The 144179-nt window shown below is 37.1% G+C and overlaps 1 protein-coding gene, 1 long non-coding RNA gene and 1 pseudogene across 2 annotated transcripts in view; 1 reads left to right on the top strand and 2 right to left on the bottom strand.

The window, feature by feature from the left end:
* CAV2 (caveolin 2) overlaps window positions 1-5798 on the bottom strand; it is a 7782-nt gene extending 1984 nt beyond the window's left edge. Inside the window, exons 1-3 of the mRNA XM_007089157.2 lie at window positions 5556-5798; window positions 5056-5243; window positions 1-277 (exon numbers count right to left, since the gene is read on the bottom strand). The exon at window positions 1-277 is cut by the window's left edge and continues 1984 nt beyond it. Coding sequence (XP_007089219.1) covers window positions 127-277; window positions 5056-5243; window positions 5556-5705 — 489 coding nt within the window. The 5' untranslated portion in view covers window positions 5706-5798 and the 3' untranslated portion in view covers window positions 1-126. The remainder of the gene's footprint in view (window positions 278-5055; window positions 5244-5555) is intronic.
* Window positions 5799-71414: 65616 nt separating this feature from the next.
* Window positions 71415-115843, bottom strand: LOC122234355. Its single transcript, XR_006212127.1, has 3 exons — window positions 115427-115843; window positions 78713-78932; window positions 71415-71670 (listed from the first exon to the last, which is right to left on the bottom strand). It is a non-coding gene; the product is annotated as an uncharacterized LOC122234355 (long non-coding RNA).
* Window positions 115844-122028: 6185 nt separating this feature from the next.
* Window positions 122029-122182, top strand: LOC122236847 (annotated as a pseudogene).
* Window positions 122183-144179: the final 21997 nt, after the last annotated feature.

Here is a 144179-nt window from a genome sequence, read left to right as displayed (position 1 = left end):
GGTTGCTTATCTTAAAAATTTGCTCGATTAGAACAATTGGGAAATGAACAGAACAGTAGTGCTTTTACATTATAACAACACAGAAGTATTACAGTATCCAAATCTCTAGACCTGGGGTCTAAGTGTTCAGTCGTGGCTTAGTTGCAAGCTGATAGAAGAGAAGCTGCGTCCTACACTTGTGCACAATGGGGCAATGACAACATCTGTTATGCTCTTCCATATTGTCTGCACTGAAGGTAGGACCATTAGGCAGGTCTTTACAAAAGGCATTATAATCCTGGAATGGAGGAAAAGATTTGTGTAAGGATTATTGATGTTACCAAATAAGGCCACTGACTCTTGCACATGCTTGGAAAGATACAATAATGGCCTAATTTACCTAAATTTGGTCGAACATTTGAAACAGGTAAATGAACAGTGACCCACATAGTGATAGGATGCACAGACATATGTTGCTTAAAAAAATAAACAGGCATGTAGATGACAAATACCAGTACTCTTTCTATTGGTGGCATGCTGTCTGAATCAGTAAAACAAAAAATAAATAAAACGGTAAATATATCTACCTGATCGCTGCCCCTAAACATTAACCTGCTTAATTCTTCATTTTTCCCTGAGGTTCTATTTCCTGGTAGCCCTTCCTGTTTCCTCATTCCACTTCCCTACCCCTTCATCCAGGCTGGGTTGGAGACTCCTTTTTTGTGCTTCTAAAGTACTAAAATAAAATTTCTTAATCCTCAAATTTACCAAAGGGTATCATAAGTAGATGGCTATATTTCTGTCTTTCCTACTAGAATCAGAGCTCCTTAAGTGAGGACATCCTTGACCTTTATTAAACGTTTGAGCTGAAGTGAATTTAGCATTCTGTCACACTTAATATTACTAATTTTTCATAGTCATTACAAAGAGCTGTGTGGTAGAGTTAAAAGAACCCTGCAAATACTTTGACAGAACCCTGTCAAAACTCTTAGACAAAACAAAACAAACAACCTAGACTATCCTGAAATTATTTCTTCTATGTCTTTTCTTAAGATAACTGCAAACGTGCATATTCTTCATGCTGATTAATTTTCTATGTAATCCTCTGAATAATGCTCTCTGTTGTAGTAGTGCTATTTGAGCACAAAAGTATCTTTGAATACTCAGGAATTGCTGGGAGCCTCAATGGAATTTTTATTATTATCTGGATGGGCACAAGGAAGTAAGGTTGATTTTCTTGATTTGCTATTAAAATGTGACTTAAATAAAGGTCTGTTGTGCTTAGTCAAAAGTGAAAGGAAGACCAGGCAAATGTCTGATTGAGATATTTTTAGAATACTGAATTATTCATACTGACTGTCTATACACTTATATTTATCTCGTGTTTTGTTCTAAGTGCTAAAGACTTAAAGAAATTTTTAAAGAAAATTAATTACTGGGTGTTTCGATGGGACAGTTGAATGGAAACCAGAATGATGACAACTTTTGACTTCTTATCCCATTATGTTTCTCACTTGATTTGTGGCCCTGGGCATATCACTACAAATTAAAGTATGAACAGGAGCTCTTATGATTGGCTATAGGGATTAACATTTATTATATACCCTTGGGATGTCTTTATGATGCTACTATTATAATGTATATATGATGCCACCATGTATAAATAGAACAATCTGAAATCAGAATATATAGTGAAAACAATTAAAACAATCTCAAATTGATGCACTCTAAGACTAAACTTTAAATCAGAAAGTTTCCTAACCAAATCTACTTCACTGAGAGTACAATATACTTTCCACTCTTCCTTAGGCTAAGACATTTTCTTTCCCCATAACTTCTTAGATCTCCATGTCCTAAAAGGGAATTAAGTGGACAAAGTGGACTTTCTAGTTCAGCAAAGTACAGTTGCTCACATTTGAGACTTAAGTTGATAGGATGTGGTGAACTCATTTTAATTTAATTTTATTTAAATCTATTTTATTTAAATTTATTTTAATTTCATTTTAATTTTCTTTAAGTTGTTGTTCTCTCACTGTGGGTCAGATGATCCAATGATCCAAACACTTCGTAAAGAAATCTTATAATTTATAAGATTATACATTTCTCCATTGAATAACAAAGCCTTTAGGACACAGACTTTTATTTAGCTTTGTATTAACTATAGTATCATGCAGATTGCATTGTCATTAGCAATTTGCTATATTAAATACTTCTTCTAAAAGTGAAAGTGCTACCACTATATTTCTATAAGTTGGACAATCTATCTGAATTGCATCCCAACAAAAACAAGGGGTAAGGGAGCTCCAGGCACATTTCTTTGATATGATCCCCTTATGACCAATAATCTACTGTTGCTTAAAGGTGGCTATCTCAATCTGAATGTGGTATGGTATCAATATAATCCACTGGTCCCTAATGACCTGTACTTCTGACCTAGGATCCGGTATCACCAGATTGAGCTCCAGGTGTTTTTCTTGTTGTTATTTGTTTGTTTAAAGAATCTAAAGTCAGATCCACGGTGAGGAAGTGATGTGGTTTGAATATCTATTGCTGCATACTTTCATCGCTTTGGCCACCAATCTCTTTATAATAACCCCTATTCCCTGCCAAAAGAAAAAAGAAAGAAAAGGAAGTGAAACAGAAGAAAGGCTTACTCAAATAGATTTGTTCTGTAAGACCTCTCCTTGGTCTGGTCTTATCATGTCATGGGAATGTAATCTATTAATGATAAATCTATTTTATCAAGTTAGTTTTATAAACTAACTTTTAACCATTTTTGTTTGAGGTTACTCCTCTACTTGCAATCACAGCTGCCTGATGATGAATGGGTGATGGCTAAATATTAATGTTCCACATGAATAATTTGAAAAACGAGCTGAGGTTAAATAATACATTTTATGTGACTGAAAAAGAAATGATTTGATGATTCATCATTGGAAGCACCACATACAAAAAACACCTTCCATTTTCAGGAGAGCCAGGTGAAGAGAAGCATCGTTGGGTAATTGTAGCTTTACTTATAGCTTTCCACCATTTAGTAAATGAAAACCATTTTGTTTTCAATTCCTCAGCAAGTGCTTTAGGAAAGCCCAGCTCTGTTGATTATAAATATGGCACTCTATACTTCCAAATAGCTTCATAGCCAACATTTCACAATATGCTATGTGGTTACTCAGTGTGTCACATTTTTGAAAGAGGTTAGATGACTGGCTTCAGTTCATTAGGAATCCAGAGTTTTATGTGCTGGCTGAGGCCTCTTTTTAAAAATCCATATGCTAATGTCAGAATATGAGCTAACTATACATCTGGTCTTTGTGAATCTGCTTATGTATAAAGGCAAAGATTTTCATCCTCTTCCCGTCTTGTGGCACTCTCAATATATTTTAGTTGTTGTCAATCTTTAGTGATCAAATTAAATAGTTGTTTTTTGTCCTTTACTTATTTGGTGAATTTTTATTTACCCTTTAAAAGACTTTTAGACGCACCTGGGTGGCTCAGCTGGTTGAGTGTCTGACTCTTGATTTTGGCTCAGGTTATGATCTCATGGTTTATGGGTCCAAGCCTACTTTGGGCTCCCTGCTCACAGCAAGGAGCCTGCTTGGGATTCTCTCTCTCCTTCTCCCTCTGCGTCTCCCCTGCTTGCACAAACTCTCTCTCTTTCTCTCAAAATGAATAATAAAATAAACTTAAGAAAAACCCCTCTTTTTAGACTCCTTTCTCTCTACATATACTTCCTAGTGCCTCCCCCTTCCTCAACAGATTTACCAGAGCTTTCTTCAGCATCTACTTCTATACTTAGCCAGTTGCCCTGATATGCTAGGAGTAAATTGAGGGCAGATACTACATCTGTCTTACTCATCCTGGGCCCAGTGCCCAACACAAACCAAGCATTTAGTAAATTTATTTGGTTGAGCTAACTAGCTAGCTAAGTGACTAAAGGATATTGATTTACAAGGTAAAACAAGCATTTAGTAAATTTATTTGGTTGAGCTAACTAGCTAGCTAAGTGACTAAAGGATATTGATTTACAAGGTAAAAGGGAATTGAGAATAATTTCTTAACTTTTAACAATGGAGACAACAAGTGTTAGGGTGTGGCAATACCATATGAAGTGATTAAGAAAGACACCAAGGCATTTTAGGATTATACATGTCACCAGGACTGCCCTAAAGCACAAGCTTGACAACTGTGGCAATACTCTAGGGCGATCAGAATGTTCTTTCTCTCAGGATAAAGTGAATATCTTTTAATATAATAACAACACAACTTCTTGGTAAATATAAAAGTTTCCTTCAAAAAAATTTTAACGGTTAAAATATTCTTCAAAGTTTTATGATACATTTTGAGTGTGAATAAAGTTACTCAAAACATCCTACAAATGCCCAGCAGGTTTCTATACTTACTTTCCCTTGAAGTTGATGCCACTCCCCATGTCTCATAGGCAGAAAAGTAATTTGGAGGACTTCTCATTATCCTATGCAGCTTGAGTTTTCATTCATTTGTGCTGAGGGCCCCTCACAATTGCACACACATGGCATCTCCTCTGGTCTCATCCTTGCCATTTGCTAGTGGCAGGATTGGAGCAGCCCTCCATAGCACTGCTTAGCCAGGTCTGATATCCCTGTTCAGTTATACTGTCACTGGCATTCTGCTCAGAGATCACTTTTGTTTTACCCCAAGCACAGGTGGTGACTGAATAAAAGGTGATGAAAGAAATAAGAGCCTAGCCCAGAACCACTGGCACAAGTCCTAACTCAGCCCTATAAGAGAACAACTTGTGGCAGGAAGCATGGCCTCCAGGTCTCCACCTCCAGTCAGCTGGGCCTTATTAACATCGGAAGGAAAATCACACCCGAGGACAGAGGAACATTACTTCTGTTTAAACTCCTAACCCAACCAACCTGTGATTCTAAAGAAAGCATACGCCCTACCAGATCTCCCAGTTGTTGCTACTGTGTGGGTGAACTGATGAACCTTCTTGCAAGCTGGCCTGGGAGAAGGGGAGTGCAGGGGGCAGGTGGCAAAGAACATTCCTACTTTCAGAAAGTTGGTCCACCCCTGTGTGCCCTTTCTCACCAGATGTGCAGACAGCTGAGGGTGGCAAAGAGAATTCCTGCAGCGAAGGCCAGGGGGATAGCCAGGAACAATGTCAGGAACTTGTATATCACGTATTTGCTGATTTCAAAGAGGGCATGGCTGCAGATCCACACTTTGTCAAAGGAGTGCGTAGACACCGGCTCTGCAATCACATCCTCGAAGCCCACCTGCAGAGGCAAGACACAGGGATCCCGAACTGTCACCAACCTGCGGCCCCCCCGGGGAACCAGGGGTGCTCGGGTGCGAGAAGCGGGCTGGCCTGCCCTATCTTCTCAGGGTCAAGTTGGGCGCACAGGAATTTGGCTAAGAATTCCTGGTTACACAGGCGACCCCGAGGCATGTGGATTCTGGGTCCCGGACCCCGCAGGGCTGACCCAGTGGCGAGGGTGGAGGGTGCGATCCGGGCTAGGGTAAAGGGGGAGCACCAGCGCCCCCAGGCCGTGGCGCGGCCCAGGTTACGGCCCGCCCCTGTTTTTCACCTTGAGGTTCGAGTTGAGCCGGTGGGGATCCCGGTCGGAGCCCGAGTCCGTGAACTTATCCGGGTCAGCGTAGTCGACGCCGCTGTGGCGGCTGTAGGAGTCGTCGTCCATGAAGAGCTGGACGTCTGCTTTCTCGGTCTCCAGCCCCATCGTGGCGCTCGGTGCGCGGCGGCTGCAGCCCGCCCGGCGCGGCCTCCCCTTCCCGTCGCGCCCCGCCCCGCCCTGCCTCGCCTCGCCTCTCCCGGCGCGGCCCGGGCGGCGGCCGCTTCCAGCTGCCGGCTACCGCTCCCGGCCCGGACCCGACCCGAGCCCCGCCCTGCGGCGGGGCCCGAGGGGCGGGAACCGGACGCAGCCGGAGAGGTGGTTCCCGCCTCGCGACTCCCGCCGCCACTTTCTGGCCAGGTCCCCGTCTGTCCCCGGCCCGGCGCCATCCCAACAGGCACATTCCGGCCCTGCACAGGCGGGAGAAGCGTGCTCCGGGCACCAGGACCCGTATTCCTGCCCCAGAGGGGCCGGAGGGCTCCCCGGGTCTCATCGCTTGATGCCTAGAACTGTGATCCTTAAGAGCTGGCAGGTTGTTCAGGGGTGGTGCACTTACTGCTGGGAGACAGCTAGGTGGTTAGGAGCGCCGGTATAGAAGCACAAGATCTATCTTCTCCCTGCTCTACCATTTACCATGTGTGCTCGGGACCTCAGCTACCTCCTTGTGAAATGGGAGGAGTCGTTGCTGCTTCACAGAGTTACTGAGAATTAAATTCCCGTCAAACTCTTATACGTGGTCTCTAACACACAGTTATGACACTCCTGATTGCCAGGCAATCCCACAAGTGCTAGAGGATCCAGCAAGCGCATCAGCTATGCATCTATCCCGGCGCCCACAGAATGTGTGAGCCTGTTGGAGGCAAGGTGAGGAAATGGAGTTGGTTTGGTGAGCTCACTGCCCCTAGGGGTTTGCTCCCTCAGAGCAGAGAGGAGGTATCTCTTTTTCCTTCTAAATTAAAACGCTTAATTTTCTTCTGAATCAAGTCTTGAAAGATTTCAGTTATCTCTGAGATGCAGTCACATCCACAACTATCTTGTAGGAAACATGTAAACAAACCCCTGCGGGAAAGTCACACTGCAGTAGAAGACCCAGACTGCTGACTACTCAAAAGCTTTCAGAGGGAAGGATTAAAGGTTAAAGGGGTATAAAGGGTTAAAAGTCTGGTGGACTTAGGTACTTGTTTGGGGGAGGAAGGTACTCAGTGAAAATTTGCCAAAAGCAAAATAATGTGTCTCAGATTTGGGGTGCCTGAGGCTTGCTCTGTGCCTAAGGCATAGTAGGAAGGCAGTCAAGTATTGCTGAAATACACAGCATTTGGAACTTGCCACATGTATCAAATCCTGATGTGTGAACTGGATTTGAAGAATTCTGATGGGGAAAAAAAGTTTTTGAAACAATAAAAATTATACACAAAGAGCAGGATCAGAATAGGAAAAATATTTTGGAGCCCAAACTCAGTATTTCTAAGTTAAATGCTGAGTTTACTTACTGCTACTAGCCCGTAAGAATGGCAGTGTTGTAATACCGTGGTTGTCTCAAGCCTGCCATGGTGCCCCTCCTCTCCCAGAGGTGGTCCAGCTTGCCCCTTCTTTTCTTTCTTTTCTGTCCCAATTTTGTTCATGTTTAGTTCAATCCAAAATGATGACTTAGACATTTTGCTTCTCTACTTCCTCTTTTCACTGAAGCAGATGACTGAGAGTTGGGGCTCTTCTAGAGTACTTGTCCGAAACTGTTTATTAAAGTGAATAGAAGACATTAATCCTTAAGAAAATTCGTAATACCATTTACCAGGAAATGGAAAAGAATTGAGTTTACAGCTAAATAACATTTTGTAAAATTTTGTTTTCCTTAAAATAATCCCAGATTTTAAGATGTTCCTGAAGAAGAAAGTCATTCCCATAGTGCTAGAGTGAGCTTAAGCAGTGGCTGAAAATCTGGCATTAGGGTTTCTTTCCTTTCTTTCCTCTGATCACATTTACATTTCCAGTGGGATTAGTAAGACATTTGCAATAGTTACCACAAATAATTGACTCATTTTTCAGGCAGCAGGGCCAGGAGGCCAAAAAGCAGAAGAAATTAACATTGTCTTAATGGGACAGTTTAGATTATAGATTCATTTGTAAAATGATAGGTATTTATGAAAACGTAACTCCAAAACCGAAGTTAAAAGAAGGCTTGTTGTATTTCGCATAGTGCTTAAAAAAGGAGGGAGGATTCATTCATACATTTACTATCAATTTTTTCTTGAACACCTCCACCATGGTGGGTTGATCTGTGTAAGGTTCTTATTTTGATGAAATTCTTTTTCATTTCACCATTTTAATACCAAAGATTGTTTTTAGAGATGCTATAAAAATGATTTTGCTTATCTTATTAGTAGATGCCTAGAAAATGTTAGCTACTGTTGTTCTTAAGGAGTTTAAACCAATGATTGCCACAGCAAATGGTCCCTACTAACTGGAAGGGAAATCTGCCAGGAAAAGGATAAGATAGGAAGTGGGTTGGAGCTAAATGGCTGAGCACACTGTAGTATCTCCCAAACCACAGGATTTCTCTTCAATAGCTTTCTCTAATTTTTTTTTAAATTGCCCTATAACTAAGGGAACTAAACAATTTACTAATGCATTCATCTTTTAGTTGTTATCACAGCTTCTGATAAGAGGGTTACTTTTCAGATGGTATATTAATATATTTGAAGAATAACAACTTGATAATAAATGAGTATTTATGAGTAGGATAGTTTATAATTATTTTTTTCCTCACTTTTCTCAGTGTATTGTCTGAGAAAGATTATTTTTTTGGTTCATTGAAAATCGTGAATGCTTTTATGAAGAAAAATAAGTAATTTTTCCCTTCCTTCTTTCTCTCCTTTTCCCCTTTCTTCCTTTCCTTCCCTTTCCCTCCCTCCCTCCCTTCTTTCTTCCTTTCCTTCCTCCCTCCCTCTACCCTCCTCCTTTCCTTTCCTTTCCTTTCCTTTCCTTTCCTTTCCTTTCCTTTCCTTTCCTTTCCTTTCCTCTCACAAATGTGTCTTTTTCCCCCCTCTGTATAGCTTTATAGCTAGCATAAAACTTTAGGCAGGGTCTATTTTTTCAAACTGCCATTGTGCAAATTAATCATTAATGAAAATAATAATGACTTCTTTTTTTTTTTAAAGTTTTTTTTATTAAAAAAAATTTTTTTTAACGTTTTATTTATTTTTGAGACAGAGAGAGACAGAACATGAACGGGGGAGGGGCAGAGAGAGAGGGAGACACAGAATCGGAAGCAGGCTCCAGGCTCTGAGCCATCAGCCCAGAGCCTGACGCGGGGCTCGAACTCATGGATCGCGAGACCTGAGCCGAAGTCGGCCGCTTAACCGACTGAGCCACCCAGGCGCCCCAATAATGACTTCTTAATTTCACCATTATGGTATTATGGTTTAATAATGTTTAAAGCATTTGGAGTAGACCAGTTTTCTGACCTCAGCACTTACTGACATTTTGGGTCAGATCATTCTTTGCTGTGAGGCGCTGTCTTGTGCATTGCAGGGTGTTTAGCAGCATCCCTGCCCTCTGCCCACTAGTTGCCAGTAGCACTCCCCAGTGGTGACAACTGAAAACATTTCCAGATGTTGCCAAATGTCCCCTGGGGGCCAAAATCACCTTTCCTCTCCTTTCTCAGGCTGAGAACCATTGGATAGGACATTGCTGAAGCAGTTCTTCATGTGAATGGGAAAAATTAAGTTCCAGCTGTCCACTTACACACTTACGCTTAAGATTAATCTCAGAATTGTAATACCAATTTGTCAGAAACTCCAGGGGTTTTTGAAATTAAGCTTGAGGATACTTGTTTGGTATGTAAAGTTTTCAGAAGAACTCATTATCGGTGATTAGTTACAGATTTTCAATATAATGCTGGTATTTCTTGAGGGATACATAAACCTCATCAAGAGACCAACAAGAAGCAACTACCAGGCCCTGTCTGTCTTGCAACTGACTGCTATTCCCTCAGAAAGGACAGAACAGTTTGAATAATTATAGCTGGAGAAATGGAGATTTGGGACTTTTTTATATTCTTAGGGTTGTAAGGTTTGATAATTTTTGACACTCCAGCAACTGAATAGCTTTTCAAGTTTTAGGTGACCTTAATAGAGAAGCCCATAGACTCGTTAATGGCACAGCCAGGTAATAGCTTAAGCATCTCTTCCTAAACCTGCTTACTGTCAGCAAGGATTAAGCCTGAGAAATTTGGAAGGATCTCCAGTGTTCTGTGTGACCCATTCTCCCTGTGGATAGTGGCCTTTCCACAGTCTGTTCCTTGCATAACTCCCTGTCCTCTTGTCCTCTTCATCAGTGTATCTTTTCATCTTCTTCCCTTTCCATACCCACCCTCCAATTATCTCCTCCTCAATACACATGACAGCCTCTGACAAAACAACTTATTATTAAAAACAATTTTTTAAATGTTTATTTATTTTTGAGAGAGAGAGACAGACAGAGTGTGAGTGGGGGAGGGGCAGAGAGAGAGGGAGACATAGAATCTGAAACAGGATCTAGACTCTGAGCTGTCAGCAGAGGGTCCAACTGGGGGCTCAAACCCTCAGACCGGACTGCAACCTGAGCAGAAGTCAGATGCTTAACTGACTGAGCCACCCAGGTGTGTCCAGACAAAAAATTTAAAGGAATAGGTAAAAAAAAAAAAAATACCTGTTATTAAAGTTATTCAATAATCAACTGTTGTGGAGTGTTGCCAGATAGTTGTATGGTGCTTAATGAAAGCGTGTTCTTGTTCTTTTTTTTTTTTTTTTTACCTATCACTTTATCATTCTGGAAAAAATTAGCCTTGTACCACTGAACCAGGGAAATTTTAGTTTAATATTAAGGCATAGTCATTTGTTTGTAGTTAGTGCCAACTTAATCTTCTGGCTGTTTCAAATAGCACCTCCTCTGGCCAAAAACCTCTTTTCATATACAACAATGTCCAGAAGTAACTTTTGTTTGGAAGTACTTGACTATTAGAAATAGGCAGGGAAAAAAAGAACACTCTTAAAAAGTCTATATTCATGATTAGAGCTGAGAGGATAGGTCATTCCATTCTTATTCAAAACAATGTATGACAATTAATTTTAGATTTATTTTATCCTGTTTTCCATAAGTAAAGGATGTTCCTGTTTAATCTTTTGACTATCCCATTCATTTCTGGAATATTGTATACATAAATAAGACATGTCCACAGGAGTTTGATGTTTTATCTGTCTACAACATGAAATAGGCGCTAATTAGCTTTTGGTGAACATTAATTTTTCAATTAAACAATAAGTACAACTTCCTCTATATTCAAATGGGAACATATTTCTGTAAAGATGAATAGCTACATGTTTCCCAAATACTCACTGAAATGTGCATAGTAAGATGACTAATTATTAAGACAACAGATCTAGAAGTTGTTTTCTTGATTTGGGGTTTTATTTTGGACAGAAAAACTATAGCTCAATTTGAAGCCTTTGTTTTCTCTAGTAATTCTTCTTTTTACCAGTGTTATTCCACTTTCATTTAGAGAAAATTCCGATTTAAAAACATAACATAGCTAATCTACATTAGTCAAGAGAAAAAAGCATGGGACGTTTTTGTTTGTTTGTTTTGTTTAGTATTAGTGCATATTTCTAATATAAGAATAAAGACAAAAACAGAATGCCTTCCACCTTGTAAATTAGTGTTTTGCTTTCTACTAAGTGACCTTTAATGCTTGAAAGAGTCATCTGGGAGTCAAAAGCAAAGGGAATCCAACTGCACGGAGCAGATGGAAGACTGGAATACTGCCAAGGGGTTGGGCAGAAGAATTTTTAGATTATATTTTTCTATCAATAAATATGTGGGAAGAATTCTGTTTCTACAGAGTTTACTAAAATAATGTTTGTCTATTTCTGTTCTGTGGTAACACAAAACTGTAAGGCAGATTTTTACACTACATAAAGGCACAAAATATATTAGTCAGTTTAGGTGTCTGTATCCACTCTTTCTGGGCCACTGAAGCCCAATTAGGCCCTCACTGTCTGCTAACTGCTTATTAACTTCTAGGTTCCTTGTTTAGAACAGCGAAAAGATTGGATCTAAAGGTGGATATTAAAGAAGTTACTCTATTAAATATATCATATATAGGACTATTGACATTCTTGTGTGTCTCAATAAGGTAATTTTTCTCTAAGCAATTAGTAAGTGAATAAATGTCTTATTTCAAAAGCAATTTTAGTGGATGTTTGCATTTTCTTAAAAAGATAGGAATCCCTCAGAGCATTCAGAACATTCTCCTCATGCTAATCTCAAGAGAAACAATAAACTTTTCATTGAAATATGCACTGTTTCCTATAACATCTGTATTTATGTCACCATCTCACTTTTGGGAAGTGATAAAAATTATTTATCAAATAGAGTGACATTTTCCTTAATAGTGAATGAATGTAAGATGCTGCTTATCACTTATTATCAGTCTACATACATTCACATAATTACACATTTTACTCACAAGTATGCTTTTTCCTTTTTAGAAATTATTGTGGTCAGTGGAAGCTCTTGGATAAACATGTCACTGAAAATAAACTTAGATAGTAAAACACTGTGGTCCTGAAAAACTGCACACAACTTTATTTGGAAATAGTAGAATTTGCAGAATGTTGCTGTAAAGGGCATGTTACTCAAATTACTTGGTTCTGAAGACTCTTACTATGAAAGCAAAGTATTTTCTGAAGGAGTAGAGCACAAATAGCTAAATGTTTGGACCAAAAAATAGAGTTATTATTTTATCACTTTGAAAAGCTGATCCAGTTTCCCCATGTATGTATTGTAAGTCTTTTTCATTAAAAAATAAATAGCATAATAGAAGACATGGGAGATGACAAATGAATGATACATATAAATTATTTATAATTATAGGATGCTGATTATCTATCAGAGTAGGACTATCTTTTAGAAACACAATAAAATGTAGGTAAGTTCCTTTTAAGTGTAGAAAGGTGTTTTAGGATAGTAAAGCCTCCCCTAGGGGCCTCCACTTTTTGCCACGGATCTCCCTTTCTTCTAAGTTTCTTCAGTGTTTCCTTGTTGGTGGGTTTTTTCCTGCCAGACAAAGTGTTTCCATGATAGAACTGTTTCTCTCTTTTCTTGCTCTCTTCTGTCCCAGAACATTGTTTTCCCCAGTCACAGTCTTGCTCATTAATCTCAGGGTTGGGAAGAACTTAGAGGTTCTAGATCAATGTTCACTCATCAAAGAATCTTCATAATTGACCATACAGACTGTTGGAATATTTAGCAATGGAGAATTATTTTATAAGAAACCCAAATGTGGTTGTTATAAAATTCTTCATTGTTTTCTCCGGAATCCTCTATCTGAAATTCTTCCTTGCTTTCTACCTAACCTTCCATCCATCCATCCATCCATATCATTTTCTGCCTTCTACAGCTTTTTTTTTTAAATTTTTTTTAACGTTTATTTATTTTTGAGACAGAGAGAGACAGAGCATGAACGGGGGAGGGTCACAGAGAGAGGGAGACACAGAATCTGAAACAGGCTCCAGGCTCTGAGCTGTCAGCACAGAGCCCAATGCGGGGCTCGAACTCACGGACCGTGAGATCATGACCTGAGCTGAAGTCGGATGCTTAACCAACCAAGCCACCCAGGCGCCCCTGCCTTCTACAGCTTTAAAAAAACATGTCAAGTGTCAGCACTTTGAAGTGTTTGAATGTAGTTTTTAAACACCAACCCTGCTCCTACTAAATCCCCCTTTTAACTAACAGATCCATTTCCTGCAGTTGTTCTTTGCATGTCACTGCTTCCAAATGCTTCTTGCAATTCTCTTTTTCTCTGGTCCTGTTCCTTATCTCAAAATCACACAAAAAGCATAACACTTGGTCTGGGGTCTCAGCAGTACAGGGTGAAGCAAGCATTCTATATTACCTTCTTTGTATTGATCACTAGACTGATTGATTTTTTGACTACTGTATCCTGGTGCTGATTCAAACTAGTACCACTGGATATTAAACTTTGTAAGTCTTTTGTGCTCATTTGTATTTTGTTTAGGTCACACTGTAATTGATGATTTGACCCTGACAGGATGTCTGTATTATTCCTATTAAATTTTATCATGCTTTGAGGGTTTTTTTTTCTTCTTTTCAACAGTTTTCAGTGTATTACTTTACTGTTAATCTGTTATTTTGTTCATGTCTTTATTCAGTCACTGGTTAAATTTTGAATAAGGCAGGGTTGAGAAACAAGTTAGTTATAAAGCATTCCAATATAATGGGTATAAATATGCTGGTGATTTGAAGCCTGTTTCTAAGCTTCAAATTTATATACCCTGCTGACAACTTTGACATCTCAAACGTTGTATGTCTATAACCTTGCTCTTGATTTCTACCACCAGATCTGAACCTCTAGTCATTCTTGTCACATAGTTGATCAAACGCAAAACTTAAAAGTCAGCTCTAATTCTTTTATTTCCCTCATTGCCTTCTTCCCCATCAAGCTGATTAGTTCTACCTCCAAACCCAGTGCTTTTACCTTCTTTTATTGTCACTTCCCCCTCCTGTTCTAAATTAACATCTTACCTGAACCATGTCGGTAGGCTCCATGGCTGACTCTGCTTCTGTTCTTCTCCCAGTAATTATTTTCTTCACACAGCAGCCAAAGAATATATATATTTTTGTTAAAGTGTTATGTGATGTACACATACATATCAAAGTGAACAGATTATAAGCATTACCTTAAGCATTAGCTCGAGTTATCACAAGGAAAACATACCCTATAATCTCCACTCAGATCAATAAATAGAACATTACCAGACCTCAGAAATCTGTTGTATGCCAGTCTCTGTACCACCCTCATCTCTTTTCCAAAAGTAACTATGATCCTGAACTCTACCATGATGTATTAGACTTGCTCGTTTTAAATTTTACATAAAGGGTATCATATATAATGCTTTTTAAAAGTCTAATTCATTTCATTAAACATGACTGTGAGCTACATCCATGTTGTATAGACGAATAATTTTCTATCATTTTTATTTCATCTCCTGTCATTGGTGTGCTGTTTCATTGTATGAATAAACCATAATTCATTTGTCTACTCTAGTGTTGATGGATATGTGGGTCATTTCCTTTTAGGGGCTACTATGAATAATACTGCTATGAACATTTCTTTTGGTGCAGATGTATACATGTTTCTGTTGGATTTATATCTAAGAGGATATTTGCTGAGCTTTTTAAAGAGTAAATTTGTGTTCACATTTTATAAAGTGTGTGTTCATCTTATAAAGTGATTACTCTAATTTACACTTTCACCAGCAGTGAATGAGAATTCCAATTGCTCCACATCCTCATCATGAATTTAGTAAGTCAACCAAGAATATAAGAAGATATTAAGATTGGCAATGTCAAGAGTGAAAGGTGACAGATCTCTGCTGTCTTTTTAAAATCAGAAGGTAGATGAAAAGTGAAATCGAGTACTGGTTTGGGACTGTTATTTTTTCCAAAAGGTGGATCACTGGAAAACATACACTCATAGGAACACAGAGGGGTCAACATAATCAACTTAGCTGACAGTGCATTCTTATTCACTCTTCTTGCTTCCTGGGAAGGGATATATCAAGTGTTACATCTTGCTTTTACAAGCTGTCTTTTAAAATATCTTGGTATGAGTGAGTTGATTTTTTTTCTGAATATGTTGATATATTCAATATCACGATTCTTCATTTACATGCCCATGACTGCTCTATTTCTCTTGTCTTTGCTTTCCCTTTTAGCTTCATTGCATACAAGTTTAAAATATACATAAATATATATGTAAATTTGTAATACATTTACCGATTTATAATTTCAATGTCTAGTAATTAACTTTCATGATGTAAAGCCAATATTAACATATCAGATCCAAACCAAAACATTTCTGGGAGTGCAAGGAGGGCACTGTTGATAGTTACATTAGGATAACCAGTGTAGACAGAGATTGTCCCGGGCAAATGAAAACCTATTGTCAGTGAAGTTGACAACAGTCTTCGGGCCATCTTTCCCCATTTCCAGGGCTATTGATAGTGGACACTGTAATTTGGGATGCCTTAAAACAATCAGAGTCATTCAGGACATTAAGAAAAAGAGAATTTTCCCAGAAAGTATCATGTAGTAGAAAAAACATGAGTTTAGAGTTAAGTTTCAATTCCTTTTCTAAAAATCATTAGCTGTGTAACTTTGGTTGTTCCTGGACCTCTCTTGTTCTTGGGTTCTTCACTGTAAAATGGTAATGACATAGAATGAAACAAAATGCCTGAGAAAGTGTTAAATTCTGCCATTACCAGAAAAGATACTCAGTATACTTTAGTCTCCTCAGAGGGTCAATGCTTGCAGAAAAGAAGGTAACCAAAGGGAGTGGAGGTGACCTCATATTGAATAAGGTTCAACTCTCTCACCCAGCTCATAATACCTAATATTGTGTGTGTCTTTTATATTTTTTTTTCAAATACATTTTATATTTCCTGCTAAGAACTATGCTGTGAGTTAGGCAAGACAACTGTTATTATACCCATATTAGAGTCAAAGAAACTGAAGCTTAAAGAAGTTTATAGAATTGACAGAGTTTTCATTGTTATTAACTGTTAGGTCCAAAATTAAAGTCAAGTTTCTTGAGTCTTGGTCCAGAACTTTTTCCAACATGCCCAGGTTCTCCCTGCTTCTTTCAGGGAAATGGATAGGGAGTTAATTAACTCTGGTCCTTAGGCTTGAGATAGATATTACATTTATTTGAAAAGAGGCTTTTAATAAAATACTTAAGGTGTGTTTGCTTGTAGGATACACTCTGCTTTATTTTTTGACACATGTGAAGTCTTGATTATAGTTCTGGAAGCAGCTAAAGGATAAAATCACTAACCTCATAATATGCATATGTATTGTATATTTTATGGTTATTCTAAAACAAATGTTCAGTTCTGCAGTGGCTTTTCCCTGAATAATAGAAATGCCTCAGATAGCTTTCTTCCAGCTCCCTATTCAGAAAGAGTATTATGCTCTGGGAGGGCTGACAGTACATCCAAAATGAAATTGATAATTTCAGTCTGTGAAGAAAGCACATAAATTATTTTGAAGGTAATGAAAAGGAAATCTTGGGCCAACTACTATTGAGAATTATTTTCCACTGCCTTCTTCGATTGATACCATGAGGAAGCTAGAATTAATCCAAAAATATTTGAAGCTTAAAAGTCAGGACTTTGCTAGTTCTTCAACAACAAAGGAAAGAAGGGAAAACACGTGGACAATGTTCTGAGTCAATGGGAGTGTCTCATGCCTCTCCAAAGGGAAAGGGGGTGGGGTGGACTGACCCTGGGCACTGGCAAGGGAATGGGCCACCCAGGTGGTTGCAGGTTTGGCCCAAATAGCTCTGAAGTGCCTCAGAAAACACTGGACTAAAAGAGTAGAAAGAAATGCATATATTTTGCTGTCTTTGGAGGAATGGTCTAAATGGAAGATGGAACCATATGGAAAAAATTTAGAATATTTTTGGGTTTCTTTTTTTAAAATAACAGCTTTATTGAGCTATAATTCACATGCCATACAATTTACAAATTTAAAATGTACAATTTAATGGTTTTTGGTGCATTCACAGAGTTGTATAATCATCTCCACTATCAATTTTAGAACATTTTCATCACCCTCAAAAGAAACTACATATTAGCTGTTATCTCCTAATCCCTTCATTTCCCCCAGCCCTAGGCAACTCCTGATCTACTTTCTATCTCTGTAGATTTGCCTGTTCTGAGCATTTCCTATAAATGAATGCATGCAAGAGTCTTTTGTCTCTTCTTTTGTCTGCTTCTGTCTCTTAGCACGATATTTCTTTTTCTTTTTTTTTTAATTTTCTTTTTTATTTTTTTAAATTTACGTCCAAATTAGTTAGCATATAGTGGAACAATGATTTCAGGAGTAGATTCCTTAGTACCCCTTACCCATTTAGCCCATCGCCCCTCCCACAACCCCTCCAGTAACCCTCAGTTTGTTCTCCATATTTATGAGTCTCTTCTGTTTTGTCCCCCTCCCTGTTTTTATATTATTTTTGTTTCCCTTCCCTTATGTTCATCTGTTTTGCCTCTTAAAGTCCTCATATGAGTGAAGTCATATGATATTTGTCTTTCTCTGACTGACCAATTTCACTTAGCATAATACCCCCCAGTTCCATCCACGTAGTTGCAAATGCCAAGATTTCATTCTTTTTGATTGCCAAGTAATACTCCATTGTATATATATATACCACATCATCTTTATCCATTCATCCATTGATGGTCATTTGGGCTCTTTCCATACTTTGGCTATTGTGTATAGTGCTGCTATAAACATGGGGGTGCATGTGTCCCTTCGAAATAGCACACCTGTATCCCATGGATAAATGCCTAGTAGTGCAATTGCTGGGTCGTAGGGTAGTTCTATTTTTAGTTTTTTGAGGAACCTCCATACTGTTTTCCAGAGTGGCAGCACCAGCTTGCATTCCCAAGCACAATATTTCTAAGGTTACCAGTGTTGTATCATAAATCAGTACTTCATTCCTTTTGATGGATGAATAATATTTCCTTTTAGTAATGCTACTTATCCATCAGTCAATGGACTTTTGGGTTGTTTTCACTTTTTGGTTATAATGAACAATGCTTCTATGAACATTTGTGTGCAAGTTTTTATAGAGACACGTTTTTATTTCTCTTGCATGTATACCAGCGGGTGGAATTGCTGGATCATATTGTATCTCTATGTTTAGTCTTTTGAGGAACTGCCAACTTGTTTTTCAAAGTGGCTGCACCATTTTGCACTTCTACCAACAGTGTATGAGGGTTCAAGTTTCTCTACCTTCTGAGGTATTCATCATTGCTTGTTATGAGGGTTCATCATTACTTGTTATTATTTATCTTTTTGAGTTAGTCATGTGAGTAGATGATGAGTGGTGTATCATTTGGGATTCTATAACAAAATACCATAGACCGGGTGGCTTGTAAAAACAAACATTTATTTCTTACAGTTCTGGAGGCTGGGAAGTCCTGGATCCCAGTGCCAGCAGATTCAGTGTTTGGTGAGGGCTTCCTGGTTCATAGATAGCATAAAAAATATATTACTTCAAAATCATATTCTACAGGTACTGTAGTGGAAGTCACATGGATTAATTATCTCAAGAAGATAAAGGACCACGCCAAATTTTTGAAAATTAAAGAAAAACTTGTCATGTATTTGCTTATACATTAATAAAATAGATGATGATAGCATCAACTTAATGTGATATTTCTATTTCATTGGCTACATTTAAAACAGTAATGTTAGTATTTATAATATTCTGGAAATTACATTCTTTGAGGTTATTTAAACTGTGGTAAAGAAGACATTTTATATATCAACCTAGAAATTTACAAAGGGCTACATGCTTTCTTTCAAACTTTTACAGGAGGTGTTGAGCAAAATAAATAAATAAATAAAAAGTAGTAATAATGAAGTGAATAACATTGCTGTGGATCAAAGAAGGGTATTTTTCAACTACACAGGCTTTGCTTTTGTAACTCATTTTCCCCTCTGATGTGGTCCGTTGTATTAATTTTGATCCTGATTTTATCTGAAAAATCTTGGTATTAGGGGAGGGTGGGAAAACAAATGAACAGCAGCTGTCCAGTCTCTGAGCACATTCTGCTTCTGGAATTCATCCCAGAAGATGCTCCTGAATGATTCCAGTGAGATGTGAACCAAGCCTGCTTTTCAAGACCTTCAGAGAAGGCCCTTGATCTTTCCCCTCAGAGTGATGTTCATAAGTTTTTAGGGTTTATTTGTTTGGTTTGGGGGTCGATATATTAAAAGAATTTAAGAATATTTTCAAGTTAATAGAAAAACCTGGTTATGTCTAAATTATAGCAGGTAAATTTTTGGAAAAGTGGTTACATTTAAACATTATTAAAGTGTTACAAGTTGGTAAGTATATTGCAATGTTTGATTTGGCAGTGAGAAGTAAAGCTTTAACTGAGAGTAAGATTTTCATCTTTTGAAGCCAAATATGGTCAATTTTTAACTCTTGACAATGTCCATCCATATATAGGTTTCTGTTTATACGTGACTTGGATTTATCACTCATATAACTCCTCCATGTTGCAGGATGGATTTTTCCTGCCTTTGAACTTCTTGTGGTTTGGCACTTAACCTGCTCCTTCTGAGGTCTAAGCTCATGAAAAATTAAGCTAATAGGAGGGGATCTTTGGTAAGATGGAGAAAGGAGACAGGGACTCTGTGTGCATTTAGGATGCTGTGAGGAATTGGGCAGGGTCATTAAGGAGAATGTAGTAAGAGACTATTTCTGAGGATATGAGGTGGTTAAGGGAAACCACCACCAACAGTGCGGGGCTATTGCCAAAAACAGACCTGAAGGGCAAGGAGGGATTAGTGACTAGAACCCAGAAGCCACCTGGTGGTGTGGCCTTTGGAAGGCAAATATAGCTGTTGGTGGGTTTGTGGGGAATAAAACCCAGATTCATTCTCCTTCCATCCTTTGATCTTCTGCAGGTGCCTCCAACTGGCCAAATTGAGCTAGAAGACAGAGGGTAGGGGCACCCTAGCTGGGATCCATAAAGCCAACTCTCTGGGACACAGGCCAGGGTAGGGAAGAATGGAGAGCATATTTGAAGAGCACTTGGAGAATCCAGCATGCTCAGAATGGCAATACACTAGTGCTATAAGAGGTGGTCCATGCAAAAGAAAGTTGTGTTTTGTAGCTCAAATGCTTCTACATTTCTAAAGAAATTGAGGGGTGTTGTAAACTGAATGTCTGTGTTTTTCTTCAAAATTCATGTTGAAGCCCTAACCTCCAATGTGATTGTATCAAGAGATAGGTCCTGTGGGAGGTAATTGGGTTTAGATGAGGTCTTGAGGGTGGAGCCCCCATAATGGGATTAGTGTCCTTATAAAAAGAGGAAGGAGCACCAAGAAGAGACACCTCTGCTATGTGAGGGTACAGTGAGAAAGCAGGTATCTGTAAGCCAACAAGAGGGCCTTTACCATGAACCTGACCATGCTAAGACCCTATTCTTGGGCATCCCAGCCTCTAAAACTGTGAGAAAATAAATGTCTTTTGTTAAGGCTCTCCAATTTCTGGTGTCTTGTTATGGTAGCCCAAACTGATTAAGACCAGGGGTCTACAGGTCGTAAAGCTGTCCTCCACGCAACATGTACACATTTCTTATCTGAAAGCCAAGATGCTGGGAAGTTGAAAGGGCAATAAGAACTTTTTTTTTTAGAGAGAGAGAGAGAGAGAGAGAGTGCGAGTGAGTGAGTGCATGGGGGCAGGGGCAGAGGGAGAAAGAGAGAGGGAATCTTAAGCAGTTAATGCAAGGTTTGATCTCACAACCCTGGGATCATGACCTGAGCTAAAATCAAGAGTCAGACGCTTAACCGACTGAGCCACCCAGTGAAGGAAGACAGTAGGAACTGATAAGAGGATTGACAGAAAAGGAAATGAATCATTTTGTTTCATTCTCTGGGGACTCTGCTGTTATCACCTCATAGCAATATTTTCTTTCTTGTAATGGATTTTTCCTCTCCATCTTTTCAAACATTAGTGACAAGCAAGGAAATTATATATGTATATGTATGTATCTTTGTGTGTGTGTTTATACATACATACATACATGTATACATATATACAATATATATTATATACAAATGTAATTATGAATATTGGTTATTAAATAATTTTAACTTAAAAAGATAGTTTTTATTTCAAAGTGTTTAGAAATAGATACCATATCTATATTACTTCAAAGTTTTATGCTATAGTGTCCCAACAATATAATTCAAAACTATATTTAACATGTTTGATTCAGAACTTGTATAATTCTATAAACTTTTAACACTATTCTATCATTTAAACACTTACAAATAGATAATTAAAAAAATAAAAAGTATGGAAACATGATTTCTATTGATATCTTTCAAGCAAGATTAGTGATAATATGATACATTTATTTGTTCTTGAATAAATATATGTTCCTTTCTAACATTTTCTTTAGGAGGAAATGATTTAATAGAAGTAAAAGAAACTGAGTGTTAAGAAATCTCTTCAGTTATGTAAATATTGCCATATTCCCCACCATAGAAGGAAAGAGAAGCAAATGGCATATTTGTGAGGACATATATTCCAGCCCTCTTGTCCGGTGGGAAGAGGTAAATAATTGTGACATGGAGGCAAGATAGTTGAGAAGCAGGAGCATTAACTGGACAGTTGGTGAAAGAGTTAGTCTGTTAAAAACAGAGTATCTCCTGAAATTTTTACTTTTCAGAAGAGAGTGTACATATTGAGGGAAATATCTTTCTGGTTTTATTTCAAACTAGTAAGAAAGAACAGGCTTGTAATCTGGAAGTAAGGGGGAACATTAACTGCACATCCTAAAATCATAGAGGCAAAGCAACTGTTTACTTGGAAGGCAGATTACAGGAAGAAGCAAAGTATGACCAACTGAGAAGAAATAGCTAGACACAATGAAATGTGATAGTTGGAGTGGAAAGGAGGAGAAACCTACACAAACCAACGTTTACTGCACATTGAAGTATGGTGCTAAGCAAGCGTGTCTTCATTAAATGGAACAAAAAAAAGACATAATTAAAGAGAAACAAAAGAAGGGTTGGAAGGCTAGAGACAAAAACAAAACAAAGCATGAAAAAATGGTTAGGGATAAAATAAAAAGGTAGTGAAAGGCAAGGGTGGTTTAAAACTCAATTTGGTGCAAGATGATCAACAAAAGTGAGTATCTGCCTTCTAGATTGGGAGAATGTAGGCAAGTTAGTCATTACTAGAAAGGATGATGAACTGCCAGGATTCTGTTTTACTTCTGTCTTATCCATTGAGGAGAAAAAAAATAGGTAAGAGGCTGTTGAAGATCTTAATAAGTGAAAAGAAACTGTGGTTGGGAAAGTAAGAGTTTGAAAAATCATTTCTTCTTTTTTTGAATTATAATTGCATGTGAAAAGATGCACAGATCTCAAGTGTGGAGTTTGATGGATCCTGACATATGTGTACACCTGGGTAACCATCACCCTAATCAAGATTAAAAACATTGCTATTATTCTAGAATGTTCCCTTGTGCCCTTTTCCAGTTAATCTCCATTCACTCACCCCTGCTGAGGAAATGACAGTTCCAATTTTTATCACCATAGAGTTGTTTGGCCGATTCTTGAACCTTATATAAATGGAATCCTATTAGCATGTACTGTTTTTGTATGGCTTCTTTTGCTTAACATATTATTTTGGAGAGTTATCCATGGTGTTGTAATAAGAGCTGTGTTTGAGTCCCAGTTCAAATACTCTAGTTATGTGAGTGTCACACAGGATTCAGGCTCTACAAGGGCAGGGATTTTTATCTGTTTTGTCCAATGTCACATGTCCAGTTGCCTAGAATAGACCTGCTACATACATAGTAAGTGCTCCATTTCTCAACTATGAGATGAAAATTAAAGCAATAATATTTTATACCCACGTTCAAAGGGATTTGTGAGGCATAAGTAAGAAAAAGTATCTTAAATTGCTTTGTAAACTCTATAGCACTTTCTAAAGGTTATCTTTTATGATAGAAAAACCATGAGTTCCTTATAGACAGCAACCATACCTTATTGATCTTTGAATTTTTCACCCCTAGCATCATATATAGTGAAGTCAGTAATGCTCCTTGAATAAACTAACTTATTCAAGTTAGTTTGAATAACTAGTTAGTTTGAATAACCCTCAAGTTAGAGGGTTTCTAAGACCCTCAAGTTAGTCTGTGCAGCTTTGGCAGGAAAGCCAATAGAATCAATGTTTGTTGAGTATCTACTACACACTTTTTAAAGTTAAGGTAAAGTTATTGGCAACCATTTGGGAGCATTAGAAATAATTGGAGAGCACTTTGAATAGGTTAGTATTCAATTTGGGTATGTATACATGTATAGATACACACTGGTGAAAGAAAGTGATTATTTATCAACAGAACTTTATATATATATGTGTGTTTGTGTTTAAAACCTAAATATTATGAATTTCTTTAGAATAATAAATTTATTATAATTTTTTAATGTTTATTTATTTTTGAGAGAGACAGAACACAAGCGGAGGAAGGGCAGGGAGAGAGGGAGACACAGAATCAAAAGAAGGCACCAGGCTCTGAGCTGTCAGCACAGAGCCCAATGCAGGGCTTGAACCCACAAACCCCAAGATCATGACCTGAGCCCAAGTCAGATGCTTAACTGACCGAGCCACCCAGGCACCCCTAGAATAACAAATTTGTTATAAAATGACTTTTAAATTAATGAAATTAATTTTAAATGGTTGTATTTGTTGTCTAGAATGTATGGGACTTTTTGAGCTTAGTTAGTCAGCAGTGACTGTCCACAACCAGTTCTAACATGACAGTGAATGTCTTTGTTGAAGCATTCAAGTTGCAATTACAACACATTGCTTCAGGTAGCAATTTCTGAAAAGTTGCCATATAAACTCCACTTAGTCTGAGGCTATACTCATTGTATAGTCCCACCCAGGAATAAATCCCATACCAACACTGTGTTAAAAAACAGTGTCAAAGACCAACTCTAATTTCCCACAGTAAACAATTAGACAACTTGACAAAATTATAGCTGTTTTTAGCAAGTGGGGTACAAGCAGCACAAAACTGTGATCTTTGTGAGAAAGAAAGTAACTGTGAAGCCTGCAATTTTCCTGGCTTTCAGCCTAGAGTCCATTTCTAACCATGAGTACAGAAGAGAAAACTCCAACAAATCCTGGAGGCCTACTGACTTAAGAAGGTAAAGATCAGAGTCTGGGGAGACTGAGGCAGCTGGAAGTTAAATGGTGGAGTTTTGGAAAGGAGGATACTCTATACAAAGAGAGCTCCATAAATCTGCATGGGGTGCTTTCTAGTCTTGAAGCACTAGGTTGCCCATGTATGGAGTAAAGCTTCACATTGATGGACAGAGAGTCACCATGGAACTGGAACTGGAAATATTACTAGAGGTCACAAAGGGCAGGAAGGTATTTGAGCTCTGACCATCCAGAATGGAGAATCCTGGTTGATCATCTGAGAAATTTGATGAAGACCCTAGGAGTTCTGATTCAGAAGTAGGAGTGAACAACACTGGAGTGTAGGATATTGTAGATCCACCCTAGCAAAATGTAAAAATAAGCTTCAAAGTGATGAAATGGAACTGCAAGTTACTCAGCTCTATAAAGGAAGAAAACAACATCCAAACACTTAAAACATAACATGCACAACAGATTAATAAACAAGCTGAGAAGAAGGAAAATGTGACCCATAATCGGGAAATAAATTAGTCAATAGAAAAAACACAGAAATGATAGTTTTGTTAGAATTAGCAAAGATGTTAAAAACATGAACATAGTAGAGAGAGAAATGTAAACTATTAATAAAGACCAATTAGAGGGGCGCCTGGGTGGCTCGATCGGTTAAGCGTCCAACTTCGGCTCAGGTCATGATCTCACGGTCCGTGGGTTCGAGCCCCGCGGCGGGCTCTGTGCTGACAGCTCAGAGCCTGGAGCCTGTTTCAGATTCTGTGTCTCCCTCTCTCTGTGACCCTCCCCCGTTCATGCTCTGTCTCTCTCTGTCTCAAACATAAATAAACGTTAAAAAAAAAAAAATTAAAAAAAAAAAGACCAATTAGAATTTACAGGAATGAAAATACTACATACAAAAAAAGAAAAAGAAAAAGAAGTGATGGCCCCAAATTTTCCAAGTTTCATGAAAATTATAAACCCACAGGTTTATAGCACAATGGACCGAAAACAGGGTGAACACTCACATGCTAACACAGATACATCAAGGTATACCATAATCAATTCTGAAAACCACTGAAAAAGCATATTTTAAAGGAAGCTAAAGGAAAAAGTCACATTATTTACAGAGAAAGATAAAAATTACAGCAGATTTCTCATCTCTTAATATAAGTCAGGGGACAGTGGAATGACATTTTTAAAGTATTAAAAGGAAAATGAAGTTATCAATCTAAAAGTCAATGAACAGCAGTACTGCTCCTGCAAATAGAGCCAAATAAAGATATTTTTAAAGAAAAAAATGAAAAAAAATTTTTCAAAAAACCTGAACACAGTAGAATAAAGGAGAGGAGGGAGATGTAAAAGAAGATGTACAAATGAGAAACACATGAAAATATGCTCACCATCATTAGTCATCAGGGAAATGCAAATTAAAGCCACTATGAATCACCACCACACATCTACCAGATTGTCTAATTTTATTTTGTTTTTTAAAATTTATTTATTTATTTTTGAGAGAGAGAGAGAAAGAGAGAGAGAACACATGCAGGTGGGGGAGGGGCAGAGAGAGAGGGAGAGAGAGAATCCCAAGCAGGCTCCACTCTGTCAGAGCAGAGCCTGATGTAGGGCTTGATCTCACGAACTGTGAGATCATGACCTGAGCTGAAATCTAGAATTGGATGCCTAACTGAATGAGCCAGTCAAGCACTCCAACATTGTCTACTTTTAAAAAGACTGACCATACCAAGTACTGGCCAGGATTTAGCACAATTAGAACTGTCATAGATTGATTTTGGCAATATAAATGGTATAATCACTTTGGAAAACAGTTTGAGAGTTTCTTTTAAAGTTAAACGTAGATTTGCAATGCAAATGAAAAATCAGACCCCTGTTTTTACCTAGGAGAAATGAAAAGTTAAGTTTGCACAGACTTATACATGAATGTTCATAGCAACTTTGGTCATAATACCCAGAAAATGAAAACAACCCACAGGTGTATCAAGAGGTGATGTATAAACAAATGGTGGTATATTTATAACACAGAATGTTATTTATCAATAAAAAGGAACGAAATACCAGTGCATGCAGCAATATAGATGAAACTCACAAATATTATGCTGAGTACAAGGAACCAGATTCCAAACAGTCTATACTGTATGATTCCATTTATATGGAATTACAGAAAAGACAACATTTATTCAGAACAACAGAATAAAGGTCACTGGTTACCAGGGAACAAGGCACATGGGGCAAGGGTGTTTATTGACTTAGAAAGGACATAAAGTACCTTTGGAGGTGTTGGACATATGCTGTATTCTGATTGCAGTCGTTATGTGGTCTATAGATTTGAAAAACTCATTGAAATGTATGCCTAAAATGGATGTTTTACATATGTAAATTATACTTCATTAGAGTTGATTAAACATAAGTCATCGATCAAACAGAAAGGAAATTAATTCTATTTGGCTGAAGAGTGGACACATTTTGAAGAGTCCTGCGTCCTTAAAGGCCTGCTTTAAGCTTGTTAACTGCAAGAAAAAGAATACATAACTATAGCAAGAAAGCAATTGCATTCATTTGCTAATTTGTATCTTTGACCTTGTATATGCTAATAGTATTTGTTTCTGGTTCAAAGTGAAAGCATTTTTGAATTATTTTGTCATCATCATTCTTGCTCATCTTAGAAACAAGTCCAGTCTCTTGCAGTCTATGGTAACTTAAGTGTCTATTGCAACTAAAATTAAAACAATTCTTCTGTGAAATAAAAATAGTATATGAACATAAGCATAGATGTAGTAGAATAAGTAATAAAATCTTAGAATGGTAAACACCTAGAAATTTCCCCAGTATCTGAGGCCAAGGAAGATGAAATTACTGCCCTATGTCACAAAACTAGTGAGTGGCAAAGTCTTGATTTTTAAGCTGAAATTTCTGCTTTTAATTGATATTTTATTTAAAAAAATTTTTTTAATGTTTATTTTTGAGAGAGAGAGAGAGAGAGAGAGAGAGTGAGTGGGTGAGAGGTAGAGAGAGAGGGAGACACAGAATCCAAAGCAGGCTCCAGGCTCTGAGCTGTCAGCACAGAGCCTGATGCAGGACTTGAACGCATGAACCATGAGATCATGACCTGAGCCAAAGTCAGACACTCAACCGACTGAGCCACCCAGACACTTTTTGTTACTCTTGTCTTCTCCATTCTGCCTTATATCTTCCTAGATGGAACTTTTTGCCTTTCTCATGCCTGTTTTTCCTGTTCCCATCTCTGTGCCTTTGCTCATATTACTCCCTTATCTGGAATGTCCTTTTAATTTTCAGCAAATACAGATGGTCAGGGAAAGTTGCCATGATGTTAGAGTACCACAATGTGTTTCTGTTTCTTTCTTTTTTTTTTTTTTTAATTTTAAAAAAGTTTATTTACCTATTTTGAGAGAGAGAGCAAGGGAGGGGCAGAGAGAGAGGGGGAGAGAGAGTATCCCAAGCAGGTTCTGCATTGTTAGCACAGAACATGGGGCTTGATCTCATGAACTGTGATATCATGACCTGAGCTGAAATCAAGAGTTGGCCGCTTAACCAACTTAGCCACCCAGATGACCCTGTGTTTCTGTTTCTTAAGAAAAATATGATGATATATTTGATAAAATACATTCACCTGTATCATGTTTACCTCAATCCTTATGTCTGTTATTCGTGTCATGGACTGAATTGTGTTCCCCAAAAATGTATATGTTGAAGCCCTAACCCTCCCAGACCTTGAAATAGCTGATTAAGGTTAAATACAGTTTTAATGTTGGGGCCCTAATTAAATAGGACTGGTGTCCTTATAATAAGAGGAACAGACACCAGGAATACACACACAGGGAGAAAAGGTCATGTGAGGACAGAGTAGGAAGGCAGCCATCTGCAAGCCAAGGAGAGAGGCCTCAGGAGAAGACAACCTTGTCAGGACTTTGATCTTTGACTTTACGACTTCTGATCTATGAGAAAATAAATGTCTGTTCAAGCCACCCAGTCTGTGGTATTTTGCTATGGTGATCCTAACAGGCTAATACAATTCCCTTTGAGTACTTTCTTAGATCCATCTACTCCAAGGAAATATTTCTAACCCATAGTTAGTGTTTCCTCTATCCTTAGTATCTATTTTGTAATTTATTATGTTTTACTTTTGTTTTTTTATAGGCAGTTATATCATAAGGTATATATAAAATAATGCTTTTAGAAAATTCATTGTTTAGGTCTATGGACACTTCTGTAGCAAACTAGAATTATTTGTTGGTTTGGCCTGAGGTCTACAAGGTCTGATAATAGGCATTTCTTTATGACTGTAAGAAAAACACCCTTAAGTTGAATAGCCATGCTTGAACTGCACAATTGATTTTCTTATCAAAGACATCCTCAGTCAATGCTTTTATTAAAAAAAATTGCACAGTAAAACACAAAGTCTTTCTTAACAAGTTGCTATTGTTCATAGGACAATGGAAACCAGACCTTAATTATACATTTTTTTCCTCCTGTAGATGTCTTTTGTACACAAATTAATTTAGAATTCTTTAGACTTACATAGGCATGTCTCATCTCCTGTGAAGGTACATAGCACATCTTTTTTTTTTTTTTTTTTTTTTTTTAATATATGAAATTTACTGTCAAATTGGTTTCCATACAACACCCAGTGCTCATCCCAAAAGGTGCCCTCCTCAATACCCATCACCCACCCTGCCCTCCCTCCCACCCTGCCCTCCCTCCCACCCCCCATCAACCCTCAGTTTGTTCTCAGTTTTTAACAGTCTCTAATGCTTTGGCTCTCTCCCACTCTAACCTCTTTTTTTTTTTTTTTTTTCCTTCCCCTCCCCCATGGGTTTCTGTTATGTTTCTCAGGATCCACATAAGAGTGAAACCATATGGTATCTGTCTTTCTCTGTATGGCTTATTTCACTTAGCATCACACTCTCCAGTTCCATCCATGTTGCTACAAAAGGCCATATTTCATTTTTTCTCATTGCCACGTAGTATTCCATTGTGTATATAAACCACAATTTCTTTATCCATTCATCAGTTGATGGACATTTAGGCTCTTTCCATAATTTGGCTATTGTTGAGAGTGCCGCTATAAACATTGGGGTACAGGTGCCCCTATGCATCAGTACTCCTGTATCCCTTGGATAAATTCCTAGCAGTGCTATTGCTGGGTCATAGGGTAGGTCTATTTTTAATTTTCTGAGGAACCTCCATACTGTTTTCCAGAGCGGCTGCACCAATTTGCATTCCCACCAACAGTGCAAGAGGGTTCCTGTTTCTCCACATCCTCTCCAGCATCTATAGTCTCCTGATTTCTTCATTTTGGCCACTCTGACTGGCGTGAGGTGGTATCTGAGTGTGGTTTTGATTTGTATTTCCCTGATAAGGAGCGACGTTGAACATCTTTTCATGTGCCTGTTGGCCATCCGGATGTCTTCTTTAGAGAAGTGTCTATTCATGTTTTCTGCCCATTTCTTCACTGGGTTATTTGTTTTTCTGGTGTGGAGTTTGATGAGCTCTTTATAGATTTTGGATACTAGCCCTTTGTCCGATGTGTCATTTGCAAATATCTTTTCCCATTCCGTTGGTTGCCTTTTAGTTTTGTTGGTTGTTTCCTTTGCTGTGTAGAAGCTTTTTATCTTCATAAGGTCCCAGTAATTCACTTTTGCTTTTAATTCCCTTGCCTTTGGGGATGACATAGCACATCTTTTATCTCTTTTGTGTTATGTCACTTCTTTTTTTAATGTTTATTTATATTTGAGAGAGAGAAACGGAGAGAGAAAGCATGAGCAGGGGAGGGGCAGAGAGGGAGGCACAGAAGCTGAAGCAGGCTCCAGGCTCCGAGCTGTCAGCACAGAGCCCGACGTGGGGCTTGGACCCACAGACTTCGAGATCATGACCTGAGCCAAACTTGGATGCTCAAATGACTGAGCCACCCAGGCCCCCCTGTATTATATTACTTGTTGAAGAGAGGGAGGGAGCAAAGGAAGGGAGGACATGATAGCTCCATACTTCAACATTCTCTGTGGCTCCTTTCTAAGAAGGAAAAACATTCCGAATTCAGAGGTACGAGTCAGTGAAGGATGCAGATAATATGCATTATCAAGTAGAGGGTGAGATCTTCAAGTTCAAGATTGAAGTTTAGTGGGAATTAAATGGCTCTGTATGGGGGATACTGAGAGAGAGAGCAGACAGGTGACTGGGATAGCGGGGGACTGAGGCTGAAAGAAGTGCTGGCTGCTGACAGTTGAAGAGCACGGAAACAAGATATGACTAACAAGAAATATTTGAATGAGTTGCTGGAATATTCACTAAAATGTACATTACTGTCTGCAGCTTGTGGACACATCATGTTTTGATTTGTATTGAAGAAGGAGACTTGCAGAAAATCTTCTATTACATAAATAAGAAGAATGTTTAAATCTACAAGTGTTCACAGTGTTCCTCACTGCAATGAGAATCAAAAGCAAGTTAGGGGTGCCTGGGTGGCTCAATCGGTTAAGTGTCAGACTCTTGATTTCAGCACAGGTCATGATCTCACAGTTCATGAGATTTAGCTCCCTGTCAGGCTCTGTGCTGAAAGTGTGGGACCTGCTTGAGATTCTCTCTCCCTCTCTCTCTGCCCCTCCCTAGCTCATGTGTGCACTCTCTCTCTCTCAAAAATGAATGAATAAGCATTAAAAAAATGAATCAAGAGCTATTTAAAATATTTAAAATATCCATAACAACATGGGGTGTTGTTATATGTAGTATATTTTGACTCTTCACTGTCATGAGAAAGGTAGCTTTAAGTCTTGAAATAAGTTTATATAAGCCCCTTAATTTTTTTTCAAAAAATTTTTGGCTATTCTACATCTTTTGTACATATAGATGTACAAATATATGTGTATGTTAGAGTCTAGTGTGTGTGTGTGTGTGTGTGTGTGTGTGTGTGTGTGTTAGAATCAGCTTGTCAGTTTCTCTAAAAAAGCCTTTGGGATTCTTGAATGCAACTGTGTTGAACTTATAGATTGGTTTATGGAGAATGAACATCCTAATAATATGGAGTCTTTCAAACAAGACAAATGGCATATCTCTTCATTTATTTAGGTGTTTACATTTACTCGTCAGTGTTTTGCAGTGTTAAAGATCTGGCACATCTTTTGTTTAAGTATTTTATGTTTTCGATGCTTATACATGATAATGTTAAAACTTTGATTTTCCGATTGTTTTGAGTATATAGAAATATAATTAATTTTTGTTAATCAACCTTGGATTTTGAGACTTTGGTAAATATAGCATTACTTCTAATAATTGTTTTGTTGATTCCTTTAAGGTAATTAATGTAGTCAAAGATGACATCCGCAAATAGCAACAGTTCTAGTCCTTTCTTTACAATGTGTATATCTTTTATTTTTATTTTATTTTATTTTTGCCATATAGTACTTCCAGTACTGTGTTAATAGGAGTGATGAGAGTGGTCATCTTTGCCATGTTATTTATCTTAAAGGGAGCTCTTTAGTATAATGTTAGTTGTGGCTTTTCCTTAGATACGCTTTATTAAATTGAGGAAGTTCCCTTCTATTCCTAATTTGCTGAGTGTTTTTTATCATGAATCGCATTTAATTTTTGTCAGATATTTTTTCTTCAACTATTGAAATAATCATGTGATTTTTTTTTCTTTATTCTGTTAGTATGGTTATTTTCCATTAATTGATCTTTGAATTTTGAGTCAACCTTGCATTCCTGGAATAAAACCCACTTAGTCATAATGTGATATCTTTATTATATTTTACTGTATCAGATTGACTTATATTTGCTAAACAATTTTGCTTCTCTCTTCATGAAGGATGATATTCTGTTAATTTTGAGGTTGAGCTTTCACAGTTTACTGTAGTGTCCTTTATCTTATTTTGCCTAATCCAAATTCTGATCTATACCAGATTGTTCCATTTTCTTTTCACTGCAGATTCTATGTCTTCTCCCTATTGCCTGCCCAGAGTTTAATGCTAGGATGTTGCATTGATTTTTCTTTCCTTATTACCAGTTGCAAAAAATCCACAATCTCTATCAATGTCTTTGTTCAGCGTTTATATTAAGAATGAAGATCTTTACTTTACATATCTCAAACCATTCTCTGTACCTTTGATTTATGATTTATTTAGGTGTAGTGTCCATAGTAACTTTTATACAAGGTAACAGATGTTTTCTTTTCTTTAAAAAAATTTTTTTAAGCTTATTTATTTTTAGAGAGAGATTGAATCCCAAGCAGGCTCTGCACTGTCAGTTTGGAGCCCAATTAGGGGCTCAAACTCACTAACTGTGAGATCATGACCTGAGCCGAAACTTACTTGGTTGCTCAACCAACTGAGCCACCCAGGCACCCCTCTTTTTTTTCTTTTGATATAAGAGATTTTCATTTGGGTTGTTACACAAATACCTTAACTGTTTGCATCCCTTTCCTCAGACACAATCATCTCCAGTATTTTCTGCTATTAGCAACTCCATACATTTAACCACCCAAATCAGAAAAATGTGGTTCTCTCTCTGTCATTCTCTATTTTTGATCCATAACCAAATATTGCCAATTATATATCTTAAATGTTCCTCAGTGCCCCCTTATTTTCTGTATCCTCCTTATAACTGCTTTCAGATACTCACCATACCACTCCTGGATTACTGCAACCATACTCTAAGTGGCTTCTGTTGCCACTGCCAACTATCCTTTACATTGCTACTAGTTTGATATTTCTGAAAAGTAAATTTGCCTTTTCTGCTTAAAAGTATTTAATGTCTCTTTTTTTTGTCTTTAAAAGAACACATGAACTCATTAATACAGTTACTAAATTCTTCAATATCTGTTCTCTATTAAAGAAATGTCCAGAATGGGCTTGAGCTGAAAATGAATTCCATATAACTTAGCAAGGTGAAAAACTATCACAACTGTGTGCAATACCCTAGCCAACATTTCCCCAACTATAGCACAACTAAGAATTAAACACTTAGATTAGCATAGCTAAGATGATGGGTACTGTCTTAATCCTACTATTGTGTGGGCCAGTAGTTACATACTCAATTAAAAAAATTGTCAAGTTATTCACATTTATTTGGCTCTAAATATATTTTAATTTGTGTGAGGCAAAAAGGCCCATGATCCTAATGGAAAACTCATCTTAATCATATTCACATGGAAAATTAGTCTCTATTGGAATTGACATTTTAGCTCAAATGTCTCTTCCTTCCTAATTCCATACCCTAGTTCTAAATTATCCATTCTTTTCTTGTGCTCTGAAAGTGCCTTTAAACTCTGCCTGGCTTTGCAGTTAATTTTATGTATACATACATTTCTACAGAATGTTGAAGTTTTTGAGGCAAGATCATAACAGTGTCCATGGAGAGTCTGGCTCAAAGATGTGACATTAGGGGTGCCTGGGTGGCCTTAGTCAGTTGAGCATCCAACTTGATTTTGGCTCAGGTCATGATCCGGGGCTTGTGGGATGGACCCCCATGTGGGGCTCAGTGCTGAGCATGGAGCCTGCTTAAAACTTTCTCTCTCTCTGCTCCTCTCCCCTACTTATGTGCTCTCTCTCTCTAAAATAAAAAAAAAAAGATATGACATAATAAATATGAATCAAATTATGCCAAGACTAAAAGTAAGAGTATAGACATGGAGCTATTACAAACATAAATATTATACAAAGCCAGCTTTGGGAATTCTGGTTTTTCTCTTCCTCCCTGCCCCTCAAATCCAGAGTTTCATGGATTAAATATATGTCATTGTTAGAAATACAAATGTAAGAATATGAAAAAAAAAACTATATTTGTATTAGTTAGACCTTGGTAGTTGTTTATATTGAAGTAATTTTTTTTTTTTTTGCTGAAGTTTTATGACATAATGCTCATGTCTTGCCAACAAAGCCAATATATCTTTTGGTTTTTCTATCCCCTTCAGGTATCTGATTTTGGTATGCTACCATTTTTTAATTGTTTGCTATTATTGACTTAATTTTGATGAGAGAAAATATTATTTTCCTTATTTTTTGAAATTTTATCTTACAATAACTGTATGAAGTAAGTTAAATCAAGGTTTTTTGTATGGGTGGAGAAAAATTTTAATGAGCAATTTGAAGTACGTTTTGCATATGGCCAACATATTTAAAAATTTCATTTGCTTTTTACTTTAATCTTGGGTATAAGAAAGACATCATAAAAGCAGAATCCTAGCAGATGCATGATCTTCACATGTGGTTTATGAACACAGATCACTAATGACTAATGCCAACTTGTTTATTATTTCCATCCCTTGTGGAAACTCTGATGAACAGAAAGTTACATCATGAGCCAATTGTAGCTTTCTTGAGAATAAGCAGCTTGTATCATGGTACAAAAAATAAATAGACAAATATATTTAAGACATACTGCTATACTATATTTATCTTGAAACTTTTTCTATCTACATCAAAATCCTCTTTGATAAGTTCAATTGGTAAAGGCAGCAAAATGGAACCCCTAGCATATGTCATTCTGGCATATTAATCCAGAGTGTAAACAGGCAAATTAAGTAGGTTTATACCCAATACAAGATGAGACTATAAGACTTAAAATATCTGATAAATGTAGAGAACATAGACACCTCTGTCATATTTGGAAAATTATGCTTTGACATCATTTCTTTTTTTTGGATACACTTATTAGTTGAATGATTTGGGGCAAGTCTCTACATTGTCTCTGAGTCTGTATTTTTACCTTTGAAATGTAAAAACATGTCTGCCTCACCTACCTTAGTTGATCCAGTGAATATTTATTAAGTTCCCATTATGGGACATAATTCCTGTTCTAGATATTTATGTTATATAACAGAATAGACAGAAATGAGTAGGAAGATACATAATAAACACAATAAATCAATAAAACATACAGCAAGTTAGAAGACTGGAAGTGGTATGGAAAAAAATAGAGCAAGGTAAATGCAGAAAGTCACTGGTGGAAGGGATGAGCTCATTGCCATTTAAAATAGAATTATCAAGGTAGGCTCCATTGAGAAACTGACATCCGAGAAAAGACTCAAGAGATATAAGGGAGTCAGCCACCAAGGAGCATTCCAGGTTTAGGGATTCACTAGGGCAAAGGCCTGAGGCATGTTTGGTGAGTTGGCAGACAGCAAGGATGCCAGTGTGACTTAAAATAGAGTAAGCGGGAAAGTAATAGAAATCAGAGAGGTAAGGAGAACAAGGGTACAGGTTGATCATGTAAAGTCTTGTAAGCCATGGTAGGCAGTTTGCTTCGATTTTGGGGAAGATGAGAGAAGTTATGAGGATTTGATGGGGAATGATATGATTTGAATTGGGTGTTAAAAGTATCACTGTAACTACTGTCTTGAGATTATATTAAAGAGAAAAGGAGTGTGAGAAAAGAGACCATGAGGAGGCTGTCAGAGTGATCTGAGAGAGATGATGTTGGCCAAGGTGCTAGGACTGAAGGTGAGGTGAAGTGCTTGATTTGTAGATATCTTTTGAAGGTAGAGCCAACAGCATCTCCTGATAGACTGGATATGGGATGTGAGAAGAAGTGAGTAGTCAGGGTGCTCAAATAATTTGACCTGAGCAACTGAAAGTATGGAGTTGACATCAACTCACATTAGGAACCTGCAGGTGGACTAAATTTTCAGGAGGAATATCAGAAATCCATTTTAGTTATGTTAAGATTGAGATGTCTATTTGACATCTATTTTAGGATAATTTAAACTATGCTATAGTTAAAACAAAATCTCAAAATGTCAGTGGCTTACCATATGAAAAGATTACTTCTCCCTCATGTTATACATAACACATGCTTTACACACATAGACAAAGGGACCAAAGCTGATGGAAAGACTGCCTTATTGTAACTGCATTTGGAAACATATGGCTTCCAGGATCATGAAACAAGGGAAGAGAAGAACTAGAGAGTTGTTCTGGCTCTTAATATGTCTGCCCAGAAGTGACACCACTCACTTTCTCCTACAACCCACTGACCAAAGCTAGTCATATGGCACCATCTAATTGTAAAGGGGTGGGAAATACAGACTTTGATATGTGAGCAGGCATTCAGGCAAGAGGTCTGTTCTGTGATATAAATTTGAGAGTGACTGGCCATGTGAATAGTATTTAAATCCAGAAGATTGTGAAATCACCAGGGATGGAACAAAGTTAGAGGAGAGAAGAGGAAGAAGGATTAAGCCCTGGCATGCTCCAATGTTGAAAGATCTGAGAGAGGAAGAAAACAAGCAAAGGAGACTGACAAGGATCATATAATGAGGTAGGAAGAAAGCCAGGGCACCCTGGAATTCAAGTGAAGAAAGGGTAGCAAGGAAATCGGAGGGTGATGGACTATGACAAAGCTACTGATATTTCCAGTGAGGTGAGAACTGAGAATTGACCATTGCATTTGCAAAGTGGAGCTCATTGGTGTCCTCCATGTTTTGGAGGCCTGATGACAACCTGTTGGAGTGGATTTAAGGGAGAGCTGGAGGAGAGGAATTGGAGATTGCACAGTTAGGTAACTCTTTTGAGAAAAATATAATACAAAGGGTGAAATAAATGGAGTGTCAGTGAAAAAGAAGAGAGATCAAAAACACTTTTTTTAATGAAAAAAAAATAGCACATTTGTATGCTAATAGATGGGGAGGGAAGCACTGATGAAGGAGATAGGGGTAAAAGTGACACTTTTAGAAGTGTCACTTTTTGGAAGATGTGTCCACTGCAAAAGTGGAGGAATTGATTGGCTAAGGACAAGCATGGAGGCAGAAGTGAAGAGTGAGATGTGGTGATGGGAGTCTCTGTAAAGCTTGTGTGCAAGTGTCTTTGAAAGTTTTGCCTTGGGTTTGGCATGAACATCAAATGAAATAAGCTCCAAAGTAATAGGCAAATATAAGTTATTATTAATCTCAAATATAAGTGATTATTAATCAATCTACTGTTGGCTTTTAATAGCTGAGCAATGGTAAAAACTGCCAAGAAAGCATCCAACAGGAATACAACAGACCAGGCTCATCTGAAAGAAGATGGAGCCTAATTAGAGGCTCTTCACAGTACCCGAGTATGCTGCAGGCTTTCTGGACCATTCACCTTTCCAGAGATAATGTTCACTAGATGAACAGGAAGAGACAGGATTATCCTAAAATATTTCTATGGAAAGATGAATTAGGAATTGAATGGGTAAAGATTTATACCTCTGCTGCTAGCTTGTGTTGATATAGCTGTGTTAGCTCATAAATTAATCTGTAGCCAATAGTTACCATATTAACTCAGTTGCATGGCCTTCATTTGTATGTGTCACATGCAAGCAAGCAGCAGCCATTTAGGGTCAAAGGGGTCAAAGATTTGGGAATCAGAGGGCTACATTTAGCAGAAATGTACCTCCTAAATTACATCATTTATCTGTTTACTTGAAAACGTTTATATTCTGTTCTGCAATAATAATTAATACCTTCCTAATATGGGATAAAATGAACTCTCTCAGGCCCAGAGTGCTCCCTAGGAACCTGACAGGCTGTTGACCCTTCTGTTGCCTTAGGGATTATTATTCCCTTTTGGAACAAAACTAAACAATGCAGAGATATGTTCTGGTGTGTGTGTGTGTGTGTGTGTGTGTGTGTGTGTGTGCATGTATGTGTGTGTGTGTTTTCCTTATTAATTCAAATTGGCAATAATTGACAAAATAATTCCATGAATCATTGGAATTTTTCTAACTTTTTGGACCTATAAAAATGATTTTCTCTTGGATTAGCAGATTATATCATGAAGCTGCCACATTCAGGAAAATCAAGCTGCTTTTTTGCTATAGTTCTAAAGATTTTCCAAGAATACTAGTAATCACAGAATAACAGAATTATCCAGAGCATTCTTACACTGCAGGGGTTTGTGTCCGGAGAGTGAAGTGAAGGATTTTAGAGGCCATGTGGTAGCCCACTGCCAACATCTATGTTGACCGAAGAAGGGGAAGACTGTGCACTAGAGTTGCCAGGGGAGCCTTTCTCTTGTTTTTTTCAGTCTTTTTTGAAAAACGCAATTAATTCATTCTTCCACTCCAGCGCTTTTAACAAGATAACAGTTAACAAACTTTCAGGCTTTATTGGCTAGAACAGAAACGGACATCACTATGTCACAACAGTCCTAAACAGGAGCTTCTGGGTTTTCTATTGCAGCATTTGAAGATTCCAAATTTTTGAAGCAGTTACCTTACTTGCCCTCTTTGCTTATGAGGCTTAAATTGCTATGCTGAACATATGGAGTTTATCAAAACCTTTTATTTTTTTTAACATACATTTAAATTTCTTGTAAACATGATATATGTCCATGTTAAAAAAAAATAGAAAAATTTATAACTAAAAGTCATCAGTCCCACCTCATCTTCTCCTACGTGTAATTCTGGACCCCCTGAGACAACGGTTTTCTCTTTTAAGTGTTTCAATTTTTAACTTCTTTGTTAGTTAACTTTATATATCTATGTGTTGTGTATACTATGACACTATTTCTTAATTGTCCATGGACATTGTTTATTGACTTTCTGATAAGTGCAGATTTAGGTCAGTTATCTCCTCTACACCCTTGGTACCACCACCATCACCAACTTCCAGTTGGTTATGGCACTATTTTATGATTTCTATTGGTTATTTGTGTTATCTCCTGATTTTAAACAGTATCTCCAGACTCCTCACTTCATAGAAAAGACATTAGTGCTACAGGTCTGCATCTCCCAATTCACATTCTTTGTACTTCCACTTACACATGTCAAGTTTAAAAGCATTTGCATTGTGTTCTGTACTCATAGTTAACACCAATCTGATATATATAGGTTGATTTTAAAATTGAAAATCAACATATTCTGGGCTGTGACTTTTTTTTCTGGCCAACTTTGCTAGTTATCTCATAACATTCTAGTTTTTATCTCCTGAAAATTCATTGAAAAATCTTATATGCTGATGGTTTGGGGTTCTTGTAGTTTAATGCCTTCTGTATATCTTTACTTTTGATAAGGTCTAGAGAAGGAAAGAGGAGAAAAAAATGTGCTCAGTCCACACTATCTTTCTCTGGAAGCTCCTTTTTAACTTGGATCCCTGCCCCCTACCCCTGCCAATACATATGTAACAAAAGAAAAGTGTGATACCAACAGTAATCTAACTAGACTCCCATATTTTCAGTAATCCACTATTGGGTACATACTATCTTTTTACTTCTGCAGTTTAAAATTTCATTATTGCTTTAAATTTAGGAAGGAAAACACCCTGACATGGCAAATGAGAAAGGCAAAACACACTCTGGAAAATGGAAAGAAACATGTATAAACCAACCATTGATTTTAATTGTCTTTTTCTTCTGACATTCTTAAGAATATATCAAAAACAAAAAACATTTTTTTTAAAGAATTGGCATGATATCTTGATTCCTTATTTAGTTTCCTCCAATTACAGTTTATAATATGCCTGGCAGGCAATTGCCCGTTTTGATATCTTCATCTGCACTGCAGGATGAGATAGTAACATATTTTCCTCTTTCCTCTGCCTTCTGTAAAGCCTGGTTTACAGTTTTAATAACTCCTTGGAACAAGTTGCTGTATAACATAAACATATATTCCTGTTTATTCAGAGTGACAATTTTGTTATTATTGTATTATGAAAACAATTGTGATTCTAAATAAAATATACTCATAAATTAAAACCAAGAGGTCAACTTAACTACAATATGTACACAACCTAAAGTCCCAAGAATTTTGTTTCACCAAATCATCTTGCCTGAAACAGTGGTCTACCATAAGGCAATGCTGCACGATTCATATTTTATGTATGTTAAATTTATGTCCCCTGTTTTCTTGTTGTTTCTTAAAAGTATATGGGGCACCTGGGTGGCTCAGTCGGTTAAATGTCTGACTTTGGCTCAGGTCATGATCTCATGGTTTGTGAGTTTGAGCCCTGCGTTGGGCTCTGTGCTGACAGCTCAGAGCCTGGAAACTACTTCGAATGCTGTTTTCCTCTCTCTCTACCCCTCCCCCACTCACACTCTGTCTCTCACTCTCTCAAAAATGAAGATTAAAAAAATTTTTTTAGTATATTTTTTGGGATGTTTTTCTTTCTTTTCTTTTTTTTTACCACTTTATGCAGCTTGGGGAATATCTTGATGTGGCAGCAGGATAGACTGCTTTGTCCTGGACTGAAGGTGGCCTTTCAAAATATGACTTCAAAAAAAGATAGGTAGTGTACCTTAGTGGTAAAGGGGCCTGGCTTGGAGACTGGGAAGTGGGTGCCAGTCCAGGCTCTTCCTCTTACTGACTGGGTGGACTTAGACACTTGACTTACTCTTTCAAAGCTTGTGAATGGGAATAATAATAGTTTTTAACCTTAGGTAGCTGCCAAGAGGCTAATATAAAACAATTCATGTAAAACATAACAAAATGCTTGCACTTATTAAATACACATTAAGTGTTAGTTATTTTCATTCTTACTATTTGACTTGTTAATTATTCAAAAGTATTAATCCTATTTGAGCACGCAGAAATATCTACACATTAATTTCTTCTTAAGTTTTTGAGGATCTAAAATACATTCTGAGGATAGATTCTGTGGATAGGAACTTCTCTTTCTCATTATGGGAGTGATTCAAATTTTGGGAATTGCTTGCACGATGTGCTGATACAAGTATTAAGTCCAACCTTAATGTCTCCCTCAGTTAGGAGATCAAGTTTGTATATAGTTTATTTATATGTAAGTCCTTGTTTTTATTAAGGTGACTTCAGTGGCTTAACATGGAGTTGGTGTTATAAAACCTATTTAACTTTCACTCGACATAGCAAACAAATCCCTAAATTTCTTTTCATTCTTTTTTTCTATTTATTTACTTTGAGAGAGAGAGAGAGAGAGAGAGAGAGAGAATGGGGGAGGGACAGAGAGAAGGAGAGAGAGGATCCCAAGCAGGCTCCATGCTCAGTGCAGAGTCTGACTTGGGGCTCAGTCCCAGGACTGTGAGATCATGACCTGAGCCAATATCAAGAATCAGACGGTTAACTGTTTGAACCACCTAGAAGCCCCTACATCCCCAAATTTCTAAGCAGAAGTTTGTGTGTCCTTAACTAGGTAAAGGAGAGAAGATGAACCCTGCGGTGGTGGTGGGAGGCACTGGGGGGAAATACTAAAGACTTGATTTAATTCTGGCTGTACCACTGACTTTCTTTGTGACTTAAGTCAAGACTCTTTATTCATTCATCAATTTATGCATATTTATCCTGTACTGTGTTCCAGAAACTAGAATAGAGAGACAAATAAAATCCCTTTCCTTAGGAAACACATTGTTTGGTTTGGAAAGCAGACCAAGTACAATACAATGCATGTGACAATGCATACACAGTATGACAATACATATACATCACTGAATGACATGTATGCATATATGATGTGTGTGAATGTATGTGGTATAATGTGTGTACTATGAAATCTATCTTACTATATTTTATTAGTTTTTTCATTTATATTTTTGTGTGTATATATTCTCCTTGATATTTGTTAAGTTTCTGGAATCTTTAAATTTGTATCTTTGAGTTAAAAATTCTATGATTCTATGATTCAGCAATCATACGACTGGGTATTTACCCAAAGAATACAAAAACACTAATTCAAAGGGATACATGCACCCTTATATTTATAGCAAGATTATTTATAATAACCAAGATATGGAAACAGCCAAAGTGTCCATCCATTGATGAGTAAAGAAGATGTGAGATATATATATATATATATATATATATATATATATATATACACATATATACATATATACATATACATATACATACATATATATACATACATATATATACATATATACATATATATACATATATATACATATGTATACATACATATATATGCACAATGGAATATTATTCAGCCATTAAAAAGAATGAAATCTTGCCATTTGCAACAACATAGATGGAACTAGACAGTATAATGCTAAGTGAAATAAGCCGATCAGAGAAAGAAAAATAACCATATGCTTTCACTCATATGGGGCATTTAAGAAACAAACAAAAAAAAATGAGCAAAGGGGAAGAGAGAGAGAAAGAGAGAGACAAACCAAGAAACAGACTCTTAATTATAGAGAACAAAGAACCCCTTCTGGGATTACAAATATATGTGTACATATATATGCATGCACTTATATGAAAGAAATTTTTTGCTATTTTCCCACAGGTACTTAAAGCTCTGTTAAATTTTTAAAATGTTTTTTTCTCTTTTTCTTCTTTTTTCTATTACAACTTTATATTAAAGTTCACTAACATCTATAGTTAAAAAATATTAAATAAAGGGCACCTGAATGGCTCAGTCTTTAAGCATCTGACTTTGGCTCAGGTCACAATCTCACGGTTCGTGAGTTCGAGTACCATATCTTGTGAGCCTATGCCCTGCTTCAGGTGAACACGAACCTTGCTTTGGGTAAGACACGAGCCCTTCTTTGGGTGAGCTCTCTCTCTCTGCCCTTCACTTAACTTGTGCCTTCTCTCTCTTTCAAAAAAAAAATATATATATATATATACATATATATATATATATAAATAAAATAAAAATTAAAAACCATTGAAGTTCATTTGTCATCTCTAATTTTCTCATAAACTGATACACTCAAGTTTTATATATGTAGTTTTCACTTCTAGAATTTCCACTTGCTACTTTTTTATAGTTTCTATTTCTCTGCTGAGATTAATTACATTTGTTCATTCATCATGAGCATATATTCTTTAATTGAACATAGTTATAATATCTGCTTTATTTTTTAAATAGTTATTTATTTTTGCAAGAGAGACAGCATGAGTAGAGGAGGGGGCAGACAGAGAGGGAGACACAGAATCTGAAGCAGTCTCCAGGTTCTGAGTTGTCAGCACAGAGCCCAATTCAGGGCTCGAACTTGTGAACTGTGCGATCATGACCTGAGCTGAAGTCAGATGCTTAATGAACTGAGCCACCCAGGCGCCCCATAATATCTGCTTTAAAGTACTTGTCTGCTAACTCCAAAATCTGGATCATCTCAGGGTTTCTTTCTATTGATTGCCTCTTTTCTAAATATGGGTCCTACTTTTCTGTTTCTTATTTTTTAGGAATTTTTTGTTACATGCTGGACTTTACAAGTGATAGTTCTAGAGACTCTGGGATCTTCTTATATTCCTCAGAAGAGTGTTCAGTTTTTATTTTAGCAGGCAATAAACTTGGCTATATTCACACTCCCAGCTCTGTCTTTCCTGTAAAGTACCTGTTTGGTTCTTTTAATCCTAAGTGGGCTGCTAGCTGTCTACCCTAAGTGTGTGTAGTGCAAGGTTTGCCAGAAATTTGGGTAGAGTTTATGCACAGCATTTGAAACACTTACTCTCTTGCTCTCTCCATATTGGGATTTATCACTCACTTTCCAGCTGCTGTGGTCATCTGCACCCTGTTCTGTCACTCTTTATACCAGAAAGACTGTTGAATTCTATCAGAGTTCTAGATGCTCAGCACTGAGCCAAACTGGGCCTTGTCCTAGAACAAAAGGCAATAAAAAATCAGGAGCTCACCCAGTGCTGATCCTTTCTTTGTATAGATTCTCTCCCATATCCAGATCCTACCTGTTTTGGATTGTTCTTCAGTAGTTTTAGGTAATTGTTTTTTGTATTTTGTCCAGGGTGTATTATTGTTAATACAGGAGGATTGTCCAGTAAGAGCTCCCTCAGCCATTACCAGAAAGGCAATCTTCAATTTAGGAAATGCAGCTATGCCAAGGTTTAGGGGTAGTTGATTTAAACATTTATATATGTCTATGCTGGGTGTTGTAGTACACTGTAACTTAAGGATGATGCAAGGTACTTGAAGTCACCCTTTAAAAGTTTATTTTTAGAGTAATGTAAAGTGATGAAAAGAGAAGTTTGTCTTAAGTATATGACTTCGGTATGCTGTTTATTTGTGTCTGTGTTACGTTGTCCACAATGGCAGTCATGCTACATGTAGCTACTTAAATTTAAATAAAGTAAAATAAAGTTCAGTTCCTCACTTATACTACCCAGATTCTAGTTACTCAATAACTACATGTGGCTAGGGGATACTGTCTTGGATACAGAAAAAAGAATATTTCCATGATCAGTGAAATTTCTACTGGACAACATTGTTCAACAGAATGCTGCTCTGTCAAGCAGAAAAGTGTACTTATTGGGAATTGTATGTGTTCAGTTGGTCATCTGAAATCCACAGGTATAGAATCCATTACCAACTAGAGCCTCTGTGGACACCAATGTTTACTCTCTTTTGTCACATTGGTTATTTTTCTCCTTTGTGGGTTGACAAACTATATAAATCAATGCTTTGTTCCTGTGAAATATCTCTGTAGTTTTAATGGTTTCTATTTATTAAGACCTAACTGTATTCTAGGCACTGTGCTCAGCACTTTATCTGCATTATCTCGTGTAATCATTATAATGACTATATGTCATAAGTGTTATTAGTGTCTTCATTTTATAGATGGGGAAGCCAAGACACAGAATTAGGTAACTTGCTCACCGTCCTGTAATAAGTGAGGAATGAAGCCAGAATTTAATTGCGGAAGAATAAGGGAAGTGGAAGAATATATATTTTGGATATTCCCTGTGGGAAACTGTCCAAATACTAAAACTTGGAGACAACACTGTTTTATTTTCATGAAGAGAAATACAGCACAAAAGAATTGCACAGAAATTAGTCATATCTTTTTAGACTCATATCCAAAGCTTGTTATGTATCATGCTTTAGTCAGTTACATAAATTCCTGATCTAGGAGTGTTTGTGGGAAAATATTTATACTGCTCTCCCTCTTTCACCTCTCTCAGATGCCAAACTTCTTTCAAATTACTAGCTTTGAAATCATAGTACATCCTTCTGATTCTGCCCCACATCACTCTCCAGACCCAGGACCCCTCCACCCTATTTTATACTTTTATAACAGTATCTTTTTTTGTTTGCTTAGTTTTAATTTTCTATTTAAAGATGATTCACGTTTTAATATCTCATATAAAATATGCATTTCCATGTTTTAAACTTCTCCCTTCTACATGAAAAGATTTCTTGGCTAAATTAATTTACTTTCATTCAGAAGGTTTCATCTTTTTTATTAGTATGTATTAATTTTATTTTTTCACTCATTGCTTTTCCACCACTGCCCTTTCTTGCACTCCTTAACATTATATGAGAAATGTTTCAATGATTTTGAACTCTTAAAATTTAACATTGGGGTAAAAGTTTCCTTTTCTAGGGAAACGACCTATCCAAGAGAAGAAGCACCGTGGTCACAATGCTGAAGCGGGAGCACAAAACTACTTTTTGCTCTGTTTGTTATTTCTCAAAGACTATAACCCTTCTTGCTACTATAAAATGTGACTTGGTGGTATCACCAGCTCAGGCCTCATCAGCTCTCTTTGGAAACAGTAGAGTGAATTGATTGTCTAAAGTTCATATAGATCTATGTCTGTAATAAAAGAGTAGCATCTATAAAATATATTTTTCCCAGTAAAGGAAAGCATGACATTATTATTGTGACATACATTTTCTTAGATGTGAATAGAAGAAAAATGTTCTAAAAATTAAAAAGATACTAGTAAAGAGTATTTAGTAAGATTTAACAACAAAAGCCACCAAAAACACCAAAAAATCTGATTATTGAGTAGAACAGATTTTATAGTGGTCTTTGGCTTCATGTAAGTGAAAAGAACTTGTTCTCATAAAAGCATTCTTTGCTGATTATATAGCCATCATATAAAAAAAGAAGAAAAAAGAAAAAAAAAGTCTGCAGGGTGATCCAGTAGGTTCAAATTATTGAACTTTATTTATTTGTATTTAGAGACAAAAACAGGAGATCCCTCATAATTCCATCAGGAACCACAAGAACAATAGTTTTAGAAACATACAAATTTCCCCTTTGATATTCAGCTGCAAGATCTTTGAAAGAACTTTCCAGCCATGCTTATTTTGGAGATGGAGCTGGATTATTATTCACGTGTGGCAGAAACAGGAAGGTCTCATTTCCTCAACATTTTCCCACTCTGCTCTTCAAAGGGAGTGTGAAAATATTTTTATGAAAGGATGGGATTCCCTGGGTTTCCTAATAGTTGAAATTAGCTACTCTTCCTTAAAGTGTTATGTTTTTCCCCTGGGGTGGAACACCTGTGTTTTGGTAACTCATTTTTTTTTTTTTAATTTAAAGACATTATGATTACTTGATGAATATGTATAATTGTGGTAGATTTTTGCAAGGCTCACAGCAAATCAATGTATTACCTATTGAAAGAATCAAAGGAAAAGGTACCTTAAGCAGAAAATTGGAAGAATCAATCATTACTGTATTTAGAAATGAATTTCTATATCATGGTAGCATCATCTAATTTAGGGTGATTTATGATTTACTTCTTTTTCTTTTGCTTCTTTATATTTTAGTTTTGTCAATAATTAATACTTGTTATTTGTGTGATAAAAGAGAAGAAAGAACAAGAAAATGAAGCATTTACCTTTTCTATTTTCCTCATGAGACAAAGAAGACGGGATTTAACAACCTAAAGGATTTTAGTCTTCAGCATATAATTTTCTCTGATAGATGTATTTCACAACTGGAACCATCTAGATAAGTGTTGTCCAAAAAAACTTTGTGGTGGTGGAGACATCCTGTGTATATGTTGCCTAGTACTCTAGCCACATGTGGCTAGTGGCTACTGAGCACCTACAATATAGCTATTGTGATTAAGGAACTAAATATTTAAATTTATTTAATTTTAATTAATTAAAATTGGTATAGCCAGGTATAGCTAATGGCTTCCATATTGGACAGTTCAGACTTAGATATATCCAAAACAAAAATCAGTCATAAGCATCTAAAAAGTATTGTAGCACTGTTTGTGATTACACAAACCTGCATTTATTTGTACCCAGTTCTTTGAATGTTTATTTTCTCTATAAATGATTATATGCGCCTATAAAATGGAAGTCCATATTTATTAAAAGTAAACTAAAATCTTGTTATAAAACTATTAGTTACAGGAGAAAGTAAGAATAAGACATAATGCAGGTCAGTTGGGGTGCCTGGCTGTCTCAGTTGGTAGAGCATGTGACTCTCTTGATCTCAGGTTTGTGAGTTCAAGCCGCATGCTGGATGTAAAATTTACTTAAAAAAAAATAAGGCAGGTCAGAATTAAAATGAAATGTTACAATAATCCTTAAAGTTTGTAAGAGAGCCACAAGCCATTGTCCTTGATTCTAATAATTCATAAAAGCATAGGTACATGTTAAAATATGTTAGACCCTCAATAATCTAGTAGTAGGGGAAAGAAATAAGATAGGAGTAGGCAGGACAGAGATTGCTGAAATTCCTATTTGTGGGACCTGACCCTGCATGAATAGTTTGAGATGTATAGCAAGAATGACCTTGGTTTTAATGGGTGTCACTAGGGAGGGAGGTATACGTAAGTGTAAACTAGTATCATTAAAACAATTAGGACTTTGAATTTATGAGTAGTGAACCTTTAATCATTATTCTTATTTCTGGTAAGTGCAGTGGGGTTTTGTAAATCATAAGGCAAAAAATCAGAGAGAGATAAGGGTTCAACATTTGAGACTGGCTGAAGGCTTGAGGAATGGACCAGGCTATGAATAGAATTCATGGCGCTCCCAAGGGCAATTCATGTTACATTGTTCCAGGACATATTTTGACATATTTGACCAGTAGAGTGGTTTGCATTTTTTGGTGTTGAGAGGAGGGTGGATGGTGTTGATGGGAAGAGAAAAAGCAGTTCAAATTGGCAATTGCCAGTCTAATCATTTAAAAAATTAAGTTTCATGAAGAAAGAGGTTATGTTTGGTTAACTCTCATATGTCCAATACCTGGTGCAGACCCTTACATGTTGTCGATACTCTACAAATTTTCATTAGATGAATAAATAAAAAGGCTTTTAAAAAGAAATTGGATGTCAGAGAGGGGATGTCCTCATACATTGGTCTGGATGTTGGACTAGATGACCTTTTACATCTTCCCACTCTGAGGTGACATGATTTCATGACTTGATATTTTAGTTATAGACAAAATGTCTGGATATGAAGCTAATGTAATTTCTTAGGACTCTAAGCATTATTTGCTATAATGATGTAGGTATTGTTTGATCTTTTAAAAATTAACATAAACATGTTAGTTGACTTTAATAAAGCATTATGTTTTCATCAAAGTGAATCAACAGATTCTGATGTTATGAAGTTCAGTGTTTTACTCTATTATTTTTCAAAACCCTCTAAGAAATGAATGAGGTATTTCTCACAATCTGGATCAGTTAAAAGGAGATTAGTGAGGGAATGTTGCCTTGGGATACATTTCATCCTCTTTAACACTTCTTTCATACCTTTATCCACTCTTGTCTGTTAGAAGTCACCAATGCTCTCATTTTTCCTCATCTACATGGTAGTACCAACACTAATTAGACAAATCTCTTCCATATCTCCTATCATGTCAGGTCTAAACTTGTTAGCATTGATTACACAGCCCTCCCTGATCTGAACTCCTGTCGGTCACTCTAACTTTGCCTATAGGTGGGTCCATACTGAGGCACCTTGTATTTTCTGAATGTGTGCCGTACTGTGTCACACCTCTTTTTCTATACATGTTACAATCCCTTTTCTCTTCATTGAGAGCCCTTTATTCCCCTCTGCCTAATACCAATATTTCTGACAATTTCCATTTTATTATAGAAGCACATCTTTATCTCTAATCCTCCCTTGTTTTCTTGCCCCCCCCATACCATATATTTCACTATATGATAACACTTATCAGTGTCCTGCAATCTTAAAATTTTTCCTGTATGGGACTCCATCTGTACTCGCAGGCTGTGAATAAATTAAGGGTAGGGAACATAACTTAGTTATGGAGCTCAGATGGCCACTCCAATGGAAATGTTGTGAAAGTAGAGACTGGGTCTGTTTTGCTTACTATTGTAACCCAAGAGCTTAGAACAATATCTGGTCCACTGCAGTTGTTAAATGAATGTATCTATACATCCAATATCTTTTATAATAGAGAGACTTAATTATTTGCTGAATGACTGAATGGTTCAGAAGTTCCAGGCTCTGTCCTGGATGTACTAGCAGTCCATGCTTGATTTTAAAAGTTAATCTGGCTGTGAAGTTTGCACTAAAATTTGCAAGTGAAAATACTATACCATATTCTTTAGATTTAGATAGCATAATTATAAATGACTGAACCACAGATTCTTCAGTCAAGAAAGACTTTAATAAAGGCTACCTTTTAATGAAGCATTGCCAATGTATTAGCTACTGTTCTAATTATTTTACATGTACTAATTAATTTTTATTAATTCATTGTTACTAACTCATAATATTGTGATATAAGTATTATTATCCCCATTTAACAGATGATGGAACTGAGGCACAGCAAGTCTACATGATTCTGTAAGGAATACAGGCTGGGAGTCAGCCTGGCAGTGTGGTTTCAGAGTCCCTTCTCTTCATCTCCATATTAATTGCTTCTTTTTAATGTCTTTGTAGTCATTTTCTATGTTAACCACTTCTACCCTTGGTGATGCTTTAGTTGTAAATTGCAGAAAACCCGTTTTGAAATGGCTTACATTATGTGGAGGATTTATTGGCTCATGTAACCAAAATGTTCACAGATAGGTCAGACTCTATAGTTGTTTACCTGATCTCTAGTTTGGTTCCCTATTATTCTCACAGCCTGTATTTCATGTCAGCCTCATCCTCAACTAGGTGGAAGAAATGGTAAGGAGTTGACTATAGTTGTTTTAGGAGCTATCATCCAGAGGAAGAGACATTGTCTCCAATTGTTCTCCAGAAGAGAAAACTTTCACACCTATAAATAGTTTTTCTAGCCTCACAGTGAGAAAGTAGGTCTTATACCCTCCGGTACCAATAGCCAGTGGATGGGCTTATACAGATCAGTGTATGCCTGAACTTCCTGCTTCACCTCTAGATCCAGTGATGAAGTCAGCTTTCCCTGAAGTACATGAATGTCTTATGGGACGTGTGAACAAGCAAACTGAAGGTGGTTGTTACCAAGAGATGGGAGAGTGGACAGTAGGTAGGGAACCCCAGTGCTTACTACATTCCTCCGTCTGAGGATGCTGTCCCTCAGAGATATGGTGACTTACCACAAAGTTGGCTAAAGACTTATTTATTGTTGAGCTGTAAACGTGTAACTTCCAACAGTCTCTTCAGGGGGGTCTTTAAAAATCACGTCTTTTAAAAACTTTTCAGGCAAAATAGAATTTCTATTTTTTTACATAATTTTTACACAATATGAAATAATTAAAACTACCAAGAAATTGGATTTTTTAGTTAAATATGAAAGAGAAAACAGTTTGAAAATAAACTGTATGTTATATAATTCTCATCATGTAGTTAGTAATATTTATAATTATAAAAACAGTATATATATTCCTATGTAGTAAAATCTTCAACATAGCTTACTACTTTAGAGGCATCTAGATGGCTTAGTCAGTTAAGCATCTGACTTCGGCTTAGGTCATGATCTCTTGGTTCTTGAGTTCAAGCCCTGTCTCAGGCTATGTACTGACAGCTCAGAGCCTGAAGCCTGCTTCGAATTCTGTGTCTCTCTCTCTTTCTGCCCCTCCCCTGCTTGTACTCTGGCTCTCTCTCTCTCAAAATAAATAAACATTAAAAAAATTTAAACATCATAGCTTACCACTTTAGATTTCATTTTCAAGTTTTCCGTGAGTCCCCTATGCAACTAACTGTGACTAAAAATATTTCTGAAAAGTAGGTGGTTAGGATATAACACAGAGTATCTGCTCATCAGCCCATTGAAATCTCACTTCTTCCCTGTTTGTGCTGTGTTTAAAACTATCTCAAAGCTAACTCCAATAGACATGTATTCATATATTCATTTATTTAATGAGTTCTGTAGTTATCGAGGGCCAAGCACTTGGGCATAGGTTGGTGGGTACTTGTCAGTTGTATGTGAATTCTCTGTGGATTCTCAAGATTTCTTTTCTGAGAGGCTTTCCCCTAATTTGTGCCTCCCACCCTTACCAAGCCTTCTTACAGCCTGCCAGCAGAGCAAACACTGTAAAACTCAAATTCAATTATACCTTATATGTTTTTTGTTTTTGCCTCAGTAGAATTAACATACAGTGTTATATCAGTTTCAGATGTACAATATAGTGATTCTACAACTCTGCACTACTCAGTGCCCATCACGATAAGTGTACTCTTAATCCTCTTCACCTATTTCACCCATTCCCCCACCCAATTTCCCCTCTGGTAACCTCAGTTTGCTCTCTATAGTTGAACCTGTTTTTTGTTGTTGTTGTTGTTTCTTTGTTCATTTGTTTTGTTTCTTAAATTCCACATGAGTGAAATCATATGGTATTTATATTTTCCTGACTGACTTATTTCAGTTAGCATTATACACTCTGGATCCATCCATGTTGTTGAAATGGCAAGATTTCATTCTTTTTCATCATGAGGGAAATGCAAATCAAAACCACAATGAGGTATTACTGAGTAATAGTAACTTATTGAGTAAATTATTGAGTAAAAATAACTTCTTTATTCATCTATATACGGACACTTGGGTTGCTTCCATATTTTGGCTAGTTTAAATAATGTTGCAATAAACATACATCTTTTTAAATTAGTGTTTTCATATTCTTTGAGTAAATACCCAGTAGTGGAATTACTGGACCATATAATGATTCTATTTTTAATTTTTTGAGGAACCTTCATACTGTTTTCCACAGTGGCTGCACCAGTTTGCATTCCCACCAATAGTGCACAAGGGTTCCTTTTTCTCTACATCCTCACCAACACTTGTTTCTTATGTTTTTGATTTTAGCCATTCTGACAGGTGTGAGGGGATATCTCATTGTGGTTTTGATTTGCATTTCCCTAATGATGAGGGATGTTGAGTGACTCTTCATGTGTCTGTTGGCCACCTATGTATCTTCTTTGGAGAAATGTCTGTTCATGTCTTTTGCCCATTTTTTAATTGGATTATTTGGGGTTTTTTTTTTTGGTGTTGAGTTATATAAGTTCTTTATATATTTTGGATCTTAACCCCTTTTTGAATATAACATTTGCAAATATCTTCCGCATTCAGTAGGTTGTCTTTTTCTTTTGTTTTTTCCTTGCCGTTCAGAAGCTTTTTATTTTGATAAAATCCCAATAGTTTATTTTTGCTTTTGTTTCCTTTGCCTCAGGAGACACTATCTAGAAAAAATGTTGCTATAGCCAATGTCAGAGATATTACTGCCTGTGCTGTCTCCTAGAATTTTTATGGTTTCAGGTCCCACATTTAGGTCTTTAATACATTTTGCGTTTAGTCTTGTGTACGGTGTGAGAAAGTGGTCCAGTTTCATTCGTTTGCATGTAGCTGTCCAGTTTTCCTAGCACCATTTCAAATATACCTTATTTCTACTTAAATAACTTCATAGATTCATGAGACCTAGAGGAAAATATTCAAAATCCTTAGGACAACTTAAAAATGTTTTCACAAGATACCCTGGGCCTGACTTCCCAGGCACATCTTGTGTCACTTTTTCACACATAACACCGCCAAACCTGCCCACTTTGCTTTAAATAGAGATTTTTTAAAAATACTGTGCTTTCCTATATGTTGGCCCATCTGGGAGATCCTCTCCTGCTCTTCTCCATCTACCTAAATCTTATTCATGCTTCAGGAACCAGCTCAAATATTACTCATTCTGTGCCTGCTTGTGCAAACTCTGTAGGCAGAATTACTTATCCTTTATCATATTCCCATAAAACCTGATGTGGCTCTATTGTTCTATTTAATAGATCACATTGTAATTTTTTTTACATATCTTTCTTGTGAGACAAGAGATAATGTTGGTCTTTGTAACCCTGAGTTACCATTTATCAATGCACCAATCTGACCAATACATTGACCAGTGAGCACTTTATTGTTTCTAAAACATATTCTCTAAGTCCTTTTTCTAGGCTACTCACTGAATTCATATTTAGCTCCAAAATATGGCACAAAGACTTCATTTTATTGTTAATAATCCAGGTGCTTTTTGGACAGTTTGATGTTTACTTTGGCTTTGGTGATCATCCAAGCTGTATCAGAGTGAGAAACACCATTTCCAGAAGTTGACTGTGTAGTATAATTTTTTTCCCCCTGTATATAAACATGTCCTGGTAAGATAAGTGTGACTTGATATTCTTCCAACATACTATTTATGGTGATGGCAAATAAATATTAAAATAGTTGGCATTTCTCTCCTCTCTTAGGTAATTCTTATACCTCTCATACAGTTGAATATAACAAAGTTTTAATTTTTCATATTTCTAGCTGTAGATTATGGACTGCAAAAGTTCCAGGGGGAAAGAAAGAAACTGTCTTTGTTTTGAATTAAGACTCTTAATCAGTCTTCAGATCATAAAATTTTATTAGAAGCTTTAATGAATCAGTCTAGAGTTCTCTGATTGATACATGAAGCTGAAAAATGTATTCCATGAAAGAAAAATTGTGGTACACTTTAGTGATTTTTTAAAAAAAGTTCCAGGGGCGCCTGAGTGGCCCAGTCGGTTGGGCATCTGACTTCAGCTCAGATCATGAACTGGCAGTTCGTGAGTTCGAGCCCCATGTCAGGCTCTGCGCTGACAGCTTGGAGCCTGGAGCCTGCTTCAGATTCTGTGTCTCCCTCTCTCCCGGTTCCTCCCAGCTCCTGTTCTGTCCCTCTCCCTCTCTCTCTTTCTCAAAAATAAATAAAGATTAAAAAATGTAAAAAAAATTCCACTGGGGACACCTGGGTGGCTGAGTTAGTTAAGCTGCCGACTTAGGCTCAGGTCATGATCTCATGCTTTGTGGGTTCAAGCCCTGCGTCGGGTTCTGTGCTGACAGCTCTGTGTTGACAGTTCAGAGCCTGAAGCCTGCTTCGGATTCTGTGTCTCCCTCTCTGCCCCTCCCTTGCTCGCACTCTGTCTCTCTCTCTCTCCCAAAATAAATAAATAAAATTAAAAAAAAATTTAACAAAGTTCCATTGAAGAACAAGCCTTCGGCTTCTAATTCTGAATCCATCAAGGCATGCTGTTTCTGCTCATGCATATTTTTATTTTTAAAATGGACAAAGTGTGAAAAGCTTCGGTCATCTCTCTATTATAAGAAGGGTTAATTATGAGTACTACATTGAAAAATTGTTAGATGATATTTTAAAATTAGTTGTATAATTTTCTAGTTACGATGGAATGTATTCATCTTCCTTCCAATTAATGATTTTAAAAGTGGAATTGGACTTTCTTTTTAAATTTTCAAGAAGTACTTTTTGTAACTGAACTTCTTGCAAATAGAGTTTTGATTCTTCCTTCTTTACAATCACTGGTTCTTTGCCTACAAGATAATATAGTCCATTGAAGCATAAAGAAATGCTATCCTTACCAAATAATTATTGTATCAAATAAAATTAGGACAACACTTAACAGGCTTTTGGAAAAATTGGGATTTAAAAATGATCCAAAGTTAGGTTAATGCTGAGCAGTCATTAGAGAGAATTTAATCTTCCTATTCCTCTGTAAATAGATTGGTAATACAGTGCCCACTGAGTTTTGTGTTCATTAGTCCTGGATGTTAGAGCACTAGGGTGTGTCTTTTTAGCTCTCTCTCTCTCTCCCTCTCTGTCTCTCTCTCTGCCAAGCCTTGAGAAATGTAGTCTTGTGGTACAAAGTAGAGCATCAAGACAATGAAATACAGTGTGACAGGCATGATTGCTTTTATTTGGCCCTGCCAATTGTTGCTAACAGGCCTTAGAGCACCTGTGTCTCTAAGAATTGGACTAATTATCTCACCACACACACAAAAAGAGTTAACTATGTGAGGATATGGTTGTATTGATTATCTTGACCTTGGTAATCATTTCACAATGTATATGTATGTCAAATCATCACATTGTACACTTTAAATACGTGCAATTAGGTTTGTCAATTTTTCCTTAAGATACCTGCAAGAAACTAATACAGTAAAAAAGAAAAGATATCTGGACAAAGGAAAGATCCTTCCAGGAAAGATAGGAAAAAGAATTTAACATTTCGCCAGTCAGGCTCATCGCAGACTATCTCAGCCTCTCTTGAGCTGACCCATTGGCCTACTCAAAGTACTAGCTCTACTGTCCTTACATGAAGACAAACTACAGACAAACACCATGCAGACTGAAGTTTATGATTCCAGCCTCATTCAGACTCAAGCTAAAGACACATTCAAGACAATCCTACTCAGTCTTATTGCAGAGACAAGAAATGTATGGCAAGATGGCATAGGAAGTATTAATTTGTGGTGGAGTGATCATTAAATATAACTGATGTGAACTTTCTTGTTTTCCCTATTGAACTGCCACCTTCTTCCTATTGGGCAATGAGTTAAGGGAGCCCCTGCTGCTCAGGGAAGGAAGAGCCCCCAGGTAAGAACAAAGCACTTCTACATTTTGTATTCTAAGCTATATTTTAAGCTTTTACAAGTCAATAGACATCTCAGTTTAAGAGCAAAAGGATTTGATGTCGGTCCACTAGCAGGGTGAACAGATGTCTTTCTGCTTTTCATAGCAGATGAAACTTCATAGCAAGAGGAGAGTTTAGAAAATAAGTAAATTAGTATTGCAGTGACCATGTGTTCTGCTACTCCCCATTAGGAGTCTGGTGTGTGGAGGAGTGTGGCAGAAAGAGGAGATGATATAATTAGCTTTAAGTAAGAATATGAGAATAAATGGTCTTGTATCCCACTGCCCATTGAAAATCTTGAAAGGTAGCATCCTCATAGATGTGGAACACTCTACTAGGGACAGTGAAATGGTGTATCCATATTTGGGAGAAGGGACAAGTTGACCAAAAGGTCTTGGAACTGGGAAAGTAGTAAGCAGAAATGTGAGTGGACCATACCAGCAATGGGTGAGATTAGCAATGCTAAAGTACCAGGTGACTCACCCAATGACAATTATTCTCCGAGTGTAAAATACACTTCACACATGCTCCTCACTTCTACATGAGTCAAGTCATATCATTAAAAAGGATCTCAGCACAGGATGAAGAAAAAGGGAGACTAAAAGACTTTTTGTTCCCACCACCACTGTAGGGTGGCAGTTCCTTAATGACTACATACCCCCTTGACTAAGGAATATGGGTTAGGGGTAAAATAAGAACACATATATGTTAAATGTAAATGAAAAAAATTGGGATTGGTTTAAAGGAATCACTGAATTGGACTAAGAGAAATGGAATTTGAATAAATTGAGATTTTTAATATCATCATATTAGGAGCTCATGATAGATAATAAATTTGTTACATGAAATAAAAGTATATTTTCACAAAACTGAGAAACTTGTGGACCATTGTGTGAAAAATGTACGGTACACAGGTAGAATAATCAGCAGGGAGCAAGATGGTAGAGTGCGTGTGTGTGTGTGTGTGTGTGTGTCCAGAATAACTGACTGTAGAAAGCAAGAGTTTTGTGAAATTCATGTCAGGAATGTTGTTAGGATTGGATTAATCTGGACATTCTTAAGGTGCATGATTATAATACTGTATTTGTCATAACTGAAGCAGTTATCTCTTTTCCTTTCCCATGTTTCTACTGAAATGTGAGAGTTTTTTAGCAATGTTTTTCCTTGCAATGAAGGGTAGTGAGCATATGTGTTGGCCCTGATGAGACAGAGAGGCAGATTGAAAGACAGAGACAGAGGGGAATAGAGAGGTCCTAGGAGCAGCAGGAAGCCCCCAAATCCAGAAGACATGCTGCTAGCACTCTGCTCTCTGCCTGGTAGCATAAGCCACCCTTCTTCTATGATAACTGATTCCAAAATTCTATGAAAAATGCCTGAAATCACAGAGAAACAAAAAAGGCATTCTAACATATGAGGAATCACCAAATAACTGAGAAAAATAAAATTGAGGAAATGTAACTCATGGAGAAAACAGAAAACTTAAAAAAAAATCATTAATATCTTCAGAAACAGTCAAGAGATAGTGTATCAACAAAACAAGAACAAGAAGTTCTGAGGCACCTGGGTGGCTCAGTCTCTTAAGAGTCTGACTCTTGATTTCCACTCAAGTCATGATTTCAGGGTTCGGGGGGTTGAGTCCTGCATTGGGCTCTGTGTTGACAGTGTGGAACCTGCTTGGGATTCTCTCTCTTTGCCCCTCCTCCATTTGCACTTGCTTCCTTTCTCTTAAATAAACATAAAACTGAAATGTTGCAAAACAATTTTTTTAAAAAGAACAGAAAGGCTAGAACAAGCAATCCTAAAATTTGTGTGGAACCAGAAAAGACCCTGAATAGCCAAAGCAATTCTGAAAAAGAAAACAAAGCTGGAGGCATCACAATCCCAGATTTCAAGACATATTACAAAGCTGTAATCATTAAGACAGCATGGTACTGGCACAAAAACAGATACTCGGATCAGTGGAACAGAATAGAGGACCCAGAAATGGACCCACAAACATATGGCCAACTAATCTTTGACAAAGCAGGAAAGAATGTCCAGTGGAATAAAGATAGTCTCTTCAGCAAATGGTGCTGGGAAAACTGGACAGCAACATGCAGAAAAATGACTCTGGACCACTTTGTTACACCATACACAAAAATAAACTCAAAATGGATGGAAGACCTAAACATAAGACAGGAGGCCATCAAAATCCTAAAGGAGAAAGCAGGCAAAAACCTCTTTGATCTCGGCCGCAGCAACTTCTTACTCAACATGTCTCCAGAGGCAAGGACAACAAAAGCAAAAATGACTATTGGGACCTCATCAAAATAAAAAGCTTCTGCACAATGAAGGGAACAATCAGCAAAACTAAAAGGCAATTGACAGAATGGGAGAACATATTTGCAAACGACATATCAGATAAAGGGTTAGTATCCAAAATCTATAAAGAACTTGTCAAACTCGACACCCAAAAAAACAAATAATCCAGTGAAGAAATGGGAAAAAGAGTGAGTAGACACTTCTCCAAAGAAGACATCCAGGTGGCTAACAGACACATGAAAAAATGCTCAATATCACTCATCATCAGGGAAATACAGATTAAAACCACAATGCGATCCACCTCATACCTGTCAGAATGGCTAAAATTAACAACTCAGGCAACAACAGATGTTGGTGAAGATGTGGAGAAAGAGGATCTCTTTTGCACTGCTGGTGGGAATGCAAACTGGTGCAGCCACTCTGGAAAACAGTATGGAGATTCCTAAAAAAATTAAAAATAGAATTACCCTATGACCCAGCAATTGCACTACTAAGGTATTTATCCAAGGGATACAGGTATGCTGTTTCAAAGGAGCACATGCACCCCAATGTTTATAGCAGCGCTATCTATAGTAGGCAAAATATGAAAAGAGCCCAAATGTCCATTGATAGATGAATGGATAAAGAGGCGGTATGTACATACAATGGAGTATTACTCAGCAGTCAAAAAGAATGAAGTCTTGCCATTTGCAACTACGTGGATGGAACTAGAGGGTATATGCTAAGCGGAATTAGTCAGAAAAAGACAAATATCATATAACTTCACTCATATGAGGACTTTAAGGTACAAAACAGATAAACATAAGGGAAGGGAAGCAAAAATAATATAAAAACAGGGAGGGGGACAAAACATAAGAGACTCTTACATATAGAGAACAAACAGAGGGTTGCTGGAGGGTTGTGGGAGGAGGGATGGGCTAAATGGGTAAAGAGCATTAAGGAAGACACTTGTTGGGATGAGCATTGGGTGATATACATAGGGGATGAATCACTGGAATCTACTCCTGAAATCACTGTTGTGCTATATGCTAACTAACTTGGATGTAAAAAAAAATCCTGCAATTCTTCATTCTTTACTAGTGACACATCACCTGTCATCTCCTGTCCCAGACATGGTCCCCAAAAGAATAGGTGACACTACTTCTATTTTCTTACTTCCCAAGAACTGTTCCTTAAATAAGTTGCTTAAACAACTTGTTAAATAAAATGGTTTTCCCAGTTATAAAATATTTTTATTGTAGAAATTTTGAAAAATGTAAAAAGATACATCAAATAAAAATCATCAATAGAAAAAAAAAATGAAAAAGCACAGGAAGTTCCAAGAATAAAAGTTTTTAAAAAATTAAAAATATTAGAATCAAAATTTGTATCAATGACTAACAAAATGAAGCGTAGGAATGCTAATATTAGGTACAATATAATCTAAGAAATACATTAATTTAACATCGCTTTCCATTTCATCCTTTGTTCTAAATTAATTCTTCACATACTATTCTACACCATGGGACAGACTTTATCTTGTTCACTATTGTATCCTAGCTAATTACCTTATTCTTAGTAAGTACAGTAACTATTTCTTGAATCGAATTGAATTTAACCTAAATTGTATGGTCTCCTTTTTCAGTAAGCCAGATCTAGGAATCACATAACTTAGTTTTGTGTGTGTATGTCATAAGGGGATAAATGTTGGTGAAGATTTCAAACTTTTTAATAATAATTTCATGTATATAGTGATGCCTTTTTTTTAGTTCTATGCCTCAGCCATATTTATTCACTTTATAATAGAATGTCAACTCCTGGAATGCTGTTTTAAATTTATCTTTATGATTATACTTCTAAGGTCAAATAACTCAGAGCTACACTGGATCTGTAGAGGCTATGGTGACATTGGCTTTAAGCCCAGATAGAAAAAAAAATGCCTTTGACTTCCAGTGAATGGAATTTCTGAGTCATACATCCTTGCCCTGCTTCATATGCAGATGCATCCTCAGAAGATGAGAGCCATTCTCAAGAGGCATTTCCCTGTTTTAGTCAAGGGTCTCCAAAACAATTAATTATTTAATTTATTCTAATTTTTTTTTTTTTTTTGTCTTAGTGCAGTATTATAAGAGGTTCATTTCAGGAGCTCTTGATATATTTATCGCCTACTTTTCCTTTTTTAAAAAAATGTTTATTATTTTTTTTGAGAGAGAGAGAGAGAGACAGAGTGTGAGTTGGGGGTGGAGCAGAGAGAGAGGGTGACACAGAATCTGAAGCAGGCTCCGGACTCTGAGCTGTCAGGACAGAGCCTGATGCAGGGCACCAACTAATGAACCATGAGATCATGACCCGAGTCAAAGTCAGATGCTTAACCAACTGAGCCACCCAGGAGCCCCAATAACAGTTCTTTTTTGAAAAGCTAAAGATTCTCTCGGTTATTATAATGAATTTAAGAAAAGTGCATGGACACTGGCACAATGGTCATTTTTGAATAAAATTTTAAGTAGGGGTGTTTTCCACATGGGTTTTGGGAGGAAGGGTGACGGGATGAGAGAATGTGTCTTCTGCTCTTCTTTTCTCTTTCTTTCTCTATTTGTATTTCAGAAGGCAATTTAGACAGATTTGATATTTTCTTAGGAGGTCACAGGTTTATCACACTGCTTGAGAGTGTGGGTTTTAGAGTTAGCCTCTTCAAACTCAGATCCCAGCTCTATGATTCACCTTTGGCAAGTGAGTTAATCTTTCCAAGCTTCAGTTTCCTCATCTTAAAAATGGGGATAATAGTAGTGCATGTCCCATAGAGTATTTTAGAGACCAAATAAGATAATGCATGAAAAACAGTGCATTATGCCAGGTGTAACACACGAAATGTCAGCTATTATTCAAAATCCTTGAGAAGTTCCCATGGACTGCAGAAAAACCTAGAAGTGACATAGTTGGGGGCAAAGAAGCAAGTTAGCAGAAACCACTGTAAGATGATACTTTGGCACATTTGCTTTATTTGGAGAAATAATACCACACCGCTGGTGTAAAACCGGAGAAGTAAACATGGAGGGAAGGCGTGATGTGAGAAATAATAAAGAGACTAGCTAACATCTGTGCAAATAAACAAACTATCTAAGAAAAAGACATTGGGAACACCATTATCTGCATATCTAAGAGGCTACTTTAAACTGAAGAAAACTTTTTGGAGGTGGGTGGGTGGAGGTTGTATTTTGAAAATAGATGTGGTAGGTGGAGAAGGAAGAGAATTCGGAAGTTGGTTAACTCTTGTCTAGTCTTTGGTTCCACACTCAGTCACTCACTCAGTGGGAGCCTACGTAGAATCCAACAGAAAATGGAGGAACCAGATTCACAGACAAATTTGTACTTCCTTCTGCACTTAATGTTTCGCTCTGTATCCTGGGCTCGGCTACCTTCCATTGTTTCATCTACTACCCACACACTCTTAAGTTAAAATAAACTTTCTATATTAATACAAGTATTTTTATTTTTTATGAAATAGCTTCTCATAAAAACTTGAAAAGGTGAGGCTGAATTCCCTACATTTCTTTTGTTTCCACCCTGTTTTCTTTGGCATAGCATCAGTTCTTAGGTTTGGGACATTAAAGCATATGTTAATAATCATTGGTTAGACTAATTTGGCAAATCTGCCAAAAGATGGCTAACTTCTGGGCAATGGGATGATAATGAAAAAGTATAAAGAATGCCTACCATCTTTCCTTCTAATATGAAGTGAAATATGTTTAGACAATCATTCTAATCTTTCCTAATGATAGGATCTTATTATTAAAATTTTCAATCCTTCCCATTTCACAATTACATTTTTTAATGATTTAGTTGATTTTGATCTTATTTTGGTAATTTTCACAAGACCTTTCTTGACCCCTCCCTCTTTGGAGAATACTTGGGTGACAGTGTTCACTGATGATACTTTCCTTTACTGATTGTATCAAAGTTAAATGTGGACTGTTCAGGTTAGTCCTCTCATTTAAACACAGGGATTATTTTCTTTTCATGAGTGGTTATAATGTGCCAGGTGCTGGATGAAATACATTATCTTTTGAATTTTTCTTTGCTGATGTCTTTTCTACGAGCTTGTCAGCAGCATCTGATCTGGAGGAAGCTGTTTTTTGGTTTTTTGTTTTTTAATGGTATTTGTTTCCTGGGCTGATGGTTTCTTTAGTGGCACTCTGCCTAAATCCCCAGGAATGATAAATCAGGCAATCCTTTGTATTAGACTGTAGAAGTGGTTTAGAGATGGAGAGGGCAACAGATTGGGCAATAGAATCTGTTGAAGACTGTGTAAAACATATTTTTCTCTGCTTTCACATGGCTTGTGGCTTAAGACATATTAACAATCTTTACTGAAGGCACAATGGAAGGCAAAACAATGACAATAATATGTGCTAAATGGATACGGAACTGCATATACAATTTAATTGTTTGGGAAATTTGTGTGTAGGGTAATTATACATGTAACTATGTAGTAAGACATGGCTTTTTCTCTACTGCAACATGCCATCATTTGGTAGGATGGAATATAAACTTACCAGTAAAATAAAATAGCAATTCCAAGTTATGCTACAAGGCAGTAATGTTTATAAGAGGAATATCTGTTTCTTGTCTATGTTTCCCCCTGAAAATTATGTGGTTCTAAAGTCCCTTCCAGGGATATGAGGGATCTGCAGATTATGATTCTACTCCTCCAAATAGAGAAAGGGATCTAGGAGGAGAGCAGAGTGGAGTAATTCAGACATTGGTGTTACTAGGAGGATGGCTGGTACACATGGAGACACATATTTACTATGGTTCATGTGTTCTTTTGTGTGTGCATTATGCTAACAAAACTTCTTTCTCTTCAATCTACTTTATTGAAGACCAGGAATGGGATTGGGATTGGGGAGACAGGGAGAAAATCAACTCCTTATACATAATTAATGTACATCAAATATCTTTGTCCATAATGGCGAGGAAATTGCTCTGAAGTTTAAAAATATATATTAGTTAATGCCACCATTTTAACTCTCCAACTTATTTAAGTGCTGTTCTTGATTGGGAGCAAGTTTTATATAACATGATGACATGGTTTAAATAAGACATACCCTCTGAACTGGTATACCCTGAATGCACCCCATTCTTTCTTGGCCAATTCTATTAGGAGTGTTTTATTTGTTGTTTTAACATTCAAGATAATAGGATGAATTGCTTTTCTAGTATGGGACATTGGAATTGTTTGCTCCAAACACAAACACAATAACTTATTTCAAATTGGTGGAATGAATGTTTACAAACACCTTAAAAAGAAGGATTTCGTGTTTTCCAAGCCTTCATTGCATTAAAAAAAAAAAGCCATCTTTTTATTGTAAATATTGACAATGGTTAAGTTGTTTGGCTATAGTAGGTAGTTTCTAAATTTGATGCCTGAATGGATGTATAAATTAGAGACACTAAGGAGTGGACTGAGTTAAAAAAAGGATTTTCTTTCAGAAAGTGTGCTTTTAAAAGGGTTGGTAGTTATGCTGCTCGTACAAGTCCTCTGAAAATGTTCAGCTGAAGTTGCTGTGGGGATTGATGTTTTCCTTTTCTCTATTCCACCTCACCACACTTCTTAAGTAAAATTGCCTGAAAGTCAGTTGATCAACATGTTTTAAACCAGCTAATGAAGGAAGGAAACTACAATTAACCTCTACCAGGCGATGCTTATCTAATTTTCTGAATCCAAGAGAAATCTGTCTTTGGAAATGATTCCTTCTCTCTCTTTTAGACCCTGTAGCCTTTTCCCTACCACTCTTGTCCCAGTCTGACTCAGTGAATGTGGAGAACATAGGTGATAGGTGCCAGAGTCCCACCAAGCCAGGTGTAGCAAGTCCACAGTCATGGTCTCATCTCCATTCCCTCTTTTCCTTCCTTGCCCACCACCCAATAGTTGGTTCCTGACATGGCCATAATATGGCCCTGCCAAACAGCTATATCCACTGTCTGGGCCTTTTACCACATGACCTTTCAGATGCAGGGATGATATTCATAGTTGCTTATTGTAGGGGTGAGCCCTTGAGAGATAGGTAATCTTGAAAGAGCCCAGAACTGGGCATCAGGAACCTGGTTTACAATCTGGCTTTGCCACTCAAACCATGAACCCTTGGTTGCTTTGTTCAGCTTCTGTTGTTTACATATCTTTATCTGTAAAACAAGATTTAATCCTAAGTGACGAATAAACTCTCTTCTGGATCAAATATTTTCTGTTAACATGAAATACTCATTTCAAAGAAAAGAAATATAATTGTAAATCTTTTAATGCATGTGTTGTGGAGCACTTACTTGTTCATTTTGCATAAATATTGTGAAAACAGTTCTGTGGAAAATAAGCTACTGTTCAATAATAGAAGCCTTGCTTTTAAAAATCCCCTTTGAAAGACAAACTTGTGCCTTTTAACCTTGCCTAGTATCGTTTATGATTTTCAATAAGGGGTTTAAGAACTTTGTATAATTAACAAATCATTTCAAATTAATAAAAAGCCACAAAATCATTCCAAATTAATGAAAATTCATCTCAATATAAATAGGAAAAATAAATATCCTGATTTATTTTGTTCCAGACTAATGACTGAAGTCTCAAGAATATATAAATAAGCAAGTAAAATAGAAGCCATTGGAAAATCACATCTGTCCACCATCATCACACAAAAAGGCACATTGTGTGGTCTTGAGAAAGATTACATAGCATCCAAGGGAGGAAGCTCTTTCTTTAAGAGAGATTAATAACTAGAAAAGCAAAGGGTTCTGTGAGAAAAATCAAAGACTGGGTGGGTAGAGCCGGAATTAGAGGAAGAATTGAAGCAAGAGGAAAAAACCAAGGACAAATAAGAGTTTTTAACTAGACATTCAGGCTTGCAGGCGCCATCTGAAATTGCAAAAGGAAAAAACAATTGAGCCTGGAATGTGATTAGGATAGTCATATTGTGTGTATTGAACAAAATATGAATGAATGAATGAACATGATGATTTAAGAGGGAACATATTTTTTTCTATTCAGTCTTCTTCTCTGCAGTTTAGCATTTAAATATGAGCATGGGGTGTAAAACCAGAGTATAGAGTCTATAACCTTGATAATAGTTGGATCATAGCGAGCAGCGTGGTTAGGGTATTAAAGAAATTGCAGACCCCCAAAACACACAACATGCTCAAATTCAATGAAGCAAGGAAGAACTCCCTAACTTATAGGTGCACAGTGACATTAGAATTTGAGTGTTACTCAACAGGTGTGATGTGCTTCCTGGGTATTTCCAAGAGAAATAAAAATAAATGGATACATTTGAGCCCAGGACCCCTTCTGTGGCAGACACTGTTGGTTGGCTTGCTCAGCATTTAATTTTAACTTTTCTTCCTTTCCAATCCCAATTACAGAGGCTGAAAAAGTAAAACTCTTGCTTTTCCAGCCACCCATAGAACTGAGCGTGGCTGTGTGGCTAATGAAGCAGACATCTGCTGAGATCTTCCCTTATCCCCTTGTTCTTTCTTCTCGAATGGGGACATGTTCCCTACAGTTCTGGCAATTATCTAATGACCGTGAGGGAAAGGTGAATGAATCAGATAACAACCATCACATCACAGAACCAATAAACCCATGTCACCAGCCATTTACCTTTAAACTTATAATAAAATAATTTCCCATTTGTTTAAACTCTTATTAACCAGTTTTTTGCTTTCTTGTAGATAAATGCATCCTAATACACCTTCCAGAGAAGCAAATTCTATGCTGTGTTTCCACATTATGCACTCTGATTCCACCGTGAGGTGAAACATATTTTGCTTCAGGCCTCTTATCCTACTTTTCATGAACAAATAGAATCCCCTCTCAGGGCATCTTTGCAGACAGAAACACATGCTTGAGGAGATCACTCTGGCATCCTGTGTGGTAAAAGGCTGGCCTCAAAAACATAAGTTCTCTGTCCTAAGCAGAAGCAGACTAGGGTCCCAGAATTCAGCATGTTCCTTCTTCTGCATCTTTTTTCCTTCCTCATCCACAGGACAATCAGAAAGACAAATAGCTCATGTTTTCTCTGCGTAAGGAACTCTACTGTGTGTGTGTGTGTGTGAGAGAGAGAGAAAGAGAGAGAGAGAGAGAGAAAGAGAGAGAGAGAGTTTCTGTAGTCACCTCTATGCTTCTTCCACTCCCACTACATAAAGCAGGAAATGTGGGAATGGAGTTCAGCATCACAACTATAAGGAGTGACACTCAACTTGAGATCAACAGTAGAAAGGGGACTCCAAGCTTGTTGTGAACATGCATACTAAAGGAAATGAGCTACAGAGTGGCTTATATGTAGTGGGTAATCCATAAAAATAGCTGAGAAAATTTATATGGAATAATTATTTTTGGCGAGCAAATAGGAGATATTCAGAAAAAAAGAGAGAAGAAAGTGTGGAAGATTATTCTGGCATCATTTTCTTTCCTAGTCACTCAGATTACATTAGTGGTGAAAGTAACTGGTCATGTACATGTACAGGTGAAACCTGAGCCACAATAGATATGTAACTACTTATGGAGATATTCTATGGAAGACTTAATTGGTAGAATCTTCAAATCTGCAAGAGACCTTGCAAATATTAATGGACAATATCTGGACTACTAGTTCAGTCTGCAAAAGGAAGAATAATGTTGAATGAAAAATAGTACTTGGTGTAGACACCTGACCTTCACAATATCCACATGTCATCTTCAAAGGGGTAAGAAAACATTTTCCATAGTCTTCTGAGTGCTGCTCAGTAAAAATTGTGAAATATATAACAGAGACCACTGTTACCATAGGACAGACAGAATTATTTAGGTATCAATTAATATTAAATTATATCTGACATATTATTTGTGCTAAAATAAAATGGTACCTAAAAATATTAATATAGAACATCTAGTTTACTTCATTTAACTTTCAAACACACTTAAAGTGAACTTTATTTTTTTTTAAGTTTATTTATTTATTTTGAGAGAGAGAGAGTGTGGGTGAGGCGCAGGGAGAGAGGAAGAGAGAGAATCTTAAGCAGGCTCCATGGCCAGTGTGGATCCTGACATGGAGCTTGATCTCACAACTCCATGAAATCATGACCTGAGTAGAAATCAAGAGTTGGATGCTTAACTAACTGAGCCATTCAGGTGCCCCTGAAGTGAACCTTCTTAATATCAAGGATATGTCACTTCACTTTAAAAAATTAATAAGAGTCCCTATGGTCTGAGTTGGAGATCAGATTTTCTCTATGAATTATGAAAATTTGAATCTAATCCATATATTTTAGACAATTGAAATGATTACATATATGGATTTTGACTCTGTCATAGAAACTGTAATTTCGATAGTATTTTGGGAATTATTTACAAATCATTTATTAACCATCAATATCCTTTTCTGAGACAATTAAGTGGATTAATATATTCACTTACATTGGGAAATAGAATTGGGAACTACTCATTTCCACGTTTGCTCCGTGTTATCTTTATTTCCAGCTATCACTGACAGTTGATGAAGGAGGAGTTAAAAAGAAAATAAACCAAAACTGAAGAATTCTGCTGTTGAGGGCAACACACATATTTTCCCAGAGTGCAAAGTTGAGAAGTGGAAATACAAAGTTTCATTAATATTCTGAATAATACAGTTTAATATGACCTAAATGATGGATTTTCCATTGACTCCCTGGAGACTGAAAAGGGTTGACTGTCAGGAAATTTTCTTGTGTTTATTTTTCTATTTTCCTTTTCAAAGTTTCCAATCACCGTTCCTTGCTAACATCCCTCCATGGGCCACCTTAAGTGATTCCTCATTTTAGAGGCATTTATGCTGTTTTTCTATTTCTTGTGAAGTTGCCATTCTGTGAAATTACACATTTTCTTTTTTTTTTAAATTTTTTAAATGTTTATTTATTTTTGAGACAGAGAGAGACAGAGCATGAATGGGGGAGGGCCAGAGAGAGAGGGAGACACAGAATGTGAAGCAGGCTCCAGGCTCCGAGCCGTCAGCCCAGAGCCCGACGCGGGGCTTGAACTCACGGACCGTGAGATCATGACCTGAGCTGAAGTCGGACGCTTAACCGACTGAGCCACCCAGGCGCCCCCACATTTTCTTAATCTTCACTCAAACTTACTACCTCTAACATTTTAAGGCTCATTGAACATTTGTTTAAATATGATCCTGTCTTTACCAGATACCGAATGCATCAGTGTCACCAGCATTATCTAGACAGTTCTAATTTTACAGTAATTATACTACAATAATAAAATCTAGAATTCCATATAATTAACTATTCACTATTGTATTTAGCCATAGATTTGCAATAAGTCTCATCAACATTTCTTCTTAAATAATTTCCTTCTGGGGCACCTGGTTTTCTCAGTCAGTTAAGTGTCTGACTCTTGATTTGGGCTCAGGTCATGATCTCACAGTTCATGAGATCAAGCCCCTCATGGGGCTCTGTGCTAACAGCATGAAGCCTACTTGAGATTTTGTTTCTCCCTCTCTCTCTGCCCTTCCACCTGCTAGTGCTCTCTCTTTATCAAAATAAATAAATAAAACTTAAAAGAAATAAATAATTTCGGGGCACTTGGGTGGCTCAGTTGGTTAAGTGTCTGACTTTGGCTCAGGTCATGATCTTAGGGTTCATGGGTTTGAGTCCTGCATCTGGCTCTGTGATGACAACTCAGAGCCAGGAGCCTGCTTCAAATGTTGTGTCTCCCTCTGTCTCTGCTCCTTCCCTCACTTACTCTCTCTCTCAAAAATAAATAAACATTTAAAAAATTTTTTTAAAATTAAAAATAAATAATTTCCTTCATTGTGATTCCCCCTGAACCCAAGCACTTTGCTTTACGTGCTTTAAAATAACTCATTTTGGGGTGCGGGGTGCCTGAGGGGCTCAGTTGGTTGAGCATCCGACTTCGGCTCAGGTCATGATCTTGCGGCCAGTGAGTTCGAGCCTGCGTCGGGCTCTGTGCTGACAGCTCAGAGCCTGGAGCCTGTTTCAGATTCTGTGTCTCCCTCTCTCTCTGACCCTCCCCCGTTCATACTCTGTCTCTCTCTCTGTCTCAAAAATAAATAAACGTTAAAAAAAAATTTTTTTTTTAAATAAAATAACTCATTTTGTCTGATGAAAGTTTGTATTGTTCATTCAACATTGTGTAGTATGTGTTGTCTGTATCCAAAACAACAAAGTAAACACACCCTGTGCCCTTAGCATGTTTTGTATATTTCATACTATTGCAGGCACATCATTTCTGGGGCTTCCTCTTGACATGTGCAGGGATAATCCTGAGGCAGTTCTTTGAGGGGTCCTTGTTATTCTTCTTTACAGATGACTGCAAATCTTGGCTACCAGAAAAACCTCTGTTGGAGGAAGATTTGGACTGTTTACTCTAATGTCTAGTTTCTGTTAAGAGAGCTCAAGTTTGATATATTAGATAATTTAGCATAGAAAATGTGAAGCTCCTAAAATAGCCAGGGAATCCCTTTGATCATCAGTTTTATTAAGAGATATTATGATTCACATTTAAAGGAATTTGGCAATCATATTTATGTGAAGGTTATTTGAATAAAATATGTAGCTATGCATGATCTTTTATCTTTTTGTTCCAGTCAGAATAATCTTGGTCTTGTACTTCAGCATTTAGGTTGATAGCCATGAAATTTGGGAGAGGCAAAAAAGATTAGGATAATCTTACTAACTTTAGGAAGCATAGAGTTCATTTTCTTTGCAGATATTTGTTACCCCTCTTCTCCTTAGCCTACCAATATGGTGAATGGGCCTTCCAGCCAGGATGAATAAGGGGTGCTTTTACCTCTGTCCAAGGGGTGCCTTCTAGGACTTTGGCTAGCACAGTGGCTGCTACCAACTGTGGGGGTTGCTTTGGAAGCCTCCTCAAAGATGTCACCCATTGCCTCTTGATAGCAGGCATCTTTCACAATCCCTTGTAAGATACCAGTAACTTTGGCTTATGATTGGTGAAAACAGATCATATGTTTATAATCCAGATAATACCTGTTACATAACTCTAGAATTTATAGAAAAAATGAATTAATAGAGACTTTTAAAAATACCATAGTGTGGTACCAGTGGACTATTTTACTGTATCTGGAAGTTCTACAGAATTACTCTTTATTAACCTTAAAAAAATTATTGAAGCCCCAGGTTCTGGCTTCTAGATTTTACAAATCTAGGGAGTCTCTGTGTAAAATATCATTTGCTTATTACTGTTTCTGTAAATGACCAGTTCATCTCCGAATGGTCATTAATATTCTTCTCCAAAGTTTCCATCTGTCAGAAATGGTGAAATGTGATCTAGTATAAATAGGATGAAGGATTTTCATTGGTTTTTGTGGTCTGCCCTGGCTTGCTGCCATTCCCAAGGGGACGGGGAAGTATCAGCTGGCTGTGGTTTGGGGGTTTTTGTTTGTTTGTTTGTTTCTGTAAGGTGTTTCATCTCTTCTCCTGGATTGACACTTGGAAGCTAGAAATTTTCCAACAGTGTTGATCAGAATTTCTGTCTTCTAGTGGACATTCTACCACCTCCCCTTTAAATTTCACTCTCACCTTTGTTTGAACTAACACTTGCATTCATTTTGAGCCAATAAAAACTACAAGAAGGAAACATCTGTATTGTTAAGTGAATAATGCTACTATGATAGTACAGCAAAGTGAAAATCTAATTAAAGATCATAAGAGCAAGATTTCAGTGGAAGATATGTTAAAGGCAGAGTAAGATTTGGTACAGTTTACAATTGCTAATATCACATATATGAAATTATATTCATATCTAATTTATATTTGTATCATCTTTTGTTTTACAACATTTTAAATATATACTATTCCAAGACATTTGATCCTTGAAATAAGCTGAAGGATAGGTATGTTATATAGATTTAGTTTAAGATATACCAATAATTAGTAGAAGAGCTGATAGAAGATTCTAGCAAATTCCTCACAAAAGTTACCTTCCTGTGTTAGAAAAAATTGCTGCAATGTAAGTGAATTATTGAGGAAATTCTCCATTGACTTGTTAGTAGGTGTTTTAAATGATATATGAGCTTTCTGGAAGGAAATTTTAAAGAACCGTTACGTTGCATACCCTTTGACCTTAGAACTAGAATAGCTTTCTCGCATTGAGGTAAAAGGTTGTACAATTTGACAGACACTGTGGGTTGCCTACCAAACAGCCATTTGCTTCCCACCCCTCCACACTAGCAGTTTGCTTGTCGGTATCGAACCTGAAAATGTCAGACTCTGGCAATCCCAGTTATTCTTGCAGCTGAGGCATAGGCATGTGGTCCAGTCCTGTCTAGCAGTCCAGGGAGAACTCTCCTGGAGGTCTCAGGTATTTCTCCTGGTGGTGAATTGACTGTGGCCTCAGCTATCAAAACTTCTTTGTATCCAAACCCTTTGCAGCATGACTTTGCGATTTCCAGTGTGAAGAGGCAGAGTCTGTCTCCCCACTTCTTGAAGTTAGACCAATCTTGTGACCCAGTTTCAGCAACAGACTGTAACAGAAGTAATGGGGTACAATATTGAAGCCTAGCCTCAAGAAACCTTGAAAGGTGAGACATCCAGAGTAGCAGAGTAAGGAACTTGGTGGACTCTTTCCCCAGCAAAGCAGCAATTTAACTGGTGAAAATGAAAAACTAAATAATTATTTAAAGTCTCTGAGAATTGCCCACATGATTTCACTCATATGTGGGATTTAAGAAACAAAACAAACAAGCAAAGGGGGAAAAGGGAGAGAGAGAAGCAAATCAAGAAACACTCTATAACTATATATATACAACTATATATAACTAAATATATAACTATATATATATATACATATATAATTATATATATAACTATAGAAAACAAAATGATGGTTATCAGAAGGGAGGTGAGTGGGGGGGATGGGTTAAATAGGTGATGGGAGTAAGGAGTGCACTTGTGATGAGCACTGGGTGTTGTATGGGATTATTGGATCACTATATTGTACACCTGAAGCTAATATTACACTGTATGTTAACTAACGGAAATTTAAATAAAAACTTAAAAAATATAGTCTCTGAAAATTGTCCTAAGAACAAAGAGCAAATGGAAAAAAATTCATTCAATAAAATCTACTAAATCGGTAAAAACAGTTAAGAGTTTGTGGAATTGCTGAAGTCATTTTGGATTTATGAGGGGAAACATTGGCAACACTGTAGCATTAAGAACGGAAATACGAAGAAATTCTTGATAACTTCACTGTATCTATGAATTGGCTAACTCTTGAACTATCTACTTACTGATTTCTTTTTACATGAGAAAATAATTTTTATATTGTTTTAAGAAATTTTAGTCTGAATATTTTATTTTTACCAACTAATTGACAGTCACACGATTCTCTGAATAGAACCGATCCACGGCAAAGTCATGTAGAGTGTGATGTTTGCACATGGGTGTGTTCATTCTGAAGCACTGTCCCTTTACTCACCCACTCACCTCTACCTGCCTGCAAGGTGCTTCATCTCGAAAGGCCACTTTTCCTGGTCCAGAGTGCATGCATGTCTGCACACTCCCACCATTAGTATTTATGATGCGCTGAATAAAAAGTGTTTGCTAATTCAAGTAAGGTTACTCATACTAAACATGTGCATTGTAGCATTTGCATCCTGGACTCTACCAAAATGTGTAGTCGGGTATCATGAGATAAACAAGGGGCTCATTAGAGTCCTTAGATAAACACTGGATGCTGGCTCATTTTCAGAGCTTGTTTTTATTGACAAGGTGTGTGCATGGTGAATCTCTCTGCAGAAGAGCCTTAAATGCATGATGCAACCTGTACAAAATTGAATAATTTAGTGTAAGAATCCAAGTTGTCTGATTCCAGAATTAGTGCTGCCTTTATTGTGTGCAAGTGTAGATTATTTGTCAGCCATCTGGAGCCCACTAAGACTCTATTTTGGGGAGAAATCACTTCTTGGAAGCATTTTATTTTTTTTAGGAAGCATTTTAAAATTCTTGCATTTATAATGTCATAATTACTTTAAAATTTATTATGTTTTACTGTTTCTCTTTTCTTTGCAAGAGCACTCACCACCAGAAGAATATGGATGACAATGGATGAATAAATATTTGGTAATAGTATTTTTATCTTTAGTTTTAGAAACTTCATCTATTTTTGGTATTTGAAATATAAAAAAAAGACAAACTATATACTTGAAATAAAACAGCTCCCTTGAAAGAGAAACAATGACATATTGGCTTTTCATTTTTAGTAAATTTAGCTTTCCTAGGTATTATTCGAGTTTTTTCCTCAATTAATAAGAAAAAATAACAAATGGAACTCATGATTATATGTAATACAAAGACAGGGATTTGAAAGAAAATAGAACCTTTTACTAATGTAGCTGAATATGTTTGAAAATTCATTTCAACTTGTATTCCTTTCATGAGTTGCTTGCTCATGGTTGATCACTTCCCCTGTGTTGGCTCCTTTGCAATATCTGTTTTCAGAAATTGAGTCTTGAAGGCCTTGCACTTGGCTGTTGCTGTTTTATTTTATAGCAGTAGAGTGCTCTCTGGCTGGCTTCAGATTCAGACAATCTTAAATCTTATCTGCTATTGTTTCCTGGGGGAATTTGCTCTTTATGGGTTGTATTTCACTAATAAAAGTATGCTGACAGCAAAGGCTTTGCAGGGTAGGAGAAAACTAGAAGCCAGCAATTTCACAAGCAATTTATGAAACAGAGTTAAGGTTATGACACTTCACATACCTCTATTTGTAGGAGAAGAGAGCATTTGCAAATTGAGAATACTTTGTGTTTTTCTGTCCACTGTTATTCCTCTAGCTGTGTCTAGATGGCTGGCACACAATCTATACATACATCCTATATCTTAAAAGTCAACACTAAACTTGTGTTGGAAAAACCCTGGGTCAAGTCTTTTCTACATTTGATGTGATGTAGGGAGTGATTATAAAGGGCAGGCACAGTGATTGAGAAATCCCTCTAGAGGTCAATGGGAGAGTTTTACTCAATAAAGAATTATTTTTCATAATTTTTCTTGATGGCTTTGAAAAAATAAGCCCCAAAATATTAGTGATATGCTGATATTCTACTCAAGGAGAACTGGTAAACTGATGTACAAAGGAATTGCTTCATATTACTAAATTTGCCTTTTGGATGATTGAATTTCTAACTCTGAATTGCACATCTGCATTTTTTTCACAATAATATATATTAACAAAACAAAACACTGAGGTTATTCTTTCCACTTGACTAAACTGAATATGCCTGGAACCCAGAGACTGCCCTTGTACTGAACAAAACACTGCTCTTTGGAATTTAACCTTACCACAATAGTGTCAGTTCCCAAGTGATGATAGCCATCTATGGCTAAGAAATGATTTAGTTTCACAGTATCTGGTCTTCCCATGGAGTGTAGGAACAAGTCGGAAGAAAAGAGCAAGTTCTTGGTTATTTGCATTGGGAGAAGCAGCCTTCATTACAGCCAAACCATAACAGACTGGCTTTGAGTATAATGCGAGCTTTCATCTGTAGGATAATTCCCTGTACTTTCCTAAAGATTTAATATTATGTTCTTCCTAATTATTAAAATAACTAGAGAACAACAGAAACTGAAGACATTTGTTAGAGAATGTCAGAGCAGGCAAATATGAGCTAATAGACATTGGATGGTTAATCAAGTGAAAGTTTTCAGGCTAACGATAATAAAAAGGGTTGTTAGTGAGTTCTAGAGGCTAGATATATAGAAGAGCAAAGAAAATAACAAAGGATAGAGAATGTATGTTTGCTTATAATCTAAGCAAAGTGCACAGAAGATTTTGAAATGTCTATTCAGGTACTTCATTGAGTAGCGGAATGGTACAGGCTTTTGGAAGAGAAATGCGATGCGGTAATTTTTTTTTTTTTTAACGATCGTGTCTGTCTTTGTTGTTTGCCTACCCAATATCAGACTACTCTCTTATCTCTGCTCTGCCACTCTTCTTCCTTATTATTGGAGTCTCAGTTTTCCTCACAGGTCAGGATGTCAATTGCTTCTGACCTTTTACCTACCTCAGGATTATGAATCTTGATTAATCTGTCAGGGGATAGTAATCTGGTATCTTGTCACCTGCAGATGACACCACACCCAGTTATTCGGTATGATTTATAGATGCTTTCCTGCTACCGTGGCTGAGTTCAGTAGTTACTCCAGAGATCATCTGGGACACAAAGCATACAAGGAAAATGTTTTCTCTCACCTGACCTTTAGATACTGTGTGAAGGTATGAAACTGGAAGCTGCTGCAACCATGTTGCAACCACAAGAAAACGAACTTAAAGTTAACATTATGAAGATGGCAAGGAACTTAGGTCTTTGATGTTATCACTGAACTGCTAAATGAGTCAACTGAAATGTTTGTATCTCAGGAGTTCTTGTGTTGTGAAATAATAAGTCGTTATGTTGTTGACATTATGAGTTGGGTCCTTTTTTAATTGTTGCTAAAAATACTGGCTAATACATGTACCTGAGAAGGCAATGAAATCATAAACATTGGTATCTTAAGAGATGGAATAAGGAAAGAGATCACTTGTAAGAGACCAAATTGAAAAAGACAACAACAACAAAGATGGGAAGTAGAAATGGCATAAATTCTCTATTATTAGCAGGTTTGTGGGTATAGGATAAAAATTCTGGAAAAAATGAAAACTCTTAAGATTAAACTATTGTATACATAAAAGAATTATTGTTATGGAATAATTAAAATAGAAAAAATTGTACACAACTTAGAAGTTCAGTAATAAGGGATAGGTTATAGTTGGGTTTCCTCATGCACAATTGTTTGACCATATAATGGTGCTTCATGTGCAGAATACAATGTAAATGCAAATTAAAAATACAATGCAAAATGCAATGCAAATGCAAGAATGCAAGGCAGATTTCCCTTGGGTATGTGCAACACAGCAATCCTGGAACTACTGTAGTAAATGATATCATATCTAGTTAGACTACTGTATATCCAATAACATGATTTCATAATAGACTAATGGCATCAACAAATCTCACCACAAATGCTCACCACATATTTGCTTACAAAGCAAATATACACTGCAATTAAATTCATGTAAAAAATACATAGAAAAAGAAAAAAAGAGAATACACAGAAATATTATTTGCATAATCATGTGTGATTAGAAGTCTTATGATGGTATAATTATGCATTATTTTGTCCTTTATAAATGTCTATATTTTCCATTTTTGTACACTGAACCAATGTTGCTTTTATGATGAGAAAAAAAACACAAAACCTCTTATTAGTTGTATGGCTCACTGATACTAAACAGAAACAATAACCACAAAAAAAAATGGATTCAGTTCTTCTCACTTCTATCTGTAATCCTATAAGTATGGCTGTATCATTTGGATGATATCTCTATTATATTTGGCAAATGATATTTTTTCAATTTCCCTTGCTCCTAAAATGATCTTTCACAGCAATCAAACCTTTGACTTATTTGGTTTCTATTTCATGTAAATGAATGGTCTACTTCCACAAAGTCAAATGCAAAGGTTCTCCAGATATCAGAATTGCAAGAAGAGATAGTCTCTACATTCAGGAATTGTGAAACCTATAGGCTTCAGGTGACTGCCATTTTCTTCAGAGTGGTGTATTCTCACAAATACGGTGTTACACACATCTTTGAAAAGGACAATAGGGTTCCATGCTCTTCAGTGTAAACTCCTTTGTTTGAATCTTCCCAAATGTAAGGTAAACCTTGAAAAATGACTGACAAAAGTTTTTTGAAAGAAATAGTTACATTGGGGAGCCATTGCTCCATGCTTTAATAAGAAAAAAAAAAAAGTTTTGTTATGTGACAACCACTAATCCTTTTGATTTTTCTTATCTATGGGAAGCCATCAGCATTTATTTATTTATTTATTTATTCAATATATGAAGTTTATTGTCAAATTGGTTTCCATACAACACCCAGTGCTCATCCCAAAAGGTGCCCTCCTCAATACCCATCACCAACCCCCCCCTCCCTCCCACCCCCCATCAACCCTCAGTTTGTTCTCAGTTTTTAAGAGTCTCTTATGCTTTGGCTCTCTTCCACTCTAACCTCTCTTTTTTTTTTTTTCCTTCCCCTCCCCCATGGGTTTCTGTTAAGTTTCTCAGGATCCACATAAGAGTGAAACCATACATCAGCATTTTTTAAAAGCAGTATGTTATTATCTTTAATCAAATGCTTTGATTTGGAGAATGAACTCATCGATTTGGGTGAACTGTCTGTGAGCTTTCTCTAGGAAATTCTCTAGGAAATTTCTCTAGGAGATCAACATTTGTGGCAACTTCGAGAACTTCCTCCTGATCTTCAGGACTGATCTCAGAGCAAGCCATGGATCTATTTATCAGGCATTTCGAAGGAATTAGAGCCATTTGGAGGCAATATAATGTGAATTTGGGGAACTTGGTATATTTAGCAACATTGGAAATTTGATGGCTCCAGGAAAAAAAACCTTGGAAAATATAACTAAGAGGTTTGATCTTGTATACCATACAGAAAAGAACATTTCTGTTTTTAATTAACTATTCATTTCCTTTGCAGAATGTGGCTTCAAGCAATCAAATAAATTATTTGTAACAATGTCTATCGCTTACTAACTTTTTTCATTAAAGCATCATGTTAATGAGCTCAAGTTTCAGATTTATCCCCAAGTTAGCCAATAAATTTACTCTGGCTTGGAACCAACAACTCCACCCAAATTTAGCCAGCCATCTTGCAAAATTGTTCCTTGAGACTGGTTGAGTTTGGATAGATGGATCAGTGCAAATCCATTCTCACCACCCCCTGGAAAATCCACTCATACCCAATATGTCAAGAGTAGTATCTTCATAAAGGAGTAGCAGACTTTTGGTATAAATGTTGCAAAGCCCAGTGGTTGAGCTGGACTTTCCAGACAAGCTATCTGAATCTATATCCTGGCTCCAGGCTCACTAGGCTCCAGGGTCTCTCTACTCTGGGCAAATTACTTAACCTCTCAGCCTTAATTTCTCCATTTGAGAAGTAGTCAGATAGTAAGATGCAGTAATCCTATGTAATAATGTAATAATCCTATGTAGTAATCCCTATGTAGTAATAGGGTAGTTGTAGCATTAATTGTGATGATGTATTTAAAGTTCTTAGTGTAGACTCTGGCACTTTAGTACTACTCAGAAAACCTTACTACATAAGGTCTCTTGTTTTAGAAAGCAGCTTTTCAACACTGATGACAATTGCAGAACTCAAAGGATTGTAGACATTTTTTCCTGTGACCCTGTTTGAGTTCAACGCAAAGGATGATCACTATGTATTCAACATGAACAGTGTTCTCTAGCAGGCCTGAATCTCCACTCTATGGAATGTAGTAAGTTGGATGTGACATGGCACCAGCTAATTGCCATTTAAATGAATGCAAATAGAAGCCCAGACTTTTACCCCACAGCTGAGTGAGTCAGGGATTCCAACCCAGCAAATTGCCTGTTTATGGAATAAATCATTGAAAGCTCTCTCTGTGTGGCATTTTCCAGGTTTACCTGAAATCTGTTACCGAAGTCAGCGGTGGTCTGAGACAGGGTGTGTAGGAGGAATTTAACCATGAAAAATCTTATCTTAATCTTTTTCACAAGTACTCCGTGTCTTGACAATCTCAGGAATTTTATTGGCAGGTTGTCATGCGCCTTCTGGTGCAGAGATTGGAATGCACCACTGGATGAGACAAACAGATGGTGTGGATCAGAGATTTTCCACTTTTTACTGAGAAATTTGAAAAGATGGGGGAAAATTAGCATCACCATTTAAGGAGAGAAAACTTCCTGACTCCTTATCAGTTAAAATCATTACCTGCAGCGAAAGTCTTTCTCCAAACACAACATTATATTGTATTAAAAATGATTTTCTTTCACTCTCAGTAGTGTTCAAATAATTCCAAGGATAAAAGTGAAATTATATAGTATCCAGAACTGCTGAAATTCTGTTATTTGGGCTATAGCATTTTCCTTACATTAGTCATTAGATCTATTTCTAAGTAGTTTGTCCAAGATGTGGCATTTTTTTGGTTTGCTTTGCTACTCATTTCAGGTGTACAAGGTAATGACTTGATATTTTTATATATTGTGAAATGATCTCCACAATATGTCTATTTAACATCTGTCATGGTACATAGTTATACATTTTTTTTCTTGTGATAAGAACTTTTAAGAATTTACTCTCTCAGCAACTTTCAAATATGAAATACAGTATTATTAACTGTAGTCACCGTGTTGTACATTACATTCCCATGAACAATTTGGAAATTTGTACTTTGTGATCCCTTCACCAGTTTGTCTGCCCCTCACCACCCACCTCTGGCAACCACAAATCCACCAATCTGTTCTCTGTATCTGTGAGCTTATTTTGTTTTGTTTTTAGATTCTTTATATAAGTGAGATCATCCAGTATTTGTCTTTCTCTGTTTGACTTATTTCACTTAGCATAATGCCCTCAAGGTTTATCCACATTGTCACAGATGCCAAGATTTTATTCTTTTTAATGGCTGAATACATATATATGTTTATCTACCACATTTTCTTCATTGATCTATCTATGGACATTTAGGTTGTTTCCATGTCTTGGCAATTGCAAATAATGCTGCAATGAACATGGGGTGCTTATATCTTTGTGAATAAGTGTTTTCATTTTTTCCAGATACCATAACTGGAAACCAGTTAACAGATACCATATGTTAGTTCTGTTTTTAGTTTTTTGAGAACCTCCATATTGTTTTCCAGAGTGGTTGCACCAATTTACATTTCCACCAACAGTGTATTAGGGTTCCCTTTTCTCTACATCCTCTTCAACACTTGTTATTTCTTGTCTTTTTAATAGCCCTTCTACCAGCTATGAGATGGCATCTCATTGTGGTTTTGATTTGCATTTCTCTGATGATTATTGATATTGAGTATATTTTGATGTATCTGTTGGCCATCTGTATGTCTTCTTTGGAAAATTGTCCATTCAAATGCTCTGTCCATTTTTAATCTGATAGTCTTTTTTGCTATTGAATCACATGAGTTCTTTATATATTTTTGATATTAGCCCTTTATGAGATATGTGATTTGCAAATCTTTTCTTCCATTCAGTAGGTTACCTTTTTGTTTTGCTAACAATTTTCTTTGCTGTGAAGAAGGTTTTTAGTTTGACATGGTCCCACTTGTTTATTTTCACTCTTGTTTCCTTTGCGGTGGGAGTCAAACCTAAAAAAAACATCACCAAGACCAAAGTCAAGGAGCTTACAGCTTCTTTTCTGTAAGAGTTTTATGGTTTTAGTTTTGTTTTTGTTGTTCATTTTTACCCTTTTTTTTTGCTTTTAGGTTTATGTTCAGGTTTTTAATCCATTCTGAGTTAATTTTTGTGTATGGCATAAGATAGTGGTCCAGTTTCCTTCTTTTGCATGTGACTGTCCAGTTTTCCCACCACTATTTACTATAAGCCTGTCCTTTACCCCATTGTATGTTCTTGGCTGCTTTGTCATAAATTAATTGACCATATATGTGTGTGTTTATTTCTGGACTTTTTATTTTATTGATTTATGTTTTTATGCCGTGTCTGTTTTTGTACCAATATCATACTGTTTTGATTACTGTATCTTTGTAATGTAGTTTGAAATCAGGAAGCCTGATTCCTCCAGCTTTATTCCTCTTTGAGACCTATTATATTTAATTCTATTTACATACCTCTCTAAACATCACATATAAATATAAAGATATAAAGACATGAAGCCCCCATAAAGTTTTTGTCAAACTAGTTGAGTCCCAAAATTTTCAGGACCTTTGTCATTCTGTATCATAGAAATCATGCATTTAGGGCAAAGGGAAAATATAAAAATATAGCATCATACTTATTAATTTAAGGTTTACTTTCTAGAAATACAGTGTCATTATTTTTTAAGATGTATCTTTCAGGTCCTCCTTTCTTTTTGGTGAGAAGGTGTAAACAGGAGGCTAGTCCACAGAGCTAGATGCAATATTATTTAAGATGAATAATTGGTCAAATGGGAGCTGATAAGTAAGGTAGGTAGAATAATGCCCTCCCCCAAAGATGTCCATGTCTTTATCCAGAATCTATAAATATGTTAACCTAAACAGTAGAAGAGACTCTGTGGAAATGATTTATTTTATTTTTCAGCATTATTAATGTACCACTGACAATATTACCACTGTATTTACACAATTTACACATGTATTACCACAATTACCACTATAATATATTTAAAGTATACAATGTGATGATTTCATATATGTACACGTTGTGAAAGAATTCCCACCTGTGAGTTAATTAAAACACCTATCACTGGACATATTTAGTTTGTTTTGGTGAGAACACTTAAAGTCTACTTTCTTAGAAAATTTGAATTATACAATACAGTATTATCAACTATAGTCACCATTACATTACAGACCTTATTCATCTTATAAGTGAAAGTTTGTACATACCCTTTTGCCAGCTTCTCCCTATTCTCCATTGCCACCCCTCCCCATCTCATCTCAGCTCCTGGCAACCACCGTTCTACTCTCTGTTTCTGTAAGTTTGACTTTTAGAATATTTTTAGATTTCACATATAAGTGATACCATACACTATTTGTCTTTCTTTGTCTGATATTTCACTTAGCTTAATGACCTTCAGATTTATCCATGTTGTTGCAAAATGGCAGGGTTTCCTTCTTTTTTAATGCTAAATAATATTCCATTTAAGACTGGATATATACAGATATAGATATATAAATATAGAGAGATATAGGGATATATATGTAGACACACACACATACACATACACCACATTTCTTTTATTCATCCATTGATGGAAAGTTAGATTGTTTCCATACCTTATCAATAATGCTGCAGTGAACATGGGAGTGCATATATCTCTTTGAGACAGTGATTTTGTTTCCTTTGGGAACGTACCCAGATTGCTGGATCATACAGTAGTTCTATTTCTAATTTCTTGAGAAACCGCCATACTGTTTTTCATGGTATGTAGACCAGTTTACATTTCTACTGACAGTGTGCTAGGGTTCCCTTTTCTCCACATCCTCTCCAGACTTTTGTCTTTTTGATAATATACATCTTAACAAGTGTGAAGGTATATTCAGGGGTAGAACATTTGACTGCAGATATGATTTAAATGAATGCAAATGGATGTTAAAGGTCTTGAGATGGAGTGATTATCCTGCATTACTTGGGAAATCCCAATGTGGTCAGAAGGATCCTTATAAAGGAAAGAGGGAGGTAGGAGAATCAGAGACAGAAAGAGATGTGAGGACGGAAGCAGAGACTGGAGTGATGTAATTGCTTGCTTAAAGGTAGAAGGGAAATTTAAGATGCAAGGGAGCCACTAGACACAAATGCAGTTGGCCTCTAGAGGCTGTCAAGGATAAAAATAGGATTTTCTCTTAGAACCAACAAAAGGAAAATGGCCCTCTTGATTCCTTAATTTTAACCCCTATAAAAACCTATTTTGGACTTCTGATCTCCAGAACTGTAAGAAAGTGCATTTGTATTGTTTTAAGCCACTAACTTTGCAGTAATTTGCAGCAATGGGAATTGAATACATACAGGAACCGGTTCACAAACTGCACTATTGAGAACTCAGAGATTAGAACTCATTTTCATTTGCTCTGTGAATATAGAGTAAAACTGGCGTCCATTGCCGCTCTAGTGGCTGCCAATGTTCCCGCCCAATGCATCTATTCCCTGATATCCCAGCACATCCTCAATGCCTTCCTGCCTGTATGCTGATTCTCTTACTGTCCCTGCCTCCTGGAATGACCTCTTGTTATTCTGTTCAGATTCTTTTCCAGCCAGCAGGTTGTTTTGTAAATACACCATTGTCTCTTTGTCCTGCATTATAGTCATTTACCTAAGAGAAAAATCACCTATCTTTGTCTAGCTATGGAAAACTACATACCCCTTCTGTGAGCAAAGACTACAGGCATTGAGTCCCAAATTTAGTTACTGCCTAGCATTGAGATGAGAAAGCTTAATTTCAAATCAAATATTTAGTGAACCATCACTATCTTCAAGTCATAAGAATTGTTATGAGAGGAAATATGCAGAATGAAGCCAGCCTCTGGGTAAGGACATAAGGAAGTGTATGATAAAGGCTGTGGGTAATATAAAATGGAGAGAATAGGGCTTTGCCATCAGAAGGATTTGAATTATTTGTATCATTTATTAGTTTTCTGTTATCTTGATTTCCTCATGTTATTTAAATTTTTTTTTCATTTTATTTATTTTAGAGAGAGAGAGAGAGTGAGAGCATGAGGAGGGGAGGGGCACAGGGAGAGAGAGAGAATCTTAAACTGCATACTCAGCGTGGAGCACATGGGCCTTAATCCCATGACCCTGGGACCTGAGCCAAAATCAAGAGTTGGATGCTCAACCCCTCCTCATATTATTTTTTTTATCTGAAAATATGTGCATATTAAGTTATACTTCACAGATTGCTGTGAGGGTTAAATGAAAGTATGGATTAGTTGGTTTATCAGTTAACTCAACAAATATATACCTAGTGCTTACTATGTGTTGGACACTATTCAAAGTTCTGGAGATATATTTGTGAATGAAATAAAGTTACAGTGTTCACAGATCTTATGTTGTAGGAAGAGACATATGGTAAACAAGTAAATGGGTAAATATAATATCAGTAAATGAAAAACATTATCCAGTTTAAAAATAAAAAGCAAGGTATAGTCAGACAATGACTGGGGCAGAAAGGGGAGTGCTGAACAAGAGTACCCCCAGCATCATTGCACAATTTCTGACACTGAGTCCTGACCAAATAGATGTAAGTTCCTGTTACTTAAGGAAAGGTTTCCAGTTTGTGAATTTTGCAAAATTTGATGGAGGAGGTAGGTATTGAATTTTAAGGTTGAGGAAATTTTCAGCAAGAAGGGAGGGCAGGGAAAAGTATTGAAGTTAAGACAGAAGAATGCACGTGGCACAGAGGTCCCAACGTGTGTGTTACTTCTAAGAAAGAACATTGTTTCCCTCACTCTTCAGACCCCATTTCATGCCATGTTTGGGTTCCATTTTTGAGTAAGGGGCGTGAATGACACTTGAGGCTTTGGTGTAAAGCTGGGAAGAATTCTCTCCTCCAGTGATTTAACTAAATGCCTCTGCTTCTTTCTATTCCTCAGCCAGCTCTGCAAGTTTGGGCCAACTTGTTGACCCAGGAAACTGGACCACCTGGCAGGCTCTCAGTAATCAAGTTTTATCTCCATTCCCTCTGTAGCTTTTCTTCTTTCTTCTTAAAAATTTGGCTGCTGTTTCCAGTGGAATGAATTCCTCCCTGATTGCCAGACATATTTGCCTACCTTGTTTTAATAATCTTAATTTTCTAGGTTAGAATTTCCAAGACAAACTCAGCTTGAGAAAAAAAGGGAGGAGAGGTGGGGTGAGGGTGTGGGGTACTGGAGGGAAGAGAGGGTAGAAGAGGGCAGGGATGCCTCTGGTTTACCACAGGATGTTCAGATCCTCTAACCAAAGGAAAGCAAACAAACAGCCAACTGCCTGAATCATGGGCTTAAGCTCACGGATGTTTCAGAACAGGGAATTCCTAAATGCTGACTGGGGTGGCCTACGTGAGTGAGCTAAACAGCAGTAGGAATCTTAAGTTTTAGTTCTTTGGAACTTTAATTTTTTTTAACAGACTTTTGTTTTGTTGAGGATAAAGGATCTCCATCCTTCTTATCTGTTCCTACTCCCACCACCTGAGCTTTCCTTTTTCACCAGCTTTCTCCCCTTTCAAAGGTTCTGTCTATTCCTTTTCCCACTGGTGTTTTTAAAAAAGAATTATCTCTTCATGTTTTCTACACAGCCTTACTACTCAAAACCTCGTTCTTCTGGCAATCTGGCTTCTGCTCTTATCATCCACTGAATTGTTTTCTCATGGTCAAAACTTTGCCAATTTGCCAATTTTGATGACCTGCTCTGACGCCTCCTCCTTCTCTTCTTCTCCGTCTCCTTCTCCTCCCACTCCCTCTCTCTCCTCCTCCCCATTCCCTTCCCTCCTCCCCCTCCCCCTTCTTATCTCTCTGCATTATCTGAGTCCTGGTCATCTTTCAACCTCTAGGTTTATTATATTCTTTTTTTTTTGTTTTTCTTTTTATCTAGATATACATTCAGTAAAATTATTTGTTTTCTTCTCTCTTTGTTCTCCAAATATGGGCATTTTTTTGAGGATTTGTTTTCTATTTTTCTTTCTCTCCTTTGGCAATTTTCCATGTTTCAATAGCTCCAAACTTCTGCTTGAGCTCTACATTCAAGTCCCCAACTACCTGATAGACATTTTTACCCATGTCCTCCCATCAGTTTCTTAATTTTAGTACATCGAAAATGTGGCTCAATTTCTTCCTTTCATGTCTCCAATTAGATGTCTAAACAAATTCTCATAATTAGTGCATTTCTTTCAGGCAATATAGATGAAAATTGATACATGAAAACAAGGTATTTAGTACAAATTTTTAAGAACAATTTTTCAGAATGGGATCCATCATACTTTTTAAAAAACTGAACATAAGAATTCAAGTGTTTAACACCCATTTCTAGGAAGTCCTTTAGAAGAGCTACTTCATTTAATACATTTATCATTATATTGTGGAGCCTCACCACATCTCTTCACAAGATGTCTTACACTGAAATTTATTTTATTTTGTACTTAAAAAAATTTTTTTGACTATCACAATTCTTTCTGAGGGGACTACAATGATATGAGTATTTAACAAAATCCCCAAATAGCCTTCCCATCTCACCACCACCTGATACTTTATTTCACAAGCATCAGGTTTAGAAATTGTTTTTCTTCCCAAGCCTCCAGCTGCTGCCCAGCCAGGCACTGAGCAAGGCTTGTGCAGCTCGTCACAGGCAGGGTTTCCTGTCAATAGAAGACAGGAAGCAGTGCTTTTGGATGAACCCTCATTGTCCCAGCTGGAACAGTGATCATCAAGCAGTGATAAGGACCTTTTTCAACCTACGGGTCTGCACGAATCTGACTAACCTTGTTAGGGAGAAGAGGAAAGAAGGGGCGGTTACAAATAGCATTGGAAACACTCTTTCCTTGGCTTCTCATATCCCAGCAACCGAAAGAATCTAAAACACACTGAATAAAACGACTCTTTTAAACAGTCAGAATGTTTATCTTGCCAAGGCTTTTTTGGCTCTTGTTGCTTTGCAAAGTGAATATAAAATTACATTATGACATCAATTACAAAAAAAGCAATTAATAGACTCTTTTAATTTGTAATTTAAAATTGGACATTAAAACGTGTTCTAGGTTATATTTGATATTTTTTTATTCTTTTATTTGGCGTAATTCATGAGTTTAACATCTTCTACTTAAAGAGACTATGCTACAGGTCTCTTTGTTTCACTTTTATATATTCTCACTCTTTCCATCTCATTCTTGTTCTCTTTAAGGAGCCTTACATCTAAAAGATGCTTTTAAAATATTTGTTGAATAAATGCTTCATACAATAAAGACATATCATCAGTTTCTCTTTCCATTACCTAAAACTTGACATAAGTATGATATTTTCTCAGTTATTATAGGTTATTGTAGGATTTACTTTTTTTTTTAAGTTTATCTGTTTAGGGGTGCCTGGGTGGCTCAGCTGGTTAAGCGTCTGACTTTGGCTCAGGTCATGATCTCGCGGTTCACGAGTTCGAGACCCGCTTCCAGCTCTATGCTGACAGCTCAGAGCTTGGAGCCTGTTTCGGATTCTGTGTCTCCCTCTCTCTCTCTGCCCCTCCCCCACTCATTCTCTGTCTGTCTCTCTCAAAAATGAATAAAACATTAAAAAAACCACATTAAGATTATTTATTTTGAGAGACAGAGAGAGACCATGAGCAGGCAAAGGGCAGACAGAGAGGGAGAGAGAGAATCCGAAGCAAGCTCCATGCTGTCAGTACAGAGCCTGATGCAGGGCTCAAGCTCACGAACTGCAAGATCATGACCTGAGCCCAAATCAAGAGTTGGATGCTTAATTGACTGAGCCACCCAGGTGCCCCTGAAAGAATTACTTTTAATATCCTAAACCAAAACCATTATTCCCATTTTCCAGATGATAAAACTAAACCCCACAGAGGTTAAATGATTGTGTGTATGGGGGTGGGGGGTGGTGATGGTGAATCAGGGATCTGGGGAGTGAATTCGTTTGTAGATAACAAGTACATTAATAATGGTGTCTGACTTTGGCTATTGTTCCCAGTGACCTATGATACTAAAATAGGAAAAGACTTCTGTAATTTAAATAACTTTCTTTGTAAGGAATATTAATTTAGTGATAAGCTAAGAGGAAAATTGAAGCAACTAAAAGATGATTTTTTTGTGTCTTCCTTATCCAGATGTTGACAGTAGCAAGGCTCCAGTGTACAAACGCATTTATATTGAACCTGGCATCTTGTGACGTTCCATCTAAAATGCTTCCTATCATAAAATTCCATTTAAAATTAAATATTGACTAGAATGGGCTCCTAAATCCAGGTGAACTGGCACTGAAAACTATTTTTCAGGCAAATGTAATGTAGAAAAGTAAACAAAACAACAACAAAAAAAACCCAAAAGTGGTTTTATGTCTTATAACCACTACATTTTAAAAGAAAATAGTTTTTGTTCTTTCCATAAACAGTAAAGTACAGATTTGAGAGCTTTGGATTTAGATAATTTGGGTTTGACTCCAAGATATAATATCTTGAAATTTTGTTTAATCATTCTGAGCTGACGTTATTTTTACAGTGTCAAAATATAAATGAGCAATAATGCATGATAAAGTGCCAAGCACAGCAGTAGTTGTAGGTGCCTAAAAATAGTAGCTATTGTAATTATTCATAATTAATTTAATTTTTGCTATCATTATTAATTTAAATATTCTTTTTTCAGTGAGTACTTTTACCTCTATTTATAATGCTACCAATTTAATTTTTTCACCACTGAATGTCATGTTCTGAATGAATATACTAGGTGCCATTCATGCTGATTATGTGCATGTATTTACAAAGGAACACTTCTGTTATTGAAAAGCCATATAAATATGTGATAGATACATGATATAATTTACTTCTGTTGTTAACTGAGCATTCTTCATTTGAATTTGTACAAATTCTATTTGTATAGAATAGCATATTACTTTATAGAATTTAAGACTCGCATTGGGGGCGCTTGGTTGGCTCAGTGGGTTAAGCATCTGACCTCAGCGCAGGTCATGATCTTACAGTTCATGAGTTTGAGCCCTGTGTCAGACTCTGTGCTGACAGCTCAGAGCCTGGAGCCTGCTTCAGATTCTGTCTTCATCTCTCTCTGCTCCTCCTCTGCTCATACTCTGTCTCTCAAAAATAAATAAACATTGAAAAAATTATTAAAAAAGAAAAGACTCGTGTGTGTGTGTATGCATGTGTGTGTTGCGAGTAAACCAACAGATACATGTCCTTGTCAAGATGGAACTGGTATTGTTGACTCGTTTAAGTAAGGTGTGTTTGATTTAATACTTGGAATTTCCACAAATACACATATATGATCTAATATAATAAATGTAGTGTGATTACCAGCATGACAGATTTCTTTAAAGCCAAAAACCTTCCTAAAATTTGTTACAGAAGCTAAGTAGAACAGCATGTAACACAGAATTTTCAGTCTGCATCTGGAGAACTTTCTGAATATGTTCTACATTTCATAGAAAATATAGAAAAATACATTTTCAAATTCATTGAATCTAAGAAATCGAAATGTTAAGATCAAATCCTTCAGTTTTAAATGGTTTTAAAATGATGCTAATGCAATGTAATGGAAAATGACATAAAATGATAGTATGGCATTTGAGAGTATATGTTTGAAAATTGTACCAGGTATTTACATGTACTTCTGAATCCCTAGTAGAGAATATATGTAAACACCTGGTTTATTTCCAGATTAGTTGCTCAGGTCAGGGGTGGTGGATCATGTGTGTCTACTGGCCTTCCTCCCCTCATACACCACCTGGACTTCCTCCCTAATCCTTCCCCGTCTCATCCCTTCCCCACTCCCTTACATGTAGAATCGGGCTACTAGGTTATGCAACTCTAGAGGGTGACATTTATATAAGAATCTATGTATATAAATGGTGCCCCCTGGAATTGTAGTGGTTCAAACTGTTGATCATAGGAAGTATCTAGCCCTGTCCAAGAATTGGCCAAAGTAACATTCAAAGAGATAGCAGCTTACAAGTGCAAGTTCATGATGCAAATACTCTCTTCTTTTTTTAAAAAAAAATTCAATGTTTATTTATTTTTGAGAGAGAGAGAAACAGAGTGCAAGCAGGGAGAGGTAGAGAGAGAGGGGGCCCAAAGCAGGCCCTAGGCTCTGAGCTGTCAGCACAGAGCCCAATGTGGGGCTTGAACCCATGAACCATGAGATCATGACCTGAGCCAAAGTCGGACGCTTAACCAACTGAGCCACCCAGACACTCTGCAAATTCTTAACAAATCTGTTTTTGTTTTGTAGGATATACCACCGTTAACCTTTACCTTCTACCCCCAGCTTGTTCAACACTACCTGTACCTCCAGGTGTTAGGTAGAGGCAATTATACCACTTACCATATGACTTCTTTATTGCCCTGTTATTTTGTGACATATTTTTGGAAAGCTATTTAATACAGAAAGACTTTTGGATCTTTTTCTACTTCTCTTTAATTTTGGAATGATAAGGAATATTTTATCTAACCGCTTTAATATCTCTCATGATTAAAGATAATATACATTTTTTTTTTAAAGATGACTTAATATACAGTCAAAAGAATCACTATTCTTTTAGTTTGGCCAGGACAATGTTCTGTCACTGACAATAGAACTGGGGCCTGGAGAAGAGCCTGAATAAATTCCATGACTAAATACACTCAAAGGCTAAATGATTTATGCTAACATGTTTTACTTTCTGTTATTGGGCCAATTCTCATTTATTATTTATGAGTTGCCTAACGTCTTTTATTGTGATGTTTATTTTTCAAAAAGTATAGCCAACCAGGGAAATAAATTCTATAAATTAAGATTCATTGCATAAAGTCGACTCATAATACAATCATCTTGTGGGCGTAGAAGCCAGAATGCCAATGTTCTTATTTTCTTATTCTTACTGTATATTGAGACTTATCAGTCAGATATTCATTCTTTCAGATAGCAGGCTATTTCTAGCTAGAAACTACTTAAGGTCAGGGACTCTGCCTTATTTATCTCAGTGTTTGTATATAGTAAACACTGAATGTGTGTTTGTGGAAGTTTAATATTCTTTTTTGCATATATCTTAGTTCCATTATATCTTTGAGGTAGAGCAAGGAGATATACAAACAAAAGATTCTGGATTTAGATGTCAGTTGTTTTTGTTTGTTTCTAGGAACACGTCAATTCCTTTTGTTTTGCAGCTAATAGAATATTATGACAAGGTTGTTCCATTTTTATCTTTTTGAGCCACAGATGTAAATTGAGCTAAAGCATTAGGTTAAATATATATTAAAATTTCAACAGGATAATGCTGTGTTGGTACTGATTTTTTTTAAATTTAATTTTTTATTGTGGTAAAATATACATAGCATTAAAATTTATCATTTTGACCATTTTTAAGTGTGCAATTAAGTGGCATTAAGTATATTCACAATGTTGTACAACCAACACCATTATTCATTTTCGATTTTTATTTTCATTTTTCTAAACAAAAAGTTTGTACCCATTAAACAGTAGCTCCCATTTCTCTCCCTGCTCCTATCCCCTGGTAACCTGTATTCTATTTTCTGTCTCTATGTGAATTTGCCTATTTAGGTATCTTATATAAGTGACATCATACAATAGTTATCTTTTTTATCTGACTTACTTAAATTAGCACAGTGTTTTTAAGGTTCATCCATGTTATAGCAAGTTTCAGATTTTCACCCCTTAAAAAAACTATTTGAATATAGTTGACACACAATGTTACATTAGTTTCAAGTGTACAACATCATGATTCAACATCTCTATACATTGTACTAAGCCCACTGCAAGTGCTACTGAGATAGTTTTAACCTTGTTATTTAAAATAACATACATCATATAGATTTAAAAATCGAATGTGCGGGGCGCCTGGGTGGCGCAGTCGGTTAAGCGTCCGACTTCAGCCAGGTCACGATCTCGCGGTCCGTGAGTTCGAGCCCCGCGTCAGGCTCTGGACTGATGGCTCGGAGCCTGGAGCCTGTTTCCGATTCTGTGTCTCCCTCTCTCTCTGCCCCTCCCCCATTCATGCTCTGTCTCTCTCTGTCCCAAAAATAAATAAAAAACGTTGAAAAAAAAATTAAAAAAAAAATAAATAAAAATCGAATGTGCTAGAAGTTACAGCAGCCATACATACATTTGGATTGATGCTTTAGAATTACATGTCTATGTGTCATTTCATCCAGACAACAACCCAACTAAATAGCTACTTTTAATCTCCTTTTCGAGTAAGAGGACATTGAGATAAAGATAAGGTAAGTCATTTGTTCACAGTTGCTCAGCTTTCACTCAGAGGATCTGGTTCCAAATTCAGTGCTTTTTCCTATGCTTGGGTAGGTAATTTCTCTTTCTGAACTTCTATTTCTGCATCTGTAAAATGGGAATCATAATATTCACCTCTCAGAGTTGTTGTAAGAAATAAATATTATAAGTGTCAAGTGTTCGGCACTCAATAAATAGTAGCTATGTGCTTAATTTGAACATAATGGGGATATATAGCTCAGTTTATGATAATAAAACCAGCTAATCAGAAGTGCCTTTGCTCTCACAAATAGTAGAAATGAAACTGCCAAAAAGAAAAGTAGGGGCAGTTTTATTGTGAGAGGTGAGAGGTGATACATACTCAAATGAATGCCATACAAAATAACATGTAGACATTGCTAAGGAGTTACCTGGAAGGAACATGCACCACTGAATGCTGATGACAGGAGTTGCACCATGTTACCTGAACTGCCTTGGACATCTTTAAACCCCCTCAGAGAGGGAGTCAGCATGACACAGTGGGCACCCAATAAACATTAGTGGAATGAATGAAATAATCATGTACTCACAGTGACCTTTTCCATAATGCTGTCTTGTGCTGATTGGTAAATCAATTTTGCCTTCATAAAACATTTTCTGTAATCACCCTCTGTCTCCCCATGTAGCCTGTAAGTGCTTACATTCTGTAAGATGCCAAGCATATTCCCCTGAGCACAATAGATTTTCGATAGGTGTTTTTTGCTTGAGTGATTGTCGTATCAAGAGATTGTGGCAGAAATACTCTTGCCTCTTGTTTTAGACCATCTTTTAAAAAATTAGGTTGGCTGGTATGTGGAAAGTAGCCTTCAGTGACCCATGTTTTCATTCTGTGTAGGGCTTTCATCACAGAATTTAGAAATATTAGTTAACACCTGCACTTGATGATGTATCTTCCCTTGGACTGATTCTTGGGAAAGACCTTAATTACCCCACTATTGGACTAGTAGTCTGCTACATTACTAGATGACTTATTAGTTTACTCTATTCCTAGATTTTCCCATTGTGGGCATGGGACTGGCCAACACAAGGTCTGAGCATCATGCTAAGTAGGAAAACGGAGATGGGAGCGGCGTTTGAAAAGTCTGAACATTTCACTCTATTTTTCTGTGGAAATAGATAAGACAATGAGTTTCTATGCCTTATTTTTGCCATCATTATGCGTACTCACTAAATATGGGACTGTTTTTAATTAGAAAGACTGAGCAGTTTTAAAAGAATAATTTTAAGTAACATTCATATTTGCTGTCTAAAGCCAGAAGAGATTGCCTGACAGAGAGCAGTGAATTCTCTGCCAACAGGAACATTTGAACAGATGCTTCAGAGATGAAATCCTTAGGATCGTGGTATTTCTTTTCTTTTTTTCTTTAACATTTATTTATTATTGAGAGACAGAGAGACATAGAGTGTGAGCAGGGGAGGGGCAGAGGGAGAGGGAGACACAGAATCTGAGGTAGGCTCTAGGCTCTGAGCTGTCAGCACAGAGCCCGACGCGGGGCTCAAACTCACAGACTGTGAGATCATGACCTGAGCTGAAGTCGGTTGCTCATCCAACTGAGCCACTCAGGCGCCCCAGGATCATGGTATTTCTTGAGTCAAGTCTATGATTCTGTACAGCCTTGTGGTTCTAAGCATGGCCTCTCTCTTTCTGCTTTAATGAAAGAATTGACCTAAACTTTTTATTTAGGATGTTATGAGAAATGTGAGAAAATCTTATAAAAATTAGAGCACTGTAACCCACATTTTAAAAAAGCCTTGTTGGGACACCTGGGTGGCTCAGTTGGTTAAGCCTCCGACTTCGGCTCAAAGGTCATGATCTTACATTTCCTGAGTTTGAGCCCTGGGGGGTGGGGGGGGGGGTGCTCTGTGCTGACAACTTGGAGCCTGGATCCTGCTTAGAATTCTGTGTCTCCCTCTCTCTGTCTGCCCCTCCCCCCAACTCTCTCTCATTCTCTCTCTCTCTCTCTCTGTCTCTCAAAAATAAACATTAACAAAATTTTTTGAATATATTAAAAAAATAAAAATAAAGAAGCCTTGTCAACCTCAGAATTCTGTAGAAGAATGAATGACTGCAGCCTGGCCTAAGGCATAGCTTTTCTTTTTGGTAAAATGGGTGGTGTTAATTCTCAGAAATTTAGTTTGAAATCACTGTGGCTTCAGGAGAGAATTTTTTTTTTTCGAAGAAAGCCCTTTGGAATGTCTCAGTTTTTTTCCCCATGAGTAAAAATAATAGAATTAACACTTAAGTTTTTAAGGGAAGACAATTTGGCATCATTTAAGTCAGTTTATATTTGGGATTAGGAAATGACTTTAGAGATTGCATCAAGAGACAGATAAATAGTTCAATTTTCCAGGAAGTTGAAGCCATTTTATTTGTTCTTGCTGGCACGGTAAAATATGAAATTTTCATTTAGCAAAGGTGGTGACCTAGGCTACCTACTAAAGGTCAAGTAAAAAGTAAAACATTTATATAGAAACTGAACCAAGGCACATAATTTATACAAAAGAATAGTGTGTTAAGACATGTATTAGTTTCCTAATGCTATATAACAAATTATCACAAACTCATCACCTTAAAGCAACAGGAGATTATTATCTCACAGTTTCCATGGCCTCGGAGTCCAAGCATGGCTTGGCTGGGTCTTCGCAGTGTTGCACATGGGCACAATGAAGGCATTGGCTAGAGCTGGAATTTCATCTGGGGCTCGGGGTCCTCTTCTAAGCTCATTGATTGTTGGCAGAATTCAGTTCCTTGAGGACTGAAGTCCTCAGCTCCACTAAGCCAGTGGGAGGAGGATGAGATGCCATCTGGGAGTGGTTAAGGGGATGCCAGTGGTCAGCAGAACATCATGGGAGACAAGTGAAGAGTGGAGAAGGAGCTGGTCAAGAGGGCTGAGTGCCACAGAGAGCAGAAGCAGATGCCTGTAGGCAGTGAGTGTGAGTGTTTGGAAGTTATTTGTGATCCCAGAGGCAGCAGTTTACAGTCACTAAGAATTAATAAGCTGATGGTATCAGGGAATGAAGATAGAAGACAGAAGAAATTCTTTCCCAATATCATTGTGTGCTAATCAATTGTAGCTACTTTTCACAAATGCATTTGCCACCTCTGTCACCTTTATATCAGAAGACATATGCACTGTGTATGATATTTTCACAGGTCATAGTTTATTTCTACAAAATTAATTTTTCTGTAAATGGGGTATCTTTCTAGTGTAAGTCTCCTTTCAACCTGATGGTAGAAAACTTTAGTTATCTTCAAGTAAATTTGATCCGTGTAGTGACTTCTTTCATGTCAGGAATTTAACTTAGTCAAAGAAGAACCCAGCATCCTACTCTGGGGATTCAGGTACACACATGACATCTAGGCTTCTATAGGGAGGGTGCCTTTGGGCTTCAGCTGTACCCTGACAGGTGCTGGCATGGGCTGAGATGGAAATCATCTTGTGTGTTTGTGGATATACTTCCCCTGAATTCACTGAGTTGTTGCAGTCCTGTGGGCCCTACCATTAGGTTTATAAATCTTCTTCGCTCTGCCTTTCCCCCCTGTATACCAGACCCATCTGGTATCATTAGTTCACTCTCAACCCCTTCTAGCTAACCCGAGGGATTTCAGAAAACTGTCAGAGGTTCACAGGTCATTCCTAACCAATGGCTGCTGTGCACACTAGGGCAGATGGCATCTGGAAAGTGTTTGTTATCTCCTTGGACTTCACCTGTCCCCTCAGGTAGCCTCCAACATGGCTGACTGGATTATCCAAAGTTGTCTTCCACCCCCAATCTGTCATATGCAGCCTAAGGGTGCAGGGTATCAGGCCCCTCTCAGGACTTTGGAGATTTCTGAGCTATCTTTCATCCTCCACAGAGCTCCCTCCAATCCCAGACCAACTTTATCTTGTTTGCAGGGGTAAGGTTATGCAGCTCTTCATATTTTTTTTCTTTTCAGTCTATTGATTGAGTGATATAAATTTTTTGTTAGATTTGTTCTTCTCTAGAGATTAGTCTTTTGTGTTTCAAAATACCCCGATCTGAATTAGAATCCTTGGCTTTCATAATGACTCCTGCTATGAGTTACAAGAACTTACTTGGAGGTAAAGCCAAGAACTTGCCTCTGATTCTGCATGCAGCTGTGTTAGTCATGCCTCAAGCCAATGTGTGGCACTCATGTCATAGGGCAGTGGTCCCAAAAGAGTGTGTGTTGGGGTGGGAGGAGCGTCAGGATGGTGATGCTGTTGATGAAACAGGGTGGTGATGCCAAGGTACCTTAAATTCTTATCCCTTAACACACTTATGCAATATACGAAATTGAAATGTTTATTAATCTTTGAGAAAGCTTTCCTTTGACTCTTTTTATGACGAATTTTTAGAGGACCAAAGGCCGTTTAGCCTAGAGGGAATTAGTCTCTGGGAGTTGTTGATTGGTGTTTCTAAATGTTCACCGAGCTGTCTGGTGGTGGAGCCACCAAAAAAGGAGAAAAGGAAGTCTTATGCATTGAGTCCCTATTCTGTGCCAATACTTTCAAGCATTTTGCTTCTGTTATTAGGTTATTTTTTTTTACAAAAACCATGTGAGGCTACTATCATAATATCCCACAGTACAGAAATGGAGGCTCAGGAAAGTTAAGCAACATATCCTTAGAGAAGTAGCAAGCCTTCTCTGTGTGTCATTGGACAATTTGCTTAACCTCTCTGTGCCCTGGCTTTCTTAACTGTAAATGGGGAAAATGATAATACATACTCTTAGGGTTATGAGAATTAATGTGCTAATGTATATATAATAATTAGAAAAGTGTCTGACACTTAGCAAATGCTATAGAAAGGTTTTTATACTACTATACTTCGACTACTACTGCTATTACTTTATCCTAGTTATAAAGCTCTTAAGTAAGCGAGCATGAATCTGAATGTAGATCAGTCTGTTTTAAAACGAACATTATAGGGGCGCCTGGGTGGCTCAGTCGGTTAAGCGTCCGACTTCAGCTCAGGTCACGATCTCGTGGTCCCTGAGTTCGAGCCCCGCCTCGGGCTCTGGGCTGATGGCTCAGAGCCTGGAGCCTGCTTCCGATTCTGTGTCTCCCTGTCTCTCTGCCCCTCCCCCGTTCATGCTCTGTCTCTCTCTGTCTCAAAAATAAATAAATGTTAAAAAAACATTAAAAAAAAATAAAACGAACATTATATAATACCATACTTAATGTAATACCATTTATTCATGTATGTTAAATTTTATAATTTCTTCAAGAATTTCCTTCCACAAATATTTATCAAGCTTTTCCGATAACCAGGCATTGTGCTGCATGACATTGAGGAAACGCTTTGTATACGTACAAGTACACGTTGCATGCTACCACATCAAGAAATTTGGCTAGATGGATTGTCTCAAATTTGGAGCTTGTGCTTTAGACAGCTTGACCTAAGACACGAGCTCCATAAGGGGTCTTGGGAGGAGATCTAGGAAGGTTCAGTTCCCCATCCAGGAAGCTCTGATCCCCAATTGAGAAAAACATACCAAACATATGTAGAAACGTGAAGAATGACCCTAAATCAAAAGTCATACAAATACAGTCTCCACAGTGCAGAGCTTGATTTATACCCAAGTTATCTCTTGCATGTAATAGTATGGATGTATTTACTCAGTGGTGGTGCCATAGGGTCAACTACACATGCATTAAAGTCAGACATGTGAAAGGAATAATAAATTCTAATCTTCTGTAACTAAGGTAATGTTTTCCATGTCTCAACCCTCTGGCTAATTGGCTGGAAGTAAAACAGGGAATTTAAACTTGCCCATTAACACGATCTTAGTTTTTCTATTTTAAAATAATCATACATAGGGTCAATGCAGTCTCTTTTTTGGTAAATTCCTCATCTTTCAGGATTTATCCATTTTTCTTTCATGTAGTGGCATTTTATTCCAAGGAGAAGCCTATGTGTCTTTATGCCATGAAGGAAAGGGTCTTTGGTCCATGCACTGTCACCTGAGATAACAAATCTAATTTCCAAATGATCAAAATAAGGAGGATGATGCTGGGTGCAGTTAATTTATAAAGTCACATGTTCACAAGGACTTTGAAAAATGTTAGTACATTGACCTGACCTGAGATTTCAGATTGTGGCTGTTTATTCATTTATAAGGCCCTAAAATGTCACAGCAATTATAAAATCCTATGGTCTATTTTAAATTAATAACACTGGCTATAGCCTTAAGATCATTTATGTATATTCAAGTTCACATATATCATTATTTTAAACACATTGTTAACCCTAAATACTTTTGCTTGATACCCAAATTGCCTTTGGAATAACAAAGAAACCATTTACATATTTTGTGCCCTATGAGAAAATGTCAAGCCAATTCTCACAGCACCATTTTGCTGATTTTTGGCATTGCTTAGGATACTTAAATGTGAAGCACAATAGGGTAAGTAGAATTTTTCAGTCTCTGCTTTTAAGTTTGAGTTAATGGATACCCTCAAATAATGAGACATTTCATTTATAAATGATCTATGAGCAGTGGGGGAAGGCATCAATCAACTCTAGAAGAAATTTTAGAAGAAAATTTAGAAAATGCCACTGAATTTACTTAGTTATCTGCCAGAGCTAATAAGTTTTTCAAAGTGTTTTTCAATAAGACAAAAAAGATTCCTTTGTGGTAGAATTTTCTCTTTATATTTGAAGGTGAAATGCACATGATTCAGTTTTTCCTCAAATGCTTTAACTGTTTAAAAAACCTATTTAGAGATATTTTCTTTATTCTCTAAATTTAAACAATTTTTTTTTTTTTTGTAAATTAGAATAGTTGCAAATGCCCTTTTGTGAAGAAAGGGTCACTATAGCAGATATGAGACTTCTATCTTTAGAAAGTCCTGCTTGCAAGGTTTGCCCTTGCAAGATGCCTGAGAATTTCAGGGGTTTACCCACCATTCCCTAACTGGTAAGGATGATTTACTCTGCCCAGACTGCAGCACAATGTAGTTTGTGCTGAAAACCTTTCTTTATGGGGGTCTGGAATTTTGGTACATACCAAGCAGAGAATGTCTACATGACCAACCCCCATAAAAACCTTGGATGCTGTCTCTAGTGGGTTCTCCTGGGTACAGGCAGCACATGCATGTTGCTATATTTTCTGTTGGGGAAGAGCATGCTCTGTGTGATCTTTCATGGGAGGAGTGAGTGTAAGGAAGTCTGCACATGGATTCCTCCAGATTCTGCCTGTGTATCTTTATTTTATGATGGGCTGTATTACTTACTTACTTACTTACTACATTGCTATTTTTTTTTTTTTTTTTTTTTTTTTTTTGGGACAGAGAGAGACAGAGCATGAACGGGGGAGGGGCAGAGAAAGAGGGAGACACAGAATCGGAAACAGGCTCCAGGCTCCGAGCCATCAGCCCAGAGCCTGATGCGGGGCTCGAACTCACGGACCGCGAGATCGTGACCTGGTTGAAGTCGGACGCTTAACCGACTGCGCCATCCAGGCGCCCCAACTACATTGCTATTTTAATATGCTGAATCCTGTGACTGCTTTTAGAGAATCTCCAAACACAGAATGGTCCAGGGAAAAGAAATCCTAATACCCACACCTTTGCAATATTTTACAATTTTTTTTAAAGAAACAAAAATAGAAAAGAGCAAAAAATAAAATAGAAAAGAGCAAATATGTCATAACTCCTGGTTTATAGGTTCTTCATCACAAAGATTGATTAAATTTTATCTCTTCATTCTGACAAACAAATAGGTCAAACTTTATATTTTTTCCTCAGTGTTACAATAGTAGCGTTTCATAGTCCCTAGGATATGACAGGACATCAGAGATATCTAGTTTCAATATAAGTACTGAATACACAAAATGAACGAGCAGAATTTAAAAAGAAATCCTGTTGTGTGAATGGCATAAATTTTAATCCAAATAAGGTGAAGAGTGGCCCTTTATAACTCTTGGGCCCAGAGGGGGGAAAAATGTAGCTGGGCTGGTAAATTTGTAACAGCTGGCAAGCCTCCGTTGCCAGCTGTTATTTTAGATTACTCAGAGTCCTGGCTCTATGAAATGTAATTCTGCATCTCAGAGAACTTCATTTCTTTTTCATTTTCTTGGGCTCATTAAGTTAGTAAATGCAAAAGGAAGTGTGACTTAAAAGAGCCTATGGTAGGTATGATGATGAATAACAAGTCAGAAAAGCAGACAGCTGTAGCTCGTGGTGTAATGAGTTTTAAGCCGATGCCTTAATGTTGCCAGTTAAACTATTGTGAAAACTTGCCATTGACTAATTGCATGCTGGCTTATTTAGAAGGGAAAGTCTGCAAGCCAATTAAATAAATCTGAAATGGTTGTATTCCCTGAGCTGTCTCAAAGTGCCTATTTATAAGTATGCCAGGGCTTAGGATACATTTTTAAAATGTTAGTAACAGATTTCAAAATCCCATGAATTCTATTTTATTGCATTGAAGGGAATGAAATGCATTACAGATTTTTCTGTAATAGAAAATAGAAATTAAAAGTAAAAATTCAGTTTGTATAATGTGAAGACTATCTCTAATTGCAGATTGTTTGCTCTTCTAGGCTTCATGACTCATTTCTCTCTTTCACCCCATGTTAGGACTAGTTATTAGAGTATCAAGGGAATGACAGAACTCAACTAATTTAACCTGACCTGAGAGTGAAGGGAAGATTTATTGTTGTCTGTAGTATAAGGCATTTACACTTTACTTTTCTTAGGGTTTGGAAATGTTATGTGTGATTATAAGAATGTACTTTATTGACTTTGCTGCACAATCAATTCATTTAATCAAATATGTCCACTGGTTATTTTTTAAACCCATTTATAATCAATAATTCCCCCACCAAGGCAATAGGATTCTACACACTTTTTTCCTAACCAGTGAGAAATGCCACTTTTATCCATGCCTTCCTGCATTGTCTTCCCTTCTTGGGGCGCCTGAGTGGCTCAGTTAGTTAAGCATCTGGCTCTTGATTTTGCCTCAGGTCATGATTTCATGGTTCCGTGAGATTGAGCCCCATGTTGGACTCTGTGCTGATAGCATGGAGCCAGCTTGGAGTTCTCTCTCTCCCCTCTGCCCTTCCCCCTCACTTTCTCTCTCTCTCTCACCACCCCCCTCAAAATAAATGAATAAATATTTTAAAAGTCTCCCCTTCTTTCCTGATTATTTTCCCTTTAAACATATGTCTCCTGATCTCTGCCTAAGTCTCCTCATGTGCTTTTCTCCAGTGGTTGACAGAGGAGTACTGTGAATAACTTGATTGAAGATCTCTATGTTATTTATTTATTTTTATTTTTTAAAGCTTATTTATTTTGAGAGAGAGAGAGAAAGAGAGAGCAAATGGTGTAGGGGCAGAGAGAGAGAGAGAGAGAGAGAGAGAGAGAATCCCAAACAGGCTCCATGGTGTCTGTGCGGAGCTGGGCATGGGGTAGGGCTGGAACTCTTGAACCTTGAGATCATGACCTGAGCAGAAATCAAGAGTTGGACACTTAACTGACTGAGTCACCCAGACACCCCTTATTTTTAATTTTCTAAATGTTTATTTTTGAGAAAGAGAGTGAGGGAGAGTGAAAGAGGTAGAGAGAGAGGGAGACAGAAGTTCCAAAGCAAGCTCTGTGCTGTAGGTGCAAAGCCTAACAGGCTCAAACTCACCAACCATGAGATCATGACCTGAGCTAAAGTCAGATGCTTAACCCACTGAGCCACCCATGCGCCCCCTCTCTTTTATTGACATAATAGCATTCTCTTTACTGTCTCCCTTCCCTAATTTCCTGGCTGCTTTGAGGAAAAGCACCATGATGCTGAACCCTCAGCCACTACCCTGATTTGTAAGTCTTGTGTGATTCATCCACCATATCCAGTTTTCTCCTTTCTGTTTATGTGCAGGAGAATGTTCTTCATGCTTCCAGCAAATTCATGGATCTCTCCTTTACCCAGCTTCTCTCTCATTGACTGATTATATATATATATATATATATATATATATATATATAAAATTTTTTATATTTATAAAATTTATATTATATATAATTTTTATATATTTATAAAATTTATACCATATATAATTTTTATATATTTATAAAATTTATATCATATATATATGCACACACACACACCTTGCTGCAAGAATTATATAACACAAAAATACATTTTATTTTTATCTGCTCAGAACTAAGAAAATCAAAACCAAATGACATAGATGTATATGTCCTGTAATTTCCTCCTTCTTACTGGTTTTATCATCCATACTCCTTTAGACAAGGCCTAATGATGTAGTTCAGTGAGCCCTAGTCTTCAGTCATTTGCATAGGGCCTTCATGATTGTCGCTTTTTCTGTATTCCTCCTTTATTATTATTATTTACTTAATGAGTTAATTTAAATCAACTGACCAGCTAGTGTGACCTATTTCTAATTTGAATAAGCTCACTACCTCTTGTAGTCTTTGTCTGATAATATTTGCACAATTATGAAGTTAATGTCCTGGTTATAATTTATAATATACATTTAACTGAATAACATTTGAAATATGAAATCATTATACACATCTCTGGCCACACTAGAAATTATTGAACATGTGTGTAAATTACCCATTTCTAATGTTTATTCTTCTGATGCATTATTTCCTTTATTAGAACTCTTCTTCCCCATCTCCCCATTATAGGTCCCCATTTATGTCCCTTTCTGCCTTTATGATCTGGCTAAAGTCAATTCCCTGAACCATTCTGTTGACTCAGTCTTTTTCCTTCTGTACTTCATAATTGCACATTATGATATTCTAAATTTCATTTAGTTTTATTTTCTAGTAGTTCAATGGTTTTACACAAGTATTTATGGTTTTCTCCCCTCCCCCCTTGGTGTATTATATTCTTTCTCAATGCATATTCTTTCTCAAATGTCTGACCTTTTTGAGGATAGAGATGATGATCTTTTATTTCTATGCTATGTCTCTCCTACCTAATACAAGGATCTATACTCCCATAGACTTCCAATAATGCTGGTAGATTAATAGATGTATAACAGATGGGATGGGTAACACTGTAATGTTTTATTTTTATGTTTTTACAGCCTAGTTGGAGAAATAGAATCATTTCTATGGCATACAAAATGGGACTCCTTGATCTTTCAGCCAGAGTAATAGCATGTGTAAAGGCTTAATGCTAAGGGAAAACATGGAGTATTGGAGAAATGCAAAGACGCAAGAGTATCTGGAGCACAGATGTGAGAGCAAAGTGGGGAACAATATCCCTGGGGAGGTAACTATGTCAGATACCGCTTCAAAAACTACATTAAAAAGTCTTGATTTTATCCGGAGTCAGTGGTGAGCACTTGAAGAGTGACATGTTATATAGGGGCTGAATAGAAGGTACCATATTGAAGAGAAAGAAAGGAAAACAAGTTATGAGCCTCTGCAATAGTCCAAGCAAAAGATGCTGCTGACCTAAGTTAGGATAATGGCTCTGGGGAGAAATGATATGGATAGATTTGAGGTCTATTTAGGAGTTGGAAACTATAGGCCTTAGTGATTAGCTAGATTGACATATGAGGGAGGCGGAGGAATCTAGGGAAACTGCCAGATTTCCAATTTTGGCAATAAGTAGAAAGTTGTCCCATTCATGTGCAGAGCATAGAAAGATCTGCAGACTTAGTGAAGAAAGCAACAAATTCAATACTGCATGTCAAAGCTGATTTGCTGGTGGTACATACAGAGTGAGTTATTTAAGAGGCAGTTTGACGTGTCAGAAGCTCAGAAGAGAGGTCTGGGTTTGAGGCAAAAATTCAGGAATTGTCAGCATGGAGAGGTATTTAGAGCTAAGGTACAGGAATAGTCCTAGGGAGAATTGGAAGGAGACATGAAGAAAGGACTTCAGCTAGACACCAAAGACCACAATACTGAGGGATGGGCAGAGAAGGAAGAGATTGCCGAGCAGCAATAGTCAGAGGTGAGATGAGCATGGTGGACGGGGAGTCACAGAGCCAAGAGGGTTGTTTCAGGAAGGAGCTTTCAACAGGGAGGTCAAGTAAGTGAGGGACTCGAGAGAGACTATGGGACCTGGCCACATTCTAGTTGTTAGTAACTGTGGCAAGATCAGCTTCTGTGGGAATCAGGCCCGTACCATGGGAAAGCATCTACTTCAGAATAATAGCATGAAAAGATGCTGGTTCTCCAGAGAAACAGAACCAATGAGGCCTGTGTGTGTGTGTGTGTGTGTGTATAAAATCTATGTATATTTCTTTTAAAATTTTTATGGAACATATGAAAAACATATCATATGAAGCAATTTATGAACAAGGCATCAAGTAGATTTCCAAATTATGGGTTTTCATTATTCCGTTAAAGCCATTCTATTCTGTTGTATTTATTGGGTACATACTATATGCCCAGAAATCTTTGCTGGGAAGTTCTAGGTAATGCAAAAATATAAATGTGATTAGTTCATTGTTCTGACCTTGAGAAGCCATCTAGGATAAACAAAGGAACAAGCACATTCAACAGCTTTAGTAAGAAACTGAAAGAAAATGTTATTAGAAAGGAAAGCTAAGAACATGAAGGTGTATCTTCCCATCTCAGTCTAGTGAGGAACTTTGGATAATTAAAAAGATATATCTTTATTGAAAATTTTGTCATATTTGAAAGATACATATCAAAATATTTCAGAGAAAGAACTAATATTACAAAAACCTTGTTTTTTTATTAAATTTTATTGCTCCAATGGTATACAATAAGTCATTTATAGAGACCATGATATCAAAAAGCAAAATACTATGAGTGTCTATTCATAAAATTAATTTTAAAAAGAAAAGTAAAAGGTTATCTACAAAAGATAAATAAAGAAATGTTGGTTAGAAAGTAGTCCCTAACATAGCTGGGATAGTGTTTCATAGAAAGTCTTTATTTGGCCAGTCTTTACCACAAGTCTATGGAGGCACTTATGATGAATTAGTAACTTCTATAGAACTAACACTGTTATTGTTGTTATAAAAGCCTTATTACATAAGTTGCTTTTTTGAACTATATGCACTTGTATATAACTTTTATTAAACAGATATGTAAACAAAAGGATAAGTTAGATACTCTTTTAAGCTTTCTCCTAAACCTAGAATTTTATGATATTTGAAAATAATTATTTTTACTACTCTGGAACAGAGATAACATGGTAAGAGCACATTATGCTAAAGAAGGAAAGAAGTGAGGCAGAGAGAGGGGGGAGGGAAGGGGGAGACACTGGAGGCACTACTGTCATTTGCTTCCTATCTTGGTCATGGGTTATCACACACAGAGAATGAGGCTTAAGTCGAGGACAAAGGAAGTTTTCCTCCACCGGTCATCACAAGGCTGAAGATAGCTGTGACCTTTCTGACACAGAATCAAAAATGTGTTTCTGCTACACCTATTTTCTGCCTGAAGACGGCTGATAATTGTTAACCATGCATTCATAAGCCCGGGATAGCAATGTTTGGCACATAGTTTTATAATACCTCATTCAGTATTAGGTTTTGAAATGATCACATTCAGAAATAGTTGAATCTGTTCAAAATATCAACTAATGTTTTATTGAATGAAAGCTTTAAAAAACCAAATTTCTCAAAAAAGTACAAAATCATCAAACTGGTCACACTTTATAGTTTTGTGTTACCTAGAACTTTTCAGTAAAGATTTCTGGGCATATAGTAGATACCCAATAAATACAGCAGTGTGGAACGGGTTTAAGGGAATAATGAAAAACCATTAAGTCAGAAATCTACAACTTGTTCATAAATTGCTTCATATGGTATATTTTTCTTATGACCCGGAAAAATTTTTAAAGAAATTTCTGTTCCTTGCCAACTTCAGAAGATTTTAAGCACAAACTTTGCAAAATACTTAAAAATAAATATTTCAATTATATTAAAAGATATTAAAAGCTATTTACATGATGTGCTCTTGAATTCAAACTAATGAGGGCATAATGCCTCCTTGCAGTATCTACTAATATCTTAGGATGCCAAATAGTTAATTCTGTGTGTGATTATGTATTTAATATCTGCAGCCCCTATTAGATAGTCTCCTCTGTGAAGTCTAAAAGGTACAATCTTGGTGTCTAGCATTGTACACAGTGGGTTCTCAATGCATATTTAGTAACTTAATGAAGAAAGAGAAAGGGAGAGGAAATGTGTTAAGACGAGAGGATTAACATTCATGGAGGATATACTATATACCAAAACCCATCACTAAACATGATTCAGCTTTAAACTAAAGATGAAAAAAGGTTAAAAAGTAGTAATTAGAATATTTGTTCTTGCAATGAAATAAGAAAAGACTATAATAAAACAAAACTGATAAAGAAACACTTCTTAGAATTCATTATTGGTTTAAATGTGTATAATTGTATGTATTTATAGATTATATAACCACATTTTTTAGTTTCTGTATTTGATACATTGCCATCTTAGGACCTTGCTGGTGGTGGAGGGACTGTCCCTCCCAGAGCTAACTAATTCCTCCACATAGCAATCTAACTCATGTTAGAGTGTACCTTTCATATGCAAACCAACCAATCCAGAGCCCATATACCAACCACCTCCTTTGTTGGCCTCTCACACTCTGGATCACTATCCACCAGCTCTAATCACCTCAGGATCAGATTCCAGACAACTAGGGATAGCCCCTATGTCCCTGAGCCTGCTGACATTATTCAAAGTAGCCAATCTCAAGCCCACTTATCCTGCCTTGCCTTTTCTTTCCCCCAGAAACCAAAATAAAGGCTCTTGTCCATGTTTCCTCTTCACTGCCTCTGCCTGACTGAGCCTGATGCTTCTCTGTATGGCCCCACATGGTGTGGCCTGCCTCCTCCTCTTGGGAACTGTGAGTATAGCAAACTGTCTTTCTTTTCAGTGACAATTGTCTCCTGATCTGATAGCCTGAATTACCTGAATAATAATAAAACCTACATTTTAAAAATAGATACACCATAAAAAGTTTTTTAAGTATAATTATTAAAAGAGAAACAATAATCATATAATGTATAATATATATGTAACATCTGGTAATTTATATTTTTGCCTTATGAGTGAATTGAAGTTTTCTAAGTGATTACAGTGAGAAAACCCTCTTATTATTTCATTTCATTTAATAAGAACATTAAATACCAGTTTTTCAATAATTTGATTGTTTTGCCTGTTTTTATCCTTCCAATGATATAATTTACTGATGAGATAAACCAATGCAGATTGATTTACACTTTTATAGGATAATAAAGATTTTGGAAACATACTAAAATTCAAATGATATACATGAAGAGTATTTTATTCTGTTACTGTGTTTTTGTAGGAAAGAATAATATCTTGTTCCAAATTCAGTTTGGAGTTCATTCAAAGAGGCAGCCTGGATGAAGCACCAAATCAATTTTGTTATGCATGTTCATAATCCCTTATTCACAATTCCAAAATCCAAAAAAGTGTTCATAAGTATGTGTCAAACTCGTTGGTGGCAAAACCTAACCTGACTGGATGAGGTCACTTGTGTCTTTATTCTTCTAAAGGCGAATATTCATACTTATGCTACAGAAATATTAATGTGGTATGGGGGGGATCCTGACCCAGACTATGATGGAAATATTAAATAATATGCCTTTTATAGACTGTCGTATTCTATAATTCATTTAAAAGCTCTGAATTTTGAAATACAGCTATCCCCAAGAGTTTCAGGTGAGGGATTGTGGACCTAATTCAGTGTGTACGTGTGTTCATAGTGCTTACACGTATCAGTTGTATGAGCACAGACTGTTACTCCTCCTTTATTTAACACATAATTGTATTCATTATCATGACTCCTGCATTAAGTTTTCTTAATTAACCTGAAGAAATATAGTAAAGTTACTGGACCAACAGTTTAAGACAGATCTTGATACTGCCCCATGTGGGGGGTACTGCAGATACAAAGATGACTAGACCCAGTTACTATACTCCAGTCAGGCCCGATGTGAAATAAATAATAGTGGCACAGTGCAAAAAGTGCTGTTAAAGTGGTGTTCAGTGTGCTTTTGGTTCAGAGGGAAGGGAGCTACTAACTGTCTGAGGGAGTTTGGGAAGACTGTAAGGAAGAGGGGATTTTTGAGAGGGCAAGGAAGGAAAGGCAGTTCACCAGGTAATGAAATGGGAAAAGGCTACTCAATACCAGTGCTACTGATCTCAAAACAAAAGGGAAATATTAATGTAATCCCTTGAATAACTTGACATACTATAATCTTGCCAATGCTCAAACTCTTCTCATTAGTATTGCTCTGTCACAGTGAAAGACATTTTTAAACTTTTCAGCATCAATAGAAATTCCTAGAGAAAAGCATCCTGGCTTCTGATATGTCTCTGCTTTGAAGCAGAATATGATGCTATTTGCAGGATTCAATAAAATGTCAATGCAGTTTGTATTATCTTCAAGGAGCCACCCTCAGTCCAACACCAAATATGCCTGTCCCACCAGGCTGTTCCTTGGACAGAATGACTGCGAGACATTGAGTACATTTACTCATCCAAAAAAATCACGTTAGTAAGATAAATATAGGAACCACTTTCTTCCTCATAACTGTATGCCATTTGCCTGAATTGATGTGATATTTAAAACTCAGGTTAGAATTGACAGTGCTGAAGTTCAACCTAGTTATTCTCAAATGCTCAACTTCAATAAGTGCCAAAAGCAAAGGTTTGATCTGTTGGTCTCTTTCAAGGGAGAAAGATGACAATGTGGCTGAAGCAATGATGTTAAAGGAAAAGGTTACAGGCAAAACTCTAATAAAATAAATTTTAAAAATCCCCCAATTCCATTTCTATTTTGCTAAATTATTATGGTTGAAAATTTTAACGCTGTTATTAATGGTTTCCCTAATTTTGAAATTGAGCCCCTTTTCACCTTGCATTGTGGCTGACACAAATCATTGAGAATCTCTGTACAATAAATCATTTATAAACTACATACAGGCAATGAGCCAAGAAATATATTTAGCATTTAATCAGAGGGAACCTAGTATATTTCACCTCCTATCTATAAAATGAAACGTATTCAGTTTAATCACCAAACAATGTTAATTCAGAGAAAAAAAAAAGTTGAACCTTGCAACAAGGAGGTGGTTTGGAATAGATTAAAAGAAAAAAAAAACAAACCAAGTGTTTAGGGGCCTGGTTTCTTGTTGGGATTCTATAACTTCATAATTCCCATAGTTAATGTATACTCATTACTGGGAATTCCAGTGTACTCAAATGTAAAATATAGGAGGTTAGATTATATCTCTTTCCACTTTAAATTTTGTGATACTATCTTGTATTGTAGGTTGTGATCATGTAGGGATCTAATAGTGTTGATACTTTGCTTTTAAGCTAGATCATTTTGCCTCATGGCTTCATTCTTTATACAAATGTTAATAAAGTAATAATAGCTAAGCTTTAATAAATGATGCCATTTAATTTAGTTAACTCCCCAATTGTTCACAATTTTTGCAGAGTGAGTACCTAGCTTTATGCCAGACTCACTGTATTACCTAAAGATAATTACAGAATACTTTGACTATGAAACAAAACCATTCATCTGATGAAAAATTGTGAAGCCCATACATTTTATACTTCATTTAGGAAACATTATGGTTGTGAAACAAAACAAGACAAAACAAAACAAAACAAAGACAATGAACTTTAGTTAACAGTCCATTTGTCATTCTGCCTATGCCCCTTAGTAAACTCTCATGAGATCAATCCTGTGAAAAATGAAGAGGCATTGAAACCTGTGACAGAGTCTGACACACATGTAAGACCTTACTACACAAAGACCAGGTGAACCAGACTGGGTATTGTCATCACTATACCCTGATTATATCTTTTCCAGTTTTAGAAAATACATTCTATTGCTTTATTGTTAATTCTTGCTCCTCAATACAACTGCCTTTTCCTGAAAACTTCTGACATCATTTTTTAATTCTTAAATTATATTTATTTTGTGCTTAAAACAATTTTAAGTGTTTTACATGTATTTACGTGTGTTTATTAATTTAATGATTGCACCACCTTCTGAATGGGCATTCATTTTATGTATGGGGAAACTCAGAACACAGGTGTTTAAGTAACATGTACTGGGTCACACTGTTAGAAAGTTGTCAAGCTGGGATTCAAGGCTAGGGCCTGCAGGGAAATGCCATAAACAACAGCATGCTAGACCACAGTGATGAAGAGCTGCTCGGATATATGTCTGTTTGGTTTTAGGTCTCATCTATAAATATAGAAGTGTCATAGCTTTCCTATACAGAGCCTGTCTTTTGCAGCAGATTATTTTGGAGTGGGAGTTTTTAAAATAAAATTTGTAACAAAATAGAAACAAGGAATTTCTTTACATCTAAAGTGTTTAAGTGTTATGATGTGGTTTGTTAGTGTTAGGGATCAAATGCCGCATGAGTTAAAAGAAGCACTGGTCTTCTGGTCACTCCAAAGACATCGTTTTCAATGGATAAATACCAAAATTGTACATTCATAGTATCCTATCACTACAGGAACTGGAACACATTTTTTTTTAACATTTCTGAATATTGTTACATTTCAGGGACATAGTAAAAAAAGTAGGTATGACTAAGCATCTTACCATTCTAATGAGATATGACAAAGCTTTCAACCTTTTATAAATGTTGTTTAACTAGATTGTGGGGAAAATGACTTTTCATAATTTAAAAAATCCATTTGTTATTTTGAAGAGAAATCTCCCTTAAGGGCCAATGGGTTAGGTCCTTAGAGGTGTGAACATCAACTAGTTATTGGCTAACGGTAAGCACATAGTCTAAAAACTCATTTCTTACCCAAGCTTGTTGACAAAGGACATGTTGTTAAGTATTTAGTGGGAAACAGTGATAGGCATATCATCACTAGAAGGAAGTACCATTAAATTTCATGGAAACACATTACAGATGGCTGTTTAAAATAGTTTAAAACACTGGAAGATTAGTAAAAAATATGGTATCAATATAAATATTTGTTTTGTAGCCCAAATTTCTGTGTGAATCTGTGGGGCATATCTTAAGATGTGTCATAATGGTTTGTGGAAATGGATTCATATGATGATTGTTAGCTAATTTTCCAAGTGGATTCCCCCTTTTCTCTTTGCTTATACAGTGTTTCCAATGTAATAGACAAGTTGAGTCACAGTAGTGGGTGGTTAGAAAGAATTACTTCTTGTGTGTAAAAAAAAATAAAATCTTAAAATATGTAGATGTGGGAAAATAATGATTTGAGTTCTTATGATATAATATCCCAAAGCATAGCTAAATCTTTTTTTCTTTTTTTATAAACTGTTGTCACTATCAGACTTTACAGATAATCCCACCTTAAAGAACAGATTTGTGAACCTCCAATGCCTAGAACAATGCATCACTATTTTCTTGAATGTTTCTCAAATATTTTACAAAGTCTAATTTTGGGGGATGTGCTACTCAATTGCACAAAACATAAAGCTCATCTTTGGTAAAAACCAACCATATTCATATTCTTTCCTTAGCCTTAGCCTCATGACATGTTTCAGTTGTGAAAATTAAGTACTCTCTTTTTATCTGAAAATATCTGGCTGATACTTTATTGATAATCTTATATGCCACGCAATATTATACCAAGTTGGATTTTGAAAGTTTTTAGTAATACTACTATACTACTACTACTAATTGTAATAAGGAAAATCACAACTAAGTAATCATGTTTGTGCAATGTACTATTTTGACTTAAGCCTTGCTTTGGTTATACATCAATAGACTCAATGTTTAGCATTAAGCCTTCTTAGATTTAAGAGCACTTAACTGTTTAAGACTTTTTGTTGATTTAAGATAGAAAAAAACCAATATTTTTCCTTTTATGTGTACGATAGCTACAAATGAATAGAACTTCCAAGGTTATATAACCTACGCTCAGAAACAAAAAACCAATTATGTTAAAAGATGGGAAGTGCTTGGCAGACATCCCACTACTTTTTCTCCCATGCTAATGGCAGACCAATGGTATTCATTGGTCATGGCCAGAGGCAGCCTGAGGCCTTTCCTCAAAACAGTGCTCTGGAAAACCAGTCAGTCAGGGATGGCTCAGGGAGCAAAGCCAGATAAATAAAGTTAGAACATGACATCTTCTCATCCATGAGTCTCCCCTATCTGTATCTATAAACCAAATGGATCTACTACATACAAAGTAAGTTGAAGGAAATAAGCTCATAGCTTGTAAGAAAGAAGATGGAGGGATAAGATCACACAGAAGTTATTTATCTTAATTTTTCCATATTCTTTTGGACCTACAGAACCAGAGAAAGTGTGTCCTTATATGAAGCATCTGTTTTGGGAAGGGAAGTTAGCAAGGATTCTGGCCGCAGGAATTCCTTCCTGCAGGAAATGTGGCCTTGCAAACTGAGGGGCTGGGCTACTCAGAGGAAATCTGCTGCAGTGTTTCCATTTGTAGGCAAACCCTGACCCCAGAGGGTGTTCTTCTGTGGAAGACCCTGGTTAGCTAAGAATAGAAATAGCCTGTGTGCTAGTGAAGCTGAAAATGATTTCCTCTTGTCCTTATTTATTCAGTTTTAGGGATGACTTCCCTTTGTAGTTTATATATTCTTGATTTTTAAGTTTCACTGGTAGCCTACTGACAAGCATTAGACATTGAAAGCAGCTATTAAATCTGAGACTGTTTTTGTGTATGTGTGGGAGGAGTAGGATAAACCTACTAGGAAAAGAATATGGTACTTGATCTATACCAAAAAATCCAAAACAAGCAAACCATAATGTCAAAGTATTGAACCTGTAAGTTTCGCAAACAAGAGTTAAAATGTTGTTTCATTGGGATCCCAAGAATATCCCCACCATGCCTGAAACAATGTAAGCTCTCTTGGTCAGTGTGGGCTGCCATAAAAAAATACCATGGAGTCAGTGGCTTAAATAACAGAAGTCTGTTTTCTCATAGTTCTGAAGGCTGGAAGTCTGGAACCAGGGTGTCAGTGTTGTTGGGTTCTAATGACAGCTCTTTTCCCAGCTTGCATATAGCTACTATCTTGCTGTGTTCTCACGTGGCCATTCCTTGGTATGTGTACTAGGAAAAAGCAAGAGATCTGTCTTTCTTCCTCTTCTTATAAAACCACTAATCCTATTATGAGAGCCCCACTCTCACCACCTCATTTAACCCTAATTACCTTCCTAAGACCCCATCCCCAAAAACCGTCTCACTGCTGATCAGGGATTCAACATATGAATTTTGGGGAAATATAGACATTCAGTCTATAACATTCTCAAAGCATAACTGTTGATTGGTTGATCTTAAAAATCTTGAGTTTTAAGTTTTTATAAAATCCCAATAAGTAACTTGAGAAATATATAAGGTTTTCTACTAAGAAAATCAGAGGCTGATGAGAAAATTTAGAATTTAAGAGGGCACTTTCAGAATATAGTTAGGTGATCAGATATAAAAGTCAATATACAAAAATCATTGGCTTTCTTGATGTTAGCAATAACCAGTTTGAAAACATAATGATAAACAGAATTTCATTCATAATAGCAATAAAACTCTTTTTATATTTAGAATAACTAAGAAATATGCCATACTTTTATGAACAGAGTACTTAAAAATCTATAAATATAAAGTGCAAGTCCATATTTCTCAGTGGGAAGCCTCAACAATGTAAAGATGCTGACAGGTGTCTCTCACATATATAAGCAAGAAAGACCAGCAATGCTTAGTATGTTAAATTTTTAAAAAAGAAAATAGTGGGATTTGACCTACTAATAAGCAGAACATAGTATAAGGCAATTTTTAAAATTTTATTTTATTTTTTATTTGAGAGCAAGAGTGTGTGAACGGGTGACAGGGGCAAAGAGGGAGGAAAAGAGAGAGAGAGAGAGAAAGAGAATCTTAAGCAAACTCCATGCTCAGTGTGGAGCCTGACATGGCAGGGCTCGATCCCACAACCCTGGAATCATGACCTGAGCTGGAATCAAGTTGCTCAATGATTGAGCCAACCAGGCATCCCAGTATAAGGCAATTTAAACAGTGTATTTTGGCACAGGAATAGACAAACACATTAATAGAAAAAAATAGAATGGGAACCCAGGAATATACAGGAATATAATTTATAGTAAAAATGTCATCTCTTATCAGTAAAAATATTCAAGACTTCTCACTGAATTGTGTTATAACAGTTGGCTATCCTTTTGGGCTAAAAATTGAACTCATAGCTCACATCATAAGCAAAAATAAATTCTGGGGAGATTATTGAGAATGAATGTTAAAAACAAATTATAAAAGTATTTGAAGAAAATGTAGACAAATTTTATATAACTCTTGGTACTGGGAAAGCTTTCCTAAATAATACACAAAAATCATAAATCATATAAGAATGTATTTCTAACTTCAACCACATAAAAACAAAAATCCTTCTGTGAGACAACGATACGAAAAGTTAAATGATAAGCTGCAGACTGGGTAAATATTTACAACATACATAAAAGATTTGCAATATGCAAAGAGTGACTACGTATGAATATGCAAAACACAAAGAACCAAATAGAAGGTGGAAAAAAGAAACAAAGGATCATTTACAGAAGAAATACATATGACCAAAGCATATATAAATTAGGCAATATTTACCAAAATTTAAAGTAAGCTTAATCTGTGGCCTTACAATCTACTTCTAGGAATCTGCCTCACAGAAATATTCACTCATAGTCAGTAAAATATATTTAAAAGGGTATTCTCTTTTACAATAGCAAGTAGTAGAAACAAAATGAATACTATTAACAAAAGAGAGAATAAATATAATTCAGACCATTCAATTATTATACAGAAAGAGCCAGATCTATATCTATTAAAATTAAATTAGAAAGTTCTTTAAGCCCCACATGAAAAGAAGTTGCTATAGCATAATAGAATCATATGTAAATATATATGACCCACATATGTATAAATACATTGTATCTATATATTTTTCATTACACATACTTTTGTGTGGATTGACTGTGAGAACATATGCGTGTGTTTTTTGTTTAAGCAAATACATATACATATATATATGTGTGTGTGTATATATATATATATATATATATATATTTTTTTTTTTTTTTTTAATCAAAGAGAGGAGTATTCAGAGAAGGTCAGCCATGGTGGCTCAGGCTCTTCCTCTCATGACACAGAACTGCTTCAAGGAGGGTGTGGGAATCACATGTCTGTCAATAACGTGGTTTGAGCCTCTCTCTACTTACATTTTCTCTTGACCTCTGGCTGTGCTGCCAATTTTTCTTTTCTTGGGGGTGTTGAAATGGACAAAAAGGAAGTTCTTTAAGACTGTTGAGATTCTTGTTATGCAAAAGTTGCATTGTTGGAAGGGGTTTTAGATATGATCTAATGCAACTCCCAAGCTTTATGAGGAATTCTGATTTTTGAGATGGCCAGGAAACATTAATGGGAATTTCATATTTCTCATGCTTGAGTCACATCCCCTTATCCAGAAACCTGGGAAAATTTACCACTGAAAACTCAATAAAGGTGGTTCTATTCCTCTAATGTTAAGCCAACAATGTAACAAGACCAAAAAAAGCAATTTCATTCAAAGGAATAAAAATCAAAAAGTACATTTCAGCAGATAAATTAATGCTGTGATGCCCTTTGATGACCCACAAAAAGTGTCTTTCGGTGTTATTTCAATTCTCTATATTAGGAACTTTTAATCCATAAATTCTGCTGTATTACCTTCTATCAGCTCTTCCCAGCACTGGTCTGGTTCGTTTATCTGGTTGGTATGGAGGTAGTCAGCAAAGTTGGTATGTTTAAGCCATGTCATACTCTTTTAGCCAGGTCCTGTGTATCCTAAGAGTCTTTCAAGAAACTCAACTTGTCTCTTTAAAGATTGGCAAGCAAAGGCCAGAAACCTCTCCTTCCAGTTTGGTAATTTTTGTCCTTATTGAGTGCACTGCTTTGGCAATAATGTGCCCAGTACCTTTGCTCAGAGCTTATCTGATTTTCATTCAGCTAAACTGTGTTCTCAGATGTATGTCCCTATAAAGAGACCACCTCTCCACTTTTTTATCCCTTGGCTTATGTTGGCATGGACTGTAGCTCTATGAGATCAAATAGGCTACAATAAATTCCACTGGACTCTTGAGTTGCTTTCATTTGGTCCTTGACTGAAGAATTCACAAATTGTGAAGTCATGATTCCTTCCTAGAGCTCTAGGCTGACTTCCTATGGGGGCCTATGTTCCATTCTAACTGAGCCAAGCTTCCCATACTGTAAATTCCAATTAAAGCTCAGACCCTTGAGACAGAGGAGGTTAGGAGAGTGACTCTTCTAACATCTCCCATCATCCACACATTTTCAGAGCATGCTTGAACTCCTGGACCCAAGGCCAGTGTAATAATTTCATAACTTAAAAAATATGGTGTTTTAATTTTTTAAAATTTCATGTAAAACTGAAAGCCACTGTACTGGAAATGTTCTTTGCTTTTTAAATTATTTAATGTTCTTTTATCTTTATATGTTTACAATGGAAGGAAATAATCCTACTAGCTGCCAGTGAATGAGGGAGGAGAGCAGAGCTGAAGAAATTAGAGCTACTGTTCAGCAGAAGCTTCTATATTCTTGTTTGTTTGATGTGATGGCTACTGGACTCACAGAAATGCACCTTCTGTTTATGCTTCCAAGTGTTCCTTTTATCTTTAGATAAAAGTGTACAAGGGAAGTTGCCAAAATTAGTCCACCTTTTGGGCCCAGGCCACAGTTAAACTTAGATGTAAAAGAGATCAAAGAATTTCCATTTTGATCCAAATAGCTTCAGCCCAGCAGTGTGCTGGTGGCAATATGAAATGGCTAAATACTTTCTGCTTTGGAACATCTAAGCAGTATAGATAGATCTTCCTCGATTTATGACTGGGTTACATCCCTATTCCCCATAATAAGTTGAAAATATCAGAAGTTGAAAGTGCATTTAATACACTTAACCTACTGGACATCATAGCTTAGCCTAGCCTGCCTTAAACATGCTCAGAACACTTACTTTAGCCTATAGTTGTGCAAAATCACGTAACACAGAGCCTATTTTATAATAACGTGTTGAATAGATCATGTAATTTCACTTAAAGTAAAAACCAGAATGGTTGTATGGGAACAGAATGGTTGCTTTCTTAATTTTTAAAAAAATGTTTATTTTTGAGAGAGAGACAGACAGACAGAACGCGAGGGGGGAGGGGCAGAGAGAGAGGGAGACACAGAATCCGAAGCAGGCTCCAAGCTCAGAGCTATCAGCACAGAGCTCAATGCAGGGCTCGAAGTCACAAAACGAGATCATAACCTGAGCAGAAGTTGGATGCTTAACTGACTGAGCCACCCAGGTGCCCCTGGGAACATAATGGTTGTAAGTGGATTGGTTGTTTACCCCCATAGTCATGCAGCTGACTGGGAGCTGTGGCTCACTGTCACTGCCCAGCATTCCAAGAAAGGACCATAGCACATATTGCTAGCCCTGGAAAAGATCAAAATAGAAAATTTTGAAGTATGATTTCTACTGAACGTGTATTACTTGTGCATCATGGTAAAGTCAAAAAGTCACAAGTCAAATCATTGGTGTGGGGGCTATCTGTACATTTGAAACTGCGAGGCACAAAAAACATGCATATCTGCTTTTGAAATGACTCCTGCCTTTCAGGAGCTAACAAAGAAACACTTGTGTAGACCTCACTTCAGAATCTCGTGGGAAGCACCCAGGTACTCCTGAAGGCTGCCTCAGGGGATCTCTGCAATTGGACAGTTTCTCTCCTTTCCCCAGCAGAAGCGGAAGCATGGTTTTTCTATGCTTCTTTTAGTCAAACTGTTGAAGATTCTTCTGGGCAAGATGACAGCAGCTCCCTTCCCCCTCCCTTTTTTCTATTGCTTTCAGGTTCTGAGCTTGGCAAGCATCACACTGGTGTCCTCTGAGGACGTAGGAATAGACAGTTGACTGTTCGTCTCTGTGCAGGAGTAGGGTCATTAAATTATTTATTACCCAAACCGTTTTTGTGAGTGAAAGGGGCACTATTAGTAATGAGACCTGGACAACTGGAGTAAACTGTGACTGCTGGCAAATCGGGATTGTGGTCACCTTGTACGTAGGGGAATGGGTGCCTAAGACATCAATTTTCATGCTTCTTTTCCTGTGCAAGACTGGACATTTTCTAGTCACTCCTCGAGGTTATTACAGGCAATCATTTTCTGTGTTTGATAGCAAACACAGCAATAAGAAAAAAAAAAAGGATAATAAATTTCCGTATGACTCAGAATACAGCCCCCTTGTTAAATTATATAGCTCCAGAATAGATTTTGTTGCAAAGAATATGTTCTGTAAAAATCCTTTAAAGAAGCCTTTCAAATGTTTGTGTTTTTTTTTTTTTTTTAGGATGCCACACCCACTATTTACAAAGAAAGTCTTGAAGGGGAGAAGCAGGCCCCTCAGGCCACTTCTAGCAAAGAAATGTACATTCAGTACCAACAACACAGAAACGTTGTTGTAACTACACCCAAACTATTTCTTGTGTCCAACATATTTTCGTCTTCAGACTGCAATTGGTTTGCTGTTTCCTTTCTGTTTGTTTTACCACTTGCCTTCTAAATATTTTTCATCATCCTGGAGATTTTCCCAAGTTGTGGTCTGCTTGCTGGAGGGCCACATTCCTCTGATTATGGCATTAAGTTGTGTCACCATGGCAAGGCTTGTTTATCATAAGGGAGTATTTCACAAGATGGGCACCTCTGAAAACAATTTCAACCTCCTTTCCTCCACTTCATATGCTCAGATTCTGAGACAGCAGCCCAGATATGGCTTTCTCAAATCAAAAACCGCATTCCTAGAGTGTGAACTTTACTTTGCTCTGCTCTTAAGACAGAGAAATATTTGGCTCTCTTTATTTCTTTCAAACTGGGCAGTGCCCTCTTGACTGTTATGACTAATGCACTTGTCAAGACTGGAATCTGCTAACAGGTAGATCACACTGCTCGAACTTGGGAAGCAAAAACGCCAGAGGCCAAAGGGTGACCTCGTGGTGCTTGAAGCCCATCCTCTGTTGACTGTGAGGAGATTTTCTAAGAGAAGGAAAGCTTAGTCAGAACCTGACAGTTCTTGCTCCCTCACATTCCTACAGAGGAACCAGCTTGGGGAGAGATAAGAGCTCTGGGTTGACACCCTGATTATGCCTACCTTTTTATTTGTTATATGTGGAAATTGACTTCATCCAATTAATAAGAGCAGGAAACAGTTTTTGTTTTCTCTTTGTAGGAAAACATGAAGTAACGGTTTTATCTTAATTTGTCAGGCATTGCCCAAGAGACTACAGCCATGTGGGCTGGTGGCCAAAATATCGCTCTAAGTCCCAAGTATTAACACCCAGATATAAAAAGAATGCTAATTGGTTTTCCAGCTGAAAAATAATAAGGTACTTGTGCCAAAAATGCTGTATGGCATGGAAACCCCAAGTTTATACAATAGGCCTGATTGCAATCTGGGGGCTCCATTTGTACTCGTATGTAGCACTAAACAAAGGGAGGTGTTGCACTCCTCTGCCTTTGTAGAAAGCCTCTGCTCCAGATCTCAGCCTGGTGTTGCACCAGGCTTCCCACAGTCTTCCTGCCAAATCTCCAAGTTTTTTCCTGGCTGCCATTCAGGAAAGTACAGCTCCGTTCGTAGGATGGAAAGTTAAAAAGGCCTTGCTTGGATACGCTGAAATATATACAAACACTGCTTGACGTATGGAGTAGGCTGGTTTTGCACAAGCTGCTCCTGCCTGCATTCTAAGGAAAGAGAATGAGAGACTTTAAAAAGTTATTCCAGTTAAATGATGGAGATATTAGATGGAAGAAAAAATATATTTTTTAAAAAAAGTAAATTCAGCATTTCCCTTAATCCCAACAATTATCCACCTTAGTTTCCTCATTGGCAAAATGTCAGATAATCTCTAAGAGCCCATCCAGCATGGGCAATCTCTAATTTAAAGGACGTGGTTTAATTGAGATAGAAGATACTGAATGTAGATACTCTAGCAAGAAGGTTACTGGAAGTGAGCTGGTGAGAGTCACTCTGAGGGCCCTCGGCAAATGTCAGTCTAGGACTGATACACTGATGCAGGCTGATTGCCTGCATTGCCCCTGGCTGCACACCTTGACTCTATGTCTATATCACTGATGGAAAAGTGCTTGAACTGAAAGTTTTCCTAATACTTAGAACCTTGTTCTCATTATTCCTGTTGATGGTTAATACTATTGCAAACTTCACAGATAAATTCAATATTTATAGAATATTATCCAAAAATGCATTTTAATTATAGTTAATACTGAAATATACTCTTTCCTGTCACCAACAATGGTCATGGACTATGACCAATATGCTAGCCATGCATGTAAAAATGCAAGTAAGTTGGGGCGCCTGGGTGGCTCAGTCGGTTAAGCGTCCAACTTCAGCTCAGGTCACGACTTCAGCTCAGGTCACGATCTCGCGCTCCGTGAGTTCGAGCCCCGCATCAGGCTCTGGGCTGATGGCTCGGAGCCTGGAGCCTGCTTCCGATTCTGTGTCTCCCTCTCTCTCTGCCCCTCCCCCGTTCATGCGCTGTCTCTCTCTGTCTCAAAAAATAAATAAACGTTAAAAAAAATTTAAAAAAAATGCAAGTAAGTTAAAAAAAAAACTTTAAAGATACATAATTACTTTGACAGTAGGAGTAAGACATTCTCAGTAACCAATTTCTGCCAGAGGATGCAGGGAATAAAACAGGCCATAAGCTTCCACTGGTGTGTACTATTTTGGGTAGACACTGGCAAGCAATTGTCTGTTTGTTTCTATCAATGCTTTTCTTTTATTACTTTTAATTTGTTATTATTACTGCATTTTCACCTAGAATAGTTAGGCAGAATGGGAGGTATTTAAGACTTTAGAAAGTATTTATTTAAGAGTATGGAGCACCAGGACTTTTAACCTGCAGGAGAAACCAAGGAGTAGAAAAACATTGAGTTAGTATTGCTGGCCTTCAATCTGGTTCATCTCCACCAAATAAAATGAATTTTCCAGTGTCTCCCATCTTTCCATGTAGGTTCCAAGCTCCTTTGGTACATTCCTGCATCTGTGACTTGCTCTTTCTCTTACCTGGAGTGAGGTCCATTCTCTCTCCTTCTAGATCCTAGTTCAGTTCCCATCTGATCTTTGAAGCCCCAGAGACCACTCTCTAGTGCCCTTGGGTTTCCCATTTATCTGAACTCTTACTGCTTTTACTGTTTTCATGAAACTAGGTAAGGATATGGAGGGCTCACAGATCAGATTGGTATCGAACTGGGACCCAGAATATGAAGAGCAGACAGGAGTATTTTTTATTGCAAGGTGTAGGGACTCACTCAAGTAGCTCAAAATAAGGACAGTGTATTGTGGACCCACAGAGTCCAAGAAATGGGCCTTGCAGGATATGAACTGGAACATATCAGAAAGCTAGGCGGCTCTCTTCCTAACTCTCAAGATCATACACTACTCCTCTGATGCTTTCCCAGGAATATTTGCTTTCACATTCTTCCCTTTGTCTCTCCCCAATTTCCATGTTATCATTTCAGTTTTCTTTCAGCTCAACTGCCCTCAAATAACTGAATTTGACTTTTAGGATCTTACTTCCAAACTTCAAGAGATTCGATCATTTCATCTTGTGCTGCATATCCAGTCCTCCGTTTGACCAGCGTGGTTGGCAGGGGCAGGGATTTTTGATACAGAAAGCTGCCTAAGCCCACTCCAGTGGCAGCCTGTAGGTGGAAAAGTTTCAGGGAAGGGGAAAACAAGTAGTTAAGTGCTCCAAAAGATATTCATTATTTGCAGAATAATTGCAGAATTATTTCCCCGAGGCAAAGTCCTTAAGGGCAAGGAATAAATTACATGTTGCTTATGTCCATCACTGTGTTCAGCACAATGCTGTTTATCCGCCACAGTGATTCACAACCCTGGCTACACAACAGAATCACCTGGGAAACTTTTAGGAGCATTTCAGTATCGAATCCTCCCCCTTGCCACCACCAGAGATTCTGATTTCACTAACTGGGGACATGGCCCAGACACCAGGGGCTGCTGTGCTTTCCAGATGTCAGACTTAACTCTTACTGCGGTCAGGGCCATGGGAAACAGTACTTGTATAGCTGAAACAGTGATTGGCCTCATAACTGAAAACCTGGTAGAAATTCAAGAGCTATTAAGTAGCTTAAAATTCATGCCTGGCCTTTTTAGAAGGGTAACTGTAATTACGTTCATATTGTCTTAGGTGGGGTGAATGCTAGTAACATAGGTAACTTTAGAAGGAGACATTAAAATTGCTTCTCGGCCTTTTGGCTAAGATCAAGTGTAGAAGGAGACATTAACATTTCTGATTTTATATGAAAAATTTTTTCCTCATTCTTGTAACTAATTTCATCAAGTGAGGTAGTCAATGGTTATTTCCACAAGGCTTTTTGAGCACATCATCAATACATTTTCAAAATGCAGTCCTGTCCCTGGATTCTTTGAAAGCAGTATTATATAATTAGGAAAATTTAAGATTTAGTAAATTCTGAATTGATGACAAATCAGAGTGCCACCTGAATGACAATTGTTTAAGTTTTTTCAGTGGTAACGCTGAAATTGGCATTGGTAAATTTAGACTTACTTAAACAAATTTTCCTTTGGAATAGCAAGGAGCTTACTTATTGCAGGCCCTAGATGGAGATGATCTTTCAGGGTACACTTTATGGTATCCTTGTGGTTGCCAAGGTTTGCCTTAGGCTTTATACCTATTGGATATGGTTGAGTAGTTGGAGAATTCCTTGAAAGTAGTTTCTGGAGTTCTTCAATATGATCAGTGAAATGAAGGAGATATTCCAAGCTAAACTGGTTCAAGTACATTCGTTCAACTGTTTGTTCTTAAGGGAATAACACTGCCTTTCCTGCCAAGTGCCTCTGGGATCACCTTGGAACATTCGTTAACCATCTCTGGAAGTCAAGCCACCTTCATCTTATTATTAGGCACTGATTTTTGCATAGAATGTGATTCATCTGCTTTAATGCTTCCTACCCTAATTTCCTTCTCTGAGAAGGATCCATTTTTCCCAATTCACTTGCAGTACCCTTAAGGAAGGCATGGTTTGACATTGAACTCTTTGGCAAAGGGTCTCAAAAGAGAATACCTTGGAAGACATCTTTGCCAATTTTTGATCCACCATAACCAGACTCAATTTCCCTCTTGCGTTATGGCACAGACCAGTGCAGTACCAACACTTTACTATCCTAGAGGATCTTGTGCTGGACCTTCTGGATGTGAGGATCCCTTCTTGGACTTACCATCATGTGTCCAATGGTCAATATGTGAATTGTGATGTTAGCTATTAAGTTTCCTTTGGGGGCGATGTGAATGGCTTATTTTTTTTTCCTAGCCAGATACTGGCTTTGCCAGAGAAGGAGCAGAGAAGCCACCCTTCCATGCTGAACAGAGGTTAGTGTGTCTGACTGATAGGGACTCTGGAATATGCATTCTCATGCAGCAGACCCTGCTGATCACCTTGGCAAGAAAGCTGTGCTTGATTCTTGTGCATTCTAGCACTTTTGCATATGTTGTATTTGATCCCAAATCAAATGGCCTAAAGAGTCATTAAAGGTTTCATTGTGAACTCCTTTTTTTTAAATATGAAATTTATTTTTTTTATCTTATAGGCTTTTTATTTTTATTTTTATTTTTTTAATATATGAAATTTATTGTCAAATTTGTTTCCATACAACACCCAGTGCTCATCCCAAAAAATGCCCTCCTCAATACCAATCACCCACCCTCCCCTCCCTCCCACCCCCCATCAACCCTCAGTTTGTTCTCAGTTTTTAACAGTCTCTTATGCTTTGGCTCTCTCCCACTCTAACCTCTTTTTTTTTTCCTTCCCCTCCCCCATGGGTTTCTGTTAAGTTTCTCAGGATCCACATAAGAGTGAAACCATATGGTATCTGTCTTTCTCTGTATGGCTTATTTCACTTAGCATTACACTCTCCAGTTCTGTCCACGTTGCTACAAAGGGCCATATTTCATTCTTTCTCATTGCCACGTAGTACTCCATTGTGTGTATAAACCACAATTTCTTTATCCATTCATCAGTTGATGGACATTTAGGCTCTTTCCATAATTTGGCTATTGTTGAGAGTGCTGCTATAAACATTGGGGTACAAGTGTCCCTATGCATCAGTACTCCTGTATCCCTTGGGTAAATTCCTAGCAGTGCTACTGCTGGGTCATAGGGTAGGTCTATTTTTAATTTTTTGAGGAACCTCCACACTGTTTTCCAGAGTGGCTGCACCAATTTGCATTCCCACCAACAGTGCAAGAGGGTTCCCGTTTCTCCACATCCTCTCCAGCATCTATAGTCTCCTGATTTGTTCATTTTGGCCACTCTGACTGGCGTGAGGTGATATCTGAGTGTTGTTTTGATTTGTATTTCCCTGATGAGGAGCAAGTTGAACATCTTTTCATGTGCCTGTTGGCCATCCAGATGTCTTCTTTAAAGAAGTGTCTATTCATGTTTTCTGCCCATTTCTTCACTGGGTTATTTGTTTTTCGGGTGTGGAGATTGGTGAGCTCTTTATACATTTTGGATACTACTAGCCCTTTGTCCAATATGTCATTTGCAAATGTCTTTTCCCATTCCTTTGGTTGCCTTTTAGTTTTGTTGATTGCTTTCTTTGCTGTGCAGAAGCTTTTTATCTTCATGAGGTCCCAATAGTTCATTTTTGCTTTTAATTCCCTTGCCTTTGGGGATGTGTCAAGTAAGAAATTGCTACGGCTGAGGTCAGAGAGGTCTTTTCCTGCTTTCTCCTCTAGGGTTTTGATGGTTTCCTGTCTCACATTCAGGTCCTTTATCCATTTTGAGTTTATTCTTGTGAATGGTGTGAGAAAGTGGTCTAGTTTCAACCTTCTGCATGTTGCTGTCCAGTTCTCCCAGCACCATTTGTTAAAGAGACTGTCTTTTTTCCATTGGCTATTCTTTCTTGCTTTGTCAAAGATTAGTTGGCCATAATTTTGTGGGTCTAGTTCTGGGGTTTCTATTCTATTCCATTGGTCTATGTGTCTGTTTTTGTGCCAATACCATGCTGTATTGATGATTACAGCTTTGTAGTAGAGGCTAAAGTCTGGGATTGTGATGCCTCCCACTTTGGTCTTCTTCTTCAAAATTACTTTGGCTATTCGGGGCCTTTTGTGGTTCATATGAATTTTAGGATTGCTTGTTCTAGCTTCGAGAAGAATGCTGGTGCAATTTTGATTGGGATCGCATTGAATGTGTAGATAGCTTTGGGTAGTATTGACATTTTGACAATATTTATTCTTCCAACCTATGAGCACTGAATGTTTTTCCATTTCTTTATATCTTCTTCAATTTTCTTCATCAGCTTTCTATAGTTTTCAGCATACAGATCTTTTACATCTTTGGTTAGATTTATTCCTAGGTATTTTATACTTCTTGGTGCAATTGTGAATGGGATCAGTTTCTTATTTGTCTTTCTGTTGCTTCATTATTAGTGTATAAGAATGCAACTTATTTCTGTACATTGATTTTGTATCCTGCAACTTTGCTGAATTCATGTATCAGTTCTAGCAGACTTTTGGTGGAGTCTATAGGATTTTCCATGTATAATATGTCATCTGCAAAAAGTGAAAGCTTAACTTCATCTTTGCCAATGTTGATGCCTTTGATTTCCTTTTGTTGTCTGATTGCTAATGCTAGAACTTCCAACACTATGTTAAACAACAGCAGTGAGAGTGGACATCCCTGTCGTGTTCCTGATCTCAGGGAAAAAGCTCTCATTTTTCCCCATTGAGGATGATGTTAGCTGTGGGCTTTTCATAAATGGCTTTTATGATCTTTAAATATGTTCCTTCTATCCAGACTTTCTTGAGGGTTTTTATTAAGAAAGGTTGCTGAATTTTGTCAAAGGCCTTTTCTGCATCAATTGACAGGATCATATGGTTCTTATCTTTTCTTTTATTAATGTGATGTATCACGTTGATTGATTTGCAAATGTTGAACCAGCCCTGCAGCCCAGGAATGAATCCCATTTGATCATGGTGAATAATTCTTTTTATATGCTGTTGAATTCGATTTGCTAGTATCTTGTTGAGAATTTTTGCATCCATATTCATCAGGGATATTGGCCTGTACTTCTCTTTTTTTTACTGCGTCTCTGTCTGGTTTAGGAATCAAAGTAATACGGGCTTCACAGAATGAGTCTGGAAGTTTTCCCTCCCTTTCTATTTTTTAGAATAGCTTGAGAAGGATAGGTATTATCTCTGCTTTAAACATCTGGTAGAACTCTCCTGGGAAGCCATCTGGTCCTGGACTCTTATTTTTTGGGAGACTTTTGATAACTGACTCAATTTCTTCGCTGGTTATGGGTCTGTTCAAGCTTTCTATTTCTTCCTGATTGAGTTTTGGAAGAGTGTGGGTGTTCAGGAATTTGTCCATTTCTTCCAGGTTGTCCAGTTTGTTGGCATATAATTTTTCATAGTATTCCCTGATATTTGCTTGTATCTCTGAGGGATTGGTTGTAATCATTCCATTTTCATTCATGATTTTATCTATTTGGGTCATCGCCCTGTTCTTTTTGAGAAGCCTGGCTAGAGGTTTATCAATTTTGTTTATTTTTTCAAAAAACCAACTCTTGGTTTCATTGATCTTCTCTACAGTTTTTTTAGATTCTATATTGTTTATTTCTGCTCTGATCTTTATTATTTCTCTTCTTCTGCTGGGTTTGGGGTGTCTTTGCTGTTCTGCTTCTATTTCCCTTGGGTGTGCTGTTAGATTTTGTATTTGGGATTTTTCTTGTTTCTTGAGATAGGCCTGGATTGCAATGTATTTTCCTCTCAGGACTGCCTTCACTGCATCCCAAAGCATTTGGATTATTGTATTTTCATTTTTGTTTGTTTCCATATGTTTTTTAATTTCTTCTCTAATTGCCTGGTTGATCCATTCATTCTTTAGTAAGGTGTTCCTTAACCTCCATGCTTTTGGAGGTTTTCCAGACTTTTTCCTGTGGTTGATTTCAAGCTTCATAGCATTGTGGTCTGAAAGTATGCATGGTATGATCTCAATTCTTGTATACTTATGAAGGGCTGTTTTGTGACCCAGTATGTGATCTATCTTGGAGAATGTTCCATGTGCACTCGAGAAGAAAGTATATTCTGTTGCTTTGGGATGCAGAGTTCTAAGTATATCTGTCAAGTCCATCTGATCCAATGTCTCATTCAGGGCCCTTGTTTGTTTATTGACCGTGTGTCTAGAAGATCTATCCATTGTTGTAAGTGGGGTATTAAAGTCCCCTGCAATTACCACATTCTTATCAATAAGGTTGCTTATGTTTGTGAGTAATTGTTTTTATATATTTGGGGGCTCCCGTATTCGGTGCATAGACGTTTATAATTGTTAGCTCTTCCTGATGCATAGACCCTGTAATTATTATATAATGCCCTCTTCATCTCTTGTTACAGCCTTTAATTTAAAGTCTAGTTTGTCTGATCTAAGTATGGCTACTCCAGCTTTCTTTTGACTTCCAGTAGCATGATAAATAGTTCTCCATCCCCTCACTCTCAATCTGAAGGTGTCCTCAGGTCTAAAATTAGTCTCTTGTAGACAGCAATTAGATGGGTCTTGTTTTTTTTTATTCATTCTGATACCCTATGTCTTTGGTTGGCACATTTAGTCCATTTACATTCCGTGTTATTATAGAAAGATATGGGTTTAGGGGCGCCTGGGTGGCTCAGTCAGTTAGGCGTCCAACTTCAGCTCAGGTCACGATCTCGTGGTCCGTGAGCTCGAGCCCTGTGTCGGGCTCTGGGCTGAAGGCTCGAAGACTGGAGGCTGCTTCCGATTCTGTGTCTCCCTCTCTCACTGCCCCTCCCCCATTCATGCTTTGTCTCTCTCTGTCTCAAAAATAAATAAACATTAAAAGAAATTCAAAAAAAAGCAAGTTATGGGTTTAGAGTCATTGTGTTGTCTGTAGGTTTCATGTTTGTAGCGATGTCTCTGGTGTTTTGTCTCACAGGATCCCCCTTAGGATCTCTTGTAGGGCTGGTTTAGTGGTGATGAATTCCTTCAGTTTTTGTTTGTTTGGGAAGACCTTTATCTCTCCTTCTATTCTAAATGACAGATTTGCTGGATAAAGGATTCTCGGCTGCATATTTTTTCTGTTTATCACATTGAAGACTTCCTGCCACTCCTTTCTGGCCTGCCAGGTTTCAGTAGAGAGATCCATCACGAGTCTTATCTGTCTCCCTTTATATGTTAGAGCACGTTTATCCCTAGCTGCTTACAGAATTTTCTCTTTATCCTTGTATTTTGCCAGTTTCATTATGATATGTCATGCAGAAGATCGATTCAAGTTACTTCTGAAGGGAGTTCTCTGTGCCTCTTGGATTTCAATGCCTTTTTTCCTTCCCCAGATCAGGGAAGTTCTCAGCTATGATTTCTTCAAGTACACCTTCAGCACCTTTCCCTCTCTCTTCCTCCTCTGGAATACCAATTATGCGTAGATTATTTCTCTTTAGTGCATCACTTAGTTCTCTAATTTTCCCCTCATACTCCTGGATTTTTTTATCTCTCTTTTTCTCAGCTTCTTCTTTTTCCATAATTTTATCTTCTAGTTCACCTATTCTCTCCTCTGCCTCTTCAATCCAAGCCATAGTTGTCTCCATTTTATTTTGCAGTTTATTGATAACATTTTTTAGCTCCTCCTGGCTGTTCCTTAGTCCCTTGATCTCTGTAGCAACAGATTCTCTACTGTTCTTTATACTGTTTTCAAGCCCAGCGATTAATTTTATGACTATTACTTTAAATTCACTTTCTGTTATATTGTTTAAATCGTTTTTGATCAGTTCGTTACCTGTTGCTATTTCCTGGAGATTCTTTTGAGGGGAATTCTTCCATTTTGTCATTTTGGATGGTCCCTGGAGTGGTGTGGAACTGCAGGGCCCTTCCCCTGTGCTGTCTTGAATAACTTGCGTTGGTGGACGGGGCTGCAGTCAGACCTGATGTCTGCCCCCAGCCCACTGCTGGGGCCACAGACTGGTGTGTACCTTCTTTTCCCCTCTCCTAGGGGGAAAGGTGGGATTCACTGTGGGGTGGCATGGCCCATCTGGGCTACTTGCACACTGCCAGACTTGTGGTGCTGGGGATCTGGCGTATTAGTTCTGGTGGATCGGCAAGGTGCACAGGGGTGGGAGGGGCAGGCTCAGCTCGCTTTTCCGCTTTTCCTTTGGATATCCGCTTCGGGAGGGGCCCTGCGGCACCGGGAGGGAGTCAGACCCTCCGGAGGGATGGATCCGCAGAAGCACAGCGTTGGGTGTCTGCACGGTGCAAGCAAGTTCCCTGGCAGGAACTGGTTCCCTTTGGGATTTTGGCTGGGGGATGGGTGAGGGAGATGGCGCTGGCGAGCGCCTTTGTTCCCTGCCAAGCTGAGCTCTGTGGTCCGTCCGGGGCTCAACAACTCTCCCTCCCATTGTCCTCCAGCCCTCCCGCTCTCCGAGCAGAGCTGTTAACTTAAAATCTTCCAGATGTTAAGTCCCACTTGCTGTCAGAACACACTCCGTCCGGCCCCTCTGCTTTTGCCAGCCAGACTCGGGAGCTCTGCTTTGCCGGCGGGCTGCTCTTCCGCCCTGGCTCCCTCCCACCAGTCCTTGTAGCGCGCACTGCCTCTCTGCCCTTCCTACCCTCTTCTGTGGGCCTCTCATCTATGCTTGGCTCTGGAGAATCCATTCTGCTAGTCTTCTGGTGGTTTTTTGGGTTATTTAGGCAGGTGTGGGTGGAATGTAAGTGATCAGCAGGACGCGGTGAGCCCAGCGTCCTCCTATGCCACCATCTTCCTCACATCCATTCAATGAGGTGACTTTTGGATCTTACCCAAGGATGGGGGCTGGTTGCCAGGGGAACCAGCTGTGTTTAGAGGGTTGGTACCTTTCGTGAACTCCTTTTATAACGCTATTCTGCTAACACATCATTGAAGTAGTCTTTTGAGTTGTAATGTATACAGATGGCACAGCTCAGCACTACAAACATTTTGCTAGTTCTGTGTTGAAATCTAAATCCAAAGAAAATTTGACCACCATTGATCAGAAGTATACTTTTGGTAACCCATGAGACTGTCAGGTACGCTTACAAAGCAGAAACAAATAGCAGAATTATGGGCTCCACAAACTTTTGTGAGAACAACATGCTTTTTCTCTTAAGGAATTTTGATTTTGTTGCCTCAAGATATGAATTCTTGTCATCAGGTAACTCCCAGGGAGCACAGTTCCAAAGAAAAACTTTCAATAAACCCCCTGAACAGTATTTTAAAATGCAAGCTCTAACTTGGGTATTTAGGTGGAGATTGTACCCAATTGTTTTCCAGAATTTCTTGTTGTCCAGCTTAATTTTGAAGAGGAAAGCCTCATTATTTCCCTCCCTCCCTCCTTCCTTCCTTTCTTCCTTCTCACCCTTTCTTCTTTTTTTTCAGCAAACATTTTACAATTATCTACTTTATGATGGGCTAAAGATACAAATATTAGAACATGATCCTGACCTTCAGAAAACTTTTTTCCTGTGGGAAGGGAGTGAAGAAGTAAATATGACAACCACTCTCTCTGAAAAGATTGTATCCATGGTGTTGTGGGAAAAAGTAGTTAGACACCTTGCCTAAAGGCAAGAGAGGAGGGAACATTAGGGATGTAGCAGAGTTCCGTGTTACTGGCATGCAAGGCATCTTGGGTGGGGGATGGAGGACAAGAAGTACTCCAGTGAGGTTGGAAGAAATTGAATCAGGAATACTGACACATTTTTATTAAGGATTTAGAATTATCCAAAAGAAGTGTGGACACGTTAAATAGTTTTAATGATCAGATATTCCTGTTACCCAGATCATACTTGTGGTGTGTGGAACACAGACCAGATAGTGAGGCAGAAGGCAAGGATATGTATTAGAAGGCAACTGAAGTAGTCCAATGTAGAAATGATGAGGGGCTGACTAAAACTCAATTCCAGTGTGATAGAGAAGAGAGGATAAATTGAGAGAAATTTTTAAAAAATATTTTACCCTGGATGAGTTTTTTGTTTTTTTTAATTTTAACTTTAAGTTTGAAAATTTTTGTTTGTTTGTTTTAGAGAGAGAGCATTAATGGGGGAGAGGGGCTGTGGGGGAGGGAGAGAGAGAGAGAGAGAGAGAGAGAGAGAGAGAATATCCTAAAGAGACTCTATGTTCAGTGCAGAGCCCAATGCGGGTGCTTAATCCCATGACTCTGGGATCATGACCTGAGTGGCAGTCAGGAGTCGGGCGCTCAACTGACTGAGCCACCTAGGTGCTCAAGTCATAATCTGATTTTGGCTCAAGTCATGATCTCACAGTTGCTGAGTTTAAGCCCCATGTTGGGCTCTGGGCTTACAGCTCAGAGCCTGGAACCTGCTTTGGATTCTCTGTCTCTCTCTCTGCCACTCCCTTGCTTGTGCTCTCTCTCTCAAAAATAACATAAAATAAACATTAAAGAAAGATAAATTCTATCATAAACTATGTATTTTTAACAGTTATTTCCATAGCAAAGACACTTGTCTAGTAAGTCACGGTGGCCAGCATAATTTTACCTACTCACAGAACTTCCCTTTTTCAGCTTTTTTGCTCTTCCATCAATGAAAACTAATTAAAACAAAAACTAAAATGTTATTTTGGTTCCTAAGTTTCCATGTTACCTTTAGTGATTTTTTTAAATTTTCTTCATGTACACATGTGGTAGAGAAGGCTGCCACTGAACTGTTAACTATTCTTGTTGAGCCCTAGAGAGTTTCCATGCTGAGAGTAAGTGACTGTGGTAAGCAGGAGGGGAAGGTAAGCAGAAAAATGGTGATTGGGGGCGCCTGGGTGGCTCAGTCAGTTAAGCATCCGACTTCAGCTCAGGTCATGATCTCACAGTCTGTGAGTTTGAGCCCCACGTCGGGCTCTGTGCTGACAGCTCAGAGCCTGGTGCCTGCTTCAGATTCTGTGTCTCCCTCTCTCTGTTCATGCTCTGTCTCTCTCTCTGTCTCAAAAATAAATAAACATTAAAAACATTTTTTTAAAGAAAAATGGTGATTGGTCACAGGACTGTCTGGGGAGAAGCTGAGCCACTTGCAAGTCTTCCCTTGGGAGAATGAATGGTAGCAATGATTAAGCATGCCCATTCAACAGCCAAGTTGTAGCTGTCTAGAGAAATGGAACAATGAATCTGAGGAGGACTATGGCTTCTCAGTCATTTATTAAGGCCTCATCATTTGCACAACTTCACCATAGCCTTGAGCATGAGTGTAAGAGAGAGAAGGCTGCTGCACCCCAGAATGGCTGTTGAGAAGCTCAGAGGCTGGGCTCTGGTTCTAAATTTTTTGGCCTTAAAGCTCATGCATTTTATGTATAATTCTTAGCCAGCTCAGTTATCTATTTTCCAAGCCCAGAAAAGATTGGAAGCAAGCTACAGGCGGGCATTCTGGCAGCAGCAGACAGATTTGAGAACTGACAACTTGACAGCAAAGGAAAGGCTTAAAAATGGAAAGTAGGTGTGGAATTGTACTCTGCATTATAGCACAGTGCAAGAAAAGATAGATAAAATTATGGACCAGTGTTATCAAGGAAGATTAAACTATGACATCTGTTTTTTATTTGAAACACAGGAAGATTGCCATCAAAATTTGTTAAAATAAACAGAGCTTAGGAATGCAAAGGTTTTCATTGCCTGAAGAATTAATAACAAAAGATATGTTTGTTTCTCCTATGGTTTTTGCTATTAAGCCTTGTGGAGAAGTCACAAACAGACCATGAAAGTGAGTACCTCTCAGAACTGCCCATCTCACTTCCTAGTTACCATCTTACTTCTCTCAACTGCTATTCTTACCTTTTTTCCTACCATTATACACATACTCTTTACCTTTTCTCATCTCCTGTGTTGGTAGTTGCAAACCTAATAATGGCTATGGGTTGAGTATATGTGTCCTCCCAAAATTCATATGTTGGAATCATAACCCCACCAAAGATGATGTTATTGGGGGTGGGGCATTTGGGAGGTGCCTAAGTCATGAGAAGGGAGCCTGCATAGTAGGGTTAGTGCCTTATAAAGGAAGCTCCAGAGAAATCTCTTGCCTCTTTCACCATGTAGGGGTATACAATAAGGACTCTGCCACCCTGAAGAGGCCCCTTACTTGACTATGCTGGCACTCTGATCTTGAATTCTCAGCCTCTAGAACTGTGACAAATACATTCTGTTTTTTATAAGCCACCCAGTATATGGTATTTTGGTATACCAGCCCAAATAGACTGAGACACTAATCATTTTCCAAATGATCAAAAATGGCAAAGGAATCATTATCATTCATTCCTTGATAACTATTTTTCAATTCTTTTTTAATACTTAATTGGTATAGAATAACTAGTTGCCACAAAAGCCAAAGAATGAAAACAAAAACATTCTCAAACATTTACAACTTTTGCATAGAAGATTAAAATGCTGAGAGAAAATCAAGACACCTGAATATAAAATGTTGTAATTATTTTTTTCCTTTACACATTAGCTGCTCTATTTTTTAATTAATTAATTTTAAATTTACATCCAAGTTAGCATACATATAGTGTAATAATGATTTCAGGAATAGAATTTAGTGATTCATCACTTACATATATAACAGCCAGTGCTCATCCCAACAAGCATCTTCCTTAATGCCCCTTGCCCATTTAGCCCATCTGCCCACCGAAAACCCCTCCAGCAACCCTCAGTTTGTTCTCTGTTAAAATGTTATAATAATTATTAATAACTTGGTAACTAACTTTACTAGAATGGATAAAACTTTGTTCTGATATTCAGCTATTTAAAAAAACAACCCTTCTTAAATTCTCATAAATCATATCACTCTACTTTTGTAACAGATATTTCTACTCCAGATTTTGTGACTGAATTTTAAGTTAATATATAAGTTTACTCAGAAATTTTAATCCTGTAGAAACAAAGATCTTGACTTAAAGTTGCAAATATACTCTTAGAAATGACTCAGTTATTATGGAATGAATGTTTGTATGTGTGACCTTTGTGTTGCAGATGCCTGGAGCAGAAGGGATCACAATATAAATGAATATCACTCTTTATTGTGTTGAGTTCCCATTTTAAAGTCTGGGAAAAATCTCTTCACTGGTCAGTCATTCCAGAAAGTTGTCATTAGCTTGCAATTTGAGGCTTAACCAACGTGTCAAAATGTCAGAAAGTAGCCATGTCAGAGAAAAGAAAGCTAACAAGTACTATGGTTAGTTACTAGTTACTCCCAAGTGACATGCTCACTGTATGCTTGCTTCTGCAAGTTCTGTTCAGGGCATTTTCTAACTCTAATTCAGGATTTCTCAACTCATAGCTGTTGACATTTTGTACTAAAAACCTCTGTGTATTGTGGGGGCTATCTTTTGCATTCTAGGATGTTTAGCAACATCTTTGGACTCTACCCACAGATGCCAGCAGCATCTGCTAGTATTGTTAACCAAGAATGTCTTTCAACATTAACAAAGGTACACTTTGTGTGTGTGTGTGTGTGTGTGTGTGTGTGTGTGTGGCGGAGGAGGGGAGATAGAGAGGTAGAAGGAAAGGCAAATTAACCTCAGTTGAGAATCACTGTCTTAACCATAACCCCAGCCCTTTGAATTAACATGCTATTATTGCTCTTGAAGCATAATATCCTAGAAAAGTTTATCCTGTACAGTGAGATAGTAGAATGAATACCGTTCTCTACGCTGTGCTACTTGATCGTAACTTCATTACCTGTAAAATATCCTGGTTGCCTTAGGCCCAAGATACTCAGATGAGTATTTTATGTCTCCTCACAGAATGGCATACGTCTCCTGTCTAACATTCTTTTCTCTCCTCTGGACTAAAGTCTTTTTGTAACTGACCCTGCACCTAGTTAGGCTTACCTGTATACAGTGAGCATGCATCTGTTTCATCAAGATCAGTTCTGGAGCATGCCTGTTAGCCAGCCATCATTATTAATAGAACCCATTGTCGGTCTCAAAGTGTTCTGGTTTGGATGATACATCAGTCATCTTTTTATGCCACTCTGGGATGGGAGGACGGTATTTCTTTTAATTCTACCAAAAAAAAGAGAGTGGAATAAAATTCAGTTTTAAATGGAATATTTGAGAAAGTACATTTACCTTTCTCCTCTGCCATTTTCCCATTCCATTAACTTGAAGAGAAAATCACTCAGGATGGAAGAATACTTATCTGGAAGGCAGAAGAAGCTAAATACTTTCTGATAGATGAGTACCTCTAGTAGCCACCCACATTTTGCAGCAGAGAAGTTGGCCTCAGGGCTGTTGCCCTTCTTTCTGAAAGGTCTGTGTAGAGTTTTCCCACCCCTCAGCAGCAGTTAAGCCAGGCAGAATTGGGGAAAGAATAATTAATTGAAGGACTCTCCATGGAACAGCTAATTGAGTTGCAAATCTTACCAAATGTAGAATGAATGAAAGCTTTTAACCAACCCCCTTCAACTTCTCTAAATCAGAGAAGTGATCTCCAAAGAAATTGAACAGTCATCCTAAGTGCTACAGCTTCTAATATGGGTTTTGGCACTTTGGAACAAATGTGGGATGATAGAAAACGCCCAACTTGCGTTGTATTCTCCTCCTTTCCTTTCTAAAGTGAAGACTGCTACACTAAGCATAGAGAAACAGAACTTCAGAAGAAACCCATAGCAGCTACATATGTTAATTAAGTTAGTTTTTTCTTGGCCACTATGAATGGCTAACCAAGGACCAACACTCGTTAAGGAAAATCAATAATACAAAAAAGATAATAAAAATGAATAAACAGAATAAATGACTTCAAAGAAACAGGAAACAAAAAAATTAAAACTATTATTAGTATCTTCAGAAAGATCTAATTAGATGTTGCAACCATAAGATAAGCTTAGGATGCTCTAAAAAATGAGTACTTAGAGAACAAGCAAGAGTTCTTGAAAATTGAAAAATAGTTGCCCATATTTAAAAAGTGAAAATAAATCAAGGCACCTGGGTGGCTCAGTCGGTTGAGCATCTGGCTTTTGATTTGGGCTCAGGTCATGATCTCCTGGTCATGGGTCATGAAATCGAGCCTGATGTCAGGCTTCTTGGTGGGCATGGAGCCTGCTTAAGATTCTCTTTCTGCCCCTCCTGCACTTTTGCTCTCTCTCTCTCTCTTTGCCTCAAAAAAAAAAAAAAAAAAAGTGAGAAGAAATAGAAGATAAAGTCAATTAAATATCTCAGAATATACATAAAAAATATATAAAAGTTAAATATGGAGACTCAATTCAGGACAGTGAGCACCTATTAGAAGTTCTAGAGTTAACAGAGAAAATAGAAGAATGAAAGTGATCAAAGATGTAATAGAAGAAATTATCAAATTAAAAAAGATACAAGTCTGCAATTGTAAAAAGCCCACAGAATGCTAAATGGGATGAATGAGAAAAAGCCCTATCTGGACTTTTCCTAGTAAGATTTCAGAAATTTAAAGACTTGAAAAGGATATGGAGAAAAAAAAGCATACTATCCACTTCTATAGTGAGTAATATTGCTAAAATCATGACATTGTAAATGCTATTTATTGTTTTCCAACTTCAGTGGATCACCTATACACAAGGCTTTCAAGATTAATTATGCACATATAGTAATGATATATAAACATAACTGGGACCCCTACATTAATCTACATGGGCTGTGCACTGTCCAAGTCTATGGGCACCATTCTCAAAGGAGGCAACAGCATAGCAGCCATGAATGTTAAAAACCTTGCTGAGGAAAAGTAGGGAAGCTACAGAAGAGGGAGGTAGAGGGAGAATTGGGGTTAGTGTTCACACAACATGAAGGACTTAAAGTTGAAATAAGAAATAGAATTTTAGTGTATTATTTAACCATGGTTAGAGTAACCAATAGAAAATCTAGAAGATGTGTGTGTGTGTGTGTGTGTGCACGCGCGTGTGGGTGCACACATGCATGAACGAGTGCACCCGCATGTGTGTACATGCATGCATGAAACAAAACTCAGGAGAAAGAAGAGGTGGGGAGCAGTGTGTGTGCTGAATACCTCGTGTTGGGAGTTTAAAGATAAGACCTAAAATTTATTAAACATATCATATGTTGCTTGGGAAGCAGCCCAAGTGTCATCAATTGATGAATGGATAAAGAAGATATGGTGTACACACACACACACACACACACACACACACACACACACACTGGAATATTATTCAGCCATAAAAAATAATGAAATCTTACCATTTGCAATGACATGGAGCTAGAGAGTATTATGCTAAGTAAAATAAGTCATTCAGATAAAGACAATACTGTGATTTCACTCATATGTGGAGTTAAAGAAACAAAACAAATGAGCAAAGGACAAAAAAGAAGGAGAAAGAGAGGCAAATCAAGAAACAGACTCTAAACTATAGAGAATAAACTGATGGTTATCAGAGGAGAGGTGGGTGGAGGATGAGTGAAACAAGTGATAGGGATTAAGGAAGGCACTTGTGTTGAGCACCAGGTGATGCAGGGAATTGTTGAATCACCATTTTGTACACGTCAAAATAATATAACACTGGATGTTAGCGAACTGAAATTAAAATTAAAACTTATAAAAATAAAATTGAAACTTAAAAAAAAAAACTTCAAGAAAACAAACAAAAAGCAAAGAACTTTTCAGAGTGAAGAATGAAGAGGAAACCACCAGAACTAAAAACAGAAACTCTGGAAAATGAGATAAGTGACAGGTAGTAGGATAGGAAATGTAACCTTCCTTTGGATACCATTTGAATTTGTGCTATATATGTGTGTTATATTAATTAAACAAGAAAGCAAATAGACTGATGTGGCTCTAATCACGTGTCAAAATCTAAGCCTGTAAACACCTCAAGGTAACAAAATCAAAACCAATTACAAACGGCTAACTAGGCTTTAAGCTATAACCAATCAATGATTTCCTTTCTTTGCTTCTGCACTTTCTCTACATAAATTGTTTCCCTGACTCCTGTTGGGGAAGTGTTTCTAACTACTTCCAGTTTGGTGCTGCTGGATTGGAATCTATTTTTGCACAAATAAACTTCAAAAATGTTTGATATGCCTCAATTTATCTTTAACAATATATTATTTTGTAAGAAGGGAAAAGAGGGGGATGGGGAGTGGGAGGAAAAAGAAGAGAAGGAAAACGCTTTTTTTTCCTTCCTTCCTTCCTTCCTTCCTTTTTTTTTTTTTTTTTTTTTTGACTCTGATGAAGTTGAGGCATGGAGTGCTATTTTATATTATAATTTTGTGGACAAATTAAATGGATGGTATTTCCCCTAGGGTATGGAGCTCTTTTTTCCCCCCTTTGGATATCTAAGATATTTAATCTATCTTAGATATAATTTACTACTAACACTTCAAGATCTTTATTACATACTGATTTGTTAGCTATAAACCATACATTTTATTTGAGCCATACCACAGTGCTGTGACAATTCAGAGGATTTTATCAATAAAGTTGAGTGAGGTAAAGAAAGTGTTTTATTTCATTGAGCACTGGAACTGTCTATCTTCCCCTACCTCACAGCATTTCTTAATGGGTGGGGAAGATTGAATAATATTAAAAGACACAGGCAGCTTTTTTTTTAATGTGAAAAACTCATTATGAAGGAGGAAAAAGGAGCCACCAAAAAAACAGGAAACCCTTGTGAATGCCTTAGCTATAATCTTCCTCACCCTGAACTCTTTTTCAAATTGAACAATATAGTAGTTAAAAATGTGTCCTGCAGAAAGGCTATTGATGGACACTATAAAAGTGAAGAGAAATAAGTTAGGGAAGACAAGTAAAAAGAGCTCCTTAAAAACCTATAATTTCATTTAATTTTCAGTGCCAATCTGAGTACTTGCCCACGTCCTATGAAGCATCTTCTAGCTTAAAATTAAAAATTGGTTGTAATGGTGTTTTTAAAAAAGAGTATGATTAATCTACCTCCAACTACAACATTTATTAGGTTTTTTTCCTCCTAAGATCAGTATCCGTAAAAATGGGAATGAGGGTGGGGAATTAGGAAATGTGTGTAGGGAGGGTGTAGAATAGGACACGTAACTGATCTTTTCATACTATTTAAATTTAATATACACATGTATGGCCAGAGGTGATTTAACCATAAGTGGGAAAGTACGAGGGGCCCTTTTTCATAATGCTGTCTGATTCTTTTAAAGTTAAAACTTTATCAGAATACCATAAATCTAATCAGGAGTTTCAGAGAATAATTCTGTTTTTGTTTTTTTAATTGGAGATTTGAAGTTCTGCCTTCACAATGCAGAACACTTGACTTAAATTCAACATAAAGTTTCTTTAGCAATTACAGTTGCAGGACATTCTTTTTTTTTCTGGCTCACCTGGCATCAGTGTGCATGTCTGATGATCTTTGTCCAAATTCTGACTCTTCTCACATTGACTTAGTTTCTATCCACTAGAACAAGGTGACCTGCCAAGCTAGAAAGGACAAAATGCAGTGACTCACAGACATGTTATCTCTTTTATTTCTAAACAAGTGCAAAGACCATCGATAAGAGTGAATTTAACAACCTGTTATCAGTTTATTGTGAGGCAGTCCCTCTTCCTTCCTACCATATCCACCCACCCCCAATCATAAACTCTCAACCAAGAGAAACAATCTAGAAAACTTTTAAAGATATGCTTACTGGTTGTATTTAATCTTGGAATTACTTTGAATTCGGGGTGCTTAGCCAAATTGTTACTGAAATATTACTTTCCTTGACAATTACCTTTAAAACAATGTAAAGTGTTTCTTTCCTAGGTACCTAGCCATAAACAATTTAAATGTATTTTACCTTAAAGCTTTCACTGATTGTTTTCTTCTCAATGATACAGAGAAATGTATTTGGATTTGGAAATCATTTATATTACCAATTTTTAATTAGCATAATAAGACATGTGTAATCAAGAGTTATATAACTTGCATTGCATCCACATTCATCCAATACCAGTGAAAATAACAAGGCTTATATCTTCCATAGATATCAATGTCTTTGAGAAAAATAGACAACCGATAGCTGCTGTAATAGAATCAAATGACTCTATTATTTTCAAAAGTCTAGAGTGAGATTAACTGTCAGAACAGGCTAAAATAAAAAAGACAAGAAATAATAAGTGTTGGCAAGGATGTGGAGAAAAAGGAACCTGCATGCACTGGTACAGCCACTGTGGAAAGCAGTATGGAGGTTCCTCAAAAAATTAAAAATGGAAATAATATATGATCCAATAATTCCACTATTTGGTATTTATCAAAATAAAGCAAAAACACTAATTTGAAAAGATATATGTACCCTTATGCTTATTTCAGCATTATTTACAATAGCCAAGATGGTTAAAGAAGATGTGGTATAACACACACACACACACACACACACACACACACACAGGAATATTACACAGCCATAAAAAGGATGGGATCTTGCCATTTGCAACAACTCAAATGGACCTAGAGGGTATTATGCTAAGTGAAATAAGTCAGACTGAGAGAGACAAATAACATATAATTCCACATATATGTGGAAACAAAACAAATGAATAAACAAACAAAAGTAGAATCAGATCTATAAACACAGAGAACACACTGATGGTTGCTAGAGAAGGGGGGTAGGAAAATGGTAAAAATGGATGAAGGGGAGTGGGAGGTATAGGCAAAGTGGGAAAGACAGAATCTTAAAGTAGGCTTCATGTTCAGTGCGGACCCAATGCGGGGCTTGATCCCATGATGGATTTATTTTTTTCTTTGTGGAATATGATGATCTTTTGTTCTATTTTTTGACTTCAGGAAATGGAGTGGCTGTTGGCCAAAGCCACCAGAAATAAAAACAGGGAGAGTAAGTAAGGGTGTAACTTTATGCATAAGCAATGCTATTGATTTGTTAACAGATTTGGTCACATAAATCCAAGGTATAGTTGATCTATGTCCATTTTATTCAGTCACTTAGGGATAGGGGAAAAAAGAAACAAAGGGAGTAGCTGGTAATGCAGCACCAATTTTTAGCATATTGTCTCTGTTTCCAATTCTCTCTTCAATTTTTCAAAGGATATTCAAAGGTCAATATTTTGTTGAGAGCTGACTAGAATTAACTTCTGTGTGTTAGATGGAAATTGGCTCAGAAGCTAAAGTGTAGTGGGAGGTATTGCTTCTTTTTCCAAGAGATATTTGGCTGAGAGGCTGCCAATTTATGTGCTGTGACTCTTTTCAGATAAGAAAATTAAAATATTTTATCCTTGGCTTTAAGGGCTAAACAACCATCTCCATGCTTTCTAGTCCCATCTGAGTGGTGCCATTAAACATATATTTCTATGTTTTATTTTCATCGCCACTTGACAAATATTATTTTGTTTTTTTATTGTCACAGTAAGGTTTGTGCCTCTTGATTTTATAGACTTATCTAGCACAAGCTAGATAAAGAAGTTTGATGATATAGTTGTTTAATTTAAATTGCTATTAAGGTTCACTAAGGACAGAACTTTCTTGATGTAGACTGTCCAGTTTATAACTGCTGATGATTTTTTCACCAGAATGAATCCTCTAATACATCAAATACAACACAGACTGTGGCCGATAGCCTCATTAGTGCTATCCCATAATCCTCTCTTTTTGAATGTCAGAAGAACCTGTTACTTGCTTTTAACCAATAAGATAGGGCAAAAGTGATGGGATTTCACTCCCTTGATTAGGTTATACTGTATGGCAAAGATGATGGGGTGTCACTGCTGTGATTATGTTATACAAGATTATCTTAGCATAGATGCTAACACTGACCTTGAAGAAACAAAAGACCATGTTTTGGATTCTTTATGCAGAAGGCCACATGTCCGGGAACTACCTTTGAGACATGTAGGTGGCCTCTAGCCAACAATCAGTAAGAAGGTGGAAACTCAATTATACAGCCACAAAGATATTAATTTTTACCAGAAACCTGAAAAGGCTTGGAAAAGTACATCTTCCCCAGCCAGGCCTCCAGATGAGAATGCAGCCCGATTAGCACCTTCACTGTAGCCTTGTGATCTCCTGAGCAGAGGATCCAGCTAAGCCATGCCCAAATTGCTGATCTACAGAAACGTATATTGTTTTAAGCTTCTAAGTTTAAGCAGGAATTTGTTACACAGCATATAAATCTAATATACAAACCTAATCTCAATTTCTTTTCCAAGTTTCTTATATTTGCTTTTTCTCAGCACAACTAATTTTTCCAGTGAAATTCACCTTTGATTTCCAAAGTCAAGCAGCTACCAAATCCTGCTGATTTCATATCTACACTGTATCATGTGTGATTCCACTTTTCCATTTCCCTTTCTAAGCCTTTGGTTTATATCCTCATTCCTTCCTACCTAGACCACTGAAAATCTTTTCCTTCCTTAGCCCTTCACTGTGTCTTTATCCTGTGCAATGTTGAAACATTCCCCAAGCTGCACTTTCCAAAACACCTTCCACAGATACCAGATTCATGAAATGTTCGCTTGAGTGCAAACTCTTGAGACAGAAGAAAGGTGGCTGTTTTTTCCACCCCTCTATGCCTGATGTCTAGTAAATGATGAGTACATAGATCAGAACATTTCTGGCAGAAAACTGAGAGTACCATAAGAATAAAGGCCTGATAATTTTCTTGCTTCAGTTTATAAGAGGGAGTGTAATAAATTATCTTCCCACTACAAGAGTTTTCAGAGACCATCAGAGATATAGAACAGACATGGGCTAGAAGTAGATAGCCCACACATCCCACCTCAGGCTCTCCTTTTAACATCTCTTGGTTGAGATGATAAATTCAGGTGGTATGTACTGAGTGAGGTGGTAGTGTAGTAGATCAGATAGCCAGTCAGTTTTCCTAAGTTTGGCCTCTAGCGCATGCTTCTAAGTATAAATGAACTGGGAAGAAATTTAAAGACTTGTAAGGCTGAGTAGTCATATATATATATATATATATATATATATATATATATAGTTTTTTTTTTTTTTTTTTGCTGTTGTTAAACCATTTGCCAAGGCCTTTTGCCCTGATTGTAAATTTCAGAGGGAATTTGGTCCCATGTGTTTCTGATTAGTTTGTACTTGAATTATCCAAAAGTTGTGTAAGCACTATTTGAAATACAAAAACCTTTCTAAAGCTTCCTTTTTATTTTATTTATTTATTTTTTTCTGCTAGTGGTGTTGGGGAGAGTGAGTTAGGGTCATAGTAAAGAAGAGTAAAGAGAAAAGAGTATTTTGAGTTAGGATCAGGATCATGAGGAAATCTCCCTAAAATGGTAAAATTCATAAAATAATGAAAGTAGTCTTAAGACATGAAATCTAAGTTGTTCTTATTGAGATTGGGTGTGGCACAGTATAATTGCCTCATTTTTTGAAACAAATCTCTGCCTAAAATAAACACCCACATATTTTTATAAATATAGCATTTATATAATTATATATTTATATAATTTGTATAATATTAGATTTCAAATTTCCTTCCAGATTAGAGTAGAAATTGTTTTAAATGTTTGGTCATATATCATTGAGTATTAATGTAATCCTTTCTCCATTAAATAAGTCATGGAGAACTTTCAAAAGCAGAGAGACCAAGGAGTATTAAGCAATGTATAGATTACCAAGGTTATCACTCTCTATCTAAAGGACTGAAAGATTGGGGCACCTGGGTGGCTCAGTTGGTTAAGCACCCAACTTTGGCTCATGTTATGATCTCGTGGTTCATAAGTTCAAACCCTGCCAGGCTGACAGCTCAGAGCCTAGAGGCTGTTTCAGGTTCTGTGTCTTCCTCTCTCTCTGCCCCTCCCCCACTCGCACTCTGTCTCTCTCTCTCTCTCAAAAATAAATAAAACATTAAAAAAAATAAAGGACTGAAAGATGATATGTCAAATTTCTGATATACGTGCAGTTATATCTATTGAGTAAATTTGAAACTCAATGACTGTATAAAAATAAAAGTTTATAACATTGTTACATTTTAAAAAGCATTGCAGGTGTATCATACAATGCAGAAATGCACATGGACAGATTAGTTCTGCTCAAAAGCTCCCTTTTGTCCAATTTTTTTTTTGCTGAGTTCAGTACCTCATCCCTGCCTGGAAGTACTTAGTATGCCCATGTGCCTAGAACTCAGGTAGTGGTCTTCCCACCCCCATTGGCTCTGTCAGTTAAAAGGTATATTTGGCCCAGATTTAATTCATTGGATTTTATGTCTCTTTAAGTATAATGGCAGATTTCATGTATAATGAATACGATGACTTAAAATTATGAAATGAAATTGCTTTATGAAACATTATTTCTTAACTGTCTGAAATTTGATGCCAGGATGGATCCAGGTTTGGAGCATTCATCTCTCAGTTCACAGCTCTCTGTCCTTATTTTGAGCTATCATCAACTACATTCAACATTGCTTATTCTGGCACAAAAG

The sequence above is a fragment of the Panthera tigris genome, chromosome A2 (assembly GCF_018350195.1).
Source record: "Panthera tigris isolate Pti1 chromosome A2, P.tigris_Pti1_mat1.1, whole genome shotgun sequence".
In the NCBI taxonomy this organism is placed as follows: domain Eukaryota; kingdom Metazoa; phylum Chordata; class Mammalia; order Carnivora; family Felidae; genus Panthera; species Panthera tigris.
The sequence above is the reverse complement of the archived record's forward strand: the minus strand, read 5'-3'. Positions and strand labels throughout refer to the sequence as shown.